At 35.6% G+C, this 144,179-nt stretch overlaps 2 protein-coding genes across 4 annotated transcripts; one reads left to right on the top strand and one right to left on the bottom strand.

Moving 5' to 3' along the window:
- Window positions 1-49,663: 49,663 nt before the first annotated feature.
- On the bottom strand, window positions 49,664-131,481 carry SLC16A7 (solute carrier family 16 member 7). 3 transcript variants are annotated; one of them, XM_039726878.1, is made up of 6 exons: window positions 130,761-131,481; window positions 97,482-97,575; window positions 83,702-83,944; window positions 63,157-63,300; window positions 60,801-61,613; window positions 57,562-58,169 (listed from the first exon to the last, which is right to left on the bottom strand). In XM_039726878.1, the coding sequence occupies exons 3-6, from the start codon at window positions 83,913-83,915 to the stop codon at window positions 57,898-57,900; spliced, it is 1,443 nt and encodes a 480-aa protein (XP_039582812.1). In that variant the 5' UTR covers window positions 83,916-83,944; window positions 97,482-97,575; window positions 130,761-131,481; the 3' UTR covers window positions 57,562-57,897. The 3 variants fall into 3 exon arrangements, with proteins under 3 accessions (XP_039582810.1, XP_039582812.1, XP_039582811.1); XM_039726877.1 differs by lacking the exon at window positions 97,482-97,575 and adding an exon at window positions 91,107-91,256; XM_039726876.1 differs by lacking the exon at window positions 97,482-97,575 and having other exon boundaries at window positions 49,664-58,169.
- LOC120510670 (wiskott-Aldrich syndrome protein homolog 1-like) lies at window positions 123,422-139,419 on the top strand. The gene is made up of 5 exons (XM_039726677.1): window positions 123,422-123,508; window positions 129,853-129,921; window positions 130,003-130,746; window positions 131,447-131,577; window positions 134,517-139,419. The coding sequence occupies exons 1-4, from the start codon at window positions 123,422-123,424 to the stop codon at window positions 131,501-131,503; spliced, it is 957 nt and encodes a 318-aa protein (XP_039582611.1). The 3' UTR covers window positions 131,504-131,577; window positions 134,517-139,419.
- The last annotated feature ends 4,760 nt before the right edge of the window (window positions 139,420-144,179 follow it).

Genomic DNA, 144,179 nt, shown 5'->3' with positions numbered 1-144,179 from the left:
GCACGAGGTAAATAAAACATGATGGCACTTGTCTAGACAGCCACTGGTGCTGAATTAATTGTGAATGCCAATCTTGGAATGTGCTGTTGCATTATCCAAACAGCAACTCACCATGCTTACCTTCCCAAGTGTTGCTTTAGCATCTGTGTGCCACGCAGAGTAGCAGTGGTTTTCAGTTGTGGTATTTTAGCAGCATGAAAGCAGTGTTCTTTCTTCATTCTGACATCATATTCCCCTGGGAAATCCTGAAGTTCATCAGTAGTGTAAGAATGGTCTCTTTATGAAGGGTTTTTTCATGTGTAGTCAGGTAAGGAATTTTTTAAAATCAGAAAATGCATTTACAGGAAACCATTACAACATTCCTAGAAGTACATTTCTAAATGAAAAATATTCCTGGAACCATTTAAAATTGGTTCTCTGACAGTTGGTTTAGGAGGGATGGAATTAGGGTATTAAAGAGGACAAAACCAAAAAATTAGTAAAAACTGTGAAGAAGATCATATGACAAACACCATCGCTCCAGCAATTATTTAAAATTTGGATGACCACAAGTGGAAAAAGGAATCACACTTCTAATATTCTGAATCAGTGATCCAGACTGACTTTCGAGTGAAAGGAAGCATCATACCTTTATCCACCCCTGTTTTTGTTAGGCAAGGCAGGGAGAAATAATCATCTCACAAAGCAATGTTTACACTATAATATACCATCACCTTTCTAAGGCTTGGCTTGATTTCTTCTTTCTTAAAGCACCTTCTTTTGTGTGGACTGGATAGGTAAACGACTACTTTACAGACATATTGCATAAGAAGCCTGAAATTCACAATGCAGCATTTCAATCAGAAATTAGATTTCTAAAACAGGTGTTTGTGTGGTTTGTTTCTTTCTTCTTTCTGTTTTAGTTCTTCACTATTGTCATGGTTTAACCCCATCCAGCATCAAAGTGCCACTCAGCCACTTGCTCACTTAGCCCCAATAGAATGGGTGAAAGAATAAGAAAAGTAAAAAACAAAAATAAATCATGGATTGAGATAAGGACTGGTTAATAGGTAAGGTAAAAACTTTGCACACAAAGAAAGCAAAAGAAAGAATTAATTCACTTTGCATGGGCATAGAGTGTTCAGTCACTCTCAGGAAATCTGGGCTGCATCACACATAATGGTAACTTGGGAAGACAAATGACATCTCCAAACATACACCATTTCCTCTTTCTTCTACACTTTCATATATTGAGCATGACATATAGTCTGCGATATCACTTACATCACTTGGGTCAACTTGTGCACCACCAACATCCTTACTGGTGGAGTGGTGTGAGAGGCAGAAAAGACCTTGACTCAGGACAAGCTCTGCTCAGCAGTGACAAAAACATTTCTGTATTAAGACTGTTTTCATCAAAATGCTAATATATGTCCCCATACAAGCTTGTATGGAGAAAATTAAATCTATCCCAGCCCAAACCAGCCCATTCTTAACCCCTTATTCTATATAATTTACATCATGCTCAGGTTCCATTCTGTCTAATACCTCCTAATCACCATCCCATCTTCACATCCTTTGATATCATATGCCTATATACTTCCCTTGTTCTACACACCACCCTTGCAAAATGTCCAAAAAATTCCCATTGTGTTACCAATTTAGCCCACGACTTTGGGCTCCACTGCTTATGGTGGTCACAGCTATTCTCATGACCAACCATCAGTGCCTAAAATATTGAAAAAGAAATCTATTTGGCCATGTAATTTGGTGGACATATTGGGTGGTTGCTAGGCTTACATGAGATTTAAATGTGACTTCCTGGAAGTCTCATCTTTTTAACATCCCTTTCTGAATTCAATGAGTACTTTACTCATAGACACACTTAAATCTCCTGGGAATCAATAGTCTAAATCATAAAGCAAACTCAACCAGTGAATAACTTTGTATATTGAAGAAGAAAAGTATGGGATAGGATAGGATCTTTTTACAAAAAATAATTATTTCAACAGTGATAGAAAGCAAATATATTCCTAAAACTGTTGCTCAAAGAGAAGTTAAACAAAAACATTTTCTGAATAAATTATTCACTGAAAAATATTCATTCAAATCCCTCTACATAGAGGTTCTAAATTTTTCCAGGATCTATGAAAATTGACATTTAAGTCATGCCTGAATGCAACTGTAAAACCTCCAGCAACATGCAGCTGAAGTGGGAAGAAGTATAAATACTCACAAGCAGCTGCCATATCAAAAACGAATCACGATTCTCATTGAAGCAAGTTGAGGTCTTAAAAAGAATCTTAATCAGCACTCTTCAGAGAGATCATCTCACTGGAGACAATGAACAATGAGTCCTCTACTGTTTAGAATCTCTGAACAGATAATTTTAAACAGAATTATTTGAAGATTAAATTAAACATACATTAAGACTTTTTTCTTTTAAGAAATTCTGTTACTTTGTTTTGTAAGTCAATAATGCTATGTGATGACTAGGTACTGACTCTAAGCTACTGGAAAAAAACACCCCAGCCAGCATTATTAAACAAAATTTTCCCTAGAAATTAATAAGTAACTGACCGTGTAACTGATGCAGATCCTTCTGCGCAAGTTTCCGTAATATGCTCAATATCATCAGCTGCCCAAAGGGAACTACCAAAAAAAAAGCAGCAACCCATGTCCTTGGTCAAGCTATTGAACATAAAAGTATTAATAAGGAGTAATTATGGTTTTTTTTTAACATTGGAAAATACACATTTCCTATTAGATTACAGCTGAATAGCTAATGTTGTGCATCCCTACATTCTCTTCCTTGGAGCCAGAGCTACCAAAGCGTGTAACCTTTCTTGAAAATCTTAATTTCTTCAATTGAAATTGTTTCTTAAATTAAAAAATATTTTAAAAAATCCTTAGCAATAGAAAACCAAAAAAAACCACCCAAAATTAGAACAAAACCAAAAACCTCAAACAATAAAGCAAAAAAAAATCCAAAAAACCCACAAAACAAACCAACAAACCACCCCCCCAAAAATCTGTAAAACTCATTCTATAAACAAATTTAAAACAGCATTGGAAGAGAGAAAACAAGTCAGAAAAAACCAGTGTTTATCTGCTGATGTTTTTTATTCCATCTGGAAAAAGAAGTGTATTTTTTCTGGAACTGAAATAAGATATTAACACAGGCATGTATGCAGTGACCATATGGAAGAATAATAGGCAAGAATAGAATTTAGAGAATTATGTAAATTTCTCTGAGATATTTTAAGGATGGATGACCATTTCAAGATAAAAAAATCTCAACCTAGACAAAAACACATCTGCTCTAAAACATTCTATCTTGAGAATGCATTTCCTGTTAACAATTTTAGAAGGTCTGAGCTAAATTAACTTTGAATTCAAATGACCTATGAAAATCTTGAAAAGGTCCCTCCAGCATACATTTTGAATGTTTTTATTTTGCTTGCATTAGTTTCAGTTCTAACTGGAAGTTATATAGAAGTATGAGGGTGCTTTGGGAAATATTATCTCTATTATTTCCTGACATAATCATAAGCACACATGTTTTAATTTACTCAGAAGGGCACATTATCTATTGGTGACAGACCCACAGTCCTTGACCAGCCCATTTTCTCAAGTATGGCTGTTGGAATTTTTTCATGTTTATCTGCTTTCATACAACAGTGAGTACCATAAAAATAATATTTTTGAGTGACTTGAACATTGCCACGGTAGCGACCTTTACAGTATTTTCTGTAACTAGATCTGCGGCTCAATATTTTGTGATCAAGAGTATGAAACATCACAAAGGATATGTTCAGGCCACAGCATGAAGAGCTGTTGTGTTCCTCTCTATATGCCTGAATAAAACACCTGGTATTTTATTGGTATAAACTGGGTCTGGTATTGGACAAGGACTAATCTTAGCGGTACTAAAGGTCTTTGAGCCAGGAAGGCTCAAAGGTGAGCCAGGAACCTTCAGAATTAAAAGAGAAAAATACCTCAAAATAAAGAGCCATTTCTGCATATTAAAATGCAAACATGTGCTTTCTCCTTTGTGAAATTGTGTAGAAGCAATTCTATTATTATATATAATTATGATGGGTTGACCTGGGTTGCAGAACTGGTGCCCACTAAGACATTCTATCAGTCCCCTCCTCAGCAGGACAAGAAACAGACAAAATAAGATGAAAAAAGTTCATGGCTCAAAACAAAGGTAGTTTAATAAAGCAATGCCAAAGGTTCCATGTGGAAGTGAAGGAAAACAAAGGTTTTATTCTCTACTTAGCAGCAGCAGGTGATGTACAGCCACTTACCAGGAAGCAGGCTTTCAGTACATATAGTGGTTGCTCTGGATGACAAGTGTTATGCCCCAACCCAGCCCCTTGTTTTCCCCCCATTGTCTGCGAAACACATTTTCTCTTTGTTTTTATAGTGGAAAAGGGATCATATAGTGTGGAATATTCCTTTGGTCGTTTTGGGTCAATTATCCTGTGTTGCCTCCCAAGACTTTGCCTGTCTCCAGTCTACTGGAGCGGGGGAGTCACTGGAGAGGCAGTGCTGCTGCTGTGCCAGCACTGCTCAGCCAAAGCACTGGCTGCAATTAGCAGCACCTTGCTAGCCACCAATGCAAAGCACAGCACTGTCAGGGCTGCCATGGGGAAAAGTAACTCCATTCACAGCTAGAATGTGGCTTATTCAACATGCTATTTCAGTATCTAGGCCTTCTTTGTAATGTTGTAATGTTTTATTTCTAACTGGACAAGAGAAGAAATACTAGAAGTAATCTCACCTTACTAACAAAAAAGTTTGAGGAATTTTGCAGCTATTCACATTACATGAAACACTACCTTATTTTTGGTGACCTGTTTTTAAATTTGCTGATTATCAAGCTGATTATTTCTTCTGACTTTAGCCCTGGCTGTTTGGTGAAGTCAGCAATATGTATGTGTTGCTAAATGTTCTAAGCCAAGGAAGACCCAGTATAAAAAAATCTATTTACTTTAGCACATGTACAAAAAATCCCCTTCCAAAAATGAAACCTTAAAGAATTATGTTGAAATATTTTATTTAGATAACATAAATATTTAATTTCCTTCTTGACCTTTCTGTAGCTTTAAAAACTTAATATATGCAAACAAATGCATTTGATAATAAATAGAGACATTTATTAGATGGATGAGTGACAGGACTTCAAAGTGCTCTTAATATCACGGCATTATTCTCTTAAATAAAATTCCAACAAAGAGAAAACCTTTAAAACATTCAGAACATGGTATTTTTTCAGTCAGCTCTTCTAGAAAACCCTATTTCACTGTGATCTTCACCATGATCAAAAAAAGGTGTCACATAGTAAAGAGTTCATTATTTTTATTTTGTTTTTCATAACTATTATTCTACCATAGGAAGCCAAGTATTTATGCTGGAAGAAGATAGATGTGGCATTACTATATAGAAAGATATTATCTCTCCCAATTATTTCTGTTAAGTAGCAACATGTAAAATATGCTTTCTTTTCCTGGAATTAGTCATTTCCAGATGTTTTTATTTGCTAGGAGTCATATTCAGAACTCTTAGTTTTGAAATCTAGGCAGTGTCCCCGCCCTTAGTCCCAGTAGGGTATAAATCTTTAAGTAAAAATATAAATAATACATAATAATATCAGAAACTATTTTCTTTCCCCCAGTCAAATATCAGAATGCTTCTTTGTTCTATTAAGTTGTTCAAGTTATTTTACCGTAACATTAAAAAGGCAATCCCAGAAGTAATTTTTAACTTCTGGATATTAAGTGCACTTTCGGTATATTTTGAACACATATTGTGTAGGAAATACTGGCATGCCCAAGTACGGATTTCTTTGGCAGTTGCAAGTGAGCACTGCAACTAAAAATGGCTTTCCACACACTTAGTGATAAATAGTGCAGCCTCTGCAGCCCTACAAAGGTATTTATTGTATTTTTTAGGGTCTTAACAAGGGTATATCCTTGGGAACTGAGAGGGCTGAATCTTTATATAGAAAAGGGGGAAATGGACTTTCACAGTACTTTATTGACTGGGGAAATGTGAAAAAGGTATGTGGTGGCATTACTAAAATCATGTATACCAAACAGGACATTTAAGACAAGTCCTTTGGCCTTTAAATGCATAAAGATAAAACTAGAGTGGAAAGCAGGCCTAAACCTGCAAAGGGATAATATTCCTCTTCGATGTGGATTGTGTTGTTGGGGTTGGCTATAGCCTGCAAAAGAACATAAGTGAGGGAGAGCAGAATGACTGGTGATTTTGTCTTTTCTACCAGCAAAGATAAATACCCAACGCGAAATGCAGCAGCTTGTGATAAGCTACTGCCTGCTCAGTCTCTGAGTATCTCAGTGGCACCACTGTAGATGTCAGATTTATTTAAATTTCTCCATATCAGCCCTTCTTTTAGCTTCAGTAGCACTATTGTTTACAAAACACTATATATGAGGTAGATGTGGTTTCAGGTTTTTAAATGACAACAAGCTTAATCCCATTATGCACTGAGGACATAAAAAAGGGGTTGCTGAGGGCTATTTTATCCCCTGCCTGTCATGACAGCAGAGGAGCAATTCAGCACCTGCAGAAGCAAAGTCACATATAGCTCAATGACTGTCAGTTTGACCTAGAAAATAGCAGATGATACATTTATTTAACATTCAGTTCTACTAAGCAAGATCTCAGTGTATGGTTACTGATGTTCACCCATTCATCTGCATAAGTACATGCTTGAGCAATGAAACTTATTAGCTTCAGGAGTAATACACAAACTCAGTTCATAACCAGAGCTGATGCTCTAATACTACTCCCCTCCAGCTGAAATAATTGTGGGACTTCACTATAAACTAATTGGCACTTGCCAACAAGAGGAGATCAATTTGCCTGCTACTATGATGTTTAATTAAAACACTGTGTGCTGAAGACTTGTCACACAGGTTGTAAAACAAGTGAAGGAGTTGCTGGCATTAACTCCATTTTACTGGAAAATCTTGCTTCAGTTGAAACACATTAAAATGTTTTTCATGAAAAAAGCCCCTATCAAATCTAAATCTGGAAATCCTATTAACTTCTGTATCATTATGTTCTCTAAATTTAAATACAACTATTAATATAACTCTTTGCTGTCTGCAAAACACATTATAGCTTTCCTAATACAGTTAATTAATTTCATTTCTTAGAACAGATATATCTGATCTGAATGTGATCTTATTCCCCTGACAAGTTTTTAGCACAGGTTTTCAGATTCCTAATAATTTTTGTTTCCTTTATGAAGAGCAAGATAGCACTTGTGATTTCCCATGTGATAGTACCATATCTACTCCAAACATATAGGTTCCTAAATTTGCCCTAGATATGGGAATAGAACACATTCTAATTGTTTGAAGTGATAGTCTGAACTAGATAAACCTTTGGTGATTTCTGTTAACCTAAGGGGAAGGCCAAAGTTCAAAAGAAGCATCAAAGCAGTCTAAAAATGCCATCCACAAACCTCCATAACAAAATCTTTCATCATAAGAAGTAACATATTTTATTTAGATTCTCAATCCCATACTGAAATTACCAGGTCATCACAACAGTTTGGTCTGCCTATTACATTAATATGTATTGAATTCTCCAAAAGACATCACTTTATTTGGCTGATTATTTTTAAAGCTATGTAGAATATAGAAAGAAATGAAAATAAATGTGCTACAGACTTGTTATGCTGACAATTAACAGGTTCCTGTCCCACAGACCCATACCATTTAATATGATACAGCTCAGAATAATAGAAGAAAAAATTTGTCATTGCAAAACCTTGATGATTTTTAAGCAGTCTTGAGAACCCAAAGAGATCCCAGCCTACTGGAAGCTGGAAAATGTGCTGATTTTCAAGAAGGGCAAGGAGGACCAAAGGAATTACAGGCCTGTTAGTCTCACTTCAGACCCTGGTAAAGATGATTGGAGATTGTTCTGGGAAGTATTGAACAACAACTGAGAGACAATGCAGTCATTGGTCACAGCCAGCAGGGCTTTGTGAGAGGAAAGTCCTGGTTATCAATCAATCATTTTATGAAAAGGGAACCCACCTACTTTATCAGGGGAAGCCTTGGATTTCAGTAAAGATTTTGATACTGTCTCTCACAGCAGCCTTCTGGACAGAAGTCCAGCACACATCTGGATAAACACTTCTTGTGATGCGTGAGCAACTGGGTCATGGGTCAGGTACAAAGGGCAGTAGTGAATGGGGTAACATCAGACTGGTGATGTGTCACTAATGGTATTCCACGGGGCTCTTCAACTTCTTCATAGGTGACTTGGATGCAGGACTGGAAGGGATACAAAGCAGGTTCACAGAAAATACAAAACTGGGAGGAGCTGTTGACTGCCTTGAAGGCATGGAGGTCCTGCACAGAGATCCAAAAATATAGCTTGGACTGCTCAGCCTGGAGAAGAGGAGACTAAGAGGGCACCTCATTGTGGTCTTCAACACCCTTGCTAGGGGAAGAGGAGAGGCAGACACATCTCTGCTCTGTGGTGACCAGTGACAGGACAAGAGCCTGAAGTTGTGTCAACAGAGGTCCAAGTGGAATATTAGAAAAAGGTTCTTTACCCAGAGGGTGCCTGGGCACTGGAACAGGCTCCCGGGGAAGTGGTCACAGCACCAAAGCTGATTTCAAGAAATGTTTGGACAATGCTTTCAGGCACATGGTGTCATTCTTGGGTAATCCTGTGCAGGGATCCTTCCTGTGTGGGTCCCTTCCAATTCAGCATATGCTGTGATTCTGTTTTCCTTTTATCTGTAACATGCCTCCTCTGCTTTTACCTGAATTCTGTAAATGCTTGAAGAGAATGCAATATATCCCAAACAGCATCTCAGACACCTAAATGTAGTTCTCAGCGTGGGTAGCAGATAAAATCATAAATATTGTGAAACTGTCTTTCAGTCAATTTTCAAACTGTTACCAATACAACTTCTATGTTATGCTCCTTCATTGTTACTGCAAAATAAAATATTAATAATGAATGCAAACAAAGTCTGCTTGAACAATCTTCAATAAAAGAATAAATGTCCTTTCATAAGTTTTATTGGAAAAAATGATGTACAACTAGACATTGAGCTCCATAGTTATTTTTCAAATGTCTCATCTTCCAAATAATGTAACTCATCCACCTAATTCTATTAGAGAATTCATTTTATTGCTGCTGTATGAACCATGAAACAGCATTTCCAATGATTCTTCATAGGTACTTTGGCATTGACAATTTTTTTCTTCCCTTCTATTCAAGATAACAGATTGAAGTAAATACTTGGTTTGGCAGCAGACAATAGGTATCTCAGCAGTAAATAAATAAAATCCATAAGCAAGTGAGCATCTTGATAGAAAGGATATTGATGGACCTCTTTTATAATTAAATATACAGTTTTTTTTCATTATAAGTTTCCAATTTACTAAGTTAGACCACCTTTTATGACCATCTTATGTAGTGGAAAATCTGAGGGAAAATTTAATTTTTTAAGTAATATCAATGATACTTTATATTGCAATATAATTAATTAGATTAAATACAACTGAAAATATGTTTATTAATTATTAAATATTTGCAGAAATGTTTTAATGGGAAACAATACTAAGTAAAATGTTATCCTGTCTAATTTTGTACTTGATTACTATTGTTGACTTTTTATTGAAAGAAATGTTTCTTGATGGCAAGTGGTAGGGCCCTTGGCAATGCCTAAAACCAGAATAAGACATACTAGGACAAGGGATGCCAGAGAAAGCTAGACCATTTGGACTTAATTCTACAAAACATTTTTAAAATAATATATATTTTTGTGTTTAATTTGCTGACATTATTTTACTCAGTTACATTTGTGATTTCAGTAACCTGTTCTTGGGCCATTTTCCAAATTGGCACAAGTGAAAAATAAATAAAATAGGATAGATATACGTACTCTCTCAGTAAATTGGTTCATGTTAACTAGTCACCTTACTAGAGATAACATTACACAGTTACTGAATAATCAGTATTTCTTTTTTGGTGGTATACGTATTCTTTTACCTCTATTTGCTACCATTTGATGAAATGAATACCTTATGCTAAAATTTAGATTTACTCATAATTATTACTCATAATTACAGGAGCAAGAGCATACAGGCTATAAGCTGCATATGTAAGTGTTATAGTGCTTCAGAAAGGCTTAGAAGTCTAAGTCTTAATTTAAGAGTTTAATAAAGAAGAAATTATTATTATTATTAATTATTTATTATTATAATTTAATTTTTAATTTTAATTTATTAATATTATTTTAAGACCTATGAATCCTGTTCCTGGGGCAGTCGGGTGATTCATATGTGAAGGGATAGCTAATTATAATCTAAATATTTAGACTATGGCAGCATGTCTAAGAGCCCCAGAAGTGGTAGGTATCTCTTTACTACCCCCAAAAATTAGAGGAAAAGCAGCCACATAAACTGAATAATTGTAACTTGAAGGTGGTTTTGAAAGATTTGCCATTTGTGCACCATGGTGACTTCTGCACAGTTGTGGTGTCCCCTGAGGATGTTCCTGGAGCTGCCACCTTTGTCACCTGCCAAGTCTGGTTCTGTTTTATTAGCTTGACACATTGCATGATGATGGTCTCGAGCCTTGGGTGTCTGAATTCCATCTTTCAACATATTGCTTCAGGCCTGCTGTTTCTAACTTCCCATCAGGTGCTGTCATTTTCCCGTAGTCAGCTGTGGAGAAGTACCCTTTGTGCTTAGTTAGCACACTATAGTTCCTGCTTACACTGAATGTGTCTCCACCAGCTGCAAGAACAATCACCTGCCCTCCTGGAAGAGTTTTGTATAAAGGTGGAATGTATGAATAAAAGACCGCTCTGGCATGGTGCCAAGAGATAACATTAGGCACTTCTACCCAACAAATTTTATTAATTAGTTTATATGTGTGAGTTCTTACCAGAATATCTGGTTCACATATTGACTAATTTTCTGTCACTAAACATGGATATTACATTACCATACTGTGCAGTGCAGCTGACTTAATTCCCTTATGAGAAAATGAATGACTTCAAGTTAAAATGTTGAGTGTATAAGCACTGAAAAATCAAAAAAAATATTGCCTCATTATGTGTTCTGAAATAATTTCTTTTTGATGTGCTCATGGAATTTTAGTAATTTGTAATTTACTGGTGTATGCAGACAAGAAGTGTTTGTAAATATTGTAAATTCTGAGCAATGTGATTTTACTCCTATGAGATCTTCCATTTTTATAGAGTAATAACTTTGTTTTACAGTTATGCATTAGTTTTGAAAATCTATTAGCTGCTATCGCCCTTTGTATAAGTTTTCAAAAGTTGTAATTTCAGCTTTGAATGGAGAGATGATATCATGGCTAATATTTTTGCACTTGTCCAATTACTATTTATGTCTTGAACTTTAGTCATACTGAGTGAACAGACGTATATAAAAGTACAAATGGATTAAAGAAGTGAGCAGAGATCTGCCTGTAGTAGCTATAAAATCCAATGTCCAGATGCATCCTCCAGGTGAGATTTACCAAGAGATAAATTTCAGTTCCTGTCCTGCTCTGTAAGGGAAATATTTGGTGAGGTGATCCCTTCTTAGGTCACAACACAGCTTAGATGGATTCTCTTTATTCCTCGTCATGTTCAGTCAAGAAAATATGGATAATTTTTCACATATCTACTACCAGCTACAGTGGGAAGCTGCCCAGCACACTTGCTGGGGGTTTTGTCTGACCTCCTTCTTCATTTTTGCTTATTGGTTCTTCAATGTTCCCTCTAACAGGGTATAAAAGCCCAGGAAAGTTTAAAAATATATTTTTAAACACATGTTTAAATGACTTGCTTAATCTTGGACATTTTAAAGCATTAGTGAGATTGTGCATAAATAGCAACAACTAATCTGAAAGATCCTTCAATAATGGCAGTGACTCCAGGCCAAGAAGGAGAAATACAGTGCTTGCTCTCCTGTGGACTTCTGAAGTATATCAATTGTGCCTACAATCACAGTTCTCTGACCTGTATGTCCTCTGAATTTTCCATGAGAGTTCTGTGGCCATAAAATATAGTTATAAACCGTTTAGAATACTGAAGTTTGAAATTCTTGAAATGATGAGAGGATTGTGTTGCTGTCCATGGGAACACTGTTATAGTCATGGTATCACACCAGTCCTCAGCCGCGACATTATGGGGAGTGAAAGTTCTCAAAGGTCCTTGTGAATAATCCTAGAGCATGAGGAATGACTAAGTGGCTCAACTTTCTCTACTTACACCATGCACAGCCTGATGTCCCAAAGCATGCTGTGCCACAGGTTGCATCTGGGCTTTGTCTCAAAGGGAAGCATGCAATTAATTGCCAAAGGATTTGAATTTGAAGGATGGGTTTCCAGGGACCAATCAAGGTTTGAGAGCAAAACAATAGGCTAAATTATTTGGCAAAATGCACTATCGATTATGTGATTCACATTGAAAAATTCATTGCTAATCATTTCTGAAAAGTCTAACTCTGTATTTTTCATTTGAAGAAGGTTATTTTTAGCTGCTATCCAGAAATTTTGTTGAAATCACAATTGGACTGCTGATCAGCTTTGCGGATTTAGCTTAAGGTGTTTATTGTCCTATTGAATGCAAACCCCATAATTCCTGACTACCAACATTTTGTTTCCAGGTACACATTTTCCTTCTGCACTGAAATGAATAAAGAAACCTTGCTCATCTGACTTTTATTCATGCTTTATATCTATATATGTATGTATTATGAAGAATACCAGTGGAGCAATGAGAATTACTGCACAATGCTTTTTGTCTGTAGGTTGCTGAGTCCTCAATAAACAATGATAGGCAGCAAGACTGATTTAAATCAACATGCTCTCTACTGGGTTTTTTTGGGGTACTGGAAATGAAATACATAGAATCAGTTTGACTGTTTCTTCTATCCCTTGATGTCCTTCTAAGCACAATTCTTTTTATTAAAGAAAACCAAACCAAACCAAACAGAAAACCCCAACAAAAACAAAAGAAACAACAACAAGAAAATAAATAAACAGAAGAAAACTTCCCCCACAAACCAAACAGAACAACAGCAGCACTAGAAATAATATGTCTTCTAGTTCTGAAGGGCATTTCTCAAACAAATGAGGGTAGAATACACTTCACATACATTAGAAAAGAGAATATCTACCCTCTAATTGAAACATTAACTTTTCATTTAGGGATAAGCAAGGTAATTCCTAAATCAGACATCTGCCATTTTTAGCAGGCAGGGTTCAGATACTTTTTCCTTCAAAGTTTGTTTGTTTTGTATCTGAATATCTACAATTTAATGTCAAAGAGTAAATGGAAGAATATGAATTGAGTAAATTCATATTTATAGTATGAATTTCAATTTTCTAACCCTAAAATAGAGGGTACTGAAATAAGTAATATAATTTTATACACATTTATAACATTTGAACAAGTATTTATAATTCTTATAGATTTACTGTAATAACAGAGACCTAGATAAAGCTGATGCAGCTCCAAAACAGTTAACACTTTGCATTAGAAAAATAGTCAAGTATGCCACAAGTACTTAAGATTCTATTAATAATTTCACATTTTAAGGATAAAAATTATTTCAGAGCTATAGTATAGTACAGAATATATAAAGATTGTTATTCTTTAATGATTCATATTTTCCTTAATATATTGAACAAATTTTCGAAAATGCATCTTTTTATTATTCATTGAAGGTGTAAGAAACACTTCCCCTTACAGAACAGAGTTCTTCACTGGCAGGATTGCATAGAATGCCACGGTTTTACATTTCTCACAATTGCTCAGAACTTCAGAATGTCTGGCTCACTTTCTCATACTACAGAACATTCTTAAGCCTAATCAGGAGTGGAGAACAAAACCATCTTTCCAATCCTCAGTCAAAGCCATTCACCAATCGTTTTCATTTTTTGACTTGGAAATTAGTCCCTAGTACTCTTAAATAAACTGCTAGTTGTTGGTTTTGTGTTTGGTTTTGTTTTTTAATTTTTCTTACATAGAACCATCAAAGGTAACAGATTTCAGAGGATCACAGATTATCACCTTATTAACAGAATCACCACCCTGGAGGTATTCTTACATGGGTCAGCTTCATGTACCCACACATTAACTTCCTAAAGCATTTAAGGAAGTACATTGATGGCTGAAAAGACTGGGAATCTGGTTTTCCTCTTTTATACAGCCTTTTGTGCTGGTCCCCTCTTTCTTCATTCCCACACTCAGAGCAGAGAAAAAACTAAATGCAATCATACATAGCAGAGCTTGCATCAGGTAGTTGGGTTCACTTCTTGTGTAAGACAGGAACCATTTGTGAAGCCGGGGTCTTCTTAAAAACCTTCCACTGTCAAGAGTTTTTACTTTTTTAAAGCTGCAATGGCCTGTAATTATGCCGCAAGCAGTTGCATAAGAAAACAAAACAAAACAAAACAAGACCACCATGAAAACAAGGAAACAAGAACCTTTTCATCTTTTGTTCTATTTATGGACAAGGTTGATGCACATGGTGGTAGGGAATTTACACAGATACACTGGTCTTTAAATAAAAAGCTCATATGCTTGTCTGGAAGGTCTAGAACACCTCCTAGAAAAGAAAAAAACCCACCTTGAAATGGTAGACTACATCCTCAAATCCCTTTCCTCACCCCCAAATATTTAGGGTAAAAAGAGAAGCCACTTTATTATCTCAAATATTTGTTTAGAGAGCAGTGGAACCACCAACTCATGTTCCAGGCGATGGAGAGAATGAGTGAGGCTCCATCTTGGTATGTGGACAAAGAGGGAGGTAGATCTTTGGGTTTGATCCTAATGAGAGTTCATTTGCTTTCATTTATCTCCTACTGATTACTGTACCTTTGTTTCCTATTCTGAGTTGTGGCAATAAAAAAACCAAAATGGTAGGGGTTAATTCTTACCTTTTCTTATCTTATGTTTTGTGTGGTTTGCAAGCTAAAATCAAGGCTCTCCATGCTCTTGAAACACCTTCAGTGAGGCAAGTGGGATATCCTGACAGCTTGAACTCTTTCCAGTTTATGACTTCAGAGAATCTCTAGGGTAATATTTTTCTTCTCAGCCATATTCCCCAAAAGCTAGTGAAATAGGAACTTTGGAGGGATCAGAATTTTGCAATCATACTTGCAAAAGTGAAAAAAATCCTAGAAGAGAATAGAGTAGTAAAGTACAAACCTGCATCCTGGGGTTCCCAGGCAAGGTTGTGAGCCTTGTGTTGACTTTTGCCCTTTCTATTGTCACTGAAATGCATGACCACAGGGCTAAAATCACTCTTTATTACTGACTTTTTGCCACTGTCATTAAAACTACTGATAAGACTTGACAGAAAATTTCAACAGACTGCGGGCAAGGCTGACATCTATTAAAAAAGCCTTGGCAAACTTTTTTGGAAAAAGACCAGAACCTCTGCTCTTGTCAACCTTCTTTTCCTTCTCTTCCAGGGGAAAAAAAAACCCAAACAAAAAATACCCTATGCCTGCCTCCACCAAAAACCCAAACCCACAACCAAATCCATAAAATTGTTCACCAACATACATACAAAATATGTAATATTTCTGCAGTTTCTCATATCTGTAATCCCATTCCATAATTATGTGATCTAGTGTTACATGTATGAAAAGATTTCTTATTTGATACGGTCCTGGAAACCTAATATACCTTCTCACAACTCAAGAATTAAATTCATAAGGCAGATCAGGAAAAAGAATTAGATGCATTTAAGAATCGTCATGGTATTAAAGAATTATGGGAAAGCCTCCTTCAGAATTATGTTAATATTACAAAGTGGAGTGCTACCTGTTTGGTTAAGTCTGCCTTGTAAAATTAGTCTTCTCCTAAAATCAGTATAGCTTAAGATCCGTTTTGCCCATAATCATATGAGTAGGATTTTTGCCATGTGTAGGAACAAAAACAAAGTTGAATGTTAGGATGATCTAGATCCCTCAACAATGCCCATCTGCAAGATTTTGATATGCGAATATAGCTTCCTTCAGAGAAAATAGGTCCTTAATTTTTAATATATATTTAAATCCCATAAATCAAATATTACCTTCATGCAGTATTTATGGGTAAAAACATTCAAGTGATGAATACACCATAACCTGAAGGTACAAAGTCAAGACCAGATTTCTGGAAGACCTGTTTTTAGTCAAAGAAAACTTACAGGACCTATTAAAGGAAAAATTTCGTTGCTCTCCAGTTCTGTGATACAAAGTGCCAGGCTAGGGGGTCTAATTGTTGTTTCCAGGGTAAAATCTATAAATGTGTTAGTGTTATTGTGATTTGTGACTAATTTAGACATGTGCTTAAGTGGTTTTCTGTAGCAGGTAGTAAGTTTTAAAATTATTTATCTTGCAAGTAAAAAATTTCAGAGAGAAGGGAACACTATTTTTTGAATCAAAAAAATAAAATCCTTACCAACAACAGCTTTGGTTTTCATTGTAAGTAGTAAATCTTTGTAGGTAGTAAACATCACTTTTAGAATTTATTCTAAAGACTGTTAATTATGGATTCAGTAGTGAGATGCAAATATTTTTACTCAGGTTGCATAAAAACAAGTCTACAAACCTAGAAATTCTGCAGAACAGATAATTATACAACTGGAAATATGTCAGCAACTATACAGTGAATAAAAGAAAGGACCTGAAAGTGAAAATATCTTTCTTTTATTTAAATTTTATGGGTTTAAAAAAAAAGTAATTAATCATTTTCTCTTGAGAAGAGGAGCTGAGCTTCCTCCCCTGTAATTTATACCAAATTGTCCTCTGACATTTCATTTTGCTGTTTTAAATTGTTTCAACTTTGAATAAAACATTTTTTATGCTTTGTGTATTGTAAATTAATTGCTTCTGTCAGATTAATAGCTCATCTTGGGAATACAGGAAATTATGGTACACTTGACAGTGGATTTTCAGTGCTCCCATGAAAACTGAAGGAAACATGCAAAAGAAAAATCCAAAACAATACAAGCCTGCTCCTCCCTGAACAAATGAAATAATAAGCAGAGCTTATTTCATCTCAGAAAGTGCCTGCAAGCATTGTCATATTAGATATTGGAGAGTAGAGTACAGTCACCCTTCAAGGAAAGGCATTTTAAAATTCATTCCAGTCATTGCTTGTAATTGAGTTTAACAGCTGAAAATCCTTCAATTGACCTCCTGTCTATCTTTGTTTCTTATTCTAATACAGTTACTTAGAGAGCAAAATGTCAACACAAACAATGCAGAATGACAACAGTAACTATATATATATATATACATAAAACTGTATTTGTTGTATATGTACAAAATTTGTATATTGTATTGTTTTCCTATACATATATAAGTACAATAAAGTTAATATTGTTAAATATAAATTTAAAATTATATTTATATATATTTAAATATATCAACCATACCCCTACACAAAGAATATTAAAACTGTCAAAGCCATTTGGTTTTGAAATGTTAAAACTGATGCAGGCAAATAATTGTAATTGCTTAAATTGTTTGTGTTTTTTCCATACACAAAGAAAATTTCAGAACCACATGGTACAAAAAGTTCACATATGGAAACTAATTAAAATCCTGCCAAAACAAGCCTGTCATTTGGACTTGAGTGTGCAAGAAAATGGAACAACTTTGCTATAAAATTTGGCACAATAAGTTGCTTTTACTTGAAAATACCTTGAAAAAATTTAGAAGCTGAAATATGGTCTTGAAAACACTATTTTAAAGCTGGTATTCTTCTTACTTCTTACTATTCTTTCAACCCCTTGAAGTTTCTAGCTATAAAATACTACAGCCTTATTAGAATAGTATCCTAACAGCGGAGCTTCATCTGGTTTTGACAAAAACTTGTATTACCTTGTTCTACAGAAGAAAGATGTGCAAGGAAGTAGAATATGGGCAGCATGAACCAGATGAAAATGCCAGCAGCAATTCTGGATTTGCTGCCCTTTAAGGGAGAGCCTCCCAGAGGGTCGGTCCCACTGCCCCATCAAACCTTTGGGAAAAGTACCAGGAATCATCGAATTGCCTAAATGGTTGGCACCTCTACCTTTCTAAGGTTTTCTTAATTTATTTTGGTACATTCCTTAATAGTATTTGTTTTGCACATAGCAAATTTAATTTCAACTTTGTCCCTATCTTGTCAGTATTTTTTCTTGAGATATGACCTGTGTATTTGACTAAGTTAATAGCTAAACTATACACTTCTGAGAGAGGCACTTACAACTAACTGCACCACCTTTCAAATATAAAAGGTGAAGGAAAAGTAGATTTTAATAATTTTTTACAATGTATATTCTCAAACAATTACATTTCTGCTTATCCTTTTGCCTCATTTCTTTTCCAAGTAGAAGAACAGCTTAACTCTTACTCATAAGGAAAGACCAAATAAAGACTGACATCTCTCTACTGATGTTTTCATCATCTCTGATTACCTCACATCTGTCCTACTGGACAAAAAAAAAAAGGATTATCACCTAGATTTTCTCTTGTTCTACTCCAGTATTTCATCCAGCTTCACTTCTCATACAACAACTCCCTCTTTAAATATATCTCCATCATAGAAGACTGAAGCTTTTCTTTCACCAGTATTTTTTCTCAGGGCCCTGACCAGACTCACCTGGAGCCTCCACCCATAGCAGTCATCCCAGGAACTCTATTTAATCTCAGCCTGGGACACACCAGAAATGTTGGAGGCTTCAGCTCAGTTATAACCTGGTTATAGGCCTACTGATCCTGACCTATAGACTGCTTTCCTATCTCTGCTTTGTCACAACTTATCTGTTAGTAAATTTCTGCATCTCATCCTAATCTTGTCCTGACTTGATCTCAGTGGCATTGAATTAGTAGAGTTTTTTTTTCAATTTATTATGACACATATATTTATTTACAGACTGAAAATTAAACCTTCCATTTATAATCATAATTCTTAGTGCCCAAATCTTCCCAATATGCTCTATCTCCAGATTCCAAAACTGTACTAGTATTATAATTGTTTTATATGAGTAGGCCTGGAAGACTCTAATTTCTGCAGTTCAAGACAAACCTACTTCAGGCCTCAGCATGGCTTCCTATTTACATCAACAATGCTCTTTTCACTTCATCTTTTATTGTTTAAATAGTGATGGTCCCCAACACTTCACAGAGAAACAAATTTTGGAGCTGCTTTTCTAAGAAGTGCTTATGAGATATATCTCTGGATAATTCAGAAAATCTGTTATAATGAATATTTTGAATGGTAGCAGCTGCAGTATTATAATTTTGATTTTCATTACATTTCAAAGATACCTTCTAGAACTGAGCCAAAAAGAGGCAGAAAAGATGCAGAGAAAAACATACTCAAAATAAAAAAATGAAACAATAAAATGTGTAAGAAAACAGTGCTCAAATGCCTAGAAACTGATTTTTTGCTTAATGCTATGACTTTTTTTTACTAGCTTCCACTATTTTTTTAAATTAGAACATTAAATGCAATATTCCATTCCTAAATAATTTTCCATTTACAGTCATACTGCATTATCAACTATATGTTTCAATTAAAAAGACAACACTTTTTATGGTGTATTCTTAAGCAATTTGAAAGTGGTTTTGTCACAATTTGATAAAATAATGGACATGTCAGGGTGGAATAAAAAAATCTTTAGGTACGTTTATTTTACTTGCATGATGGAGAAGTAGGAGACAAACCTGTGAGAAGGAAAGTAAAGGAAAGGAAAAGCAGTCTCTCCTGTGATTATGTAGGAGAGAATGGTGTAGCAGTGCTAACTTCAGTTCAGTCAAGGTCCAATTTATTCTTAGGTAGCTTTTGCAGGTTTCTGGTTTTTTCATGTCAATGATGAGCACAGAATGGAAAATTTTGGTTACTAATCTTTTTGAATTGTGGATTCTATGTGGGTAACTTCTGCATCATGATTTGTTTGCTGACTGAATAGCAGAGTTTGGATTTTGGCTTTAGCTCCTGTAGAATAGTTACACATACACTGTTTAAATACTTTGGACACAGTTTAGGATAGAAGAAAATATATTTTTTAAAATGGTGTAGTGACTTATGATTGGTGACTGGAAATCAAATCAGTAAGTGCATGTTTAGATTATTTCATATGTGAAGTCTGAATGGTGGATTCGTGTTTGCAAACTGGTTTCTCTCCTCTCATTTATTTACTATTAAAAAGATGGAAATATTCCATTTTTATTCCTTGGTTGCAGGACTTCTGGACTCCCCATTAGTATTTTAAGCACTCTTTGTGCTTATACTACAGAGTTTACACAACAGTGTGAAGGATACAGTCATTCACCACTGCCAATGAATTTTTAATGTAACATTTCAAAACTTCCTTCTTGTAGTTAATATATAAACCCTGACTATGCCTAGGAACTCTGGTCTAGAACAAATATGATTAGTTAATCTGTACAGCCTACACTGAGTTTGAATATAGGCCACTGAGAAAACTGTGCATCCTGCTACCTTGTAAGATTTCTTGGATCCAGACTTTGTTCAGCAGTCGCACTGAAGCAGGACCAAAATAAATCATTGAAGAGTCTCTTAGCCAACAGATATCATTAGACTTGGAGTTACAAGCTTAGACAGATGTCCTGAGACTGCAGTATGCATCCATCTGTAGTCAGTGAGAATGAGAAAGAAAAATTTCGCTTGTACTTCCACAGTGAATACAGATTGAATCCAAAAAGCCAGGGCACTTCTGTCCACCTCTTTTGAGGAGCTCTGACATTTCTTTTATGCAGGGGATCTAGACTGTGTTTGCATATTTACGAGTGATATACGGATACTAATCCAGGAAGACTGTTTAGAAATCTACATCTCATAGACAGCAGTCATTCTGTACCACCCTCATATTCAGAAAGTGTGAAGAGGAAGGAGAAAAAGAAGATTTTATTCATTCTTTACTTTGTGGCTACAGAATATCAGCTAAAAGGTTTCAACAGCTGTCAGAGTTTTTTCCTCCCTGAAAAATCTTATAAGAAATAAAAGCTCAAGTAACATTGGATTTCCAGTTCTACCAGTAATGGGAGCACTGGAAGACCTACCAAGTCAGTATTTTTATTGCATTTTTATTTGGTTGCAGAACAAAGAAATTCAGAGTATAGATACGTATATGAGATTACATGTAGATTTTGTCCTTCAAATTACAATTTCAATGCCTTTGAATTTCACACAATCAGCATTCCTGATTTTAGAGCCTTTCATTATAACCTTCTTGTGACAGTTTCCTGACACCTCTTGCTGTCATCCACATTCAATCAAGATTCAGAGAGTGTGCTTGTAATTTATATTTTAATTTGATTCTTTTGAAAAGTAACTCTTATTTTCTCTCTCAGAAAGGATCGGCACATTAGGCAAAACACAAACAAACAAACAATAATTGGAACAACTAGTGAACTTTAATTTCTATCACTTTTATTTTGTTCTATTTGATTTTTTGCCCTCATTTACAGAGTCAGACAACATATCCATAAAATTTCACTCTCTACTCCTCATCAAAGTTATTGCTCCATTCATATGTTAAAAAAGCTTCAGAAAGCTTTCATATCTTTATAGCACACTGGATAAATTAACTAACACATTACAGTGAATATATTTATCATGAACTCGTCTTGTTGTTATGAGTGTATCTGTCCAATAATTATGTTCTCCTCGCACTGGATTGATTACAAAATCACAGAATCACAAGGTTGGAAGAGACATTCAAGATCATCAAGTCCAACTCATGCGCTAACACCTCAACTAAGCCACGTCACCGAGTGCCACATCCAGTCTTTGTTTAAATGCATCCAGGAATGGTGACTCCACCACCTACCCAAACAGACCATTCCAGTACTTTATCATTCTTTCCATAAAAAACCTTTTTCCTAATATCCAACCTATATTTTCCTTGATGCAGCTTGAGACTGTGTCCTCTGGTTCTGTCAGTTGCTGCCTGGACAAAGAGACCAACCCCCAGCTGACTACAGCCACCCTTCAGGGAGCTGTAGAGGGATAAGATCACCTCTGAGTCTCCTTTTCTCCAGGCTGGATACCCCCAGCTCCCTCAGTCGTTCCTCACAGGGTTTGTGCTCCAAGCCCCTCTCCAGCCTCGTTGCCTCCTCTGGACGCGCTCCAGCGTCTCAGCGTCCTTCCCAAACTGAGGGGCCAGAGCTGGACACAGCACTCAAGGTGCTGCCTCACCAGTGCCAAGGACAGGGGCAGAATGACCTCCCTGCTCCTGCTGGCCACACTGTTCCTGATACAGGCCAGGAAGCCCTTGGCCATGACCACCAGAGTATGCTTCTGGCTCATGTTCAGCCAGCTGTTGACCAGACCTGTTCCTGATACAGGCCAGGAAGCCCTTGGCCATGACCACCAGAGTATGCTTCTGGCTCATGTTCAGTCAGCTGTTGACCAGAAACCCCAGGTCCCTTTCTGCCTGGCCACTTCCAGCCACACTGTCCCCAGCCTTTTGTGAATGGATGTCACACTGGCCAGCTTCCAGTCATCTGGAACCTCACCAGTGACTGTTGGTAAATGATGGAGAGTTAAAAGTAATTTAACTTTGATTTCCATAGCATTCATGACAGTAAAGAGCATTTCTTTAATGTCTGTGGAAAATAAATATGAAAAATCTTGGAACTTGTCTAAATGACTAATTTACAATACCAAGGAATGTTCCTAAGAGATTTTGGATTGCTCACCATAAAGTTTTACATATTAAGAACTGTGGTTGATCCTGGACATAACTTGATGCTATAGTGGGCAAGGAGACTGAGCTGGAAAACAGTCATTATATTGCATCTTGTGACCAGATTTTTCAGCTTTCATTGCACAGCAACAATTTTTAATAAACTTGAAAATAAGGTAGCTGTTCCTACAAATGTCTCTGGTAAATCATGCTGAATATTTAGAGCAAAGTTGCATAGATTTTTGGACTAATATGGTTGTAAAGGAATGGTATGACACCCATTTAAAATATTGAACACTGAATTTCTTTACAGATGTATTTTTTCAGGGTTGTTTGCCCTTCTAGTAAGCTTTTTTTCAAATAAAATTAAATAAATTTTGTTAGGTTTTTGGAACTACTTTCTGAAATGTCCTAGGCATGTTATGTTCTATTTTGATGGTGTTAAACCAGAATTTTCTTCTATGACCTCATGTTAGAGAACAGTGTGTTGATTTAAACAGAAATAGACCTTATTTCTCATGTTTATTTTATTGCTGCTTAATTGAAGGATGGAACATATGACACAGAAACCATTAAATAAAATTTCTGATACAGCCTTTTAGAATTGACACTCCAAATTTACAAAAGAACTGCCTTTAAGAAGGATGGACCTGCATAAGGAATGAATGGTTTCAGTGGTTTTTAGACTGACTCATCAGTATGAGTCTTACTGTTGCTGTAAATCATTCTGTTCTGGAGAATTTAGGTCAATGGTTCGTCATTGCCCCATAAGGGCAGTAGTAGCATACTTTTATGTCTCATGTAGTTTACCAGAGTGCAATTCATCTCTTACTTCAAATTGCCTTGCTTCCCCTATTTATAACATTAACAATTCCCAAGCAGACCAGACAGGACTGTAGAAATTAAATGTAGCTCTGAAAACACTCAAGTGTTTAGTTTTTAATTTCATTTGTTTTCTCCCTGTATCTGAGAGAGTAGACATTTGAATATATCTTGGCACTGCAATAAAAGAGGAACAATTTCTGAAGAGAAGTTTTAAGCAGAGCTGATGATCAGCTGAGGCAGCTGACAGTTCTTGGAATGGGGAGTAGATAGAGTGCTGAGTAACTGCTGAGATGAATAGCAAACAGAAAAAAGCTTCACACATGTTAGAGTCAAGAAGGAAAGAGAAACATACTTTAAAAATTACAGTAGAAGAAAAAAGACCTACTGATTTACTGATTAATTCATGACAGTCTAATTTCCTAAAAAAATAATTCCTGATTCTTATGTTGCTACTCAGGATTACAGTGGTGTCTGTATACCATCCTGTAGGAAGATATTTCTAAACTCTGCTGTACTGAACTTGAAAGGTCATGACCTTTCAGTGACAATGTTGGCAGACCTGACTCATTGCAATTTTACACACATAGTTATATATTCACATATATTTAGTAATTTATACAAGAATTCCCATAAACTGCTATATCAGATTTCACGTGCCAATCCTCTCAGGAGAAAATTCATATTCTAGCTCACTTTTTAACCTTATACAGGACTTGAAAATAGATTAGGTATGAAGATATACTCAGAAACCTCAGCAAGCAGTCATGTTGTCTGCCTAAACAATGCCTAAACATTGAAAATAAACTGGTTTTTTCCTGGATATTCTTTCTTTAAACTGATTTTCCTTTTATTGTGTTTTAAATGTTTACACACATATCAACATCCCACATGGTCCTCTCAGGAGAAAATTCATATTCTAGCTCACTTTTTAACCTGATACAGAACTTGAAAATAGATTAGGTATGGAGATCTACTCACAAACCTCAGCAAGCAGTCACGTTGTCTGCCTAAACAATGCCATCTAACATTGAAAATAAACTGGTTTATCCTGGATAGCCTTTCTTTAAATTGAATTTCCTTTTATTGTGTGTTAAATGTTTACACACATATCAACACCCCACATGCACCTTTATGCATATCTAATGGGTTTTTTGGTTTTCAAGGACTTTGGTTTGAAGAAACCCTTGGATGACAGTTTGTGGTATTTTCATCACATTCCTTCTGAAATGTCTGTCGGGTTTCATTTTGACAGCATCACCTATTTTGTCCTGTGCACTTCACAGCAAAATTTAAAAGCAACCTGAAAAACTTTGTCATCAAAGTCTAAGAATGAGGTGAGTAGTATGTAGCAGTGTGGGAGTGGGAAATCAGACCTCCCTGCCAACTCCTGTTCGGAATCTTTACAAGTATAACAATATCTTAGTTTTAATCCAGGCTTTAGTCTTGAAGCCTCAATACATTTTTTAACTGTCTGGTGCTACTGAATTAACTTAATGACAGTTTTGTAATTTGCTCACCATTGTGAGTTTTTTCTCAACATGATTAGTAAGCAGTTACATGCAGTATTTTCTAAAATTATCTTATTCTTATTTTAAGAAAGAACTAGAATGTGTGTAACAGAACAATCAGATTTCTTGACTCTTTCATTACTGAGAAAAGTTGTGCCTCAGATATTGTATCACAGGAGCTTTCATTTGTACTTATCACTTTTGTATCAAAGGATCCCACCTGCCATTTTTATGAAAACAGAGAGGAAAAACTAAAACAATTTAAAATAATACTCTCTCCTGTAAAGAAAAATAAGAGCAAAATATTTAAAAAAAACAGAGGAAAAATTGCTAAGCAAAATCCTGTAGTATAAGTTGTGGTGTGGTAGTTTAAGGAGCTGGTGAAAGTTGGCTAGGTTTTCTTCAATTTAACCAAAATATACATAGTATGTTCTGATACAAACAATTTGAGCTATTCTTGCAGCCTGACATATCCCAGCTACCCCTGTACAACTCTTTATCAGTGTAGCTCTTTATTTTGCCTTGTGGTTTGCTGTATTTGGGGGAAAAATTGGGAATTTGCTCTATAATATGAAGATATTGTTCTTCCAGTCCTAAGTAGCCAATGATATGAACTATTTTTTTTCTCTCTTATCTGAGGGCACTAAGCAACTTCAACTCTGGAATGTGTTAAGACATTAAATTGTACTCTGGATCTGCAGAGAATAATAAGCGACTGGTGAAATACCCCCATTTTAGTTCTGACACATAATTAAGTGTTGATTCCATCAAGGAAAGAGAATGTAAATTGATGCATTTGTGCACCTTACATGTATTGTCAAGGAACTCTTTTTACATTACAGACGAAAAGCAAGGCTTTATTAATGCTGTTAAGTCAAAATTTGAAATAAAACCTAAACTTTGTTTTTTCCTCTTCTGATGCATGGAACCCTAGAACTGATAAATTCCAGTTGGGGAATATATTAGCATATGTAGTGCTTGCCAAAATTGTTTCTGGGACTTCATAATAAACCAGTCTTTTAAAATAAGTTTTTCATGTTTCATATTGAATGGACTTATGAAAAGAAGGGAAGATACACAGGAAAGTGGTACAATAATTTAAAAAAGGTTGGGTTTCTTTTAAACCTGAATATTTTTATCAACAGTCTGCCTCATCACATATAAAATTAAGCAGTAAGATTAACAAAGACAAAAGACATAGTACACAAAATTTTCGAGAGGAATTTCTTCCTCTCAATGCTACTAAGTATTCAGTTTTTTAAGTATAGTAATAAAGCTGAAACAAAATATGTAACAATGGAAAAGTAAATGTGTTAATTTGAGACAAATTTCATGCTTGATTTTAAAATGCAGAAGGAATTATGATATAGAGATTTAATTGAAACTAATAACATTGCTCTCTTCCCAGAGATTTCATAACCTCTTCAAAGTTTAATAAACAGAATTTTAATAATAAACAGATGAAAGAGCTTCAGACAAGTTCATCTTCTTTTCAAATTTCTAGATAACAAAAAATCATTGACATGTTGAAATTTTCCCATGTTTGGTGGCTGAAATATTGGTATCTTTTATATAGTGAGATCAGAAGTTCATCTGTAAGTTATGAGGTTGCTGTAACAATATATCTAGCAAACAGTCTATTTTGGAGTTTTCCACATAACTATTCTGAACTATTGCCACAAGTTATAAAATTCTAGTCAATCCATATTTAAGAGTTTGTGTATTTGTAATTTGTTTTGAAATTTTACAAAAATCTCCTATAATAATCTCCCCTAAAAGTTTGTACGTACAGTTTTTTAGAACTATAGACTGCAATTAATACTAGAAAATATTATATTAAAAAAAAATTGTAACTTTGTAGATCATATTCATTTTGCAGTATTCCCAAGTTTATGCTTGTTCAATACCATTTTCAGCACACACAGGCAGAATAAGATGTAACAGCCATGCATTATTTAAAAGTCATACCTTGACAAGTGATGACAATTGAGCATGACAATTTTGGAGATTCTTATTTGTTAAGATTTCACCATAATAACTTCTCAGACTTCTTCCAAAATTCCTGTTGAATAATGGTTTGAAGCAGCTCAGCAACAGTACTTTATTCTTTTAAACTGGAAAATTCCTCCCCAAACCATCTGGGCTGGCAGGTGTTCATCACCAGATCTAGGTTGCTATGAGACAAGATTTGCTTATACTAATTAGTCACGTAGCATGAAACTCCACTTTTGCTCATTTGAAACAACTTATGTCTGCAAGGGCATATTACCAGAACCTGTAAAGCTCAAGGTGTAAGACCCAAGTTAATAATGTCAGAAAAAGAGAAGACAGGGACTACTCATAGATGCAAAACCTTCCAGGTTTGCCCCTAGCTCTCTGACCCATGGAGAGTAGCTTACTATGAATGATGTGTTAGTGCTCCCCTCCATGACACAGATGAAGTCACAAGGCCAGCTCAGTCATTCTGTTTAACTAGCAGAAATTAGGAGTGGATCTCTGAGTTGGAGCCATTGCTGTGCTGAATTTTTCTCCTGAGAACCTTCGTAATGCTATCAGGTCTGAGAGAGGAGAAGACAGGAAATATTATGCAATTCAAGTTATGATTTTTTTTATTTGTATTATAATAAAGCCCAGAAGATTAAGGTAAGGTTAATATAGAATTCAGTAGCCAACATTATAAACAGCCAATAGACTTGCTACAGAATTTTCCATACAAGAGCTGAAATAACCAAAAGATAAAGCTGAGAGAACCCAAAATCAACATAATTTGAGATAAATTCAGGCAATATACTCTCCAACCCTGGCAGAATTCTAAGTAAAAGACAATTCCAATTTTGAATCAAAAACTTCCCCAAACACTTGCTCACAAATACTCCATATAACAATCTAGCCACTTAGTGACTGTAAATCACATCAAATTCAAAGATTGGAGGAGGTATGCAAGCACTGATTATCTTTTCACCTAGCTGAAGACCCTGAAAAGGGATTGAGTTCATTCTAAAGAACATTTGTCGAGGATTTCAGTCGTGCTAGTTCCATTCAAGTCTGTGATCACCAGAGAAGGCAGCATAATGAATAATGTAATGCAATGGTTTCAAAAACACCTTCTTATGCCTGTGTCCAGGGGTGCGTGCACCTATTTTTCTTTAATACACTAAGTGTAAAGGTTTCTAAGAGACTAGAATATAGGCCTATAGAGACTCTCTAACAGACTATATCTTCAGGCCACAGGATATAACACAGCCTTAGCTTATCAGATTTTTTTGCCCCATAAATCTTACAGGGTTTGTAGAAGTGCCTTTGACAGGGAAAAGGCAGATTGTCACAGTCTTACCTATAACTGGACAATACTGTACATGAGGAACTGAGTCCCCATTGAGTCCATTGAGTTCCCATTACGCTTACCTAATACCAGTTTCTCTGGGTATTTTCAAATACTCAAAACAAAGTTATTTTTCTCTTTAATGCTTATATGCCTATACTGACACCCAGCTAAGATGTTTCTAATGAGCAGCCTTTATTCAACCACCAAGGAATCAGAGATCACCTTAGACATGTTCTTTGTGTACCTTTTTTCATTGTCTTGTGGTAGCTGCTCCATGATAAACCTGCAGGGCACTGAATCCCTGTTTGAGGATCCTGCTGGATGCTAGAGGACTGAGCCTCATGTTGCTGAAATTAAGTCAGATTCTATAGCAACATCTGTATCTCCTGAGTTCATATATTCCAGGTATGTAGCGAGTTCAAATAGCATAACAAAATATTTGTTTTGAAGCTAAAGTTTTTGGTTTTTTGTTTTCATTCAAGTCCTGTTGATTTTTGGTGTACTCAACACAACTTCTTTGGACCAGCTCCAAGAGGGTGACTCCAGGGAGTTGTACCTTCCCCAGTGATTAATACTTGATTATATCTGTTCAAGAAAAAGCATCCATCTGGTTTAATTAGTATATAGGGCCTCAGATTATATTTTCCTTTCTCTTGATGGCACACAGCCACGGTGACAATAAAGCAATTTCAAAAAATTACTGCATGTAGTGTGAGCACAAAAATCTATTAGACTTTTAATTCATAAGACTAGCAAGCAACAGACAGCTTTTCACAGGACCAGGGATTTTTAGTTGTAGTTGATGCAGTTTTTATGTTTTTTCCCTGATTTGACTGCAGGCTGGTATTCATTCAAGATCCTACTGGGGACCATCTCCAACTCTGTCTAAATTGGCAAGTTATAAGGATAACAGAAGTGGATTCTCAAGAATGAATCACATGATGCTAAGGACTTGAAATCCATATGTGTTTTGGAGGTTGAGATAGGGCTGTTAGAAATGGTATATTTTATTTCACAAAATTCTAATACTTGACTGAGGGTGTAATTTTGAATGTCAGTACATTCATCAATTTTCATTGTCTCAAAATACTAAAAGACTAAAAACTCCAGTTAACAATGATCAGTGAAACTATTGGAATTCTTGCAGAATTCTCTCTATTTCAGGTTGAAAAGAAATGGTCCCTCTTATCTCCCAACTTTAAAATTTCCATAATAAAAAAAAATGTTGAAAATAATTTAGAAAATAATCCCTATAGCAAAAACTGTTGTGGCAAGAGATGAAACAATGTAAGGTGTCCCACTCCATCGTTGAATATAATAATTTGTCTGGAATCATTAAATTCTTATTCATTCACGTAGCAAGTAAACTGAGAAACATGCTGATTCAAGAGAAATTTTATTATTTCATAGGCATCCTTCTTCAGCCAATTAAGGAGAAGTAAAATCTGGTGCTGTCTTGATATGGGGGACAGAAGAACAGGTATTTAATTTTCTGGTAGCAGAAAATTATAAATTGAGAAGGAAAATATATAAAAAATAAACAAAATTTATCTTGACATTTTTTGCTGACCCAAGTACTGAATGTTTTTCTTTGTAATGTTAGTGAAATGTAAAAAGATGTATGAATATTGTGAGAATTACATAAATTATTAGCTTCTTATTTTAACTTACCTGCAGTTGTGAGATTCATAGTTATTCCACCAGCATTGTAGCATATGCTTTTTGTTCTTTATTTTTGTTCACAGGAAAAAAAATAAATCTGTAATTTGCACACAGCACAGTACAAACACTGGTTTTGTCCCTCTGTACCTGCCTCGGGTGGTCTGAAATGCATGAGTTACAACAGGACAAAGAAGTTCGTTTTCCAAGCCACTGAACAATCAATTAAAATGAGTAAGGAGGAGGAATATGAGTATCCTTTGCACACAAAGGTCTTTTGCTGGAGAGCATTTGTTCATCAAACAAAGAGTTCACCATGTAGTTGGATAATAAGACAATTTGAAAGACTGGACATGGCTCAACATGAACTCTGTACAACTGCACTTGTGCTGACACAAGGTAATGAACTTCCTGACTAATCCAACCAAAGAGCTGATGCAAAGGAGAAAAAGCACAAACAGTTCTTCACTCAGGAATTGTAAAACTAGGAAGAAAAGAAGAAAAGGAGCCATAGAAACAGAATAACACTATTGCTGATTTGTGCAACATTCTTCAAATAATATGAAGGTTGTTGAATACTTTATCACACTGTCCTGTGTCCTGATTAGCACATCTTGCCTTCTGAAGTGCAGGTCACTTAATTCCCAAATAGTAATTTTCAAAGCAATATTTGTAACTTTTAAACCAAGTTTTCATGTTAGAATGACTACCCTTACAATTTATTTTCAGAGATATGATTACTTATCACTGTAGGCACAAAAGGGCAAAGAAATGCTGCTTTTTCTATTGTCCGCTTAGATGTCTTCAGGCAAACATCTTTTCTATCTTAAATCAAAGTTAGATGCAGCCATGAAGCTGAGATGCTCTGTATGTCCAGAAATAACCTGTCCAGACAGCTTTCAGAAAAGGAACTAAAAAGAAAAACTTTGTTTTCATTCTTTAGTAATGAATATAACCTGGGGCTTATCTTTACTATTACTAACATAGACCAATACAGCATGTGTATGAAAATACACATACATAACTACCCAAGGCAGGAAGAATGAGCAGGTGCTGAAACAGTTACACCACAAGAAGGATGAAGAAGATGGTATGGTGCATGTCACAAAGCTTCCACTGGTCACAGAACACTTGTTTTGCATAACTAAAAGACTAATGAGATGAGAAGGAGAGACTGGAAAAAAGTTCTGACCTAAAAGAAAGAAAGAGAGAGAAAGAGAGAAAGAGAGAACGAAAAACCCCATGAAATATCTAGAACATGAACCTGAAAAGTAAGCTAACAAAAAACATAGCTAGGAATTTTGGAAATTTTATCAGAGAAAAAGAATTTAATGGTAAGTTAATAGAGAAGGTCATAAAAATAAATTTCTTTTTATTTATAGCTCTAATAGTACCTGGATACAATATGCTAAGCTCCCTCAGCCACCAATTTATTGTGGTAATATTTTTATTTAACATGATTTATGTTATGTTTATAAAATTTTAAGGATGGGAACTCTTCTAATAACTCTCTTAAACGTTAGTCAGGTCTGAAATTGTAAGAACTCCAAATTTAATAAAAGAGGACAGTTGTTTTCAGATGTTTAAATCTGTGAGATCAACTCAGAGGTGGTTTTTTCCCTCCTTAGTGTTAAATGGAATAATTGCCCTTATTTTTTCTAGATCTTTAATTTTGCTATGAATTTCCAGAAGCTTTTGAGGAGGCAAATAAAAAATTAACATGAAAATATTGATATATTTTAATTACATTATAATAATACATTATAAATTCATTTTAATTTTTGCCATGGTGTTAAAAATGTGATGGAATCCACAAAAAAAACAAAAAAACAAAAAAACCTCCAAAATTACAAACAAGATTATAAATGCAACAGAACTTGTTTTATTCTAACTAACACAATTTGCAGGACAGCTCTCTCAGTAGTTGTACTAGTTCTGTCCCTGGGTAAGATTTTAAAGGAAAAACCAGCTTCAGTACAGTGTATTTCATGAGCAGGACCTGTCATTCATAGCTTCAGAAAACACTCTTTTGTGTAGCAGATGTTCTCTAGATGCAAAGTCTCCAGAGAGATTCATTAACAATTTAATTAATTAATGAATGAATTCTAGCTTTCATCTGTCTTAGTTCGTGGACAGATATCAGTATTGCATGATATGTACATGGAAATGTACAAGGAAATTTGGGACCCTCTCAGATTTTCTATTTCTGTTTCCCCTTTATATTTTCACCTGGAACTGCTTAGAAAAAAATGACCATAACCACAGACACTCAGATATATAATTGGCTAATCTGGATGGAATGTTGATTTTTTATATTCAGATTCAGCAAGACTCTTACAAAGCTTAACACAATCATACATGGGTTTATTACCTTGTAGTACAGAAACTTTTAAAATAAATAGAAAAAAAATAACCACATTTATTCTGCAAACATGTACATCTTTTTTACAAAGAAACATTATCAAAATGTAAAGAAAAATATTCAAATGTAAATCTGAGGTATGCTTTCATAAATTCTTTTCAGGAACAGTGTGAGACATAAATACAAGCAAAGTTTATATATCAATGGACTTATAAAACTTTTGATCTACATGCAAGTGAACTCCATAGCAAAATGTGTTCATTTCACCCCACTCTTAAGTATGGTATATTAAATTTAAAACACTCCACTAAATTTGTGGGAGAAAAGTCTCTTAAAATACAAAATCTTAGTTCTTCTTTTATTTTTTTAATATTTACCTGTTGGTTACACAATTGCATATAAATGCAATTTGATCAAAATCAAAATGTTTTCTGTAGTTGTGAAAGCCAGATTAATGTTTACAGAGGAAATTTTCTAATTTCCCAGAAAAGCTTCACAACAGATAGTAGACTTCCATTGAATGCATGCAAGTATTTCCAATCTCTCCCAGAGAGCCACCTTCTCTCATTTTAAAAGTCATCAGAAGTGTCATCCCAAAGGCAGGTGAAGATTGAACAAGTTTCTTGATAGCAAGTACATAGAGCACATTGCTTCACATGAAAAAAATCACAAATGCTCCCTATTACACCAAATACAATTTTCTTCTTCAATCCTAGGAGCTTTTGAAGATGATTCCATTCCTATAAATTTTAGAGATGTGACAAACTATAATTTTCAATAAAATAACTTTCTTTATTCAAGTTCAATACAGTGACTTTCAGGAACCTTTTTCTTTGACATAATCTGTGTCTCTTAAAATTCTACAACAATTAATTAAGCCACATTTAATCGCATTTAACTACAAAATTGCTGGTTCTTAATGAAATGAGGTTGCTGGAAGAAGAAAGTTGTACTATTTTACTATTATGACTTTTAATGTCAGTGGTTTTAAAATGGAATTAAAACTAAATTTCAACAAGTTTGACAATGCACATGGGCACACAGTGCAAGCATTGCTGCAGAAAACCACAGGAGTCTGTTTTAGGAAATGGCGTGTGATTCATCTTTGGGACACTCAGTAAAAGGCTAACATTCACAAATATATTCTGAGTCTTTTGATATGGCTGTGGGAAATGATTAAGTTAAAAACCCTTATCTCTCTCACTTTCCTTTGTGAACAAAGACAGCATGTAAACAAAGGCTTTCAGAGATTAAATGAGATGTGTTGACTAATAGCGTCATTAGTCCCTCACATTCCACGTGCCTGGACTTGAAGAATATATTTCTGATTATAAACATGCAGTCTCTTGGAGTAGAAATAAGTAAATAGAGTTTACTCAACAGAGTAACTCAATAGTGTTAGAGTACTGTTGAATCACTAAGCAGTTGGCAAATTGACTCAGCAAAGTTTGACTTTCATAACTCCCTGTGACAATGAGAATTTCTATGGGATTTTTCCCATCACATATTTGAGACAATATTATAACACCCAGTTCTGTACTGAGAAGTATTTTCAACTAATTCTAATTCATTCCAGTTGTGAAGTGTCCCATTAAGTAACATGACAAAAGATCGCTCCCCACACAAGAGAAACTTTACAGTTTGTGATGTTCAATTAAAATAATGAAGAATTTTATATAAACATTTAGCAATAAAGACATAACTTTTTAATGTTATTCATAGTAATTGTTAATATACAAGCACTAGTAAGGTAATATTGACCACAATTTTCTACATTATTGAAAAACATACTTACTAAGATAAAAATTCCAGAATTTGCTTTGTATTGCTTTCAGCTTTAAAGAGCAACTTTGAATAAGGTGAACTGGAATTCTGCATCCAATACCAGCTCATTATCTTAAAACAAACAAACAAAAAGAAAAAAGAAAGGATGATCCTGTGGTTATACCATTTTGTCTACTGGACATGTACACAATATTATTCATTACAGAAAAAGAAAAAGAAAAATTAGGTGACTTAAAAGGTCCAAAGTTACCACTGAAATTAAACTGTATACAGAAGCTGCTTACATGACAAGGTTTTTTGCAGATGCTTTTTGATATGAGAACTCCTCTGATTTCTGCACACCTGGTTCCGGTGCATGCACCTGGACATGTGAAATTGACTTTTTCTTAAGCACCAGTCAATTCCAAAGAGTACAGGAATAACCCAAAGGTCACTTGAGTTGTACAGTGACACCTTTTCCTCATGTCTAATGATACTAACAGGAATCAGGTATTCATGAATGGAAGGGACAGGTTCTTGATACTATGCAGTCTACACACCATAGTGATTAGACTCTCACAGTATTATGGATATATTTATTCTCTACTTTGAAGGGAAATGGAAATCTCTAAAATTATATTTCTGTAATTTCTGTATTTCTTACAGAAAAAGGTTTGGTAGGCTGGGTAGCCTCCTTCTCAGGGAATAATATGAAAAAATTGCAGTTTAATTGTTAGACTACTGACTGTCTTCAATGTTACTAAGCACAAGTCCTCAAGCCCTTCCTCAGTTTGCTTTATACTGCTGTTGAATGAACCAACAACAACAACAGCAACAGCAAGAGCAATAGCAAGAACAACAACAACAGCAACAACAACAAAATACTGGCAGACCAAAATCTAGGAGTCCCTTTGGCAGAGAAGGTTTAATATAAAACCACAATTTTTTTCTCATCTACTGCCTGCAGGACAAGGATCCAGCATCTCAGCAATTGCACAGGAGAGAGATAAAACCTTCTTAGTCACTAGATAGTCTTTCTGCTGGAAGTTAAGGAGTTTTCTTAGCATGCAGACCTGCGAATCCTAGTTTCCCCAGGAATGCTGAACAAGAGTATCCCTCTCATTAACAACCACTAAGGTAACATGAAAAGTACAAGCAAACCCCAGACTTCTTGTATCATTTCCACAAAAAAACCAAAAAAACCCCCCAAACAAACAAACAAACCAAAAAACCCCCACCAAAACCAAAAAAACCCAAACAAACCTAAAACCAAAAAAAAAAAAAAAAAAAAAAAAACAAAAAAACAAACAAACCTAAAACCAAAAAAGAAAACACCAATACTAAGGAAACCCCCAAAAACAAATCCCCCCCAAAAAACAAAAAAAAATCAACAATGACAACAAACAAGAACAACCAAACAAAAAACCCAACAGATACATTCTAAGTAGCAGTACTCTGAATTTCAGGCTCTGGTTTCTAAGCAGTAGTTTTGATACTTGACATACAGTAGAGTAGTGCTCAGTGGCCTGATGAGTAGCTCAGAGTCTGATCAAAACTCTAGAAAGGAAGAAGATTCTAAAGGCACAGTAACTGTCTGTTTAACTTGAAAGCGCCTAAACATTTTATTGGATCTTTTCTAAGAAGATACTTGCAGGGCAATCTTCTAACATGCAACCATCTCTGCTTACATGTAAGAGACAAACAAAAAATTGGTACTACCTTAACTGAAATTACTATCCTTTACTATTTTAAGAAAATTATTTTTCTTTTCCAATTCATTCAGCATCAAGTGGAGATTATTTTATGCTTTGAGTCAAAGAAAAAGTGTTATTTAATAACTGCCAGCATTAATTTCTGGATCATGCATATTTTCCTTGATAGTCTCCAGATTGAATGCCTTCACCTTTCCATTTATCCACACATTAGTTATAGGATCTGACAGGATCACAGTACACAGCCATATGGCTGCCGGGCACATAAATTAATATACAACACCAACGAAGGGAATTTATTTTTCATTGTAACAGTAAATTTTACAAATGCAAGTCAGAAGATTCTGCAGACATTCCATAGCACAAAATGCCAATAATCTCTCAATGTGGAAAAACAGTCCTGAGGCCAGGGCAAGAGCTCCTGACTCTGACTGCGGCATTGAGATCTGCCCATCATGGCATTTCTGTGCTATTTCTGGGTCAAAAATTGGGTCTTTCAGCACCCCATGAGGTTAACAAGCAGGGTCTGCAGAAGCACTAGAAGCACTCAGAGAATGGTAGCACAAAACCTCCATTTTTCCTCCACTCCTCCAAACTGAGCGAGGTACAGTTACAGGTGAATCTGTAAAGGTTTAGGACTCAATTTTTTCACAGATTTGAGATTTCATTCTCATTCCACAAATCAATTTGGCCAACAAGTACAGATATATCTATGCCTTACCCTTTACACACAGTCTTCTTAGATCACTTAAAAGAAGAAATACAGTTTGTAAATGTAATATTTTTTTCCTGTCTTCAAAGTAATTTTCTCAATCCTATCAAAAACACCTAGTGAGACTGCATTTCTCAAAGTAAATAAAGATTTTATGTTTTAGAGTGTGTGTGGAACCCTACTGGGAAAGAAGAGAGTGCTTCTAGAAATACTAATTATTGAGTTACTATTTAGTTATTATTTAATTAATATTTTGTTATTATTTGGTTCTTTTTTGCTCTATTTTATATTAGCCCATTCCTTGAAGTGTCAGATAAGAACAGGTATTTACATATTTTTAGCTAGAACATTTTTTTTAATAAACTTTTCAATTCTGGCATATACATTTTTTTGCCTGTATGCCATGATGTATTCTTAAAGTGTTTTATGTTCTTATTAACACTTAAAAACAAAAGCATTCAGATTCCATTAAATATGTACATGTCATTACACTGATCGAAAGTTTCAGGGTCTCATTAGAGTCAACAATAATAATTAAGAGAGAAAAGAGCAGTTAAAACCCCCATAAAAGAAGTAAAAACAATCTTGAAATAAAATTATAGACTTAAGATGAGCAAATAGGTGAGAGAAGATGAAGCATAAAGCAACAGCCATTTTTGTATAACTGTAGTTCATTAAAATTAAAGCAATAACCTGATCTCTTATTTAATAATTAGTTGACAAAAGGCATTTTATACTAAAAATATTTTTGTGTAGGAGATGTTGCTTAGGATTTTTGTGAGAACAACATCCAAGATAATGTTCCATTACTCATACTAATCATAAACAAAGGTCATCTCTAAATAACAAAGGTTATTTAGAAATACTTGTTTCTTTTTAAACGAAGAGTATAGTTCATTCACATGTTATTCTGTAATAATTTCAGATGTATTTTTTTCTGATTAATGCAAAGAGAAAGCAAATTGTACTTTGTAAGCACATATTCCCTTAAGACATACAAGGATTAATTTATTGCTTATATTTTTTGTTTTGAATTGGATAAATTATGAGGGGTGATGCAAAGACCAGTGATGGGAAGCACTTTTCAACTGTTAATGGAGGGATTCAAGTTCAGTACATGGGGGGCAGTAACCTTTGTTCTATTTTCTCTAACCCCTCAACCCTTGCCCACACTGCAATCATTTATATGTGCAGTGACAAGTGAGAAAGAATTATGAGCAAATGAAAAAAAAAAAGGTTTTTATTCCCTTTTAATTTGTGAAAGTGGCTGAAGTGAATGCTGTGATTTGTCTTTTATGATGCCCCATACAAAAAAGAAAAGAAGAAAACACAAACAACAAATAACTACAATATCTCCATACCCTATATAATATCACTTACTGCTGAGAAAATATTTTCAGTGAGACAGAGGACCTAGAAAGAATTTTGTAGCAGAAGATGCACGAATAAACTGAGAAGAAAACTAGTGACTAGAAAAAAACCTTGCAACTAAAAAATTAAAGATCTTGAGTCCGATTTGAAGATGTGTATGTGAGTCAATTCCTGTATTGTTTTAGATTTATTTGATTATTTTCTTATACTTGGTTCATCAGAATCTGATTTTTAACAATGACCAGGAGAAACAATAATTACTGTTACTTCTCTTTCACATCTGAGATACTGTAGTAAAGCCCAGCATATATTTGTAGAGTTTTAAAAATGAAGTTCAAAAATACAGGAAAAAAAAGTGACAGGAAAGCATACCAACATGACTGGGAGAGGAGGAAGAATATTTTCAAACTGGAAAAGATTGAAAAAGTCAGAATTCAAGTCAGATTGAAAAGACAAATTCTGGTCATTTCTTTAGTGACAGAGACTGGAGAGGGTGGCAAGACATTTTGGTTTTCTTTCTGTTCTTCATCAAGGCTGACCCAATCTCACACTTAATAATTACATCTCTTTTATCAGAAAACAAAAGTGCATCTTTGAAGTTAGACTCCAGGAGCCAATTAGGCAGATTAGTTTCAAAACACACAGGATGCAGCAGTTCTCATTTATTGACTCTTGGATAGCTGTACTAATGGCTTTCTCTCTAAATCATCAATGTATTAGTTCACTTGCAGCTACTCTAGTTTTTAAAAATGTTAGGAATTGATTAGCTACCTTAGCCCAGCTGGAATATGTGGGCTGACTGTCGAGCTGTGTCATCTGTTGCCCAGTTTAAAAGAAGAGGAAAAAATCAGTGAAGTGGAGTGTCAGCTCAAAGTCCAGGTCTAAATGTTCCTAACTGTGATTGCTTTAATTGGCTTTATCAACAGAAATTTTCTCTGTAAACAATGTATTGTTTATCTAAGATAGAGCCAGCAACTCTGTTAGAAAAGGTACATATTTTTCTCTTACTACATGAAAGTGATGAATGAATTCTAGCTTGACTTTTTTTTCAAAGTTTTTCATTTCTGTATTTTAAATTTCCATATCATGTTGTTTGGAAAAAGATAAGGAATCTTCTGCCATCCCTTTCCCTGGTAGTTATGGACAATAGTAAGCTTGCTAACAAGCTTAATATTTCAGCTTAATATTTCAACAGGAATAAGTAAGTATATTATCATATGATACCATATCAGATAACATCAGATAACACAGGAATAAGTAAGTATATTATCATATGATACCATATCAGATAACATCACGTATCAAATATCATATTTTCCTCTTGGCCTGTTGAATATTAGTATTGAATCTAGTTAAGGTTAAGAAAAAACCAAGAACTGAAACATGATGATCTTTGATAAATACAGAGGAATGTGAAGGTTACTACATCGTTTCCATTGTTGCTAACATTACAGAGAAAAATACTACCAGACCAAATTTCTGATATCACATTTGTGCTAGTGATCACTGTACTATGAAATCTATTATACAGCTCCTAAAGGGAGAAAAAACAGATCAGGAAGACTGTTCTTTGCAAAACATCATCAGGGTCAGGGTCTGTGAAATATAAATTTATGAACCTCAGCCTGACCTAGCCCTACCCTAGGGTTAAACTGGGTTTGTAATACTGAATTCTACTGCTTCATAAATAAATAGATCTTAACAGATTTTTATTTTGATCACTTTGTTGATTTTTTTTGTTGATGACTCACAAAACCTTTTTTTTTAATGAAAGCTGAACAATCTGAAGAAAACCTAAATTTTGCTGAAATAAAATTAGGGTAAAGGAAAGAGAGAAGGACAGAGACATGGAGAGGGATAGAGACTGGGACAGATATTTCACAGTCACAGTGTGCAGGAGGAGATAGACATATTGAAAAGTAAGTTAGTTAGAGCTCTGAGGACAGCAGAAATCCTCTTGTAGAATTTATGACAACAAAGAAAAAGTCATGATGTGTTAAATGTCTGTATCTGATAGCAGTATACTAGCTACTGAAAGTAAGTTAGTTAGAGCTCTGAGGACAGCAGAAATCCTCTTGTAGAATTTATGACAACACAGAAAAAGTGCCATGATGTGTTAAATGGCTGTATCTGATAGCAGTATACTAGCTACTAGTATACTAGTATACTAGCAGTATACTAGTAGAGAGATATTTCCAAATAGTATAAAACTAGTTCAGTTACAGAATACATCCATAAATATCCATTAGGTTTATTGTTAATAGGTTTACAATGTCAGATCTATCATGTAGCCAATGCATTTCTAGTAAAAATGTTCGGTGTAATTACAGAGCTTATGGGGATTAGGAGCACCATTTATTTCTTGGAATGCTTTCCACTATACTGACTTCTTCAAACATCATAAAACCTGTGCTCTAAACTTTCTTCTTTTTCTTGCTAGCTGGCTGTAATTATTATGGGGAGAAAAAACCGTAAAAATAAATACATTTTGCTTATGCTGTGCAGAATTGTAGTAATAGCGTTGATTTACATCAGACAAAGATCTGAGTTCTCAAATGCCATTACTTAATCAGGCTATGAATACAGTTTTACTTGGATCTATTTTTACCTAAAACATGTGTTGATCTTTTCTGTATATATTCAATCACTTTCACAGTTTAGCATATGACATATCAAATCCTCTCATTTTTTCCCAAATTATTTATGACAAATTGACAGCTCTTAGCACCAGGCTTGTAGTGCTTTATATGATGCATGACTTAAACAGTGAGTTCCTCAAATGGTCAAATATCAGTTGATATAGCTCTTTTATACAGCAGTCAAATTTCATTTAATTCTGGGAAGGTAATCTTAACTATTTCTTGCATTTTGTCAGCAATTTTTTTTACCTCATAATGCTGCATACAAATACCTATGTTCAGTACAAATATCTTCCAGAAGTAAGCCAAGAAACTTCATAGAAACTGCTTTGCCTCTGGAATGGAAAGAATTCTTACTAAATGAGAGTCATGACTATGACATTTTCCATAATGTTGTAAAAAAAAACCCAGAATGATTACTTCCTTTGCACAGGTATTTGCTTCAATACAATGGGCAGCCACCAGAAGACCAGGTTAACAGAGAGGGTCAGAAAGTTGTAGATAGCCATAAAATTGAAAATTCTCAGATCCTTACATAAAGAGTTACTTCAGCACATTGGCCTGGTCTTTGATGAGCCTTTTTTTTCTTTTAATGCATACAATTGGCTGTACTTTAGTTCATCCCCTTGAAACTACATTAAAAGATGTAGAGAGTCCCAACTAGACTTCTTACAAGAAGACTTGCACCACTCTTTAAAGATTTAAAACTAAATTTGTATTCTCCTGAACTCAGTTCTAAGCTGCAGTTTTGAAGTTTGAGAAGGCCAAAGATGCCTTTCATTTCTTTTGTGAAAGTATGGATTTCATGAACAGAGCAGCAAGTCTGCTTTTTGACTTTACACAACTTTGATTGCCTGAACATTTCAGGGCCATTTCTTTAATCTTCTGAGAAGATTCTCTTGATGACTCAGATTATAAAGATAGATCTCATTTACTGATCCGTGCAAGCAGATGAAGTTTCTGACACTTTCATATATAATCTTCCTAACAGAAGAACTTAAGTAGATGAAATATAAAATAGAGAGTTAATTATGAATATAGAAAAACTGCCTGAATTAAATGAGGATTGTTCCCTATGAGCAGAAAAGCTTTAGAAGTTGAAATATGAAACTTTTTAAATGATTAATATTTTAAATTGAAGGGAATCAAATGGAAATTCAGCTGAAAGTTACCTGGAGAGCTCCATAGAAATTGTATATTTAGTATAGCAGATTCTTATGGAACTTAGTGCGTACATGCTAGAAAAAATGAAAGTGAAGAGATAAAAGCTGTATTCAGAATGGAGATTTTAAATTATTTGATTGAGATGAGAATTCTTTGTGTTAGTGATGAGTGAATTTGACTGACTCTTTTTACAGCCCTATTTTCTTTAAATGTAAAGAGATCAGGAAAGTAACTCTGTAAAATATTTGCTTTCTGAAGCAAATTAATTATTTTTATATTTGTGTTTATTATATATATTTATATATACATAATATTCCTGGGGATTAATTTAGAAATTGCAATTCTCTGCAGTCACAGTCAATTTCCAGAACTGCTACCTGCATAATAGCTCATAGATTTCAATGGTAAGATTTACCCGAAGAAATATATGCTGCTAGTTCAAAGCAACTACTGACATCTCCAGCTGAGAGCCATCAACTCATTTAAATCAAGTCGCAATCAAGGAAAAAAACCAAACTGTTGAACAATTCTGAAACTTCCAGAGCTCCATGAAGACTCTCAGTTTTTATATGCATTCAGAAATTCAGTAAATCAAATGCTTTGGATGAACTTTACAATAGACATGTTCATTCTTGCTCTGTATTAAAAGCTTAACTGTAGAGGGCCACAGCCTTCTTAAAAGTCTATTTGTTTCAACTCTTCTATAATGTAATGGAAATCATATTGTAAATAAAAAGTGACATTCATAATTGCAACACAGCAGGCACAATCTCTGCATTTAACCTTTAAGTCTCTGTCACGTATTGCAACTGAAGGCAGGAGAATAATTGTGATGTCCATTAGTTCACAAAATGTTTTAGAAACGCTATTGTTAATTGAATCAGAGACTGCTCACTTCACACTTCATAAATCAGACAGAGATCATCATGTCCTCTCTGGATTGTACTTAATTTTTCCTTCCTCCCTTCTTCCTTTTATTTGTGCCTTTGAAATCAAGGTTTTGGAGAACAACAGACTGCTAATCCTGAGAAGACACCACCATTTTCATTGTAGTGTTCCAACAGGCAACTCATTTACAATTGTCTCACAGGCACATGTGGGTTGGAAAAACTGAAGCAACCACAGCATGTGGCCCTAGAAAACCTCCCCACTCCCTCTGCTCACCTAATAGTCTTACTAACAAAGCTAGTTTGGAGTGCTGCTCATCAGTTCCTACTCCTCACACACACACCCGGTTCAGAGCTGCTTTTAGGAAGATGCAAATAGCAAAAATAATGTGCTTTTGAGAGCTATTTGCTGATGTGGATCAGCCAGGCTTAAGGATAGAAGAACAGAGAGGATGTGGATGATAATTAAGCAGAGATAATCTGTTTCTCTATTTTAGGTAATCTGTTTCTCTATCTTGAAGCAAGTGGCTACTGTGACATAAATATTTCACTGAGTGACTATAACATAATATGTAACAACCTGTCATGCAGAGGCAAAACATATTGCAGTAAGAATACTACTCAGCAGTAATCAGATATATTTTTAGTTAGAGACCATTTTGAGAGACACAACAGTGCATTTAGAAAGTCCCTGTGAAAGAAAAATGTAAGAAAAGAACTAGGCAGGTAAAGACCAGCTCCTAGACTCCACTTACCTGCTTTTAGCTTAGATATTACTCCCATGTATTTCTCACAATGGGAAAGCAGAGATTTTCCTCTTTGTTGCATCTTGCCTCGAGACTAGGAACTATGAAAGAGTAATATAGCAATATACCCCATTAAAAAAAAAGGCAGTTTTTAAATTTGTCTGATTCTTTTCTGAACCATGAAGTTGTTTTCAGACCAGAGGTGTTAGAAAGTGAGTAGCTGTGTTGTTCATCTTCTTCAGGGATGCTAGCAATTTCATGCTGTGAACTTATTGCCTGCAATTCTGTAACAGGGGAAGTGGTTCTTCAGCTGCTAAAAGGTGACATGGAAAACAGTATGTGTTCTGAGAACATAAAAATATTAGTGATCACTGATATTATCCCTTCACTTCATAGGTTTCACCTTTCTTTACTGAGGTCTCTAGTCATGACTTCTTGTATACTTATAAAGGTAGGAAAATAGGTCTAGAAAGTTACTTGGAAATTTCCTGTAACAATTCATAGTACAGACATGAAACAAATTTAAATTATCTTGCATTTTAATTTCTTTTTATTTATACAGTGATTTTATTTAAAAGGACAATTTTCTAAAGCTATAAGCCATCCCATAAAGTATGCATTAAAAAAAAAGTTTTTTCAGGAGTTAAAGAGAAATCTATGGAGGTGTTCTGTGATATTTTTACAGTTGAAACTTGTTTTTTGTTCCTTCCACCCAGCCTAAGGTACTTCCAGCATGTGATTACTAAGAATTTTCCTAGTCACTTGTGTTGGCCAAAAAATTTTGACCAAGAATGTGTTTTTCCATAAAGTGACCAAACATTTCTTAGCAGAGAAACCCTCCTAGGTACAGGCACTCTTATGTGCAAAAATCTATTCACAAAGACCTTTGATTGACTCATGTGAGTTTTTTCATGCTTTTGGTAAAATATATGAGAAAGAGAATCCCCCAAATTAAAACCCTTACTTTTTCCCTGTCTATTATGTTCATCCATACTTAAGTTTACAAATGCAAAAGAAAGAACCACACAAACTATTCAGCCTAAAAGTTTTGTGATCATCCCTTTGCAGGGTTTGGGGCAGAGTGAGGAAGAGTCTGGACTGTGTTTAAAACAGATACGTGATGTAACCCGGCAAGACAAGCCCCTGACCTGAGCACCTTGCAGCACTGAAGCAAGGCATTGCTTAGCGGTGCATTGCGGATGCTTAGCTGTATTCTGGAGAATGTGCAAAAGTGAGGCCAGCAATTTCCACTTCAGGCTCCCCTTGCAGCACTGAAGCAAGGCATTGCTTAGCGGTGCATTGCGGATGCTCAGCTGTATTCTGGAGAATGTGCAAAAGTGTGAGGCCAGCAATTTCCACTTCAGGCTCTACAGTCAGCTCTCTTGTCAGCACTCCGGGGAAGGTGAGAGAAAGGTTGTCCTGGATGCCTAGCAGTGACTGTTGCTTCAATAAACAGAAAACACATTGCTGAGTCGGAGGACACAGGTGTGGGATAAGTTATTAACAGATACTCAAACAGGGGTTGTAAATGGCTTCAGGGTGATTCATGCCTGTTGATGCCCAACACCAACTGAAGTACTTAAAACAGTTCTCTGGTTTTAAACTCCTGTTAGTGTCACTCTTAAGGACAATGAAATATGTCACACTTTGAATACCTGGGACTGCGTACTTCTGCTAACAGCCCACTTGCAACCCTTTGCCAGATGCACTGAATCTCCAGGTTGCTGCTGCTGCTGTTACAAAGATAGAACTTAAAAATTAGATTTTAATATGTTTCCCTTGATTAATTTTAAGAGAAAAATCTAGCTTTAAAACTGAGTGGAACTCAGAATTAAGACTATTTAATGACACTGTTACTTGTGGGAATAACATTGCCAGAAAGATTAACTCTCTTAGAAAATAATTGCTACTTTTAGGCAATTTCTCATTTTCAGTAACCTTTTGTATCCAGATGAAACTTTTATGCCTCTGGGTTTGTGGCTAGGAAGAAAAATACCTAGTTCTGTGAAGCAGCCATTTTCAATTAGCAGTGTGGCCTGGCAGCCAAGAGAACCAGCCATGTCCTGTAGTGCATCAGGCACAGCATCACCAGCTGAGCAAGTCCTGCTTTACACTGGTGTGCCTCCACCTTGAATATTGTTTTGGGTGCTAAGGATATAAAGCTATTGGAGAGTGCCCAAAGAGGGGCAACAAAGATGGTGAAATGTCTGGGCAGAAAGCCTTGAGTAAAGGTCATTTGGTCTTTTCAGCCTGGAGAAGAGAAGACTGAGGGGAGAGTTCATTGCTGTATGCAGCTTCCACATGAGGGAAAGAAGAGGTGCAGACACCGATCCCTTCTCTGTGTTGACCAGTGACAGGACCTAGGGAAATGGCCGAAATGGCCTGAAGTTGTCAGGGGATGTTTAGGTTGGGTATTAAAAAAAGATTCTTTACCCAAAGGGTGGCTGGGCACTGGAACAGGCTCCCCAAGGAAGTGGTCATGGCACCAAGCCCAGGAGAGCTCAAAAATCATTTAGACAACACTCTTGGGCAAAATCATTTGGACAACACTCTTGGGCACATGGTGTGGGATGTCTTTCCCAGGGCTGGAATTCAATGAGTTGAACTTGAAGATCCTTGTGGGTCCCTTCGTGAAATTGTACGTCAAACAAACACAATAAATCCAATGTCAAAGTAAACACACACAAAAAAAATCCTATGGATTTATTAATACCCAATAACAAGGCCTTCTATTATTTACAGTGGACATCAGCTGAATAAAAATAAATAGATTATCAAAGCAAATCTACTTTTTTTCAGTCTTTTAAAAGCTGTGGGTATTGTGACTTTTCAAACCAATGCACTTGCTGTGAGACACTCGGGGAATTCTGAATCCACAGGGGATTTTTGCTGTGCAAAAGCAATTTTTTGTGTACTAGCAATTATTTTTACTGATGTTCCTTCACTTTGCATAAAATATTTGATGTTGGATGACATATAGTCCAGATAGTAGAGTGTCACTATGCAAAATGAAATGAAAGATGCCTCATTTCAGTGGCAGTAAAAAATATGAGTAGGAGAGAAACTCAGTCCTGAATCCCCAGCAGCTTTAGAAGAGGGATCATGGGGTCATTCATGTCAGCCAGAACCGAACCTGTCTCTCAATATGTCTGATGAATAATGCCATCATTGCTAAACTCTGTTGTTTCATAAATTGAATCCAATTTTCCTTTTATGTCCATTTAAAAGGTTCAAAATGGAATTGAAAATCTTTGTTTTGTAATTAAGGCAAATAAGCACTTTTTCTGTGAGGGAAAAAAATCCTCTTCATTTCATCCTCAACCTTTTTCTTCCAATTATTCAGTTCAGTGATTGAACTGAAAAACTGTGGTGCCTTACTGCTATTCATTTATCATTCAGGCCAAACTGGAATTGCTGTTATTAATCAAAGTATATTATGATGGTTGGCAAAATGAATCACTGTTCCTCCAAAATAAACTCTTTGTAAATGAAAACTGATACATGTATGATATATCAAAAATGTTGTCATTTCTGTTGGTACCTTGCTAGAGCTTTAGGGTCCTACAGGACCATTTCTGAAAATATTTATTTTGTGGAAAATGCAAGCACAAACAAGTAAGCAATGTCTGAACTAGATTATCTAAGATAAATGTTTTCTTTTAGTATTCAGTTAAAACTATTTCAAAAGAAAGCTTTGAGAGTTTTATTATGTTTTCATAACACATTCTCCTAAATATTTCACATTAATTTTGTGCTGAGAATTTAATGCCATAAAGAAGTTTAATTAAATGCCTGTGTAATTTGTAGGTCTTCATGAACTTTCATGAGTATGATAAAACATAAACAGATTGTGCTGATGAACTTCTGCTTGTCTTAAATTAAGAAACAAGTAAAGCAGCATTAGCAAATTTTCCATTCCAATTTCATAAACATTAAAATGTTCAAGTAGTGTGCACATTAAAGCGTGCACATTTCCAGCTTATGAAAAATTATATGAAGGGGAAGTAGGAACAGCAGTAAGAATTGACTTCAACTCTATATAGCTGATATACAAGGCATGAAAATTCTGCTATCACAGTTTTAATATATATATAAACATATATTGCTTGATTAACTATGTTTACACAATTTCCAGGGGTAAAAAATTATAATTAAATTCTGAAAAAAAGAAACACATAAAAGAAAGAAAATTCATAGGTGTTTTTTAATGAAACAAAATAAATCCTTGTATTGATATTACTCTTAAAAGCACTCAAATTAAAACTGACAATTTCCAGGCAATAAAATCTAATCTGATCTTAAATTGAAATAATATTTACAAGATTTATTGGGCGATATCTGAAAATGCTGAGCAGTATATCCTCCAGGCATGCATTTTGATTCCTTTTTTTCTTTATGGAGATGTCACAATTTCTAAGAAATTTCTCAGAGGTCCTTTTTATCATATAAGGTCCAAACAGTTGGAAAAAAAGCTTTTTTTGTGTTTTGTTTGTTTGTGGTTTTTTTGTTTGTGTTTTTGTTGTTTTTTTTCCTTACTCTTATTGTTGGGAGATTTTACAGCTGAGGCAGTTGGTGTATGGGTGTTCACTCCTTATATCACACCCCCACAAAGTCTCCTCCTCTCCCTGGGCAGCAGGGTGAGTGTGTACAAACCTGGCCTCAGCAGATCAGCCTGTGGGCTGTGGCCTCTCCCACCACGAACCCAGGCAGAGATGATTTTCAGCACAGCTGCTGAGTTTGGCTTCCCTTGTGAATTCATTCTTCTCCCTCAGCCTTGTTTACTTCTCCTTAGACCTGAGATATTTGCACAAAGTAACACCTTTATCTTATCTCAAGTTCTCATCAGAGTCCACATTCCTGTCTGGAGGCATATTTGGGGAGGGGTGGCCTTCAGTGGTCAGTAGCCACTACACTGGACAAAGGTACTTCAATGATCTTAACAATGTTTAAAACATTAATCATTGATTCAGTCTCTCACATTTGCATGATCAGTATCAGTGATAAAGTTAGGAGGAGAAGAATATATGAAAGAAAGAAAGTAACTTAATTACCTTCCAGGCCCATTTACTCTGAATTCTGACTAAATCCCAGAAAAGAAAATCATCTGAGTATTAGTTTTGAAAAATTACTTTAAATTCTCATATATTAATGTGAAGTATTGATTTGATGTAATTTTCAAATAATACATGAAATCTGTGATTATAAAATTTTAAACTGAATTCAAGACAGTACAGTCCTCAATGTTTAAAGATCCATTTGCACTGAAAAAAAGTGGGTAAAATGTCCTAAAAATAGAAATCTGACTCAGTGTTTCACCTGGATTTTGTCCAGGTGTATCATCTTTATTTTATATCTTCTGAGAAAAAAAGCGAAACTTTGGATTAGGTCAAGAGTTCCCCTGTACAGAAAAACCAGCAAGACTGAGGTGTCATGCTAGTCAAAAAAAGAACATCATCATATTCTCATATGTAAGTTTTGAGGTGAGAACATCATTATGTTATACAACAGGATGCTGTAAGAAGCTTCCATGACAAAAATAAGCCTTCAGCGAATGGATGTATATTAACTAAGATAGGCTTACAATTTGATGTCACAAGGCATGGGTAATTAGAAGTAATCTAATGAAATGGAACTACTTATTCAACCAGTTGAATCACAATCACCAATTATGTGACTATTGTTAATACACTATATATATATATAAAACACTTAATTTCCTTTGACTTATGATTCAGACCTTATATTTAAAAACCAATGCTGGTACCTCTGATCTCTATCTGCAATGTAAGAAGATGAAGCAAGACATAATGTGCTATGGCAAATGCAGATGCTTGCCAGCTTCCAGTCACCTGTGTCCTCTTCAGATTCCCAAGACATTTGAAAACAATTGCTAGAGGTTTTGCAACAATATCAGCCAACACTTCTCAGATTAATCCCATCAGGTCCCATAGACTTTCAGAGAACCAGCTGGCATAGCAGATCCCACACAAGTTGAGGGTTGACTGCTTGTTATAGATTAGGAACTTCAATGAATGATAATGTTTTTAAAGTCCTGATCAGAGGAATAAAACTGTGGAAGCTATTAATGTTGAGTTGCAATGGCATGTGCAATCTATTTACTTGACTTGGAATAATCAGCAGAGTTAAAAGGGGTCATTACTAGAATAAAATAACATTTGTTGGAAAACACTAACAGCTGATATTAGAAACAAACTACAGACTGAGGTCTCCATTTATCTTGCCACTACACAATCAAAATATAAAACCTCATTAATAGAAATGATTTTTCTGAAATCAGTATCTATTTTTCAGCAATGTATTTTAGTCATGCATTTAGACTCAGTGAGGCAAAACATCTTCAGGCCCAAAAGTGAAATCAGCTGTGTCTCTGAGCAGGGTTAAATATCATATCTTGTTCATTGTTTCAAAAGGACAATTTTACTACTAGATATTTTTAACTTTTTTTTTGTTCTTTAGCTTGGTTAATACCTGAAAATGGATTTTTATGATTATTAAAACAGTCAGACATGCAAATATTACAAGGGTCCATAATCTAAACAATATCAAAATATATTTCGACAGCTGAATCAAAACTTCTGTATCATGAAGGTTATATGTATAATTCTTTGAAAATAGATTTTACAGTTATTAGAAATATAACAACCATTTGCTTTGATAAAGTTATTTCTTTCTTATTCAATAGTTCATATTTTATATCTTTGTTTTCTAGTAGCCTCCTGTGCATCTATCTAAAAGATGTGTAGATAGTATGCAAAGGTGCATACTATCATGTCACATACATATGTCACTGTCTCTAACACCTCCCCAATATCTTAATTTTAATTATCCAATCACATTCTGTAAATAACATTTTAACTGGGGCAAAAAATCATAGACTGAAGTCAATTTACAAAAACATAGGAACAGACAATATTCAGAGGATACAAAGTAAGACTTATCTACATACACTATTTCAAGACATGGATAAATTCCTCTTCTGTAGCAAAATGAGTATTGGTGACTAAGGAATAACATTCCATGTACATGGAACATAGGAACACATCCAAATCCAAGTAATGGGGAAAAGAATCCCTGGTGTCCAGATGGTGAAATTAGGAATAGCAAGGGGTTGGTACAATGTTCTGCTACTAGCAGTAGCTTTTCTCCACAGGAAATCTTGAAGTTCTGTTTCTGTATGCAACAAGAAATTATTTTGAGACCTTTGCTACAACTGAATTGTGAACCAATCTATGAATATTTGCATACTCTGAAGGTGTAAATAATATACTATTAAGGAGCCTAAGAAATAGAATTTGCATCGTTTCAGAAAAACTTTACATGGAAATTTTATTTTCTTTTTTTTTTCCTCCCAATTGCTTATTATACACAATTTTCATTGTAATTTCCCATAAATATATATGGACAAACTTGACATATTACACAGTAGTACAAGCCTGGACTAGAAGTTAATGAACAAAAATGCATTTAAATACAATTTAATGCAATGCATAAGCACTTTACAGGGTTAATATACATTATGAACAATGAATTTTGTCAGGTCAAAAAAAGGATTTGGCATCTAGAAAGTTATCATTCACTCATATCTCTTTGGAACATAAATAGCACCTCTAGCTAATAAATGATTGTCAAAAAAAAATCTAGCCAATTTATTCAAGTAAAAACCATACAGTATTGCAAAATACAGAAAGGAAGAAACAACTTTATTAGTCAACAACAATGGTTACTGCATGTTTAATTATTGCATAGCAATACCAGGTTCTGTTGATAAACTGAAGATATGATGAACTTTCCAAGTAGGCTATAAATGGAAAATGCAGCTGTATCACTCTTTGAGGAAGAGAATTTATGTAAATGACTTATGTACCACTCTGAAAAATCTCCCAGTAATTTTAAAGTGTAACTGTTTTAAAGAGTGAGAGCCAAATGTAGACTTTTCATGGGCTTGCCTACATGCAGACCAATTAAAACCACCAAAACCTGCAAAAATTATGATATATTGTCAGTGTTTTTAATGACTAATGTTCTAGAGAATTTCACATATTAATCTAACAGGAATATTGTTTGCAGGGGCTTGAGTGTTCTCACTTTCCATACTTGTTACAAAAAATATAATGTCCACCAATATTTTGTATGAACTGGTCATACATGTCACATTAGCTGAAAACTCAGTATATTGGTTGCAGCCTGTTCAGAGATCATTTTGTTAATATTTCCACAGCAATGACACCCATCAACAAGTTCATCAACAATGTAGGTTTTGCCATATACCTTAATGAACATTCTCAGTGATCTTAGGCTGCTTTGAACTGAGTCATGGTTGGAAACCAGTGTTATGTAATACTGCAGCATTTTAATTAATTTCTACTATAAATAAATCTAGCAGAAACTGAAAAATAGCATATGCCCTTACAAAAAAGCTTAAATTTTTTCTGTCATTTGTGGAAGTTTTTTATTTGCTTACAATTATGTTTCATTTATCAGGCACAATATGTAACTTACTCTAAAACATTATATATATTTTATATATACAGAAATATATATAATATATATAAATTAGAGTTTTATATATAGGGGAATACATATATACACACATACCACATCTGCATATATATTCCCTTATATATGTCCATATATACATTCACAGACGACATAAACAATTTTCTCTGGAAATAAGAAAACTGAAGGTTATAAACTGCTCAAAGAAGGCTTGAAAGGAAATAATTTCCATTGGGGTAAACAGACTTGTTTGTATATTTATTCAAATATATCCTCTGTATTTTATAATCTACATTCAGAATGTATGGTGGGATTTTTAAAAAAAATTATTTACATAGGCTACTAAAATAATACATATTGTGCGTTAATTTAGGGACTGATTCATTAGGAATATTATGCAGGCATAGAAAATTTGCCAGCTGTGTTTGCTGTGTTAAATCTGATGGTCCTGAGATTTGGAATGGAGAAAATAAGGCTGAAATCTCCACTGAAGCCATATCACCTCAAATGTTCGGTAAAGCTCCTTGATTGGTATTTTTATGTTGGCTTTAGTGGACTGTGTAATAGGTCCTAGAAGGTAAGAATTGTTTGAGGAATATCTTTGAAGGAACAATCATCTCTGGTTTTGTAAAGAGCATATGAAGAATAATCATCATTCCTTGACCCCAATCTAATATTTTGTGAGTACTTCCTTCAACTGCCCCATAAAAGGAAAAGCAAGCTGAAATTTGCTATTATTTCTAAACCAGAAACCCAATTTTTTTTTCAGGGATGCAAAATGCTAAATGTTCTATAATAATTTTATAAACTATTTGGATATATTAACTTTGCTAATTTCCCTAACTCAGAAACTGTAAGAAAACAAAAAATAATAGTGGTCAGCATCTCACAGAAAGATCATTAGACTTTGGATAGCTAAATGACACATTGAGTTTTTAAACCAGATCAGTGATGCAAAAACTTAATAGGTATGGGTTAAGATTAAAAATATGTGAACTGATACAAAGATGTGATCACAGATATGCCCTGCCTTGAAAACAGAAGTGCAAGCAGCTTTAAATATTTGGGAGACTTTCCAATAGTCTGTACAGGTTTTACCATTATGCATTTTGTTAACTCTATTCTTCCAGGGTTGTGCAAGTCTCCAAACTTCAACAGAGAGGTAGATGATGAGAAAAATTTGAACTGCAAAACTACAACATGCAAATTATATTGAAATCATGCAGCAATGCTTATGCAAATTTTGATCAAAAATGTGATAGTACATGCAAGCACTTTCATTATATATATATTTGCAAAAATATCAGAGGTGCATCCACCCCCAAAAAATTCCAAACAGCCTTAATAAAACTGGTAAGCCATCTCTGAAAATAATTATTTTAAAATTCTCTTTATATTCCTCTCTGTGAGTATAAAAATAGTCATCTATAGAGAAACTAACAAAAATTGCCTGATTCAATTTTGTTATAGGCAAAATTGTCAGTGTCATTTATAGCATGTTCATATATAAAAGTGGTGACTGGCTTTGCTTAGTGAAATCGTGATAGCAGTCCAAAATCTGGCTGCATGTAGTATCTTTAACTTATGTATACCAGTATCTCTCCACTAATATTCACAACCAGACATGAAAGAAGGAAGTGAAAAATGTTGCATTTGGCAACAGGAAAATGTGTCATTTCATGAAAAAAAACAAGAAAGAATTAAAGATAAGTCACTACATACCCAGTTCAAATTTTTTGTTACATCAAAATGAAGTATGGGGTGGTGCAGGTGGGGAACATTTAAAAGGAATGAGAATTCTCTGGGAGGAAAAATCATGTACACATTGCCAAATGTTTTTTAAGCACAGTGGATGCTGATATGCAACACAACCATTAAAATTCATGTGAATTTGCATCAATGTCAGTGAAATTGCTGCCATTCACTTCAGCAGTAAGTAAAGCTGTACCTCCTCTCAATAAGGACAGCATCACTTAAAAAAAGTCTATTTGAAAATGAAGTAAGATTTTCCCTACCTCTGTTACAGTAGTTCACAAAACACACTCCTGAAATAAAAGACTACAAAGTCTTTCATATAAAAAGATGCTTTTCTGAACTTCATGGAAATACAGAATTAACAACAATTGCAAGCACAGTTCAATGGGGAGAGAGGAGAGAGTGAAATTTTGATACATTCCTAAAATAGTACTGAGAATTATTAGTGAAGAGTCTTTCTCTGGAATTGGAAAGGGCAATACAGGAGAATTCTCCAGCTAATAGAGTATATGACATAAAAAAACCACAAAAGAGAGAGAAGTATTGGGATGTGCACTTTAAAATTACTTGAAATTTAACCCTGATATGAAATTGCGAAAATATTATTGATGCTATCCACCTTGCTACTAGTTTTAAATTTTTCGCATTATTCTTTCTAGAAGAAAAAAAGGGCAATCAGGCTTAGCAGTACTGTAGTAGAGAAATGAAAATAATGAAGTATACACGAGTATAAATGAGAAGAAGATCAATTAAGGATTTGCTTGCACTGACTGAGACTACAGATTCTTAGAGCTCATAAGAGACGCATGTGCTAGAAAGTTGGAGTACATTTCTTCATCACTGATCAGGGGAATGTATTAGTGCTGACCCTTCAGTGGTTCAAACTGAGGGTCAGATAATGTAGAGAAACCAGAGCAATTCAGAGAAATTGTGTATATACCTAGGTCTAATCTCAAAAGCAGAAATGTAGTGATCAAATGATTTACAGTACAAATTACAGGTCAGTGCAAGTAGGAGTGATATTCAGGAGTTTGAAGACAAGTTATACTCATTTTGCTGCTTTGCTGCTTTGATATTCAGAATGAAGTTGATGCAAGGCAATTTATTATTATAATTTCATTTAGAAATAAGAGCTACCTATACTAGGCAATTGCCCCTTTAGAACCTGTTATTTGGAAGACACAGGTTTTTAATTTGAGACAGTTTTTGCATAGATACAGTTCCAATTTTCTTCACTCATCTCTGGGTTCTTTAATATTCAGTAGTATCAAGAGTATGCTGATGGGTTTTATTTTGTTGCTATTATTAAGAGAAAGAGTAATGAACGAGGTGTAAGAAAATGTTTAATGTGGCTCTTCCTACTTTATATTGCTCTAGTTGCCTAATCCCATAAAGCCACATTATTTTGCTTCATGGGATTAAAAACTGCACATTGGTGAGTGGTGGTAAAGCACCTCTTACACTCCTATTACCTTTTAACATAATGGATCAGAGACGAAAGAGTAACATCTCTGTAGAGTGTTTATGGAAATTTTTATTTTTCTGAGATAGTGATTTAATTTTTGCTGCTAGTGGTCAGATGTGTCTGTGGCTCGAGGAACTTTGTTTTTCCCTTATTTCCTATGCCATGTTGTTTTGCATTCTGAGATCCTGCATAGAACAGGCAAGTTGCCTGCATATTTCCTGAGAGACTTTTTTTAATCATCATTTTTATGAATCCTTTATTTACTCAACAGCAACTTTTAACAGCCTTCAGTCAAAAGTTAACACTGCTTGTATTCTACCCTTATTCTTAATCATGCTCCTTTATTGCAAAGAGATAACAATAAGCACCTACAATTTTACCTCAGACATTTTGGTTCAGTTCCTGTATTAATCTCTTTTCAAATAATCTCTGCATTTCTATCAGTGGCTATCAAGAGCAGAGTCATATTCCATATGACCACTCTTCAGCTAAAATTTCAGTTCATCTTTCACAGTCCAGTATTTATAACTGATAATCCTTACTGTATGAAAGCTTAGTATCTATGAAACTCATCCCTTGCTGGCTGTGGGCACACAAGGCCTTCACAGCTCCTGGAATTCACTCAGTATGTTTGTACAGCCAAAAAGAGAGCAATGCCTCATGTCATGGGGTGCTGGAAAGGCTAAGGTTCAGAGGGAGGTGCAATGTATTTATTTCCTCTCTGAAGCTGGGGCTTGGGAGAGGAACTGTAATTTTACTGGGGCTGAATCATTCCTCCTTTCAAAGTACACGGCTCGAGTCTGAACATGCAACCCATATTTTATCCCAAAACTCTGAAATGCGTATATTTTGATTCTGATGCTCCTCAAAATTTACAGCATTTGTTGGAGAAGTTTGGTTTTCCTGAATATAACTAGGTAAAAAGTAGGTATTAAATTCTGTACCATGCTGAGAGTAGATTCATGTTTCTCCCCAAAACAGTGATGAGAAAATTTTTAAAAATCAGCATTACTGTGGAACCTTATAAAATGATAAACCAGTAAAACAGAAGCAAGAGCTATCAACATTTTTAGAAGAAAAATTAAAATAATATTGAAAATAATATTAAGAAATAACTTTCTTAAAAGCCCTCCCATATCTACTAGATTTTACTACTGAGTTTTTAATTTTGTTATTGGCACTTCAAAGTGTGCTTATCACAGTTAGTGTTTATCACTCAGTCCAATATATTTCCAAATTTTTGATATTTAGAAGAGGATTAAAATGAATAATTTTCTTTTCCTGGAATTGAGTGTAGGTGTATCCTGCATAAACAGTGCATAAATGTTTTATGAATCAGACCCTTAATTTTCACAATTTTTGAGGCATTTATAAGCATCCCTCCAAAATGAATAGCACCTTTCCTTACCTAGAAATAGAATAGAAATAATTTCACACATTATCTTCAGAAGCTCGCACTTTTATCTTTTAAATGCAGTAGTTAATCATTTGTGTAAAGTAAAATTGTAGGTTTATGCCTTGTTTTGTCTAAAGGAAGAAGAACAATTGTGTACATTTTAATTTACATGATGGTCTGCATGAAATTGTAGACACAAGACTAAACATCCTGCATAAAACTGATATGTCAATACAAAGCTTCCAGACTGGCACTGTCAAGGTGCCTTGCAGCATTTTTGCTCAAAGCAGCAATACAAAAAGAAGTAGCTTTTCACTAAATTCCTGCAAATGGGAAGTGGGAACTGGGAAGCTACCCATCTGCAAAGATCTGAAGTTAGATCTTCAATCTCCTCTCAAGAAACCTTCAAACAACTAACGACTTGTCAATAAAGCCAAGCATCTACTTTGAAGTCATTGTCATGAAACTCATTAAGGCCACAAAAGCCAAGGGTTAGTATCCTTTTAACATCAGCAGATTATGAATCTAGTCCCTTTAGGAAAATGGCTTCACAGTTTGATCCAGATCCTTCAGCTACACAGGAATACACAGTCAACAAACTGATTGCCACTCTTGTTAGAAATGTAAATCTTGGGTTTAAACCTCTTATGTACAGGCAGATTTTAGCTAGCTTGAATTAGCAAGGTGTGAACATACTTTAAATTCAAATGTATATGTTGAAGTACTACGTAATCAGCTATAACTGGAGGAAACTACTTCTGGAATATATTATGAATCAGCTTTTTATTGCATTTTAGAGATGTGTTCACCAATTATTTGTCTCCTACACTTAACTTTTATATCCATAATTGCTTATGCAGCCATATTTTTTATCTAGTGGGTGTACAAAAGAGAAGAATGTTTCAGTGTGCCACGGGTCAGGTATTATGTCTCTTTTGAAACAAATCTTTGACTTTATCTTCTCTTTAATATTAATGGTAAATAGAATTTGGGCAGATTATTTCAATAGACTTTAACCACATCGTAAAGATGAATGCAAGTATCTTCCCAAATGAGAGTAGGAGATACTTTTGCACTAGATACACTTCTGAAACAAAACTGTTATAGGAAGGCTTTATAGCCTGGTTTATCTGACTTTTGATTGTCCAGAGTCAAAATTTATTTGACTCATTTGCATTGAGCCACTACCTCTGTAATTGTAATTTTGTATCACTGAAACAAATAAACTGTAGATAGTAATTTAGCTTTGAGTCTTGCCATAGGGCAAAAATCTGTTCCCATCCAATATTGTGACTGATCATTATTACCACAAAACCTGGCCTGTGTCTTGAAGACATATTCCTAATGGAAGTCATAAATGTTGCCTTCTGAGCTATATTTCAGACTAAATATTGGTTTCTCTTTCTGATGGGTCTTCAAGAGCTTTATCAGCTCTGCTGGAAGCATCTTCATTCTCATTGTTTGTTAATGGTTCTGCTTCCTTTGGGTCAGCGTTCTTCTGTGCTTTCTGTTTCTCATCTTCTAACTTCTTTTCTTTTGCCAAAAGCCTGTAGTTGATGGCGTTGCCAATGAACAACCAGATACTGGCCACAGTCACAATCACTCCGCAGACTAAATACATGTACTGATATTCACCAGTAACATCTACTAACCAACCTGAAATACAAAGATAAGAGGAGAGGAAAAGAGCATTTAGACTAGGATATCAAATAAAATACACATCTTTTCCCTGGGAAAAATATCTATATATTTTTTTAGTTTTGAAGTTTGAGCAAAAATGCATTTTCAACATGTTAAAGTTGTCTAACATAGACAGTGGAACTCTCAAAAACCCCCTGTAATCAAGATAGCAATTGCCGTTGAAGACACATGTTGAAGAACTAAAATACACATCTTTTCCCTGGGAAAAATATCTATATATTTTTTTAGTTTTGAAGTTTGAGCAAAAATGCATTTTCAACATGTTAAAGTTGTCTAACATAGACAGTGGAACTCTCAAAAACCCCCTGTAATCAAGATAGCAATTGCCGTTGAAGACACTGACAATAATAAAATGTTGAAGAAAAAAGTAAGTAAAGCTTAATGAATAATGACAGTTTTTCAGCTCTTCTATTTTCATTCTTTCATTACCTTATTATTTCATTCACCTCCTAATTGTGTTTTCCTATTGTTTGGAGTGACAGTCTGACACTCACTGAGGCTGCATAAAGACAATAGAATGAAGAGGTATGTGCCTCTTTAGGCTGCTGTCTCTGTGCATCAGCTGCCTGCTTTTCACTTTTACTTTCCTCTGACTGGTGAAACAGATAGAAAGGCTTCTCCCTTCAGCCATCACGCTCAACTGTTGAGTTTTAAACTCTGAGCCCTGTACCACAAACTTACATTCAGACCTCTGAGATTAAATTTTTTTATGACAAGGAGAGAAAAATATAACAGTTCTTCCAATTTATGAGACATTCCTTCTAAATTTTCCCAATTCCCAAATTAACCTTTGTATGTATCCAAGTATTCAGCTCTGAACTTTCCTACACTATAATTGAAACTCATAGGGTGAGCTGCACACTTCAATTTAGTATGCATTTAGATGCTTTTACTGGACTGAAAACATAATGCTAGCCTATTCACCTGATACACGTTTACAAGCCATGAAATTATTCCAAACTTTTTTTTTTTTACAAACCTAGTATTGGGACAAACTCAAAATAGCACTGCAAGTGTAGAATTCACTTATAACTGTAAATAGTGCAATTTGCTGATTTTTATCAATGAGCAGTCTCATAAAAAATATATTTAAAAACAAAATTCTGAATTAGAAATGCTTCAGCATACTATTTTAAAACATATGAACTAGTCAAAACTGGAGCTTAGCTTTTCCATGTGTTCATGCCCTTTGTTGCCTCTGTTAAAAAAGTTAAATCAATTATTCATAGTGTTATAACACAATAAAAAACTGCTTTCCAAAACTCCTGAAAAGTTTATATGCTGAAAATTAAATAACTGTGTAAACTACTGCTCCATAAATATTGGATTTAATATCTTTTGGGTTGATACTGATTTCAGAACATTTCTGAAAAGGCTGGACTCCAGTGGTTACAGGCTCAGACCCCCCACTAGGTGGCATAGAAAGAGTCTGTGTGAGGATATATTTTGCTCTACTTTTGCCAAAGTGGATTTGTATGTTAAATTATGAGAAAAATATGGAATGCCTTTAGACATATTAAAAATTTACTTGTACAGAAATTATTTTACTGAAGTGAGTGGAATTGTTTTGGCATATTCAGAATTGCACACAACAATGCTATTTTCATAGAAATACTGACATTAATCTGAAGTATTTCAGTACATATAAATGCTTTTAGGCACACATAAACTTGCTGACTTCTGAGGCAATGCTAGTGTGGGTACAGTGCTAATGTTCAGTAGGCTGGCAATCTCACTGTCTTTATATTCTCATGTTGTTGGGCTTATACTGCAACACACACATCAAGATACATACCAGTACTTCTCAATGAAATTAGAGTATATATTTTTTTAATCTCTTATATCATCAGAAATCTTAATAATATAAAGCTTGCTATAACCATTACTGAATACTGAGGAAAAAAACCCAGCAAACAGAAAATACTTTCTGAAAATACTTCCTGAAAATGCTGGTAATTTTTGCCGCTAGAAGCCCAAGTGTTATGAACATAGTCTAAGTGATGCACCTAGAGACCCTTTTGATGCACCTAGAGTGCCTTTAAGCTCCCCTTACACTAGAAAAGAGAAGTTGGTGATGCTAACATCTTTCAGTCAGTTCACGCTCTGCATTGCCTTGCCCCCATCTACTGGCTACAGGAACAGGCCAAAGGGGTGGCTGCGAGCAGAGCGGGGGTGTGAAATCATGCCAGGGCACAACGCTCCACAGCACCCTGGTGGAATCCCACCATGTGTGCACCCTGCCTAAAGTGCTGAGCAGGCCTGTGTTTCTTCTGACACTTTTCTATTAGTTTTTCCTCTCTGGAAATGCCCATTCTCTCTATTTAGATAAATTAAAGTTGTTTAAGCAAGTGTAAGTGAGCATTCTTCAAGCTGCCCCTAGGTTGGAGCATTTCTCCCAAATTTGCCCTAAACCAGGACTGTAACTGATGCAGTTACTGCAAAACTGATTTTTTTAGTATCAGGCTGTTATGGTACATTTTTAGTAACAGTGAAAAAATTAAGAACAATGTTTATATTAATTCAATGTTACATTGCAAGATTATGCTGTAATGTCTGAAAAAAAAATGGAAAGAAATAGATTCTTACCTCCTAGAGGAGGGCCTATGAGCACAGGGCAACATTCCACAATGGTGACAAGTCCCACCGCACTGGAAAATCTGGCAGCTCCAACAAGGTCCATCAATGTCTCAAAAAGAACACTGCTAACCATTCCAAATGCAAACCCAAAAAATACAGCATATATCACCAAGCCAGTGTAATTTTTTGCCAGAGGGCACAACATATGACAGACACCATTGTACAAGACAGCAAAACTAAAAAAATACTGAATCTTTGGCCGGATAAACCTGGAGTTTGCTACAAGTCCCATGGAAGGCCTAGCAAACATGTCTACAAAGGCTAAGATAGAGAGCAAAAAAGCAGCAGAATATTCATCAATTCCCTTGTGCTTGGCATAAGGAGCCAAGAATACTATCGGAGCAAAGAAACCAATAAACATAATGACATTTCCTGACAGATATATCAGAAACCCTCTGTGTTTGAAAAGGGACAGATCTAGATACTTATTCATAGTTTGCCAACAAGACTTCTTGTTGTTTTTGTGCAAGGCAGAATCTCCTGTGCCTTTTTCAACATCTTTTTTCACAGGAGTAACTTTTTTTGGTCCAACAGGTCTCATAAGTGACCCAGCCACACAGCAGTTCAAAAGAAGTCCTCCCAGAATAAGAAAGCTTCCTTTCCAGCCAAAAGCATTAAAGAGGAATTGATTGAGAGGTGCCAATGTGCTCAGAAACACTGGACTTCCAGCCATTGCCAATCCATTAGCGATGGGACGCTTCTTATAGAAATACTTGCCAATCATGGTCAAGGCAGGCTGTAAGTTGAATGCTAAACCCAGACCTAAACAACACATAAAAGACAGTTATTATTGCAGGTCATGCAGTGAAAAAACCATCCCAGCTCTTTCAAGTTATTTTTAAAATGACGAGTATCCAATCCATTGATTCTCAATATAGAAACCAACTGGCATCAGAGAAGGAAACACAGCCTCACTAGTGTCTATGAGTGTTTATACCAAGACTGTGTCATTGTGGCATTTGGTCATTTTCTCTTGTAGCGCTGCATTGAAAGCCAAAACTCCTTTTGTCTTTCAGCAATGATAGAGACAGGGGAATCACATACAGAAGAATGATGGTATCCATGCCTTGACTCACCATTTTTATATTTGCTAAACTGTAATACAGTTCTCTCCCGGCTCATTTAACAAAAGTTATTAAATGTCACCTCAGCTACAATGAATGTAGAGTTTATTTAAATGCATAAATCTCCTAATTTCCTATTTCCAACCCTAATTAAGGCCCAACTTGTCTGTAAAACAGGAACATAAAATAGCAAATTATTTTCCAGCACATTCAGCTCTCCTTCCCCAGGTCACTATTAAGGAGTTGTAAAGCACACACATGGGAGCAGACCACCCACCCAGATCAGCTGAGTGTATAAACTGAAAGCAAAGCTGAACCTCTAGGCCTTCTCTCTGTATTAAGACATCTAAGCCATAAACTCTAATATGCCTCTGCTTGATGGTACAGGAGAGAAACTCTCCTCCTTGATTGGTCCATTCCCAAACCCTGACTTTACTCTTTCAGTAGGCACCAAATTTAGGATGTCAAAAATAAGACTTTTAGGGATTAATCACTAAATAAAAACAGTCTCCTTTAGTCCCAACATAAAAGAAGATGAGCCTGAATATACAGATATTATCTCATTCATTTATTACCTGCAATATTTCACCTCTCCTTCCTTATTCTGAGAAGGGAGTTAAAAAAACCCACAACTTTTAATAAGGAGATTCTTTAATTTACTGGCATTACAATGAGTTTAAGTCATTGCTTTAGGTGATATCTAGGCCTGTGATAAATGATTAAGAATAATTTTATTTGGTGATTGACCCTGGGGGATTTTAAACACGAAAATATTGAACTGAAAGTTATACTTTTCTGTGAGATGATGTGTGTATAAAAAACCTACAGAAATCTGTACAAACTTTCACAATTCTACTAGCATTTGGCTAGCATCTGCCACTCTGTTTGTAGTGCAACATGATTGAAAACTAAAATAATGAATGTGAAATTGTACACATATGAAATGACGTAATAGATGCTGTCATGAGCCAATCAATTTTTATACCACAATTATAGAGCAATATGGAAAAGTACATACATACAGCATTTAGTGAATAAATTCATCAGTTATTTCTGAATTGTCCTAAGAAATAATTTAACATCATATCAGTTAATTTAAAGGATTAGATAATTCAGGTATTACCACCTTCTTTGCATCTGTACACAGAGAATTCTCAATCAGTGAGGCTCATTTGTAGAACAGTATTAGAAACAGTTTGATATAACACAACAAAATATAACCTTTTAAACAGGACTCTTACCTCCAACCACACCAATACATATATACAGCTCAAGGACACTATTGCAGAAAGAGGATGCAATCATTCCAAAAGAACAGAGGATACCCCCTGCTATCATCACAGGCCGGCTACCATACTTATTCACCAAAATGCTGCTTATGGGACCTGTTGGTAGAAAGAAAATGCAATTTCAGGTAACAGGTAACTCTATCTTTGTATTCCAACATGTTGGAATGCTTTCCTCTTCTATCCCAGAAAATGCTAACCCGTTTCTATACCAATCTGTCTTGCAAACACGCTGTGAGTTTGCAGACACAAGACTGGATGTGGATATACTGCTTCCATGACAATATAAATATTGATTAGTTATGAAGATGGATAAAAGGATTAAAGACATCAGACAAGCAAGAGGGATTGCTACAGTTCATGAACAATCAATACCAAGATCAGTCAATGAAAGTTTTGAAAGTGCAAGGACTGAAGAATTTCAAGTATGAGATGGGTATCAAAACTCCACAGAGCAGGAGGAACCTCCAGGCAAACAGACTAAAATTACTTAATACTGCAGCATGTCCTGCATCCCTACTTAGAACCACACATAGTGGTTCACAAAATATTATGAAATCAGAACATAAATCTCTGGCCCCTGAGGCTTGCTTACCCTTACCTCATCAAGAGGGGAGTGTTAATGCACAGTAAGATAACTATAGACTGTCTGGGAAAATCTAAAATGTGGTTTAGCATAAAAACCTATATAATTTAAAAATATTGCTCTAGGTCCATTTTTCAGTTTCAACTGTAATTCAGTTTATGGTATAATTACATCCATACTAACCAAACAGCTAGTGTGCAATTTAGCATGACATACATTATATGTTTTTGAACAACCATGGCTAGAATAGATGGTGTGCTACATATCAAGACTAAGAGGTTGTCAAAGCTCTTTAGCTAAACCTGCATAGCATCTGGTAGCACTATATTCAGTCCAAAACTTTAAAAACAGTCTTGCTTTTTCAATAACAGAAGTCATCCAATAAGAAAATTAAAAAAAATAAAAGCAAAGAACCCAAAAAACCAACATCATAAAAAGAAATGCATTTCAAACCTAAGACAGAGCAGGGACCTAGCACAAAGTGGAATGCCTTGATTTGCATCTAAGTTCACTACAAGTTATTCACTATACTGGTAACAGTTTTAAGTCTCTATTTTTATGAATATCTAAAGGAATAAATGCCAGAAACTCCATGAGGTGAAAAGCCAATTCCAATGAAATTTAGAAGTGTGCTTTCATAGGCAAAGTTATATTTCAGACTCCAATCTTTGAATTACCTTAATGTATTAAAGTATTATTATTGATAGGCTGGAAATGTTAATTACTATTTGCATATACACAACAGAAGTCTTAAAAATATGCCAAATTATCAATTTTTACCTTACTTCCTTATGGAAATAAGCTTCTACAATAGAGTTGCACTGTGCCTGCCTGTCTTTTCTAATAGCTCATTAATACAGAGATCAGCTTGAAATTAACTTGACTGGAAAGCAAAGATTTGAGTGATGTTTGGATCTTAGTTTGGGTATTCATTAAATAACTTGAGTCCCAAGGAGTCTTAAGCATAAATGTACATCAAAGCCAACAGACTTAAACATCCACAGCATGGAATGGACACCCAAATAGACAACAGCCCAGGGATTTATTAAAAGACTTTAGAACACTTATGAAGCACTAAAACATTTAACTGACAGATTATATGACAACATAACTAATATTTTTTTATTTCCGTTTGAGGGGAGCCACTAAGCAGAACTGTGACAAGCAAGGCTTTCCCATTTGAGACCATATGAAGAACGTAGTGAAACATGGAAGAACACAATTTTTTATTTATAGAGTTATGTTTGGAAAATTAGTGGTTGGGCTCATGTCTGAGTTAGAAAGTAAGTCCTTTTGAAATATGTAAACAATAGAAATAATTTCTCTGAGTTAAAAAAATGACCCTTTTAACTGGAAATCTCTTTTTAACTCAAAGCAAAATGTTTCATCCCAGTATCAAATAATAGCTATAAGTTTGAAAATAAATAAACCTAAGGCAAGTAAAAAACCTCTAGTTGTTTTTATTGCTAAACCCAGTAACAGTATTCACTTTAGACATGCGAAAACACCTATTTTTAATTTTTAAAAAAATAATTTCCCAGTTCTTCATGTGATGAGATGGAAGTATTTACAAAATTGAAACTGAAAAATTTGTTTAGTATTTGCTGACAGTTCCTTACCAGGAACAGGAAAACTGCATCTCTGCAGATCTTCACTGTAGCAGTTAGGCTGGGACCTTAAGTTACAGCTTTCCAGATCAAAGCATGTAGTGTTAGCTTCACCTACAAGACCTAATTGCTGAGCTAAATATGGATGTATTAATTTAGATAGGTTGTCTGAGCCTGACTCTATGCTTTCAAATGACATAAATTTGGAATGCATCATGAATTCAAAAATCCTTTAAATATAATACTCCCTTTGAGCTGTTTTCTTTAAGTTAATGATGTGTACTTATCACCACAGCTTCACTTAATCTGAGGTTTTCTTTACGTATATTCCAGTATTTTAATTTAAAATTTGTGCATGTGGGAAATATTAATTGTTGTACAAGCCACAGAGTTAGTTTAAGCTCCCTAAATTATCTAGGACACTCTTCCAATGTGATAAGTAGGTTAAACATTTTATTCTGACATCTGTGCATATACTTTGTTATGAAATCTCATAAAATAATGCATTTTCATACCTTAACATAGATATTTCTAAATAAATTCCAGCTGTTTTCCTGCCATCGTGTGTTTTATAGCCTTGTACAAATTTCATGTCACCTCTAACATCTTCTACAATTATTTAAGCAATGCTTACATGCCAGCATAGGTCTATATTCCTTGTGTATTCCTTCTTTTTAGACAAAGGAAGATTAAGCTGTTTAAATACCATTACACTGCCAAAACCTTGCTATACATTAATATATGCTAATGTACTAAAGGACTGCTGGATCTCTGAATCTACTTTCCCAAAGCCTGAAGTAGCTGTATAACAGACGTTAAGTCAGGAGACCCACATGAATATTTACTCTGGTCTCTCCCCTCATACCAACAAATCATCAGCCACAAAAGATTATATACTCCCTAAAGCAAATTTAAGAACATTATCGTAATTTGCTAACACTCTTACAGCTGTATTTTTGTTTTATATCTTTCTGTTTCAGGCAAAGGACCAGGCTGTAAGACAGCAACTGTAACCAGTGCCACTGAAAAACAGTTTCAGGAAGGGTTGTGCTTTATAAGACAAGAAAAAATAGCCACTTTTCACACTGTTGGTCATTATGCCAAGGGAAAAGTGGCAAAAGTCATTTCAGCTATGTGAGCAGATGGGATCATGCATTTTGGAGCTCTTTATGATGTTCCATACGAAGTCCATAATACTGTGACACCTATGTTCTGTTTCACTGGCTCAAAAGAACATGTACTTGTGCACAAAGAAGTTGTGGATGCTAAGAGCACATTTAGATTAGATGTCATGAAGAAAATCTTCCCTGAGAGACACCACGTGTCACAGATGTCCATCAGGACTCTGAGACATTGACCACTACTCTCTGGGTGTGGCTGTCCAACCAATTCCTTATCCAGCTAAGAGTCCACTCATCAAGTCCATCTCTCTCCACTTTACAGACAAGGATGTCAAGTAAAAGGATTTACAGAAATCCAGAGAGATTACATCTATAAACCTTCCCCTGACCACTGATATGGTCACGCCATCACAGAAGGGCAATAGGTTGGTCAGGCAGGGCTTGCCATTGGTGCAGCTGTATGGCTGTCCTGAATCACCTCCCTGCTCTCCACAGGCCTTTGCACAGCTTCTAGGAGGAGCTGTTCCATTAGTCCTAGTTTGATTCCTCACTGCTGTAATACAGTGATATAATTAGAGAGAACTCTGTAATTTCTCTCACATACTGCCAGTGCATTCATGCTTTTTATTTTGCTACTTCCATTAATTTTAGTATGGAGCTAGAGATAAACTTTCCTGATAAAAAGGTAATTTTTTTAAACATATATTAACAATGTCATTACAGCGTTCATAGTGCCATCAACCCAAAGGAACACGAAGTGACTCAGTCTGAACAATATGACATTAATTTAAATGAAGTGAATTTCTGAAAGAAGTTGAAAATAAATGTAGTAATATTTCAAATTGCACTAATGCTACATTGTAGATTGCATCCTGTCAAGTGATTTAAACACATTTTCAGCCATCTGCTCTGCAGAGTCAATGCAGCTGTCTTTCCAGTCAAGGTTTATCTTTTATTTCTATTTCCTACAAGGCTAGAAAAGCCCAAGGAGCTCCAAGAATTAATATTAGTATAAACTATTTGCTGAGTCCAACTTTTCCCTTTTTTATTTTTTTTTGATATGGACTCCACTAAAGAAAACTCATTCAATCACAAAGGCTTTAAGCAAGTTCTTAGTACTGCTAATGGAATCCTATCTCTGGTATTCAGAGGAAAAGCAACTCAAAATGCTTAAGACCTATTAATTAACTTGGAAAATACTTTCAAAAATATGCTGTTTTTCTCAAGTAGGACTAAGACATAATATTATGCGTTCTGTGACAGTTTAATCTCTCATTCAAAAGCCTTTGGCTAAATTCTTCTAGTACTCTTAGACAGGCTTTAGACAGAAAAAAAATTAAAATATTAAAAAGTCATGCAACTTTTTTTGCATTATTTTTTATGTTTGTGTTCTTGATCATTGTTCTGGGAATGGTAACCTGCATTTCTGACATATCCCATGTGTTTGTGTAACAGCGGTGAAGTAAATTAGTTCAAGAACCCTTGGAAAGTTTTCTCTGTAGTTCCTCTGTGCATTTGGCAGCAGGTTTTTTTTTCCATTTCATATAACATTTACAACTGGCTGCACTGATTCCATAAACCTAGATAACACAGTAACCTTGACAGAAAGCAATGAGAAAATATGCTCTTGCAGTAAATACCACCAAACAGAAATGTGTAACATTCTAGGGTTGTTAGACTGTGAGTTAGGAGAGCTCAGCAGCTAAAAGCTCAACCTGCCAGGGAGGACACAGTCAGCAGCTCAACCATCCATCACACTTTGCTCTCCACTTCCCCTGCTCTTAACTACATTTCCTCAGAGTCATTACCCTGAAGGCTCACATTCTCAGTGGTGTCCTGAAGGAGCCTTGTATTCCATCAAGCTTTTATCTTTTGATCCCTAATGAACATTAATTTGACCTTCATCTATTCCTTGGAGGCTTATAAGGAATGCAGTAATTGTGTGTGTGGTATAGGAGCCTGACTGATGGAAGAGTGCTCAACTCCAGCTTCTTCCTCACGGTTCCTCCTCCCAAAAAGGTTACACCTGCAAGCTTTGAAGTGAAGTGCTGAACACAGAAACACATATGTCTGCAAATATAAGCTGCCTTTTCCTGAAATGTTCAGAAGAAACAAAATAAGTGATCAGTGGTGCTAGAACTTGCTTTAAATGTGTTGCTTTTATGGAGGCATCACTTGATCTGCTTTGGTATTTGTGCTTTTCTAGCGAAATATCAGAGACATGAATCAAGGGCTTTGCATATTTTGATTAAAGCTCTTGTTTGCCTCGCAGGTTTTTTTCTTGTTTGTTAGGGCGCAAATGTGTATAGAGTTATGGACCATGTAATTTAGAAAATGTCTTCAAGTTAGCAAATTGCTCTATATCTATGAATTTTAAAAAGCTGGAAGAATGCCCAGTTTTTAATCAAGGAGTAGCCATGTTGATTATTATTTACATGGATACGTATCAATGGTTTATATTAATTATGTTTTGCATGCTCTGCTGCAGAATTTTTTTCATAAAAGGCTGAAACACTTGATCACAACGCAGAAGACTTTAAGATAAATTATGACATTTCTTTTGAAATGAGCAATATGAAACTTCATCATATTTAACAGGGAATTAGTGTAATTCTATGAGCTACTGAACACTCAGCAGATTTCAGAGATTTTTTAGTCAGTGACCATACATGTTTGGTCACTGACTAAAAAATCTCTGACCCAAAATTAACTGCCCAAATTTCACATTGAGAACTTTATAATGAAAAGAAGTACAATGTAGAAAAATATTTCAGCATTTTTTTAAAGTTTCCTTATATTTCCTTATATATTTACAACCAGCTTGTAAATTGAGCATGTAGTGTATCGACATGAACATTAGAAAGTTCAGCAGCAAATAATGAGGTACAGGGAAAAACTAATGAAAGTTTTCTGCAGAAGAAAAGACAATGAATTTTGAAGCTAAGTATTTAACAGCAATTAGGTCCTCAGCATATCATAGGCTTGCATGAATCTAAATTTAAAACAGCTTTTCTGACTCAAAAAATGTGTTGGGGACTTCACTTAAATAATAATAATACTGTTATATGCATAATGAACCTGTGCCATTAAAAGCTACTTGTTCTTCAAATGAAAAACCAAACAAGGACTTATTCACTATTTCCCCCTGGAAATACAGTAAAGATAATAATACTAATATATAAATATTAATAAATGTAATTATCTCTAGCAGTATACCCTATACAAGGTAATAATAAATTAATTTTCCATTTTTTTTCGGGATTCATTTGGAATTTCATGAGGCATTTCTCAAATGTTCTCATGAAAATGTGTAGTGGGTTTTTTTAAAAGAGGTATCATCCTTGGAGTGTTATACTTCTGTCTCTGTAGTTGGCTGAAATGACAGGCTAAGCTCAATTTGGTAATATCTGTGTTTGAGCATGTGAACTGAAAGTATCCCATTTCTGAATATTTAAAATAAATCCTAATAGGTCTACTCTGAGGGCACAAATGCAAATTAGTGCTATTCAGAAACTACAGGTTTATTTATAGCTAACCAGTATTTCTATCTAATAGTTTTTCTGTCTCAAAAGTAATCATATTAAAAAACTGCTATGCCCAGACATGGAGACTACATACTCACACAAACACGAACAAAAAAACCCAATGCTTTCCCTCATCTGATTGATGGACTCAATAAATAAAAATTGGTTGTTGTTTCCAGAGATAATAGAAGGTACTTATCCCACGTATAAGTATTTTTCACCTGAAACCTTTGAACTCACTCTCACTTTCAAAGAACTCAAAAATTTCTAATTGAAGACTCAGTGTTTAGGATTTTGTGCCTTTCCAAAGCAGGTTACAATTTTTAGCTATCAAACTTGCCTTTACTGCTTGCTAACTGTGAACCAGATTGCTAAACAAGTTCTGTATATTATGCTGTTACAAAGGGTGGCAATTTTCTGCAGATATAAAACTTTAAAAAAAAAAAAAAAGACAGAGGTTACAGTATACCAGTGTAAAAATTATAGCAAACTGAAAATAAGAGATATGTAGTTGATCTAAAAGATAACTGTTGAGTACTATAAAAGAGCCAAACTACCCCCCTCCAAGAAAAAAAAAAAAAAGAAAAAAGAAAAAATAACCAAACTGAATAGTTCATGCAAATATTTGTTTTATTTCTTCATAGACATTTTTCATAAATCATGTTATTGGATAGTTACAAAGACTTCCCTCTTTTTCTTTCTATCTTCCTTCCTCTTTGAGGAATGGCTGTCTTTTCTAAAAATCTGTGTGTATGCATACGCGAACACAATAAATGTAGAAGTTCATTATTCACCACCTTCTATTTATTATTCCTTATTATCATTTATTATTTTATAACACTTAAAAAATCCCTGGCTACCTTTCCTGGAAACAGAATAATACTTTGTCAATTCTGCCTAGCAGAATTTTAGAGAGCAAAAAGCCACAACAAATACAATAGTCCAGGCTATTTAGTAGTTCTTAGGTATGTATTCTCTCCAACTCAAATCAATAAATTTTTCAGATAATGCATTTACACTCAAAAATCCAGCTAACTTCAGTTAAGATTGTCATTTGGATTTCTCTGTCTTCTACAAATTGCCCATCATGTTAAAGTTCATGCAATATTCCATTTCCATCCTGCACCCCATCCTACAGTTTATTTGTTTTCTTCCAGAATAATATTATAACTAACTCAACTTAGAAATTATTCCTTATACACTGTTGCAGGCAATAATACGTAATTTCAGGGAAAGCACAAGACACTTGCTTCCTCTCAGTTGCTCCTTTATCATATTCCTTTCTGCTCTCAGTTTTGCACTGTATAATTAAACTTCAAATTGAAAATACTGAAGCTATTACCTATGATGTTTCTGTGGACCTCTTACTGTGAATTATGGATCATGAGTGGATCATTAAATCTCATCTACATACTTAGAATAAATGTGATGAGAAGTATAAATCTGGATGTATGTATTTATAACTTGGAAGGGTCCAGAGAAGTCATCATATTCAGGTCATTGTCAATAACATTGTAAGATTATTTCCAAATGCACGTAACACATTAGTATCATTAGGCTTAAACTCTATTTTATAGGAAAAAAAAGCCAATGTAACACATTATTTTATCATTTTAATTACAATTTTTTTACTAATATCCAGCAAAATGCATGTCTTTCGGTGCCAATATTTAGAAGCCTAAGTTTGTCAATTTCCCAAACTCCTCTACAAATCATAAATTAGAAAATTTCTAAATAATGTGATACTATAATAAAATATCATATTTTGTAATAAAATAAATATTTAATGATAGATAGTTCCCAATGTGCTGAGGGAATGGGAACAGGGAAGGAAAAGGGAAAAGGGAAGAGTGAGGGGAAGAGACAGGACAAAAGAAACAGATGGGGGAAGGGAATTTATCTGTGTTTAAAAGACACAGATATATATATATATATATATAATGGGAAGTAAACATTCTCATTACCTTTTGGCACCTATTTAGAGTGTTAGTGGAGACAATGGTAGTGTATTAATGGGATCATACTGGACACAGAATTTGCATTTTCCCCGCTATTTTTCAAAATACATTCAGTTGCCAATTAAAACTGGGACTCTTTGTGGAGCTTCATTTGCTTTGGTTTTTTCCCTGTTTTCAGACAAGTGAAAAAATAGCACCTGCTTATATTGAGAAAAATCTGTAAAATTATAGAATTATATGTAAAGTAAAAAAACACTGACTATTTGTCTTCCTGGTCAAAAAGACTAAAAGCAATATAAACTGTAAAATGCCTAGAAACATGAGGAAAAACCCCCAAAAACAGAGTAATGAACAGCCAACATTTATCAAAATAATTCTTGATCAAAAACAGTAACAAGATTTATGTGATGTTTTTCATTTTTTCAATGCATCTTCATTTCAACTATCCTCAAATTAGTAGCCTTTATTAAATCCTAAAAGAAGTGGAAATTTTGAGGATAACTCAGTCAACGTGTGCAAAATTCTGAGTTTCCCAACCCAACTATTCTGTGAGCCCATGATTTCCAATTTGCTTAAATTTAAGAAAACCCGTATTTAACTGCTTTCTAAAAATAATATTAAAAAAATATTTACTGAATAATCAAAAATTTAAAAATGTTTTATAATATCTTCTCATTCTATTTTCCTTGCTTCTCTCTAGCCTTTTGTGCACAAATGCATGTCTCAGAATAACTCCATGCAATGAAAGCAACGGAGAAATCAGATACATTTTCTAAATCTTTACATCTGAGTAGATGTCAGTTTATCTTTGCACATTCCCATACCCACCTCACATATGTTTTCTCATCAGAGCTGAATTTGCCATCGAACTGTCACTTTTAGATTTCCATCTGCTTTAGAGAAAGCTTTACTTGATGTGGCTTCAAATTTTTGAATTGTTCTCTGTGTAGAGTCACATGCCATTTATTTTGTGGACTCTATCAAAATTAGCATAAATTATGACCAAGTTAGGAGTGAATGAATCATGAAAAATTAGTAGAAAAAGCCTGGGACTTGGACAGTGGAAAAGAAATATATTATGAGGGAGTTGGACAAAGGCTGCTATGGCATCTGCATTTTGGCTGGACTAGAGAGGAAACAATGTTCATGACATTCTCTACACAGTCTACATAGTTCTTTCCCTTGTAGCAGCAGAGGATGCACCTCCTAGACAAGATTTACTGAAAGTGTGCAAGTGGGAAAGTCTACATTGGCTCTGCTTACATGAACCAAGAGTATTTGAGCACTGCTTCAAAAAGCAACATCAAGGGTCTTGGTGACCTAGTCCCATCCTCTTGCACTTGCAAATAGTATTCGTGTGGCTTTTGAACAGGAGGGGTTTTTTACCTGCTGTGAAGAAATAAACAACCTGCCACTGGTAGAAACCTTGTTCTCCATCTAGTAATGCAAAGCATCTTCCTTCTAATGACTGTGATGCATCATAAATGCAAAATAAATTAGTGCCCATTAAAATACTGGCTTTTCATGATTTGTATTACAGATACTGCCTAAGCATCATGCATTTCTGGAGCCACCTTTCCACTAAAGAATTATGTTGATATTCTTCAGCAAGAACATATTAAAATAATCCAATGAAATATACCTACTTCTGCAAAGATTTACCATGTGTGCCTGTGAGGAGAATATTACTGAGGAAAGTAATATTTCCTTCCTACAAGAGGAACTATGTTTCTTTTAGTAAGTTTTAATACATCATACTGGAAAGCAATTGGTCAGAACTTTGACTCATCTAGGCAATATGTATATCTGAACACTTTGTCAGGTAATTTTTTTACAACATCAGGTGAAATAATCTGGAAGAAATTCCATAATACAAATTTGTTCTTGTCTTAACCCCATTTGCCACTTCAGCTCTGGCTCTCTGAGCATAGGGTCAAGTGCTTTGCACTCAGCTTACTGTTTACATTTGCGTAAGTAAATATGAAGAGCTTCTAAATCACAGTGGCAAATGTAACCTTGCACACTCTTTCCACAGGTATAAACTATGGTGCTGTGTAAAAGACAAGAGAATAACTCTCACATATATTAGCTGGCATGCTAGTTGATTTTTAAGAAACAATACAAAAAATTAAAAAGCATTGCATGAACCAACATTATGCTTTATCATCAAATTTATTCCCAAGCTGAAATAAAAATTTCAAGCCTCAGAATTTTCAGCTAAATTAAAACTCTTCAAAAAACTCACTCTGAAATATCTCCAGTGTGTTCTGCCATATAAATAAACAAATTTAAAATATAACTGTGCAGCATTACCAGGAACTAATTCTTCCTCTTAGCTCAAAATAATTACAAACATTTTTTCCAAGGTTATTAGGTATCATATTGCATATCACTACCAGACTTAGGAAACTTGCAATTCTATAGTTTCTTATTTTAGTATAAACCCAAAGTGGTGTTTATTACTGTATATGCAGTCACCTAACACACACTGAACCTCTCTCTGAGATTAACTGCCACATCTCATTCTGTGAGGTGCAATCCTCTGAGTGATTGTTCATGTAAGGGGGATGAGCCCCTTAGAATCATCTCCAATGCTGACTACATTTTTTTCCCATGTGAGAATCATACAATTTCAGGTCACTACCTGGAAATGTTTTGTTACACAATCTGTTGTTTCAATGAATAATCCTTATAGCCACAGACCCTGATTCTTGATTTCTCAGAGAACTTTGCAGCACTGGAGCTCTATGGAAACCAAAAAATTAAAATCAAAGTTAGGAGATTCATACTTAAGGTCAAATTGTACTGTGTCCTTAGATTGTTGTTTTCCATTTATGAAGCAGATATCAGCTTACTAACAAATAAGTCAGAAGTTGTATCCAGTGATTACTTCAATAAAGTCAATACCACCAGCTTTGCTCAAATCCTGTAAATCTTCAAAGCTAGTATTCTATATTTTATTCACATTTTATTTGGGGAAAAATATATTAATCATTTATGAATCATGTCTTTTTTAGGTGAATATAAATAAAAATGAAATTTTAATGAATGCCTCTGAAATAATGTAAGTCATTGAAGGTACACTGCCAGGAAGTCTTAATGTTGCAAACACACCTAACAATGAACATATTTGCATAAACATATAAACATGTTTATATGTTGATTTTATGAAGGTGAAAAAAATTAATTTAACTTTGAACATTATGAGATCACTAAGGTATTTAAAATGAAGCATTTCTTGCAGGATAAGCATCAATGCCCACACTTGAAATGGAGTCCCACACAGTTATTTTAGATGTCTCTGATAAGAGAGTAACATCATCAGTGAAGGTGTTCCTTCTCTCCAGCTTTAAACCCTTATGTTCTTTAATCAAATGTTTCATGGTACCCCTTCTGGAGTTTTGGTTTCTTATGGATTGTATAATTCCTCTAAAGACAGTCTTTAAGTTAAATATCGAGAAGTAAAACCTCCTGCACTTTGTTTACTTGCTGCTCTGAAAATTACAACTATTCTGACGAGGCAAGTAATAGCAGACTCATTCACCTTATTACGTACACTTAAAGCTTAGCAATATGGAGAGATTAATTTTGCAAGTTGGGTACATGCTAATAATTCAAATCATTTAGACCAGCACTGCTCCAGAAGCTTTTCTGAGTGAAATTTTACTTCCAAGGACATAAGACTACTCCACTTTCTAGGGAAGGCCAAATAGGACATTTACTGCCTTCTCTTGTGCCAGTCCAATCTTGAAAGCTGGTGCAGAGTTCTTGGGAAATTCTGCAAATCTAGAAGCAATATATGTGGGACAGAGAAGCTACAAATTTCAGTCAGGTAAGTTCTGTTCCAGGAAGTGCAAAGGATTCCTCCACAGGAGAGCAGTATAGGTAAGGTTCGCAGCATGACAAAGCTGGGGCTGCCAGATGATACTGATAAGAGAAGTGTTTGGAGATCTTGTTACAAAGAGACTGAACTGCATTTAACTTTTAAATCATTCACAGAACATAAGAAACAGATATAACAGATACACAGATTTCTATCAGCTTATAATCAGCTACAGAAGTATGTAAACTTAGACAATTATTAGACAAGCCAGTTGTGTTTTTTTCTTATCTGTTTATGGAAGAAAGGGAATTACGGGTATGAGGAAAGTCATTGCAAGGTAAGAGAACACTTACATGCTCAAAGGTACTGTTAAAATTACCAGGTATTTTTAATTGGATTAAAACTAATGCAACTGAGTCAGTGTCACTGGAACTTGGGAGAAGTATAACCCATTTAACATAAAAGAAGATTAAAGAAGCAATCAAACCATAAACACAACGAGCTTAAAATCCTTAACAATGGATGTGTATCTCTAAGAATATTCTTAGATTTCAAGGTCTCTAGATAGCAAAATATAATGTATTAGTTGATGCCATGTAGGGTGGCATCAACTCAGATTTGTGCAAAATTTGAACTTCACCTCTAGATTCTTTTAGCACTCAAAAGCCAAATATGTTTTGCATTTGATGTGTTTTGGACATTTAGCTTCTGAAGGAATGAATTAGAAATTCCCATCTTTATTGGGACAGGAAGACTGACAACAGAAGATGTCTAGACACCGATCAGATGTAGGTACCTTTGCTGAGGAAGACGAAACACATGAATCCTGTTCATATTATCTCCAGCTACTATTGCTAAGAAGTTGTAAGGATACCATTACTTTCTTCGAAGTTTTCTAAAAGTTAAACCTCTTAATGGCATGTGTTTCAAAGTATTGTGTATAGAAAACCAAACGGGGACACATTCCCATCATCAGTGAGAAACCGTTAAAAAATGTGTTTGAACTATATGTGGAAATCAACATCTCATTTCAAAACAGAGTTCTTGTTTTAATCACATCTTTCATTTGGATGGCATGACATAGTAGATATTCCCCCAAACAAAAATCATGTAGAACCGCAATGCAAATACTTAATTGTTTCTTGACAATGAAAATATACCTGCCAAAATTTGTGGAAAAGAAAGCTAAGATTTTCTTTGGCTTGCATGCACCAACAAAACACGTATTAACTACTAAAGCTACATTCATTTGTATTCTTGGATGTACAGAATCTCAATAGAATATCACTATTACATTAAAAGGTTCTGACTCCTAAAAAACTCTTCATATGGTTTATACATTTAAACACATGTGCCATGTGGTCTTTGCAAAAATCTTCAAAATTAGTAAATCAATTTAAAGAGTACCTAATATAATCATAAAAAAAAATGTTCTAAACCATCACAATTTTTTATTTTTGCTGTTCCTCTGGCATCACCATAAACCTGTCAAAAGTCTCTGGCACACTCACCCCTGCTAATGACTGCAGAACTACATATCTTTATGAATCACAATATGTCTCAGCTGTTGCCATTTGATACTGGCTTAGAATATCTTCTAAACATATCAGTACAACTCTGTTTTCCTTGAATATACGCTCCAAAATAAACAAGGGAATAGTACTTAGACATTCCAAAACAATGGAACAGTAAAAATCTATAATAAGGTCTTTGTAAACTGCTGGGTTTATTCTTTCATTTGAAGTGCTGGGTGACTACAATGGTATACACAGACTTTTCCTTCCCCACAGTTCTTCTCTGGTATCTGCATAAATGTCTCATGATTCCCAGTTGCACTAGACCATTGTTTCATTACCTTTGAATTACCCCACACACATCACGAACACAGCCATTGTATGATCCACTGAAAAACTATATGGGAACTAATCCAACATTTGCAGTACTCACAAAATAAGCATTCTTTCCTCAAAGTTTTACAAGCTCAATGAACATATCAAAGGCTTCATTTTGTCCCTTGATACCTTTCTTAAACAAACCCAAAGTTTTAGCCCTTTAGAAAATGATGCATGTTATTTATTATTGTTAGACTTTGACCTATTAATTGAAATTAAGTGAAAATCAAAAAAGCATCATTTTTGCAGATAAAAAAAGCTGTCAATATTTATTTACTTATTGAAAATCCTGTCTGTAAAACCAAATTAAGATAAAGACAAAGTCTTACAAAGGGAGAGTTATTAATTAATGTTCATTACGTAATCCACATTGCTTACTTGTATGTAAATGAGACCTGTTTTAGTAAAAGGATCAAGTTAATTAACTTTAAATTACCACAAATATTTCTATGGAAACATGGAATTGTTAAAGTTAGAAAAGATCTCTAAGATCACCAAGTACGACCATTAACCCAGCACTGCCATGTTCCCCTCTAAAGCATGCCCCAGGTGATCGTATGTATCAAACCATGACCAATACTCTATGTCTGCAACATCAAAAGAGGTTAGTAGAAACACAGTGGGAACTCTGTATCATGTAATGCTTTTCTGACAGTTACTCAAAATTAACACAATAAAAGACAAAAAACTCCTTATTTCTCTCAGTGGAAGCATGTCCTTAACTTGGAGACTGGCTTCCTAAGTGCATCCAGATCCCAGCAAAACCCTTTTTTCATGAAAACTTGACAAAATTGGATCCCCAAAAGGCACTGAATATTTAGCAATTAGTTCTTATCTGTTCAGCAAAATGTAAAAAGTTGCAGAGGAAAGAAACATCTTGTTCCTGTACATAAGGTGACAAACCTGTTTGAAAAGAAAATGTATAAAACCATCTAAAACAGATGTTTTTGGGGTTTTTTCACCTTTCTTCCTTTGACCATTTTAGTGTTTTCTAAACATCTAGGAAGACATCTCTGTTTAAAACATGCATTGCTTCTGCAGAAAACTACCCCACAACGTCCAGTTTTACTAAAACTCAAAGCCTTCCAAGAAATACAAGACCTGGCTGTATTACCCGTCACAGGCTTTAGCATTCAGGTCTTGTGTTTTAAGAACTGAACTAATGTACCTTTATAATATTTTGTTACTCTTATCTTCATTTGCTAGTAAGAGTCAAAATGCTCTGTTCTTGTGAAACCTCATTACGACTCCTTTTCCTTTATCTGCGAGTCTCAAATTAACTTGACATAGATGTTTTTCATATATCTCAGGCTAAATGTGAAGTATTCCCTTATGCCCATGAAGAACTCAGAAAGTTAGTAAGTTCTGCTTTCAAGGGCACTCTAAATGAGGTTATTAAAATGCAACACTTTGCATATTCTAATGGGGAAAAACACTTGCCCCTGACAACAAAGGAGATATGACAACTCAAGAAAGCTTCTCAATCTCCATATTGATGGCCACTGGATTCCTTGTGCCAGTATCTATAAAACCGAAATTAGAAAATGTTATCAGGAAGAAAGAAAAGTGTAGGAACCCAGGTTCTGCCCAAAAGTGAAAATCCATAACCATCTGTTGTTTGTGTTACATGGATTTCACAACTGTCATCTCCACTGTGCATGCCATTTCATCTTCACAGCAATATCACCAAAACACCCACTGAGATAAAATCACAAATATTTTGAACATACCATATGATACGTTATTTTCCACATTAATATTAGACAAAGTCAAAATGAGGATTTGTCTATAGGTTACTTTTGTGCTGTCACATGAAAAATCGTTCAAGGGTTTGCTATTGTTTGGAAACACTTCCGACTTGAATAACTTATCAATATTGAAGAGAAAGGAAGATATTAAGTGCTACATTTTTTAAGAATAAGTATGTTTTGAAAAATTATAATGGCCACACCATACACTTATACAGCATCTTTCTTCAAAAGCAGTCTAAAGATGTGTTTTTAATTATTTACTCAGAAACATTATCCAGAATTTAAATGAAACTTTTATGTTTTCTGAACTTCAGGCCAGTAAAACTGTCCCACAGTTCACAGCTGGGAATGGCTTGAAGGATTTATCAGCTCTCAAGCTAATCTTCATAACTCGATGTTACACCCAAAAAGTTCTTTTTGAGAAAAAAACCACACAAACAAACAAAACAAAAACCGCAAACTGAAACCGTCCCTGGAAAATGACAGAAAAAGAGTTAAGGACCAGTGAGTGAACAAACTGCTTTTTCCCTGAGGAAATCTAAAGCTCAAGGTCAGCTCTGTCTGAAATCACCAGACCTGTCACATGGCTTTCATAGCTGCCACTGTGGCTCCTATCAAACCCACACTGAAAGCAATGAAAACATTTTTACTGGAAACAGATCGAACTCTGATAAGAAGCTCCTTAATCACCTTTGGCTGATAACGCTGCACAAAGTGAGAGGTAAAGTTTTGAAAAAGAGAAGAATGAACCAAGAGACCTTGAGGTTAAATGTATTTGAACTTTTTCTTTAATTCCTTAATTTCTCTGTGTGTTGGAGCAGAAATATGACTCTGTAAGTATATGGATACACATATATTTTATATACCTAAGACATACATGTACATGCATTTTATACACATATCTGTTCATACACATACAAGAATGCAGATTGTGCTTCCAGGATAACTCAACTAATTCCATTTTATTCCAGCTTCTGTCCTCCAGTGACAAAAGTCTGGTGGTCCCAATCTCAGTCCCTTGGGTGTAGGAATCCATCACAAACCCATCACCCTTAATTTAATGCAATTGACAGTCTCTGCTCAAGAGAGGCAGAAGAAGGAGTTACCATGGAGACTGAACTACTACTCTTCTCCAGAGGATGCTTTTATCAAGCAGGGCCTGAACAGTAGAGGCTGTGCAATACTTGTAACCTTAATCACATAGTGATGTGGATCTTGCTTTTTGGGATGCCTTTTTAGTAAACTCTAACAAATATCAAAAGGTTGGGGAGTGGGGGAAGAAGGAAGAGAGAGCTTAAGAAAACAAACAAACCAACCTCCTAAAACACAACAGAAAACAATATGAAACTGCATATTGTGCCAGATTGAGAGAGAAAATTAGTTTCATATTGATTTGATTTATCAGATTTGTCACCTCTGCCTGGTGCTTTCCTAAAAGGGTGAATGCTGTGCTTGACCTATTTGCTGGAATTAACCAGGACTGCAGGAGACCATATGGATTGCCAGATGGTCTGCTGTAATTTAATGCCATTTATTCTAAGTATGAAGTAAGTGATAAATATAATTAACATTCTTTTAGCTCCTTACTGGAGCTTTTTTCTGAGGCATTGAAAGGTAAGTTAATACCTTGTTGCAGAAACACAGATGCCAGCTAATTACTGCAAGAGGCTGCAGCCTCCAAAGCAAAAAGTGTCTGTACAGAGTCTAACTTATTCACTGACCCCACTGTGGTGATTAATAGGTTGAACGCTAAGCTATAATGAAGATGACAGATCTTAGATATTTTCAGGTTACTTTCATTAGTAGCATGATGACTAGTGTTCATCGCAGGTGCACGTATCACACTCCATAGTAAACAATGCACCTTGTACTTGTGGCCTGAACGTGTATTTCACATTACAGCACATCAAATGTGAAGAATCAAACCACCTTCAGACAGTAAAAACAATGAAGTGATTTCCTTCAGAAATGTTTTTCCGGATTGCTATTTCATATTCTGCCAGTGATTGTCTAAATGGCCTAGTTTTTAGGAAGTGGTCCCAGAGAAGCTTTGGCTTCAAAGAGTGTTTATATCAGGCAGGATCGTCATTCTCAGCATTTTAAAACCAAGCGTCTGTAACAAGATATCCAAACAACTCTGTTTACTGTTCCTGTGCTGATAATCTTTGTAGTAAACGGGGTAGGTGTTAGCAGAATGAATAGCAAACAATTTTGTAGTTTTTAATGTTGAAATACAAGTGGAAGTAGCAACTGGAAATCAGAACAGTCAAAGAAGTACTAGAGAAAAGGCAGAAATACTGAATCTTTTGTATTTAATAGGCAAAGCTGTGCACATTGAACCTTACAGATAAAAATGACCACAGGGAAATGTCCTGAGATTTGTATGTGCACTGTCAATGAAACATGAGTGAACTTTGACCTGACAGAAATGGCATAAATGAAATGTTATGAAGAGAACACAACATAGCAGCACCTGCACTATAGAGCAAGCCTGCTTTACATTGTTAAAGGGGCTCAGGGTGACCAAGTCACAGCATACAGAAAGCAGAAAAAATATCCATCTTTCAACACCTGTGTTCTTCTCATGCAGATGGGTTCAGAACTTTGTTCAGAGGCTTCCACAGTTACTCAGGTACACTCCACAGTGCCAGTGCTGATGCATGCACCCTTCAGAAAGTGCTGCATTAGGGGGGGACTTGAATATGATGAGATATACCGTCTTTCACTCCACTCTTGATTGCTTCAAGTTATTTCTTCATCTGGTGAATTTTGGTGAATTCACTTGACTATTGTCACTGGTCCTATAAAATCCTTTATATCAGTAACTTACAATTTTCTATTAGTATATGAATAAAAAAGTATTAAAATATCTGAATAGATATTAGATAGATATAGATAGATATATTTTTTGATATTGATACCACCTGTTAAGATATCTTCATAAGGTCTCTGTGATTGACAGAATTTGAAAAAAAGATCAATTTTTCCATCCCATCAACTGAGGTGCAAAAGCTAATGCTATGATGACCCCAGCTTAATTATTGTAGTCAGACAGGGAAAAAGGTTTGGAGAGAGCAATCCAGATAGCCAGATCCTCTTTGTAGGCATGCTCCTTACTTCCTTGACTGCTAAGTCAGGTAGGGCCATTCATGTGTCAGAGCTTAGGGAGAATGAAAGAAGAGATAAAAAAAAACTACCATGCTGGAAATGACACTTCACTCACCCTTCAACAGATCATTTGCTGGACCTGACAACACTTTACTTGACTGTTACACAGATATCACTTCTGAAAAATACTGGAGCGACACTCTTCAGTAATTAAAGTTTCAGTATCAGTATGCTATCAGCACACTGTTTTCAGGCTCTATGTCTATACATTCACACATATACATCTACATAAACACAGGTTTGTAAATGTATGCATTTAATTGCTCCATCAGTGCAAATAGTCAGATGCTCCAGGTGGTTATCTCTTAACATGAAAAGAAAGAGAAATGCCAGATCTGTTGCCTGAATTAACATAATTCACACCTTTGAACTGTCTAAGTGTTTTGTCTAAGCAGCAGCTAGCTCTCACCAATACTTAAAGGAGAATAAAATCCTGATAAAATGAAGAAACCATGCAGAATTTAACAAGTTAGTCTTTGGGGTTGATAGACACAAAGCCTGTCAAAGCAGATTTGACACTTAGTTATTAAACATAGCTTTATGCTTTAAAATCCTTTAACATCTGCCTTGTTCTTTACTTGCTTGCTTACAAGAAAAAAGGTATCAGAGAATTTATGTTCACTGTTCAGTCCCCAGAATAAGAGTGTCTGCATCTTAGCTGTCATACAGAGGGCATGTTTGAAACATCACTCTTAGGACAAATAAGGACCAGATGTAAACCCCCTGTCTACAGAGGAATACCTGTGTCTCATGAATGAACCCTCATTGCTGTAATAATTTTCTGTAATTAAGCTTCATCCTTGGATGTACTGAGAAATCTCATCAAGGCAGTGGAAATTGACCAAATTTACCCCTAGACCCAGAAGAAATTATTTGAGCATTGATTTGTTGCCAAATTATACTCCTGAAAATTGTGAATTTAGGGAAAAATTGCAAAATCTTTTTTTATCCAAATTACCTAAATCTTAGGTACAGGAACAAAGAAAAGGCCCAATGGGGAAATAATGCTTTAAGACCATATGAAAAAACCAACCAAGCAAAATAATTAACTAATTTCATGAATGTCTTACCTCCTGCATACATGACAGCCAACATTATCGATGATATCCAAGCTATCTCACTATATGATGTGTGGAAGATCTCTTGTATTTCTTTGAAGAACACTGTGATGGCTTTGGGGAAGGCATAGGAAAATCCAATGGAGATAAAAGCCCCAAAGACCACAACCCATCCCCAGCCTCCATCAGGAGGTGGGTAATCTGGTGCTCCTGTTGCAGGTGGCATTTTTGGTCTCTGACTCTTCTCCAACTAGACTGAAAAACAAGGAAAGAAACAGATTGTCAATTTTTTTTTCCTTTTTCCCCATATCAAACAACATTATTTAATAGTCATCTATCATCTAGTCATCAGGGAACATAAAAAACCCTTGGAGTAAAGATCAATTTCCAGCTTTCATGAGACCACAGCACAAGAGTACCTGATTTTAGAAGAAAAAGCTGTTCTGCAAAAATACTTGTGGCAACAATATTTCCAATAGCCTAGTCAATATGTGGCAACTGTTAAAATTTACTCATCTCAGTCAGTGAAGTTGTATTTCGAATTGGTCACTTATTGCAAAGTGACTAGTTTGCATGGGTTAATTTATGTAGCTCTACAATCTACAGTGTAGGAGAAGAAACAATGGAAAGAAGTTACACCTAAATTACAATTAAATGCTATAAATAAGTGTTAGTGAGATTTATTGGTACCACAGCAAAATCATCATCAACAACACAGAGGAACAAATTGCCAACATCTGAAAAGCAGAGATCTAAGGAGATATTTAAAATTCCCTGTGTATCCATAAAATAAATAGGTATTATTAAAATTCCATATTTTACTCTTAAGATCTTGATATTTTGATGTTGATATTACTTGCAGGAACAAGCTGGAGCTTGATGGTACCAATTTTGCTGTTTCCACATATTAGAAGACATCAGGAAGCTTTCCACAGCTCTTCTATAATTTAGAATGGATCTTAAGAGCTGCCACCACAATGATACTTTACAGAGATTGTAAGAGGTGTAGCCAACACATTTAGGCAGCTCAAATCCACACAACACTTCTAAAGCCTGAAATAAATTTCATATTGCTAATGTCATCCTGATAAAACCTTACTTTTTTTACATTCTGCATTAACTTTTTTAGAAAATATGTAGTGGTGAAAATCCATTTTTTATTTCTGAGATGCTTTCCACTAACAAATCCCATTATTATTAAACACTGGAGTCCACTGTGTTTTTTTCTGTGTAATCCAGCCTACACATACAGTATGAACTGCAAATTCTTTCCTCCCCACTTCTTTCCTGGGCATTTAGGCAACTTATTACTCTTGTTTGGTCTCCTGCCATACTAGTATTCAAAACTGCAGATCATTACAGTGAGTAGGTTGCTGTTATGCTTATGATTACCATCAAGCCTCTACATTATTTCTTCTGTGCCACTTACAGCATATTCCAATTTCTCACAGTAAACTGCATTAGCACAGGGGGTGAGATGATTACCTTCACAGATAAACAACAACAACAAAAAAAAAACAAAAACAAAAACAAAAACAAAAACAAACAACAACAAAAAAACCAACTGTGTCAGCGTATACTTATCTCTTGGGACAGTGCCTGGAGTACTTTTAGAGTAAATGCCATGTAGCACTGCGTGCAATATATGCCACAAAACAAGCAAAATATTGTTTTTGAGATTACTTATTAGTAGGCTAACCCTGTGATAGAAACCCAGTGTACTTTTGATTCTCCAGCTCACTGAAGCTGACTGTAGACATCAGCTACAATCTCATGCAGCTGGCACACCTCTGGGGAAAGCTGAATCAGTGACTAAAACATCAGGCTTTTAGGCAAAATTTTAAAAGTCCAGGTAGTTTGACTTCTGCACCATATAACTGAGATTTCCTGCTGGCAGCAATAGGTATCTATTGCTCTGTACACAGAGCATATAAATCTTTTTATATGCATATCCAGAAAGAACGTCAGGTATGTACTTTTGTTTCTGCTTATCCCAGTATCAGTTTAATGTTAGTCCACTGAGAAAACTCAGAGAGAAAAACCTGGACCTGTTACTAGAACAAGTTGGACAAACAGAAACAATTCTGATTGCCGAGACTTAACTTTGTGAACACTGTTAAACACTACTTTATTTCTGCTAATAAAGATCCATTAGAACGAAGAGTATCTCAGAAAGCCCGCTGTAACTTATAGCACAAATAAAAATGATCAACTGCATGCTCAAGAGCACAAACCCTCAAATTTGCCATAAAAAGCAGGATGCTATTTCTGTGAGTTAAGTGGAAGTAAAGAATGAGAGTTTGCCATCTATCCCAGAAAAGCTGTTCTGCTCATCTGAAAAAACCTTTGGTTGTTTAATGAAAAAAGGTTAACTATTGTTTTCTTACACTTCAAAGGCTTGAGCATATTTGTTTTCATATTTAATATTCACATGACAACACTTCTATCGCTATTATAAATTTTTGTGACGGCAAACAACATCAACACATTGCTCTTCATAAAAATGGAAGGGGCTTATCAATTTACTGAGGAAGCACTCTTTTTCCTAAAAATAATACAAAAGCACTTTGAAAAATCACAGCCACCACATTAGTTAAAAGAATGCTGAAGGTTTCTGAATGTCACTAATATTTTGGAGAGATCCCACTACATCCACCCCTTTAGGGTAGAAGAACAGGCTCTGACAGTTCAGTGCTTTCCTCCCTTTAAAAGCTTCACAGTAAATTACAGGAGCGTTAAGGAGACAAGCAAAGGGGCAATGCCTTAGCCTAGAGGCACATTGATGCAAAGGCCACTGCACCATACAACTGTAGTCCTGTCTGCCAACCTACAGTGGGCATAAGGCTGTCACAAAGAAGAGCCTGGATCATAGTATCTCACACCTCCTGTTTATTCCACAAAGTAGATCTAAGAATAGCTTCCCTGATACTCTTTTATGACCATCATGGCCAATATTAGCTCCAGTCAATAAAAGGTGAAGAGGAAAAAAAAATACATGTTTGTACCAAGGTGAAAATAAATGTTCATTTTCTCACAAACATTAAATCAAACATATCATACATGCTCAGGACATAAAGTGGTATTCTCCTGTAAAATCTGCACTTAATGTCCTGCTGCAATCCCTGAAACTGAATCCCTCCTAAAGAAGTCTAATTCATTAATATACCCAGCTCTAACCTATGCCTAACTAGTAATATTTGAGTAATATAGGTAGCATTATGACAGCTGCAAAATCCATCAGCAACTAAAAAACCCCAGGATTCTACATTAGTAGACAAAATTATTGATAAAGGAAGAAGCAAAAGATGGAGGAATGAAGCAGTGATAATCAAAATGCCTTTTCAGAAACTCTTATAGGTTATTATGGGCTGAAGAATAAAAAGAAATATGTCAGAAATCATAAAAAGAAGCATGCGAGATGATGTTCACGTGGAGGACATAGGACCAGACCAAAATAAGAAAAAAAGAAACAGCACTTGAGCAAATAAAGATCACCACCAGTGTTCTTAGTCAGTCATATGAATTCTGTCATGTGCTTAAAGCTAGGCAGGGAGCATTGCTCGTACCTATGCCTTTATAGGCAAGCAGTGGGCGAGGAACACTGCCTGCCCTTCCCAGGGAAGCAGCAGGGGAATAGCGACTGGAGTGGGTCCTGAGTGATGCCATCAATCTCACTTCTCGCTGTCAAATACACAGAGATTCCTCAGCCTTTACATACTCTGAGTCAGATGTGCACAAGGATTTTCTCCTAAGCTCTTTCTAGTTCCCCTGTATAAATCCCATTTATGTAAGCAGTGAACAAGAATGCAGTTTACTGTGATAGGAGCTGCATGCTTCTGCTAACAAATAACAGGAGAGAAACAAGAGGACACTTTTATAACACCTGATAAGCAACATTTTTATTGCCATTTTCATCACCTTTGAACTTAATTAAGCATATGAGAACTAGTGAATAAAAGAGATAAAGAAAAAAATGGGAGGAGGAAGGGAAAAAGGATAGATGTGAAAGGAAGGAGAAAAGGGAGAAAGAAAAAAGGAAAAAAGTAGCAAGCAAGCAAGAAGGTCAAACTAAGAGCAAGTGCTACAAACAAATAATGTATCTTGATATACCATGCATTGTAGACTTCAGTCAGTTATTATCAACCTGTTCAAAATGCTCATGCGCCTACCAATGCTTCATTAATATTCTGCAAATGCCAGCTGCCAGAATCAGCTATCAATACAACAGCTTGTCAAAGACCCTTCTGAGAAGGGTTTATATTGCTCTCCTGTTTACTAAGACTCTGATTTTACTTGGAGTTTTAGTTTTTTTTCTCTGAAAAGTTAGAGTAATTGTTTGTTTGCTTGCTAGCATTTTGTCTGCCTTGTCCTCAGTATGCCCCATCATCACTTGACTCAGCAGCCACATGTCCCAGAATATAAGAACTGGCATGTAAAAAATCTATCCCCAGCTGCTGCTAGGATAGTAGAAATACTTCACATTTGTGTACTGCCCTCCAGTTCCAGACAGTAAGCCAAGAACTGCAAAAAGCTTTGCAAACTTGAGCAAAATCAGTCTTATAACATCCCTGTGAGGTGCCTGAGAAATATAATCCACTTTTAGACATGGGAAACAAATGTGTTAACAGACTGAGTGACCTAAGTATCATGTCTTAAGATCAGTGTCAGAGCTGGCATGTAGACTAATGTCCAAATAAAACATGAGTTATGACTGAGATTTTTAAATACATGTTTATTTTAGAATTTCATTAAGTAGCCAATGCAGATTATTTGTACTGCTTAATACTAGAGCTAGGAGCTCAGGTGGGGTACAATGTTTGTTTTATAGGTTTGAATAGCCTGCTGCTCCAACTTACCCTTAACACATTAATTACACTGCTGTATTTGAAATAAATTACTTTGTAGAAGCATTAGAATATAATGACTAAAATAAGAATTATACTCTTATCAAAGATCCTTGGTTAAATTCTCTAAGTTTTTCCATTTCAGTTAACCTCTCTTTAATGAGTTCTAAGCAGGATGGCAGAATAGCAGGTACCATCTCATCAAATGGTATTGCCTCACCAACTTCTATAAGTTATTGTCATAATCTTAGGAACAATTTTGAGCCTTTGAAGGAAAAAGTATCTTGTTAGTTTTGTGAGAAGGCTTTGCCCCTACTTGTGAAGTCTGTTCTCCAATTTTAGTTCTAACTACTCAGATCTGGAGGCAAAGCAGCTCCTAAGGAGCTCTGGTGCCTAGCCTTAAAGAACAGGCTAATTATCCTGAATGTGAAAATAGTCTCCTTTTTTGTCTGTGTTCAGAGACTAAGAGGTATGTGATAAATAAAACCCAGATAGATGAAGATTTTTCCAACACTCCGAGTTGGAATTCACTAACTTTTTTCCACGAGGGTTTAATCTTCAGGACAAATACACCCTGTGTGAGACCAAGACTACTGAAAATGTGCCCAGGTTAGACAGCATTTTAGAAAGATCTTGGGTTTTGTAAAGTTTCTCCTACAGGCTTGAATCTAAGGGTCATGTCTGTAAATGCTTTCCAGACTTCTATGTGACAACAAAATCGCTTACATATAATATGTTATATTAAATTGTACTTGTAGGGCTAATGTTAGAGTTTGCTACTCTTGCTAAAACTCAAAGCAAAAATAATCACAAAATCACAATTGTTACTTAAAGCCTATTTCACTTCATTCTTAAAAATACATCTACAGGTATTTTAAGTCTAAATCACTAGCTTATTGAGAAACAAAACATTGTGTTTTTTCTTGAAGAGCAGATGAAGGAACTAGTTCTAAATATTTGTATCTATGGAAAAAACATGTAATTATTTGCAGTTCAGAATCAGTATTGTGGAGTACTTGTCATCCCACTGCAGCAGTAACAAAACAAGTGCTTGAAGCAGTGTAGGAACGTGACAGCCCCTCACACATCCAAGGCAGACATATGCAAGTCATTTTTCCAACTGTCTAGGAGGTTGGCAGAGGCAGGCTCCATGAGGGAAGCAGAAAAGAGGGAAAAGTCTCAAGCTGTAAGATAAAATGAGAAATCCCTGTAACTTTCTTTCTTCTTAGGGTCTAGCATTTCAATGGACTGATTATTAGGAACAGCATCAACTGGGCAGATAATTGGATGCTACAGTAAAAACTGTTTGCTGAGCTACACTAGGATAATCACAGATCTGAGCTGTGGGAATATTCACAGAACCACAGAACAGGCTGAGTTGGAAAGGACCCACAAGAATCAAGTCCAACTCTTACCTCTGCACAGGACACCCCAAGACTCACACCACCCACCTGAGATTTTTGTGCAAATACTACTTGAACTCTGTCAGGCTGGTGCTGTGACCACTGCCCTGGAGAGCCTCTTCCAATGCCCAGCCACAATCTAGGTGAAGAACCATTTTCTAATATTCAACCTAAACTTCCCCTGACACAACTTCAGGCCCTTCCCTCTGTCTGTCACTGGTCACCACAGTGGAGAGATCAGTGTCTGCCCCTCCTCTTCCTCATGAGGGAGTTGTAGAGCACAAAGGTGTCCCCTCAGTCTCCTTTCCTCCAGGCTGAACAGACCAGGTGAACTTGACCACTCCTCATACATCATCCCCTCAAAGCCCTTCATCATCTTTGTTACCCTCCTCTGGACACTCTCTAATAGTTTAATGTCTTTTTTATACTGTGGTGACCAAAACTGCACACAATAATCAAGCAGAAGCTGCATCAGTGCAGAGTGTATTTGATGGTCTAATTCAGTTTGACCAAGAATTAAAGGCACATAATGGAATTCCTTTCTTCCTCTTAGAAGACTCAAAATGGGATTACTGACACAGAAGTGAGTCCTGAAAGATACTGCCCTATAAAAAGCAAAAACATAAATTATGCTGTTAGTGTAATTAAAATTCCATTTGCAATACAGCCAAAAGTTATTACTAGGTCAGTAACTAAAGCGAGGTTTTTACAGTACTGGAATCTCCATCTGAGAAAATTATATTGTAAATATACTGGAGTTGTTACATCATTGAAACCAGATTTGGAGCATTGCTCAGTCAGTAATGAGATTACTAACATAATCTGTCAAAACTAATATTAATTCTGTATTTATAATTAATTTGATTTTTGTTGCTGCATTTGGTTTTTTAGTTGTTTTTTTATTTTAAACTTCATATGTTGTACACATTCTCCCACATTCTCCTGGGAATCCATTATCTGCATTCACAGTCACAGTCATGAGTTGGACTTCCATTCATCATCTCTTCTGTTACTACATTTTTCCACTGTTTTTAAGGGAAACCTATATGACTGGCTTACTCTGGATGATTTAACACCTACATGATGAGAGTTAAGCGAAATTAATTCTAGCCAAAGTGATTGCAATTCTGTTTTAATTACTTCAAAAAGACAGTCAATAGAATATCTAACCTAAAGAGGTTGTCACTCCGCCCAAATTGAAGTGCACTGAAATAAACTGTTGATGGCAAAATTGAAAATGCCAGTGATCCAGTCTGAAGAATTAATCAAATTTAACAATAAGCTGATTGAAGTTGATTGAAGTTGAAAAATTCTGCAGACCTGAAAAAAAACAAACCACCAAACTAATCAACTTTTCAAAAAAACCCAAATCAAAACTTTCTTCTGACATTAAAGAACTAGTTTTAATAAGCTGAGCTAAACCCTTTATATGTCAAAGCCCTAGCTCCCTACGCTCTACACTGCAAGAGTATTGATAAACTCATTAATTAATTTCTAACCACTCTTAAATTCTAGCACTACTCCCTCATATTTAAGTATGGTGGTTACCAGCTTGACAATTTATAGATGCTTGATATTTTAACTCTCTTTAGATCAATATTGAACAATCTTTGGTAACATTAGCCTTTCAACTACATCAGCACACTCATGTTCTCTAAAACTCACATTGAATAAATGTTTTAAGAAGAAGACTTCCCAAAATAACAGAAGTCAGGTAAATTTGGAGTTGTGTGTTTGATATGTACTTGAAGAATTCTGATGTTTGGAAGTGGTGAGTTATAGATTCATGAAAATGTAATATTTTATAAATGGAAGAACTACTATTTAAAGTCAGTGTTAATGGAGTTATCTGCATAGCTGTTGAAAATTGTTTGAAAAATTAATAGCATAATCTTTTTAAAGCAGCAGATTTTCCATTATCAATAATAACAGATATTCATTTTAATACCATTCTTTCAATACTAATCTGCAGGAAAAAATATCAATTATGGGAAAAGCTAGTCTATTCTTAGGCTACCCACTACTTAATATTTTTTAAATCTGAATTTGTATATTTTTACATGAACATGCTATTTGGAAGTGGCAATATTTAATTCATTTATTGCTGGAGATGATATTTACATTCACGTATGAGCTTAGTATTTGACATTAGGAAGATGCAATAGCTTCCAATTGAAATTCTGCTGATATTATTTCTGTAAACTTTATGAAAGTTACCCTGCGCTCGTGCAATCAGAACCCAACCCTTGGCTGTCTTTTCTGCTCCAGTATTATGGTCCAATGTACTTTTTGTATATGTCCTACCACTTGTTTAAATCCCAGCCCAAAAGAATAATCTCTCACATAGTGAGAAAATATTTTTCTTCTATCCTCGCACAACACATGACTCCCATCGATGGAAATAGTTACTAAGGTTTAAGTCTTAGTGACAACTACTTAGATTATATAATAGGAAGTAAACTGATCTGGATTCTGTTCCTAAGAGCATATGACAGGGAATATATAGAAGGCCAAGGCTGGAAAACAACTCCAGACTGCAGAAGTTTATACAGGGTTCACATTTCATTTATTCCTGCCAATGTGGAAACTGTTACCAGTTTAAGAGATTTTTCTCTATTACTAATAAAATGGACAAACTTAGGAATGCTTCTGATGACAAAGTCTTTTGGAAGTGTGAACTGGAAAAGCTAATGAATTATAAATCACTTTTTAGCAAAGCTACAGTTATCTTACATACTTTATAGAAATATAAGTAAATAAGATAAGAAGTAAAAGGGCAGAAATATCAAAACTTACAATGTGGAAAAGACCTTTTAAAACAAATTACTTGGGGACCACTGCATGTTGGAAAAACCAGCAAAACTTCTGCAATTTGGGGTGTCCACTATGAAAACCTCCCCAGATTTTAAGAAATAAGTAAGAAATTCCAAACATTGTGTGAAAGTAGAAGAAGTAAGACACCTATTTGTCTGAAATAAAATTAGAAACAGAGATAATTGAAACTGCAAAATCCAATTCATTCAACTGTGCCTTTAAAAGCTTGATGAGCATGAGCTCTTTCTGCCAGCAAGAGTTAAAATGTGAGCCACTGAATCCAAACACACTATGGCCAAAAGTAAATTAATCCAAAAGTCATTCTGGAATTACTAAAACATATTAGGTTACATATTAGGTTTGAAAAAAGAAAGAGAAAAAGAGGGAAAGAAGAAACAAGAGGAGGAGAGAAAAGAAGAATGGAAGGGACAGAGAGAGAGAAAAAGAAGAGAAGAAAGAAAGAAAGAAAGAAAGAAAGAAAGAAAGAAAGAAAGAAAGAAAGAAAGAAAGAAAGAAAGAAAGAAAGATTTTTCCCACTTATATAATTTAGAAGAGATGAAATTTTTTATTCATTTATTAAAAAAAAAACCAACCATTTTAGAACTAAATCAATGTGACTTTGCAAAACATAGTGGAAGAATTACAGAATGTCAATATTATTCTCACAGACACAGCTAACCAAAAGTTTTTTTAAATCAGAGGCACTAATTTTCATCAATTTTCATCGCATGACCAGTGATAGAGAAAGAAAGAAAGAAAGAAAGAAAGAAAGAAAGAAAGAAAGAAAGAAAGAAAGAAAGAAAGAAAGAAAGAAAGAAAGAAAGAAAGAAAGAAAGAAAGAAAGAAAGAAAGAAAGAAAGAAAGAAAGAAAGAAAGAAAGAAAGAAAGAAAGAAAGAAAGAAAGAAAGAAAGAAAGAAAGAAAGATTTTTCCCACTTATATAATTTAGAAAAGATGAAATTTTTTTATTCATTTATTAAAAAAAAAAAACAAAAAAACCGTTTTAGAACTAAATCAATGTGACTTTGCAAAACAAAGTGGAAGAATTACAGAATGTCAACATTATTCTCACAGACACAGCTAACCAAAAGTTTTTTTAAATCAGAGGCACTAATTTTCATCAATTTTCATCGCATGACCAGTGATAGCCATGGCTCTGAAAAAGGAAAACGTGACAGCAAGTTATGCTCCCTTCTCCAACAGCTTCCAGTTCCTGGCACATAATCACACAGTATCATGTTAGGTACTAACATGATGCTTATGCTTGGGACAAACCAGGGGCCATCCCTGAAGATTCACTGGACATTTCTTAAGTGCAGAAATCAGATGCTAATAGCACCTTGAGGACTGTGTAGGGGAATTTAACTTCTCTAACCACCTATCATTAAAGTCAAGAGCTATGTCCAGCCCACTCAACTTTCTATCTTTCTTATGCTGATATTTATGCTGGTAAGAGATCATAAAAGAAGGTCTATTTAATAACCCACAAATTTGAGGAAACAGCTAAACAAATGGGGATGCATACATTTACATGGGACAGTGTAGTACTACACAGACACACTTGCTATTTCTTGATGACTAAACATGGCTAGTAGGAACAGAAGAGCTCTGTTAGCTCAGTATCCCATTGAGGGAACTTAGCTCTGTTTGAGTTTCATGGCATGGTGCTACATAAAATAAGTACACATATGATGTTTATTTGTCCAGTCTGGAACATAATGATAAAAAAACTCATTTGAAGTATGCACCAAAACTAACATAATTTAGGTAGTGGCAATGCTCTAACATAAACAAATACAGGGAAGGAAGAATTTGTGTTTGTATTTGATTTCCATGGGAAGGAAGAGGATGTTTAATCACAAACTTACTATGTACTTTGTCCAAGTGTTAATGAGATGACCTGCTGATATATATACAAAACAACTTTAAAGACCAAGAAGGTTTAATCAAATTCTGACACGTATTCCTCCACCCATTGTAAGAAATTGAGCATGGGGAGATCAAAAAACCTCTCTTGATTATTACAGAGGACACTTTTTCCTAACACAGAAAGTACACAACATCCAAAGAGTACAACATATTGCTGTTGCTGTACCTCTTAGAGAACAGTTCTACAATGCAACATCAAAAACAATCTTCAACCAATTTCCAGCAAGCTTTAGAACTTACCAAGAGTTTTATGTAAATCATATTGTTTATACATGTATCATTTGTAACTTTTTTACTCTGCCACTTACTAACTCCTCATAGAATACCCAGAATATATGCATGAAGCCCGCAGTTCTGCTCTGGCACAGTGGCACTGAAAAGTTGTTTGGTGTTTGTCAATACACTCAAGGAGATGACCAGCCACTGAAGGATTTGTGAAAAGTTCTAGATCTTTCTGAAAAACCTCCCTTCTCATGCTGACATCAAGAATTTCTGAAGAATCTAGAAATCAATTTTTTCCTCAATTTTTCGGGTCATGTTTTCCATCTTTGAATCTCCTATTATAGATTTTCCTTTTAATCCCAGCACTATGGATTTAAGTTAATACCATCTATTTTTCATTTCATTTACGATGAGAAACAAAAGACTTCTGGAACATAAGCCTTTTTACCAGAACTTACCAGCTATCTCAGCTGGCTATGAAAATGCTCCTTTCAAAAGTTAAGGCAAGAGGAACTCTTTTTCTTACTATGGACAATCCATATACCACTGTCTGGGTTACAGACCCAAAAGGTAGACCAGAAAGCTGAAGCCCTGAAGTGCAACAGCCCGTTAGTTATGGGATATGAACTTGCTCATGCATTAGCTGTGTTTTAGCTGGCAAACATCTCATTTTGCTTGACAGAGAATATGGGGTAGCATTGCTTCATTGCTCAAAAGCAACTTGATAAATTCACTACATGATTAATTTTTGTTGAGTTATGCTGGACTCTTAAATGCTGAAACTTTTCCCACATACCAAAGTGCTTTGCTCTACATAATCCCTCTTTGCCAAGGCTATACCTATGTAAACAGACTCACAAGCATCAGCTCTTAAATTTCTGTATCAACACAAGAAAAGCTTTACACTTCAGATTATTTTTCTACAAACTGAGATAACATAACACTCCTTATTCTCATTATTGAGAATATAGAACAATAGAATTCAGATACTCAAAATTTGACTATAATAGCTACATAGAAACAGTAGTAGAGTTTACAAAAATATATAGCAAATGAGACAAGAAATATGAAGATCTCTGTGGTACTTACATCTTTGCAATTAGCAAAAGGGCACAAGAAAAATATTCACAGAAGGGACTAGTTAAGTCACATTTACCACAAAGCTTAATAAATCAAGAATAAACCATATCCAGTGTAAGGCAAAGAGCATATCAATCTAAGAAATGAGTCTGTTTTCCCTTTCAGGACAGAAGTTTAATCAGTTCAGAGGCAAAACATTGAGCTGTGTTTTTCCTTGTAAAAAGCACATATACATACACATTTGTTTGAACTCAGCTGAAGGCCCATGTACTCCTAACAGTTTAGACAAACTTCCTCAATGCGAAATTGTTTGTAACACATAGAAATGTGTGCAGCACACTCCACACACCTATTCATATTTTCTTGATAACAAAACAAAGAAGTTGGAGTGGAGTTGTGTAAATCTCAAGGTTTTTCCTTAAAAAGCAATACAATGCTGGAATTCAGAGCCTGAGCATTATAGTCCTCTGAAGACCATTTCCAGTCTTCAAGACAGTAATATTTTTCATAGTGTACAAAACAACTCTGGAATGTGTGCATTTTTCTAAAGCCTTTAAAGACACCTCTTTTAATTATTTTCATTGAAGTCTTAAACTATTATCTCCCCATGCATAGGTATGCATAGACTATGCAAACACTTGTTATACATAACCTTTCACATACAGCCCAACTGACTTCAAAGAGGAGTAAATGGATTTGAACTCCATTCAAGTTTTATTTAGCTAGGTCCTTTCCCAGTCAATAGCTGCAGATGAAACAGCCACTACATCCTGGGATGACTAGGTTTAATTATGATTTTTTTTCTCTGCAGATTCTTCTCCAAACACACTTTCCAATACTTCTCTTACTTCTCAAAATATTACCAGATAATAGTGAGGTGTTTCTGAGGGGAAGTTGTTATTGTAATCTGATTCAGGCATAAAATTTATTTTCTATACAATCCCAGCATTATTACTTCATTTTCATTATATTTTGCAATTTGAATATTAAACATGGAATTTGGGTTTGTCCTTTTTCTTTTCTTCCCTTGAAGCTAAACATTGTGAAATTCATCAGTCAATAAAACGTGTATATGAAAAAAAGAAACACTGTTTCAACAGAGTTGAAACCAACTCTGCCCTAATGAGCTTCAAATAAATCTGTATGGCTTTTATGTATAGAAAAAGTATGGGTTGTTTCTTTCCTTTTTCCCTAGTATAACTTATTGATTCTAAAACCATGTCTGTAAAATGTCACATGCATTTATTGCACCCTTACATGATGAAAGAAGCATATGATTGAAAAACGTATTAAGTTTGTGCCTGTGTATATCAGGAAATGGTAGAAAGTATGCAGATGATAGTGCCTGTGGAATGACATTTCAATGCACAAAGTTTTTTTATTTGGCCTTTGTAGGGAAAAGTGTGACTGGCCCCTGCATAATAAAGATGACTGTTAAAAGATGCAGCACTGATAAATCTTGAAGTTTTAGGAAGATAAAAAACACAGTAATAGAATGTACCTGTTCAGATTTCCAGAGCAAGTATCAGAGAGCAAAAAGATGAAGTAAAGAGTGCTGCTTTCATCTTCAAAATGTGAGTAAAGCTATAGCTCCTCTGCAAAACAAAACAGGATTTTGAGGTGGGAGCACATGAGGTGTTATCTAGCTCTGGTTATTTGAGTCTTTCAGTTGGCTCTAGCTTCTATCTGTTCTGCATCAGACCCAAACCTGCAGTGTAGGGTTAGTCTTGAATACATTTCCAGTGCATATACATAACAAAAGAGCTATTATTACTATCCATGACAGCTGCGAATATTTTAAATGGTACATTAACACAAAGTACTATTTAATTTCCACTGATCAAAAAAAAGCATAACATTTTTCTAGCACCATCCCTAAATAAGACTACCTTTTTCATATGCCAGTTCACAGATTTTTTTACAACCATTAAAAGGAAAAAAAAGTAGAAATGCAAAGCTGATATACAAATTCTGAATGAAAGTTAATAAAATGTTTTCTAATACAGGCTTCTTTATTCATATTTCTAGAAAAGACAGGGTGGGCATTCCACACCTTACACATAAGTACAATAACAGAGTAGAAATGCAATAACAATTAATGCAAAAATCTGATTTTGAATGATGGCAAAGTTTTAAGTACTTTGATATTTTTCACACCCCACATTTGAACATGTAGGTAAGTGGTGGTTTCTAACAAGTGGATGATGTTTAGGTATCTACCTCCTGCAAAATAAAGCATGAGTGCTCACTGAAGTTTAAAAACAAAAGGCTCCCTTGAATTTCATTTGGATTTGATAATAACTCTCATGTAGAAGGCTGTCCCACAAAAACAAAGATAAAACCTTTTTAAAACAGAACAGGTACTCTAACAATTGAATTGTTCTCAGATATAAAATTAATAGATTGAAACTTTGCACTTAGAATATTTATACTGTCATACTGAATTTGTACTATTAGAAAAGCCAAACACAGAGCTACAATATAGCTCTTAATAAGAATACTTGACCAAAACTGTGACCAGAACACCGTAAGAAAACATAAATACAAAACCAAACAAACGAGAACTCTTGTCATATAAAGTTGCATGCCTTCTGTGATCCAGGAAAAAATACATAAAACAAAGCACCTCCTTTGAGGCACATAGGACAAAAAACACATGTAAAGCTAAAGTAAAACTTCAGCAGATTTAAGGTTAAGACTGAGTGATTACTCATTACTTAGTGCTAAGCAGATGTATTTCAGACCAGTGGCAGAATCACCTAATGTAAATTTTTCTTTTATGAATGCTCTGGTTCATCCTGATTTCTTAAAATATCAAGAAAAACAATTTTCAGGAACAATGGAATATACTACATCTCTCTGCATTTTTCATTGTTATAGGTTGCTTCTAAGCAAGTTTTGGAAAAGTGCATTTTCTGAGCCTTGAGTCACTCATGTTCACCCTCTGCAACACTTCTATATCATTCACTGAAATTCACTGTATTTTGGCTTCTGCATGAGGAATGTGTCTGAAGCTCATTGGAACATATGTTAATGCAGATACTGTGGAATTATTTAGTGCCTTGTTTATTTGGTGATTATAATAAAAACATATTTACAAGTTAACACAGTTTGAAAGAAAATCTTTACAAACAGTATCTTCCTCTAAAAACCTAAGAGAGCAAAACAGGACAATATCCTATGTCAATAATGATTATGTAATATCAAAAATCACTCAAAATTGTGAAAATTACTTAGCCATTGTACTTATGTTGACATAAATGGAAAAAAAGGTTGTACTTAGGCCTCCCTCATAATCACATAAGGAAAAATAACTTACCATTACATAGTTCACATTCCTAATATATGTAAAAGTCTTTACGATAACCTATGCACACCTACACCTCACTTCAATAATTTTTTTTGTCGGTTAACAGAGCAAAGTGATGGTTTATTAACTTCAATATATCCTACATACCTGCTCTGATGTGAAATAATGTCCTATCACCCTGCCATGTGCTGCCACATAACTACAAAATCATTGGTAATTGCCAATAAAGCACTTGAAATAAAGTACTTATTTAAGCACAACAAAGATGGCTATAGGGCATATTTGCATCTTGGGACTGACATAAAATGGCTCCCTAACAATTCGAGATAGAGTCTTTATCCCTATCAATCACAAAGAAAAGATGCATTTTATTAACAAAGTATTATCCAAAATAGAATTGTTCCAGGATATTACACTTCACAGAAGAATTTGCATACAGATAAATATAATAGAATTTAATATAATAATTAGTCGTAGATTTTTGTTTTATCTGAATATCAATGCTGAGGAGCTGAAAGTGAAAAATATGCAGCCTTTCTGAATTACAATGTTCATTTTATAAATCGCCTAATGTATCCAGCACAGGAAACACAGAGCAGAGAGATGTACTAAGTCTTTGAAAGTCTACATCAGCTCTTCATTTTTGTAACATATTTCTACTCCAGTATGAGTTGATTGGTTTGTATCAAGTTGATTGACACATTTAATTCCTCATTTTTTGAGAATTCTTGCTTTTTCACAGATTCCACTGTATTTATTCTTTTATCTTAATGATGACTTTTTCATTATGTGTATTTGTGATGTACCAATACTATTAAGTACACACCTGAAAACTTTTAATTATAATTATTATATGTCTGACATCTCTTCCAATCAAGGCAATGACTTGGGTTTCTGGTGACCTGGACCCATTCTCTCATTCTGCATCAAACTTGTCTTGTATTTTTAGACAAGACTTTCATCTCTCAATTCCACATAGAGCTTAATTGCGTGCATATATCTATTTGTATTTCAAACAAAACATTTAGGCTCAAGACCTTCACAAGCTGGTTGTTGATTACAGTTGTCTAATGTCTGTAGAGGAAAGACAGTCACTTCAGGAAAACCTAAAGTCTACATATCCGCCTCCAAAGTGACAATTTCTCCTGCTTACAGTACATTTTGTTAGTACTTGTATTTTTAGCAGCCAAGGAACATGAGAGCATTTTCTTCAAAATAGAACAATTTTATCAAGATCAACTGACGTCTTCCTGAATGGTCTCAGAATTAAAACTCTCTCCTGAAAGAGAACAAGTGTTGGCTAGAATCTTCTTGCACAGAAAGCAAACTTAAACATTAAGAAATGTCCCAATTATTGTCCACACACCTAAAAAAGGAACTATACATGTCACTTAACAAAACCAACAGTGTGGCACACTATTTAACATGTAAACTCTAAAATGTAGAACAGTCCAGACTTTAAAAATTTCCTCATGTTGTTTACATAATATACCCAATGGGAGCAAAACATCCAGCATAATAAAAGCTGGGGCATTTCTGACCACGCTAAAAGCAGAACTTTAGCTCTATAAGCCAATTAGGAAAAGAAATTTAAGAGCCCTCACTATTGTACGGTAGTTCTTTGAGGTTCTGATTACTAGAGTTTATATGTATGCTTATTTTTATTATCATATACCAAGCTTACATATGAAACTTGTACTCCTTTCTCTATCAAACTTTATTGTAGTGAATTAAAGGATGATGAGATCTGGTCAAACACATCTCCAATGCAAATAGCAAAGACCATTTTCTCCAACTATAAAAACTTCACAGTTTAAGTGCCTCTCTCTCTGCATATATTTAAATATATATATATATATAAAATTGGTGTTGTCATCTTTGTTCTGGCCATTAATATATTGTCCATCAGCTTCTTCTTTCTTTCCTCATTCGTTTTTCAGTGGGAGCCTATGTATTCTACTCAATGAAAGGTCTCTAACACTGTATTATTTTTGCCCTTTGAAGCTGCCTTTTGCACAGATCACAGTCACAACTTACTTAACCTATCTGCATTTTTAAAGCGTTTATCACAGTGGCACTGCCACCAGAGTGGCACAGAGAGTGGTGTCAACGATTAAAAAAACAGCAGGCGGGCTGTCTGCAGGTAGGCAGGGGAATCTATGTCCTCAGAATACTGTACGACCATGAAGTTTCTCTTGAACAAACAAGGGCAACATAAAAAAAAATAAGGTTCTGCATAAAACTTTCCAAAATGACAGTGGTAGTGGGGAATCCCAAATTTCACATTTTTTGTAATGCATTTATTTTCCCTTATTCATAAAAAAATCGGTGCTTTGTTTATACAAATAACCTTACCCCAGTGGGGGAAAGGTTATTTCAAAAACATCTCTCTCACAAAATTAAATGAGATAAAATCAAAATTAAAGTAAAATAAATTAAAATCTACAAAAAACATGCAAACTTCCTCACAACCCCCCCCCCTCCAAAAATCATAAAACTCCCATTTTTTTAATGCAACTTGTTTTAGTGATATGTGAAACCATTGCAGATTAAAGTTAATACTCCCTTTTTGAAAAAATATTCCCCTTTGTCTTCAGTACTATCTTGGCAATATCAATGCCAATCATATTTTTAAATGCAAGTCAATGAAGCCTAGTAGCACTGTTAATTTGTTGACTGCATGCTAGCAACAGTCCCTCTGTAGTTCATCCCACATTATTTTTCCTAGGCAAAGAAATATATACTCCTGATTATTCTGAATACAACAGATTCCGTCTTCAGTGGGCCAAGTGGAAATCCAATATTCAAGTCATTCTACTGGAAAAGTATGACATTTTGATTTTGAAAATCTGGAATAAAAATGCAGCAAGAATCCATTCTTTTTATATATTGCAAATGAAAGAAGCAATCTGTAAAAAAAGTCCCGTATTCATCCTGAAATGTACTGATTTACTGGAAAAATTGAGATCAATGCTGGCTTTGGTGTTACACATCATTTAGCTGAAACTATACATGCAAAGTCCACAGATTCAGAACTAATCAATGCCTGTTTGCATCTTGTAGCATGATCAAGTCCTTCTTTAAAAGACACACACAGAGAAAGAGGAGCAGACTAGAACCTTTCTGTGCCAAAGTAGAATTCACTCATAAAGAAGAAAAAAAAAATTGCCCTGAACAAAACAGGAAAGCATTCTGAGAGATTAGCATTGCATACAAAACATTTCTTGAAGACTTGATTTCTTCACCACATTGATCTTATTTAAACAGTCTCGTATTTCTCAAATATTTTAGTATTTGCACTCACAATGCCAGGATCTCTCAGGAGGCCTCAGCTGAGATTTGGCACCACATCATAACAAGGTCACCTTTTAGTCTCATGACCAGAGCTTTTGGTTTACCCTCATTGACCCTGCCTGCACTATATTCTGAGTTAAGTCATGCAAGGAGGTGGAAAGGATTATGCAAGAAAATGTGGGCAGGCTCAGTAACATGTATAACCTTATGCACTTCTTAGAAAAGAAGCACTCGACTCTCCCCTCTCTGCATGGTTTGCATATCTCTGTGGTGTTCAGTTGTCATTTTCTTTCTGCCCTTTTCTAGTCAGGCCAGACACAAATCCTGTGCTTTCACACAAAATTAAAGGCATCTTTCTTTTCTACTGTATGGCACAGTCACAGGCATTTTAGAGAACTATTTGTGGCTTGCTGACACCCTGAAGCACTTTTTCCAATAGCCATTCTCACCTCAGCTGACCAGCACAGAGCAACATGCCATTTCTGGAGAAGAACTACCATGCCAGAAAGCTTTCAACTGTGAAATCATTGAACAGATATAGGAAACAATATAGCCAACTGGGAAAAACTGCTGGGTTTTATTTGAAAAAAAATTATACACACAGAACTTCAGGGATATTTAATAGTTGATACTTTCTTCATTAAGCAGTGTGAATAAACACTAGATGTAATTTTTATTCTCTGTAACAGTTTTCTTACTCTTTAATTTGTTTCCTGGCACCCAGCATATACCGAGTTCCTTCTTTACAGTTATCAAATTCGATGTTTCCCACTAGAAATACAGATGCATGAGCCTCTCCAAAACACTGCTGGCCAACAGAGTAGTATGAGCGCAGCCACAGCTATAATGAAGAAAGCACAGCAGCAAAGTTGTTTTTTACCTTAAACAATCAGATCCGGAATCAAATTAGGGAGGAATATCAAAAGGAGCTAATAATAAGGGCCAGAGGAGAGAAATATCTACCATAAACCTTTTTTCTTTCCCTCAATTTCAGAAGTCTTAAATATAGGGCAGGGGGATAAAGAGGGTAGAAAACCAACCAAACTAAAATATGTAAAACTTTTCACAGATTCTTTTAATAGCAGTTTCCAACAATTAAACAGTATGAAACTTGGGCTGTGGATTTATTTTTTTGCCAATGTCTGAGACAAAAGTTATATGAAACATTAATGTTGGTACAAAAGTAGTCGAAAATAAAAATTGAATTAAATAGGTAAACAAACAAAATCAATATGATTTTAAAACCTGGTGAATAAATTCTCCAGTTTCATTCTCTATTTGATGCATGTCTGTCTCATCTGTGCATGCAAATGTTAAAAGAAGCTGCTCTAGAAAAAAAAAATCTTACAATTGTTTAGGTTTGAATGAGGACTCAGAAATTGTTTTTTAAATCAACCAGTTATTTAATGAATCCCAATTTTAAATAGGTAAACAAACAAAATCAATATGATTTTAAAACCTGGTGAATAAATTCTCCAGTTTCATTCTCTATTTGATGCATGTCTGTCTCATATGTGCATGCAAATGTTAAAAGAAGCTTCTCTAGAAAAAAAAATCTTAAAATTGTTTAGGTTTCAATGAGGACTCAGAAATTGTTTTTTAAATCAACCTGTTATTTAATGAATCCCAATGTCTCAGTGTTCAACTCATGCCATCCTAAAGAAAATACTTATTTTCAGAAACTGTAGAAAACACATTCTGCAAAGTAACATGGTATAATTAGAATGTAAGGCAATAGAAATATGATTCCATGTAAGCAAGACACTAAGTATTTCAAAATTACCTCTTAAATCAGAAATCATTAAGTAGCAATGATGCCCATTTCACTTTCCAATTTCACAACTGAAATTTTTATTTTAAGAATATATATGAAACTTTATCTTGACAATGCAAATGAAGAATAGGATCAGAGTATTTCCTATCCAATACATTGTTTTATATGTACCAAAACAAATTTAAGCATGTTATGTAGTAATTTAAGCATGGTATGTAGTATTTTTTGAAATATGAGCAACAAGGAAAATAAAGCACAGAAACATTGAAAATTATGTTAAAAGGTATAAAAGCAAATCAAAACCAGATTTATTTCAGTTATGTTCTACATAAGCCGAGCAATAACTCTACATCCTACAAAACCTGCTGCAGGACTTCAAGTACAAAAGTGTTTGCTGCTACCTGACCAGAACAATTAATGATCCATCAAAAATGGCATGGAAGTAAATTTTATACTAACAGGAAACACACTGAACCACCCACAGTTGCCTGAATCTAGACAAATGCTGTACCAAGGCATGCTGTACCATAGCATGGCTTAAGTACAATTTTCCTACTTGCATGGTATGCCTGGGACAAATACAGCCTGAGGTTTCCAACAACAGACATGTTGTTATTATGGCAACTGCACAGGGTAATAAAAGAAACCTTGTGAAAACCACATGTGACAAAAGTTGAAAGGAAAGTCACAGTAAATAATTATTCCCCTGAATCTGGGCCTATCGCTATTCTTTTAATTACTTTCATGACTGCTTGTTATTCTGTAGGTTGCAATAATTCTACAATGAAATTATTCTTACTAACAGGCATGCACATCATGTTAAATGCTGAAATGAGAAATTTGTAAAGCAAGCATGAGGCTTGAAGGATGTAGTGACATTTCATTATTATATAATTATAGCATCAGTCCATTATCCTTAATGGACTTCATCCTCACTTACAGGGCATGGGTGGGAAAATGGTTGCTATTCATAAATATGGTGAGATGATCAAAAACTGAAAAAAGTTATATATGCCTTTGAGACTTCCAAGACGAATTTTATCCTAATACCTGTTTAAACAGGTAAGGCATTTCTGATTTTTGATAGAGAGATATGGAAATTTGATACAAGAGAAATCAAGGAGAAAATAAATCAATAAAGAGCAGGAGACAAAAAGATTAAAATAAGTACAAATAATTTATCAGGAAATGTGCTGATGTAACAACAGGTAGCTTTGTGGCAATGTTAATGCATTGCAAATAACTTTTATAACTTGTAATGCTTTCAACACTTCTTTCTGACATCTCCTCCCAAAAAGACTGTCTATAGAAATCTAGCACTTCTAATGCTGGACATACCTTTTCAGTTCTGAACAGGCAGAATCACGTCTGTACTGCTCATACTGTACAACAAAAGAAAAGATTAACAAGTGGCAAAATGCCAGTACTTAGTCACTTCTAAATCAGGTTACAGGTTAAGAAAAATCCTCTTTCCAGTTCACTATAGAGTCAAACATATTTCAGAAATAATAGTGCTCGGCATGAAAAAATAAGCAAGCAGTGCTTTCAAAGCATGTTCAGACACTGTCCTCATAAGAAATGAGGAAATATTGGGAATAAGCCTTCGTGTGATAGAACACCTCTCCCTTGCCTGCCTTTTTGAGATTCCATAATAAGGTATCTCACAAACCAAGATCTAGCTCACTGGTTTAAAATTACCCTCAGATTCATCAGCAGTGTTTTTTGCGTGATGCCCTATTACATGTGGCTACCAGGACACAGACATATGGACAGTTTTTCATACAGAAAAATATTTTCAACTTCTTAGATGTTGTGGGTAGCAGGGAACGAAGGACGAGGACTTTATATGTAGCTAAAAACCTACATTTCCCATGTAACATAACGAAATTAATGCATACCTACTTTTCTGTGAACTTAAGTCTGAATTGCCCTTCAGCAACCTGCTAGAAATTAAATGTTCCCTAAGAATAGATATCAACTGTTACCCCAGGTTTTAGAAGTAATTTGGTGTTTCATCAGATATAGATGCAAGAACTAATGAAGCTGCATTTCTGTTACTGTTCTGTTTCACTGTGGTATGTATAATGCTTCTATTTGGGAAGGACTTGTAATTTCTCGTCAAATTTTCTCTTTCAATCCTACAATACCTGCCAAATATGAGCCTTACAGCATGATTTGATTACACAAGGGCTAGAAGCACTATTTACCTCCGTTTGCACAAACTGCTTAAATTACAGTAACTTTTATTTTGGAACTTATGGTATGCTCCCATATATAAAGTTTCTGCTTTGTAAGGCTGTTTAATCAGCATTACACAATAATACTGGGCACTTGAGCCTAAAATTATGTATATCTGCATGCCATTTTCCTCTCTTACTGCTATCACACAACTAATTCAGTTGCATTATGTGGCCAGATGTTAGTACATACTGTTGATCTATATCATTCTTGCCAACTTAAAAATTAATATTATGGGATAGTTTTGAACAAATAAAATAGTTACCAAGGGACTGAAAACAATGTGTTTTATGGGAAGTTTGCAATGTATCCCCAACACTTTTTAGTGTTAGACTGTAATTAACTTTAATATTGTCATACATTATGGAAAGTTTTCCTTATAAGTCAGAGATAAAATATTAAACAAAGATTTCAAACCACTTAACTTACAGAAGTAGACACCCAAAAGCCCAGACAGCCCAAAATGGTTGTTTTACTATATCCCTATTTTAGTACAGCTATGGTCTACTTAGTGATTTAAAGTGTCTGTAATGCCATGTTTGGTTAAAATACTCTTTAAAGATTCCCAGTTTCATCAGATGGGAATTTCTCTTTTCCATTTTTTATTTCTCTACTCAATATCCTAAAGTGCCTTTTTGGTGGGCATGAAGGTGAATGAAATTTGCACAAGGTGTAATTTTGTCTTGAAAAAATAAAATTTTTCAAGTTGACTTTTAGCCTTAAGAGGAGTGATTTTAGTAACAGGGAGAAGGGTGATGGCTTTCGCTCTTGCAGCTTAAGGATTTCTGCATTTAAATAGCTAAACTTGGCTCACCATGCCCCAAAAAAGCTGGTTTTTTATCTTGTAGTCGCATCCCTTTGTCCTAATCTAGAAAACACCAATAAGAAGGGATTTTTGGCTGCTTCTCATGGAGCCTTCTTCATGATATATATCAGATAATCCATACCAGTTACCTCCTCATTTCTTTTGCCATTCAACTACATGTTTCAAGATTCCGCCTGACTTCATGTCTGCCATCACTCCCTTTAAGCAAAAGAGCCAGTCCTAAGGGGCTCAAAAAGTCTTTCCCAGGTCAGCTGTCCTAGTTTTGCTTTTCTACCTCCTTCTCTTGACCAACTGAACTCTCAGCACATACTGCTTGAGTCGCACACCACCATCAGGCACTCAGCTGAAGTTACAATGACCTCAGGCTGAAGTTATATGAACCTGCCATTTTCAGTTTAGATTAAATTTCTTTTTTTCTGATGCCCAGATTCAGATGCTTTCATTCAAGGCCTAGCCAGCAGCAGAGACGTGAGTTATGTCCTAAGTTCTAGAAGTGCTGGCTGAAGTGCACAGCCTTCCAGGGTTTTTTTTTTTCCCTTTTACTACAAACCTGGGCATCCAGGCTGCACCAGCAGGTCTCCACCTCTCCTTCCCAAGGAAGTGCAGGCTGCAAAGCAGACACACAAGCCAAACCCACCATGTTATCTAATGAGTATCAGGTTGTTTTGCAATATCACATATTGCAATCACATTTCTATCATACTCTTCTTTCACAAATACCTGGTGTTTACTGTCAGCCAGGGAAAGTGCGTCACCTTTAACGAATCTGACAGAGCGAGGGAGGGTGGAAAAATGAATTAACATTGGATACAGCCACCACAAATAGATACCCAGAATAAAGTGAAATACATGAAAAAGCTCCTCACACTCAGTCTAAAGATGATGTAATGACATTAATCACATACTCTTGCTTCTCCATGTCTGTGACATAGTAAAAACACAGTGATGCAGAGAAGGATAGTAGGTGACAACTATGTGCTATTTTTCACATAACAAGGATGATGAGCTACTCAAATAAATGATAAGGCAAATTCTTTAATGATGCAATTTTTTAGGCAAAACTATCAAGATTGAATGATATTTCATTATACTTCCCTACATAAACTTTGTGGGGGGTGGGGGGGGAGGAACCAACCAATAAACTACTACCCTTTCCTTAGGAATCCAACTCCTCAAATAATCCTAACAGCCATGTCAACATTCCTTTCTCTCAACACACACACTGTTTGTTTTCATGGTGTTTTCATGGTATTTTACCCTGCTCCCACAGGTCTGAATTTCAGAAGTTACTGTGAATTGCCCTTTTGCAGTCACTGTCAGAGCATTTCCTGATTGTATTGCAAAATCAACCATTTTGAAAAAGGGAGAGTAATTATTATTTGCAAATTTGGGAGTAAGTCCTTAGAGACAGTGACGTCTCTTGACAGAAGGCAATAGTATATTTGATGAAATATAGAACAGTTGGTTAACTACCAAGCATTGTAAATGAGTGGTTACCAAGAAAGCACTGATTTCTTCCAACAATATTCCCCATAACAAATCTCAAAAAACCAATCTCATTATCAAGTCCTAACAAGGCCTCTATTCTTCTCTCTAGGAAAAGACTCAATGATTCAGTGACACAAACACACACTAAATATTTTTCTGGGTCAAAGCTAAAAAGACCAACACGCCCAAGGACTGAATTTTAGACAGGAAAGTGACTGTGAAGTGCACCTACCCCTTGTGATTCATGTTTGCAGCTCAGCTGCATGATGGCTCAAGAGCATAACTACTGCTGTCAGGCTGATCTCATGAAAAGGAGGGGTATGTACAGGACAGCTGGCCAGCAACAGATGGGAATATGTTGTTCCATCTCACAGGTTGGTAGACTTCCTGTTGCAGCACATGCTGTCCAGAAGGAATTCTAATTCTAATGCAGCACCGGTCTTCCAAAGGACGCCTGGCTTTAAGCCACAGTCAAGTCCTAGAATTCAAAGAACTTCTTAAATTGTCTATCAACTCCTTAAACAGTTCAGTCATTTATAGTTCAGAACTGTTGACTGTGTTGAGGATTAATTAGTCGGTTCTTTTAATTACTTTTGTTTGTTTGTTTAAGGTGAAAGGTTTTATGAGCAGAACTTGATATAACTGTTGCCAGCTTAAACTTTTTTGCTCTTGAAGAAGAAAATTATTTAATTTTCTAATAACATGATAGATGCAAAAAGGTCATCATCAGTTGCAGTCTCTACAAGGATTATTGCTTTTGCTCATTCTGCTTTATGGTAGCATAGTTTTGACCACAAATTGTCTTCTAAAATACTTAAACTGCATTAAAATCAGACTGTTGTTATTGCATTTACAAGGTAATTCATTTATCTTTCATTCATTCTCTTAACTTTGTACAGATACCAAGAATTTAATTTTATTTTTTGATATTTCAAATTAAATATTACTTGAAAACAAAAAAAGTTAAACTCATTTGAAAACTTAGAGAAGCAGAAATTAACAAAACAGTTCATTCTGACCTTCTGAGTGGAAAGAAATGAATAAATGGAACATTAATGCCACTTCTCATTATCAAGGTGTCTGGAAACAACTGTAGGGAGCTCATTCCATTATGCAAACTCACCCTGTCCCAACCAGTCATTGTGTTAATGTAAAGAATTATCATATCACCTCCTAAAAATAGAGCTATTGTTGTGGATAAGGTTATCTATACCATAAAAGACAGTATTCATTTGTAGTGCTAGATTCAAACCAGGGGTTAACTTACGAGACACTAATATAAATTAATGGAAAAACAGGTTAAAGGGGATTACAAAATAGGATTTGGTTGAGAAATATTGCTGTTTTGCATTATCAACTGTGGCACTGTGTGCAAAGTGATACAACTTCACAGGGTACAAAAAGACACCTTGAGTTCCCACTTCACAGATGATGAGAATTTCTATGCAAACAATGCCTGTACAATTCTATACATATACATAAGTATTCAATAGCATAGATTTTCCTTTTCTCTTTTCAAAAGGCTTTCAAATAAAAATTATAACATATTAACAGTGATGTATAGATTCAACTCTGTAGTAAATCCTTTTTAAGCACACAAATTACAAATCAGAAAAATGGGTATGGTCTGATATTCATTAAATACCATTTCTGTATTATGTATTTCCCTTCTTTTAAACTAAAAGATCAGTTCAAAGAAATACATATACAGTCTGACATTTTGAAATGCCTCCTGACTTCAAAGAATATCTGCCTAAGAACACTCAATATTTTAGTTTCTTCCTCATTATCAACAAGTATTTCAGTATTCAAACTAAGGAAGCAATTCTTGTGAATACTTATACACAGCATTTTAGTACTTGAGCATGTTCTTACTAGACCCCACAGCAATATATTTCACTCGGCTGAGCTTTAAAGAGGGTTTTGATGAAAAAGAGGCATAACTTTGCATAATATGCTCTACAAAAAAGGCACCTGGATACACTGAGTACTCACACATGTAAAATTAATATTCAGTCTAAATGTTTACAAATATGAACCTTAAACAAAGGCAGCAAGCTAGAACTGAGTTTAAGTCACTCTCTAAGCCACTGATTTGCCCTCAGCACAAACCAGAACATTAATATTATATAGCTCTACTCAGAAAAATAAGTTGAACTTGCTGAATTAAATACTGCTAGTTTAATGTTTTCTCTTTTTCTGCAACCTCAGAGCCAACCCTTTTCCTTTTTTATGGTCCCTCTGCTCTTAAATTTGAGATCTAAGAGCATCAACAGTTTATCAACTGTCAAATATTTTAAAATTATTATTAAAAGAGTTAGAATTATTCTAACCTATTATTTTCTCTAATTTCTTCACACATGAGATATTATTGTAATTGTTTTACACCAGTGAGCTAAAATATTAATGCAAATGACAAATCATGTATCAGAGTTCAGAATCTAATGTAAAGGAACAAATATACATATATACATGCATAATTTCCATAATTCAGGTAATTGATGCATATAGTATATATAGCTTTAGCAGACATCATATACACTGACATTTTTGTGATTACTCCAATGCATTAATTATGATCTACTGTTGCTAAACATATATTAATTTGCTGCCATATAATGAAAGAATAAAAATTTAAATGGATATCTGAAGATAGAGATAGTGGAGTGTTCTGTCAGTTTTAAGAATCTTTAGAACCAAACATCACAGATGGCAATTTTATCTGCAGTTGATGACCACTTCCATTTGTCATCTCCTAGAAATTGATTCCATCAGTTTTGTATTGTTGTGAATCACCAGATGGCACTTCTCCCTACTCTTGAGACTTACCCTCTGAGCATGTAGGAGTTAGATCTGGGACAAACATTTCCAGCTGAACTGAGATGCTGTACAGATTTTGAGATCCTTACCAGTAAAGAAGCACTTGTCTTGTTTCAATCCCTCTCCTTAACTGAAAATATTCTTAAATTAGTTGCTGTAGACAAGCTATGTCTACAGAAGTGGAAAAAAAAAAGTATTAAACCCCTACACACACTTTTGTCAACACATATCCACTGCCCTGATCAGGGACATTTTTTAAAGAATTCTTTCACATTCTCCATAAGACTATATTTAAAGCTGCACTTCTAGCTTGAATAAAATAATATTGACAAAGCAAAATAAAAATGTGTTGAAAAGTCTGTCCATTTCTAAGCAGCATTGTAATTTCGCAGCTTCTATTCTGGTTATGTTCTTCAAATAATTTCTCTGCCTTGTTTCCATATGCATTCCACAGGAAGAAAAAAAAATCAGAAAAGTATGCAGTCATGGCAAGAGCTCTCAGTGAAGTACAACCATGATTCATTATCATCACATACTAATGGGATATCTCAGTGGAAACAGCATAAAGCAATGTTTAAACATCAAGCAGTGATTGTTTTATAATGTCTGTAACTATACTGCACACACATCTTTCACTCTCCTGCTTTCCTCTGTTACCTGGGTCAAGAACAGTGCTTCCTTTTCTCTGGGTACTCTGGGGAGAAGAGACAGGCTGCCTTGGATTTCCACACCCCCCACTCAATTTCTTTCCTTCTGGCAGATGTTTAATGGGATAGGGAGTTGTAAATAAATTTTGTGTGAAAATCTAAAAAAAAAACCCAGGTTTTTAGGAGGAAAGTTACAGCAAAAGGAATTTTCTTCCCATTGAAACTTCAGTAAGGTTGCATGCAGCATCATGAAAAGTCATTTGTTCAAGCATGACTCCTTTACACAGGGACTTGAGGACCTCTCTACTATTACCCTGTAGCAATACCTTTCTGTTATCTCCTGGTTTTGCCGACAGTCAATGCAATATTTGAGTGTTGGAGACCTACAGTACATCAGTTCTACATGAGAGTGGGACTTTGAGAATATACACTGAAGTCTCAACCACTGGAAAAAATAAAATAATACTTCTTTTTCGATCTCCCAACTAATTTTTAAAAACATTTTATGAATAATATTTCATGTACATTTATTGAGAATTGTATCATAAGCAAACACAAATGAAAAATTATAAAGAAAGGTATAAAATATCCATTGGAAAGGTTTGAGGACTCCATTGAAGAGTTTTGACTTTTTTCTTTTATAGAATTTGACCCACTTAAATCCACAGCCTTAGTGTGTGATAAGCCCTTACAATGCTTCTGACGTCAGAAGAGATGTGAAGACGACAGCCAAAACTCTGGCCTCTAAGCCACCAGCCTTCTCTGGTAAAATCAAAGACAGCTTTAAACTCAGCTTTGAGCTCAGTAAACAAAGGTTTCGACCTTTAAGCTTTGATAACAGGGATGACAAAAAAACAGTCCCCAAAATCACCAGGTTATCTCCATGAAACAAACTCAGCAAATTTTTCTTCAAAATTATGTATAATCAGCATCCTAATGCCCATGGACTATTTGCAGAACTGTTTAGGTTGGCTCTAGATTTTAAAGGCGTTGTTTTAATGAAAAAAAAACCTAATTGGAAATTACTTCTGCACTTGATTCTGAGGAATCTAATAATTTTTAAGCACATACATCTGAAATGAGGCATACAATACAGTTCTGACATTGCAAAAGATTGAAACGGAGTTACTTGTGTCAGTAAAATACACCCTCATATTGTTTGCTTTAAAGCAACTCCTTAACCTTTTTTATAAAAATCTCTGGTGTTGCAGAAGAACTGCCTGTATCAAGTGCTTAGCGAGGATGAATAACCTTCATTGCAACACTTGGTTTCATGCTGGGGGATTATGTTATTGCTTCCCTCCCAAATCCTTATGAAAATAAGATGTTTCTCATGAAGACTTGTCTTGTAAGTAAAATTGATGTTGCATTGATAAATTAGGTGTTACTTCAAAAAACACATGGTATTAATTCTTCGTATCTGACCCAAGCTACACTGATGCTTCCCCTTCTTTTAAGTTTCTCTTTAGAAACTCATCTTTGAAGTCGTTATTTTCTCAGAAATTTTGGCAACCTATATGAACAAATATTTCCTTCAAATCCATAGAGTTTGGTTATACCGGGAATTGTCACCATTCAGTTGTTAATCCTTGTTATAACCTTTCAGGACTAGACAGAATATAAGAATATTTCTTCTTTGAAGTGCTTCACACTGTTTTGTCAATACATGTTAGATAATGATTAAAAAGCCAACAGCAAATACTGTGCAACATGTGCTGGTGCACTGACTTGTCTTGCATTTAATTAGTCAATTAGTTTTGCATGGATTACCACAGTAATCTGAAACTACCTATTGCTACTAAATAAAGCTAAAAGGATATAGAAAAACAGCACATTACCTGGCAGAGAGCGGCTGTCCAAGACAATAATAGGAACTTGAGAGATACAGAGCCTTTGTTCAGTTTGAACATTTAAAGACTCTTTGGAGACCTGATTGGCTGATTATCACACATGTTGTTTGGACAGTTTATTTTGTGTGACCAATTGCCAAACCAACAAGCATCTCAAATTACTGAGGCGCAAGAGGTTATGGTGAAACTCAACAATCAGAACACAATCCCTCAGAAGGATATCCTTGGTTTATTAACATTCCATCACCTGTTTAGGGTTTCTTTCACAGCTCCTTTGTCTGACATGAAAGATTTTTCCTTAACAACCTCTGTTCAGTTTCAACATTCTATTTAGGTGTTATATATAGCCATTTAAATGAGTGCTAATGTCTGGAGACACCTTAGCATAGTTTGTGTATAATGCTCTAGGAGTTCAGCAATATATGATGAGGATGGTTGGGAAACTGCCTTTTGTAACACACACTAAGATCAACATTAATATTATTTTGTTTCATGAATAAAAGGTGTAATAAAAATGCTCTAAAGATCATCAGTAAAAGCTTAAAAGGAAAATTAGAGGCACTTAATGTAACCATCATGTTGCAAAAATCCAATTTTTTCTCATTTGGACAAAATTGTCCAGCCATTAACAGTAAGTGTGCAATTAACTTAGATGTTTTTAGACTGCTCAATTAACAGTGAAAGTATAAAATAAGGCTTTATACAGTAATTAGAAACTTTGTATTAATAAGGAGTGTTGCCACGAAAATATTTAAAAAGCTGTGTTTTGCTGGAGATAATGCAGAATTTTCTGTAGAGCTGCAAAAATTATTTTCTATTATTCCTTAAATTTTTTTTAAAAACACACTATTTTTGTATAGGAAAAAAAATTGAATAATCTGTAGAACTGATGATAGAATAAATATATTACAACTCTGAGCAAAATGCTTTTCTAAGTTCACATCAAATGCCCTTTCTTTGTAAATGCAAAAATGTTCTTAACTATATTGCTGGAAAACCAGGCAACAAGGTGTGTATGTCCTCACAACTGTCATTTTTTATCAGTCTCACACACTGTAGTTGCCTTGACCCAAAAAATGCTGGAAAGGATGAAATTGCCTGGCCAAAAGAAACAGAAAAACAATGGGATGACTCAGGCTGGAAAAAAAATTAAAACTTTCTCTTGTCCTAGATATTCACTAAGCAACGGATATTAAAGCCTCAAAGCTCTTAGAAGTGCTTTGGGAATTTGGCCACCTCTGGGACAGATTTCATGGGCAAACTGTTGTTACTTTCACTGTCCACCACTTCAAATATTCATAAGCAAGAACACAATTCTCAGAATAAATTTCATAATTTATCTGAAAATAATGACGCTAATGACGATCTGCATTTCTAGGACATGTGGCAATCTCACATGAAAAGTGAAACAAGGTGTAGAATTACTGAAAGCTACCCCAAATAGGAGACTCGATTTAAGAAAAAGACCAGCCTAATCATGAGAAAGTATTATCATTTAATTGATCTCTCTATTGTCTAAAACTTCAATTTGAATCTGAAACAGTTCTTTTGGGAAGAATGAAACATACTGGAGATAATACATGGCAGTGATAGGTGAGCCTCTAATGCCAGACTGTGAGGAGGATACTTGCCAGGGTTGTTCGTCTCATCACTGAGGACAACAGCAGGAAGGGAACGTGTTTGCTGACACAAGCACACAAGAAGAGGACAACAAAGGAAGTAAACATGGGTTGCTGAACTCTGACGAAGACCCTGCAGTGACAACAATACCACATTTCCTATAATTGGAGTGATGTAGGAAGGGAGGCATTGTTACTGCTGGACACCCTGTGTTACATTTTGACAGCTTGTGTTTAGTCCCGGGTACAGCTTCTCACTTGTGTCAGCAAAGCTGCTCTCCCCCACTGCGCCCTTCGGTGGCAGGCCCTTCCTTCCACGGGATCCTCATCCCTCCCCAGGCAGGGCAAGAGAAAATCGCTGCTGACCCCAAAATTTCTGCAGCTGTGAGAAACAGCCACAGAAAGATGGATTAACAGCAGGGACCACTGCAATGTCTCTAGGGATGCTGACCACAAAGGCCACATGAGCAAGCACAGCACAGCACCAACCTGGCATCACGGAGGGGGACCACAGCTGCCTTTTGTCTATTGACTTCAGAGAGAAATGAGGACTAAAATCTGTGCCAGTCCTGTGGTTGAGCTTTTGAAATTCAGGGAACTGAGCATGAGGTAGAAGGTCAGAACTACCACTAAATTGTACTTCTAAGTGACAGAGCTAATTGGCATGGGCATGCCAATGGCAGACAGCTGACCTGCAGTTCACCGTCAGCTTGAACTTGACAAAACCAAAATTGAATACAGTCTTGGACCATTGTCTATATAAAAGCATATCAATACCAAGAGGGCTATTACCAAATTTAACATATGAGACTGTATCCAGCAGTGGATTTTGTGAATAGTAATGCCAGTGGAGTTTTAAATATAATACAAATCCAGCTACTCAAGAGCTCCTCTGAGAAGGTTGCCTAGAGCTGGCTCAGTAATTGCACCTTGCTGCTCCTTCACACATAGGCACATATTAAATGTAACTATTCCTCTCTGGAAGAGAGACAGACACCAAAAGGAGAATTTCTTTTGGGATCTACAGATTAAACTGTTAAAATTGAAGTAAGCTCATCATAACCATTTAGTCTGGTTGCTGATGTGAACTTCAGCTCAGGAATTCTATACACTAACATCTGCTTCACTACATTTTAGTAACAGACACTTGAAAAGAAATAATCTTTGTTGCATATGGTCGAGTGCTACCATTTATACTGCAGCACAATTTTTGCTTCTGTCCCAATCCAAGCCTTCTCGAAAGAATGCTTTGCATTATTAGTGGCAATAAAATCTAAAGCTATATAGCAGCTTGTTCTAATAATGGATGTTTGGTCACAAATTGTTTTCTTTTGGTGTGAATTTTAACTTTTTTTTTTGTATAATTCCCCGCAAGACCTAAGGTACTGGGTGATAATCTTATTTTCTCCTACTAGTATATACTCTAGATTTACAAATTTTAGAGAAAATTTAAGCTTGTGATACAGATCTGCAAGATTTTCTTTGACTTACACATAATTTGATGTTTTCTCATTTAAGGGAGTAATCCATCACAAAAATATTTTGACATTAAGAGTGCTGACATCTGCATGTGATCTGGATATGTAGGTTTCACTTAAAATCAGTGGGCAGAAAAAAAGTTCTGGGATATCTCTCCCTGACCTGTCTTAGACATATAAGCTATAACAAAATTATATGTGGCCTACAAGTGTCTATATATCTCCATTATTTAAAGTACATCTGGAAAAGTTGTTCAATTATAGATGTATATCCTACTGAAACTTGGATGAATCCAGCCCTATATATAAAATTGTAGTACAATTCCTTGGTATTGCAGTAGACCGAAAAAAATGACCCAGTCCCTTCTTCCAGTTCAGTATTTTTAAATATTAAGTATGTTGGGAGAGGTAGGACAAGGGTTATCCTGTTGGCTAATTTAGCTCTTACAAAATAAGAAAGTGAAAAATGTATGCTCTAGATTCTAAAAATGTTCTTTCCATCTTCTTTGAAACTGATCCACAGCTTAACAACATGATGTTGAAATCTGAAATTCTGCAATCTTCTCTGTACTGTTGAGAAAATATTTCCAGTTTAGCTGAGTATTGTGTCTCTGAAAAGCATGTGCTGCAAGACCCATATTTTGTCTCTGTGTTTGTAAAATGTGCAACTCAGGACTGTTGCATCACAAATATTTTTGTGGTTGTCATGGCTTCATAGAAGACAATTTATGGAAGGTGCAGACAAACTATCTTGTGCTTTGCATACCAAAGACAACTATGTTTTTGAAAGTAAAAGTTCAAGTCAAGTCTTATGCAAAAAAGCTTAAGAAAGAAAATCACTGCCATATTAAGCAAAATAGCGACAAATTTCATATGTGCAATTTTAATTGACAATTTACTCAATTAAGTCATGGGATAAATCACTAAATTAAAACTTGAAACAATGTTCAATGCCTTACAGAACACAGAGGACAGCTTACCTTATGTAAAGGCTGGACACCTGCCCAGATCCACAGAATTAGAGGCATCATTTTTAGAGCCAATTTGTGACTACACTGATTAAATTGCTAACAAGACATCAATTTTTATAATGCATACATACTTTGTCTCATATTTTTTTTGACATTTTGTGAGACTGTATTTCATAATATCTGAATATGTGGCATTCTGCAGTTCTATAAAAGTAGCTGGTATTAAATGGGAAATAGAGGCAGCAGAATGCAGTTCTATAAAAGTAGCTGGTATTAAATACAATTTCTTCCAAATGGGAAATAGAGGCAGAAGAACAGATTTGATTCAGGCAACAAAAGTTAGTTAGGGCTGTCTCTGATGATACAGAAACCAAATATGCATCAGGGATTGCTCAAAACTTAACAAAAAAACCAACTGTTTGCCCAAGATACTGCCAAATCTTTTTGAATAAGTCCAAGAATTACACAGAAGATCCCTCTGCAGAACAAAAGAAAGGGCAATGTTAATTTAAAAACTACTCTCTGTGAATTACTGCATTATAACGCAGTCTGATTTTTTGTTGGCTTTGATAACTGCAGATACAGAAGAGCTTGAGCAATTAGACATGCCATAGGGTGTGCCAGTGCACAAGTTTGAGTGTGTTAGGTATGAAGGAAATACAAATCTGAAAGGTATGTTGCACATCACATTGCCCAACATCCCAGTTTTTGGGTTGCTTCACAGCACCCTTTCAAATTAGCCAGACACACTGATGGGTTAAAAATCACCTGTGCACAAGTCACAAGCACAGAGGTTAAAGAGAAATATCAGTGGTTTCCTTCTCGCCCACCAGTACATTAATGCTCACTGCAATGGTACTGTAATGAAAACACACTCCCCCACCAGCCCCTTAAACTGCAAGCCCTTTCCAGTCTGCCACCCCTCTCCACCTGCAGCCACTGCTTCAGGCTGCTCCACAGATTGCCCACTGTCCTCCCTTCACTCTTCTTCCCTAATCCCCAGCTTCACCCAGCTGTCTCACCCTCCTTGCTCTAGCAACTCTAGTAGCTCAAAAACATACCAGCATACAAAGTCCAAGGTAAGGAAAAACTACTCCACAAATGACTTAGAGCTTCTTCATCACAAAACTGGTACTTTAGGTTTCCCCTGGTCCCTTGATTTCCCTTCAGTTGTCCTCACTATCTTGTATTTAAATGTAATGTATGAATGCATAGATAACCATAAATAAAATAAAATAATGCAATACCTTAGAAGTAACTTTTAAAGCTACTCTGTCCGGGCAGAGTTTTGCTGTGATTATTTGAATAACACTTTCTGCCTTAAGTAAAGAATTATAAACTTAGCCACAACATTCTTACTTTTTTTAAATGTTGCAGTAGCTCATGAAGACTAAGTATGTCCAACTCATTAATATATGACTTTCCTCTTTTGCTCAGATCACTTTAGATGCTTATACGTAGTCCAATTATTTGTCTTTTACAAATTATTTGTGGGAGAGTGGATTTTTTAGAGTATAAAATCTTTTTTCTAGTCAGATCAGATAATGTACTAATTCAGTGGAACTGAGTGTGTACGTGAGACAGTATTAGAAACTAAAGAGTGTTTTTCACAGGGGAGAGGATGCTGTGAGGACATTGCAAAACACAAGTGACAAGAATAATGAGCTTGAATGCAATAGTACTATTGCCTTTACTAGCATCTTAATTTTTAGAGGATGCTGTGAGGACATTGCAAAACACAAGTGAAAAGAATAATGAGCTTGAATGCAATACTATTGAATACTATTGCCTTTATTAGCATCTTAATTTTGAATGGTATGCATCTTTTGAAAGCCTGTACCACTTACTTTTAACTTAGCAATCTTTGTCATTGCCCAATTATAATGTTAAGCAAAAAATACTTGTTTCTCACCTGTAAGAAAATGCAAGATGTTCTCCAGCTTGAAAGTTTATGATTTATGTACCAACATATAAGTTGCTAAACACGTACTATATTTGTTGTAGGTTCTCTCAGATTTTCATCTAGATTTGGACCATGATTAAGAGAGGCATTTAAAACAAGTAAGCAGTAAGTGTAGGTATATGCTATAGTGGGAAAGTGACATACTTAGGTATGTATTACTAAAACAGACAAGCACAGTGATAAAAAACATTCAGCAGTTGACAAAGTAGTTTTGTTTAAAGACAAGAAGGAGATACAACCCAAACTGATTAAAGGGTTTAATATAACATATTTCTACTTTGCCTTAAAGGCCAGCTATGCTGGCAGAAGTTTTCACTCCTGTAGGATCAGCTCTTGACTGTAGCATCTACAGACCTAAAGCAGGTTTTTCAATAGGTAAAAATCCACACAAATCCTGACAACTGAGGGTACTCAGAAGACAGAAACATTTTATGCAACTCCCAGCAGGCCTGAACACTGCAACAGTTGCTTCCAAAACACCTTGAGTAGGTCTATTTGAGACAAATATAACATTTTAACTGCCACAGGTGAAAGATGCAGATCACTGTGCAGTTTCACTATAGCTCTACAAAAACAGGTTATTTTAGAGATGGTGCCCTGGTAACCTTAGCAGTAACACAAACCACCTCCCAAAGGCCAGCCCAATGTCTGCAGCTCCATCTATGCTACTTATGCTGGAACATTTAGGATTGAAATTAAAGGCTTTGACAGCCTCCCATTTGAGGCTTTTTAGGTAGCTCATGCTGCCATGGCTTTCCTCAAAAGCAGAATATTGCATTGCTGGACTGCCCAAGAATTAAAGCCCAGTAACCTGATAGTTTATATCATGTACCCTTCCTTCCTTCTTCCTCCACCTTCAAGACCTTGTGTCTTTTCACTGCTGTGAAAAGCCTTCCTACTCCTGCTTAAGGAATCACTGCAACACTCCCCGGATATTATCAGTTCTCTGAGAGAAAAAACAATTAATTAGAAACCATCTTGAATATTCTTTTCTCTCTTTAGGACAAGAGTCTCTCTTGGTTCCTGTTTGCAGCAGAAAGTAGGCAGCTCATTTCTATCCTCAGCAGGGCCCAGATAAGCAGCTCTACCAAATAAAAAAAACAAAAAAGGGATTCCCCTCTGTCAAAATCAGAAGCAGAATAAAATGTGCCTGGGAGCATGAGTTCAAACAAATATAAAAGGTTCTGAGCTCAGTGGGGTTTGGTTAAATAAATCAGGTCCAAACTTTTAGGAACACAAACACAAACCATTCCCTTCTCAATGGGGTAACAGAAACAAACACACCAAGTTAATGAACGCAGCAGGGATTGACCAAAAAGTTCAAACTCCTCTTTGGAACAGTGCAAACAGCTAAGAAGCAAGCAGCCTTAGCCTCTTGGCACAGGAAAACAAAACCTGCTCTGCTTTGGTTGGATGACTAAAAACTTCCTTGATTACAGAAGTCCTCCATTCTAAAATGAGGAGCTGAATTTACTATTAAATGCCAACTAAAGATTCATCCATTCAGTTCTGACAGCTCACATGCCCAGTCGAAGTATTGGCACTGAAATGTCTCCTCCAAGCATTTGATTCTGTTGTTTTCATAGCTGGTCCAAATTCTGCATCTCCTCACACTCCTGTACTGCCAACATTACCCATCACTACTACTCCTACTATGCACCTGGTCATAGAACTGCTCACTCCTACCCACTACTCCTTCTATGCACCTGGTCATAGAACTGGTCCAAAGAGGTCAAAAGGATCATGTGGAAAATACATGCACTTGTATATATGGTATTTATGGCTGCTTCCTACAGGCTGTAAATACCACACTGCAACGCCAGAACTTCCCAAATCATCAAAGCAATGTAACTACAGCCTTCCAGGGCTTTCTTCATTTCCCCACTTTACCTCCTAGTATGCAACATGTTACATAGTTCTTCCTATGTTCACATCACCTTGTGTATTTGTACATATACATACAATTATTACTATTGGAAAACTATCTACTCACTCATGTATGTTCAGCTGCCATATTGAGAAGTAAATGCTTCCTTCAAACTACACCAGAATGTAAGATTCTCTGCATATAAAACAGCTATAACTGCTGTTCAAAGTACTTATAGAACAGGGTGTTCAACCTACAGTTATAACTTCTGTTTTCATCCAGTACATGTTCATTAGTAGAGGGAATTGATTTAAAAGTAGGATTTAAGCTTCAGTTATTAAGAGATAACAACCTACTTACCCAGGATCCACTTGAACACAAAAATTAGAGAGCCTAATTTAGGTGGCTAATTTAGCCACAAGAGTACAGTCCTGCATTAAAAAAATGTTGTATTTATACATCTGGGATAAAATTGGTAAATGGGGGACAAGAAAAAAAATAAGGAAGAAATTTGCAACTTCCTCATTAAAAACATATCCTGGATACTTAATAAAACATATAATTCAGTGCAATTAAACTATCAATTTAAGTATAATAAATCCAAAGTAAGCTTGGATATGACAACTACCAGAGATTTGCTAATTTTTCAGGAAATGCATACAAGAAAAAAAATCATGGCCTCATAGCTAAAATACATTTTCATTGAGAACAATACAATTTAAGTCACCATTTTACATATACAATATTTCAGCATTGCTGAAGTGTATCCAGAACTGCACGCTCATTACCCAATTAAACAACAACATTTCATTAACACGTGTCTATGCTACACTCAAAAGAATCTATTTTAATTGTGGAAAGGACAGGCTTCTGTACCCTGTTATGATATTATTCATCAACAACAAAAATCTTCCTATGCCCTACAATTAGAATAAAGAAATCATAAAAGCAGAGGGAAATAAACTCTCTATTCCTTTCTCAAAAAAAAAAAAATTAAAAAAACAGAATACAACTAAAACCTGCTCTGACTGAAAACATGACATATCATTCCACTTCTGCTAGGCTGAAGATATCTGCCTCTGTGAAACTCCTCAAAACACTATCTCCTCAGGTTAATGCGTTCTCCCATCCACTCTGTTTTCATCTTCTAATGTGCCATTCTTCCAAGGCTATGTTTTTTCTGTACCCTAATTATGATACTGTAAAGGCAGAATTAAAATCCATAAGGATAAAGAATGCAAACATATGTAACTCTAAATATAAAAATAGCATGGCAAAACTTCAGTAGTGGTAACTATGGAGGAACTTCATCTGTATCCTATGAAAGATGTCCTACAAGTGAAAACGGCCACCAGCAGTTTAAGTTTTAGTGTGGAAAACCCGGTATGCAGGAGGATGAGAAGAGTACAACACCAACTTGCTATTGTATCTTGGTTTGGATTCTAATAAATGGGGAGAAGGACAAACTTCTGACCAAAATAAAAATGGGAATGGCAGAGAAGATGGAAACATTAAAGAACTTATTTGGAAATAGAGACATCATTTTGGTAATCATTATGAGAAATAATTTCTATTTAACCTAATCAGGCAAGTCAAAGCAAGTGATCAAAAAGGTTACATAACGGAGTCTTAAGAAGCAGTAAGTCTCTTCAGATATTTCAGGGTGTAAACCATGAGTAATTCCTTATAGCCCAGTAGAACTACCCCACAGGAAGGGAGCTCAAGCATGGACCTGGAGAAAAATAGGAAATGCCAATCAAGCAACACTGACATATTAATTGACTGAGTGGAATCACCACAGTGCTTTTAGGTGTCATTTAAAAATGCCCTTCCTGGATTTCTCTACCTCATGGGATCTTGCCCCTTATATTCATTAGCTTAAAAATCACTTTCATTATTTGCATGAAGCTGAAACTGAAATAGATCACAGGCCATGAAAGGCACTCAATGTTCTAGTGTTATTTTGTATGAATGAGGAAATGAACTAAATTGAAATAATGTACCACTATGTCCAGCATAACTACAACAAAACATCTCTTTTTGAATAACTACATGACAAACACATGAGAAAAAACCCTACCTTATGCCTCTAGCCAACATAATTGTATCTGCACAAGAAAAAGAAAACAGGTTCTCTTTTTTCCTATTCTTCACAAATATAAAGCATACTTCATGCTCTGTAAATACAGGCTATTATGGCATATTCTTTTCTACCTACATTCTTTATATATAAAACCTAGAGGTCAAAAAATGCAAAAGCTTTTTTCATTCCTTGCTAAAATATGTTGTTGTGGTTTCTAATCATGTGCTATTGAGTCCCCTGATTCACCTTTTGTAGCATTGGTGAGAAGAAGGGAAAGAGGCTGCCTAATGGAAGATAAGCAGTTAGGATCCCTGTGTGATAAAATGAGTAGAGCTCTTACAAATTCCTCAGGGCAGAAAGCAATCCTTTAGTTTAGTACTACGTACAAATTATTCTAAAGATGTACATTCTAAAAAGGGGCTGGTAATAGGATGATAAGCCCATTGCTGCCTTCAGCTTCCAGCAGCAATTTCCTTCCATACTCTATTCAGCTCTCTCCACCTGTTCTCAGATGCACCCCCCTTGCTCAGCTTCCTTCAATTTTTGTCTTAGGCACACTTTCTTCTGTCTTTGAAACCAGTCTTCAGTTCCAGTTTGCAGTATACATCTCAAAAACATTCATTTCTACCACCAGCAGGAGGCACTGCTGAGAACACAGGGTCCACAATCCAGATTCAGACACAAATCCATCCCCAGCAGAGCATGCAAAAGCAATTAAATTCTAGAAAAGATCTATTCAGTGGAAAGTATACTCAGCAAAGGCTGAATTATCAAGGAATTTAGCACATAAAATTCCAGTTGTTAAGAAATCAGACATTCACATTACCAAGGGGAGTTGATTTGCATCATTAAGTTGTTCTTTTCTTGGCTTCTTTTGTGAACCTGCCCTAAGGGCCATATCAAAAATGCAAACCATAGGAGCTCAATCTAGTAATGACAACTCCTGTGGCATTTTTAATTCAATAGCAAAGGTAACTGTTAAAATACCCCATATTTTTATCCAATTTCTATCTCAATAAGATCATCAAAGAAAATCAGCTATGTCTCTCAGAAGCCAGATTGTTAAAGCTGGTAGTTTGAACACAGTCCTGTATCACTTCAAAACTTCTCAGCTTCACCACCAAATATTTATATTGTTATTCCAGAGTTTTGAAAGGAATACCACACAGAACCTAATTTCTAATGTTTAAAAAAACACTCTAATACATATGCTGGAAGTAAGCATATGCTCATTTCTCTGTCTGAAATACTAATCAAATACGTTACAGTAGGAACCAGCTATATTAAAAAAATATCAAACACACATTTTGCATGTATGTTTTTGCCATTTTTGTCAGCACAAAAAATGGGGATTTCTTTTTGGATTTTTTCTTCACATGTTTTTAGTATTTTAAAATAAATACTTGTTCTCAGTATTTCTTGATTTCAGAACACACAAACTGAAAAGTAAAACTCCGAAGGTGACACTATCAAGTTAAAACTCACACAATGGATAAACTGAGATGTCTTTTTTTTTTTTTTTTGTCACTTTTTTGCTTGTACTGTACACTCCAAGAGTGTTGAAATGCAGAGTGGCAAGCATGAATGTTAAAACCCTAATTTAACCTATTTCTATGGCGGGGGGGGAAATCTATGTTTTGGGATGATGTACTACTGTTTTGTGACCGATTTTACTAATTTTGATTAAAACTGTAGACCATATGGAAGAGGCAACATACCTCATTGCACTGTCATTACCACCACTGCAGTGACAGAAACACTGAAGTTCTTTGATGCCAAGCACATCTTGAACACCATTTCAACTCTTTGTTGTAGGTGCTATCCCTGGGTGCCAAACTTGGGAATGTTGCCAACGGTTTGCTAATCCCGAGGCCACATGATGGAAGGACCCTACACAATGGTCACACCTGAAGCTGCAGCAGGAATCTGCTTCCAGGTATGGGAAGATGAGCTACTTGAAGGACCAAGACTTTAAAAATATATAAATAAAAAAAACCTATGAAATACAGTCATTGTGAGTCGTCTTCTGTGCAACATGCTTTCTCAACCTTGGTCATCACCTACATGAGTCTTACACTGGAAAACCTTAAAGAAAGATACAAGTGAAATATAATACCAAGCTTGCAGTCAAAACAACTGGAAAGTGTTCTTTTGGGGGATACAAGTATTCATGCTGAAAGAAAACAAACACTTTTTAAACAATCTTGCATGTTTGGGCAACTCCAGTCTGCACAATTTTATGCTTTGACTGTTTTCTGTTTTTTTGTGGAGTCTGATACTGTCTTTATGTTTCATAGTAACCATATGAAAATAATGTCAAATCCACCTATTCTCAAATATTCCAACTTCTACAATATTTGGACATCCTGTGGTTTCTTGACAGGTGACTTAAAAGTACAAGTTTCCTACAGTATATAAAATTCATAGCAAAATTTATATGGTTTACACTATTATTCAAAGCACTGGTTTTGTGTTGGGTGGAACTGTAATACATTCATTAGCTAACATTCAATAATTATGACACCAAATTGAAAGAAAATGTATCAGAAATAAAAAAAATTGAAAATTAAAAAATTAACCTGGCTTAACTTTGCTCTCTAGTGTTCCTTGCCTTTATGAATTAAAAATTCCATTTGTTAAGATCTTAAGTCTTACAACCACAAAGAAAAAGAGTATTTTGTGATAAAGCTCAATTCTTTTCCATTATTTTCCTCCTTCGCTTTTGGGAACCTTCTAAAGAGGCCTAGTCATGTTCATATCCTTTTGGAAATGCTTATTCATTTTTATCAGCTCTTCGTGGAAACCTCTTCATTTATATCAAGCTCTTCATATAAATTATAAGACAGAAGAGCACTGTGTCCAAAAAAAAAATAAAAAATATATTAGCATGGAACAGGAAGCTTGACCTTGAAAACGTACAAATAAAGGAACTTCTTAAAGACAACACATAAACCAAAACTAAGATCTACACAAGGAGCTAATGATGATGAATCTGTCTCCTCACCACCACCACCCCCCCTAAAATACTACTTAAAAATCTTAAGATTGCAAAGATAAAAACCAAGCTATAAAGACTGTGACTCTTTCTAATTTATCAGCCACTGTGACCTAGTTAGATAACCCTTTGCTTTTCAATAAGAGTTTAACAAGATTTTGATTGCATGACCATAAGACCAAGAAATATGAAAAATTATTGGATAGATTGTAAAGGCAAATAGAGGAGCACAGTCAGGTTGTCCAACCTTTTCTTCTCTTTAAGTCATGGAATATTGTCTCCTTACTCCTGCAGGCAAATTACTTCTGTTTGAATACTGCAAACTTTTCTACAAATGTTCCAAGATTCACCATAAAATTAGAGAAGCTGACCCAACAGTTCCCAAATACATGCAAGTCAAGGAATGCAGGTCTGGACTGAGACGCATATGTGGGACTCAGCCAGTTCCTCGTGTTCATTTGACACATAAAACAGTTGGTCAATGACATAATATTTTCCTATCTGACCTCCTCCTTGGTGCTATGCAAACACTATGCCCTATACATATATTACACAAACAGACACAGAATTTGGTAACATTCTCTATCAATGTTTTATAGCTATGACCTAACCATTTTAATAAAACTCAAAAGATAATTACATTTTTTACAATTATACCAACCTTGAAACATAAAATTCATTTAACAACACAGATTATTAGCATGGCCCAAGAACCTTCTTCTTGATTCTCATATAAGAAAATTGACAGCTTCAATTCTGGCAAATGGTGTTAAGGGATACAATTTAATTGAGAATCATATTCAGACACTATCCTTGCTAAAGCAAACTTGTCCTCAAGAAAAATGCAACTCTTCAAAAACATCATGTGATTGTGCAATAGAAAATAAAATCAGGTAAGTCACAGCCTCTTTTCTTGAAATAAAATGGGTCCAACAATAACCATATTTATTGGAAATAAAGACACCTCCTCATTGCAAAAAGAGAACAAGATAATTTACTTAAGAAACAAAGGATACAAGAGAGAATGTTTCTCTAAAATTAAGGAAAAAAAAAAAAGGACTCAGATGCCAGGAAAAAAAATCAAGAAATAGAAGTATGATGTAGTGAACCACATCCAAGAATGAAGAGTAATGAAAGAAAATTTTTTTTCAAAAATACTAGCTTGTGATTCAATAAATGTTTTTTTCTCTCTCTTAACTTGCCTGTCCATAAATTTAGGCTGCCCAAAGATCTCCTGCCCTGATAAAACTTGGATTCTAGAAGAATTCTGCCATAGCAAGAGTTGAGTAAGCTTAAACAGAATATAGACTACAGAAAATGACAGATTAAATAAAGTTAAAGAGCTGGAAGGAAGCTTTTTAAATATACTATAACAATGCATTTATTTACAATGAAAATTGCTGAAAAAGAACTCCTTCACTCCTCACTGCAGCTGCAGAGCCACAATATTTAACTACATTCTGGTTTCTTTTTAATATTTCCTTTTGTAATATTTCGAAGTGTCCCCCTTTGCACATGAAATATACGTTCAGATCAGTGTATCATGACAAAATCCAAAGAGTTTTCCTATCTATAAAATGTGTGAATTTGGTTTCCCACCATGCATAAAGACCTTCCATGAAAACCACACTTCGTATTTTGGCTATTCTACATCTCCATAATACAAATAAAATCAGGTTTTCTTCACTGACAAAATTATTTAAAGCTGCAATAAAATAAAAAACATAACCTCCAGCCATCTCTCTGCCTATTCAAAATGATCAGCTGTTTTGCTTTGAAGCCACTTACATTGTAAACACTATGCTGCAAACTAAGCTAGCTGGGGCCTTGCAGTCACATGGAATTACAGTTCTGTAATGGATTGCACAAATAATAGAAACATCTCGAGTATCATCTCTTCTCTAAATGTATTCCATCATGTAGAAGGAGTTCAGCACTCAGGCTCAAGTACCCTATTCAAAGTAAGCAGACAATAATGCAAGGAGAGAGGAGAGATCCAATTTAAAAATAAAAAGGGAATCACTTATGCATTATTCCCATATTTACTACTTGTACATAAAAGTATATCTCACTTGAATTATGTGCCAGTTTCTTCCTCCTTTCAAATATAAGTGTACATCCCTCTGTCTCAATGACTAACTTTTCTGTCGTGATTCATTTAGACAGAGCTAAGGCTCTCAAGTTGTTGGCTCAGTTGGTGTGTGATTAAGTTTATGGCCCCATTCCTGCACTGGAAGCCGCAAACACCTTTTCATTATTATTTGATCAGTAACTTGAGAGCCACAGATGGGAACCACTATGGAAACATGAGCAATTATTATGGAGACCAACAAAACTAGCATGGACATCTTCCTGAGGTACCAGCTTTCTTTAGCATTTCTCTTTTTACCAAAGCAGCTTTCAGCAACAATTTCAGTAAGGCTCCTTTATTGAAAGCTCAGGCTGGCACTGGAAAATCCAGGTATCTGCAAATGTTTTTCTGCTTTGTTTTGTTTTCCTATCGACCTCACTGGAAAGGCAGTGGAGAATTTGTGACAGCTCTGTGAGCCTGCAGGACTGAAAGGTAACGTGCTTTCCCAGAGGTACCAGGGTCTCTGAAACGTGAACAGGGCAACTTCTTAGATTCTTCTAAGACTTACTGCCTTTTAGGCAATTGCTCCCTGCCAGGGAGACTCTTCAGACCGTTCCCTTCAAGGACTGTGTGCTAGTGGAGGTCAAGTAAAGAGAATTATGGAGGACTATTTTCGTGGCTCTGGTACTACTTACACCAGAACCTCTGTACACAACTAAAGCCAACAGCGTTTCGAGATAACAACGCACGAGTCGCGGAACTCGGAGCGGCCCAGAGCACGGAACTGCAGCTGGCACGGAGCAATAGCGGCTCCATCCAGATCCACCTTCTCCAAGGTCACCCCGCTCACAGCTTCTTGCAGGCCCGTTTCTGATGACGGCAAGCGCGGCGGCACGGCTCGTGCTCCGCTGCTCTCCGCCCACACTTCCCGGCGGAGCTGGCCGGGGCGGGGGCCGCGGCTCGGCTCGGGATGGGCGCGCTGGCAGGCTCGCCGCCCCGCGGGGATGCGCGCCGAGCGCGGGGGCGGGATCGCGCCTCGCTCCCCCCAGAGCCGCGGCCTCAGCCCGGCCCTGCCGCCCGCCTCCCTCCCTGCCCCGCTGTCAGAGCCGCCCGCCCGCGTGGCAGCGGGGCACGGCGGGGCGTGCGGCGTCTCCCTGCGGTGGCTGCTTTGGTATTGGGGACGACAGCTGCGTCCCACGCGGTGTCCGTCCATCCATCCAACCATCCATCCATCCATCCATCCATCCATCCATCCATCCATCCCTCCCTCCCTGAGTGGGCGGCGGCTGGTGTGTGTGTGTGTGACTGACAGTGAGGCGCGCACAGCGCGGGGGCAGCCGCTCGCACGCAGCCCACCGGGGCCACGCCGGCGCGCCCCGGCTGCGGCAGCCGCTTCTCCGTCCCCCGGAGCCCTCCCCGGTGGGGACAACCTCAGCGGCCTCGCTGCTCGTCCTCCTCCTCCCTCCTGGCGGGTAGGTTACATTACCTGGTCTCTAGCTCGGACTGGATCTAATCCCGCGGCCGCCGCCGGCTCCTCTCCCGGCCGCGGGGGTGAGTGGGGGAATTAATTTATTTATTTTCCATGAGGTGTCCTCTGCAGCAGAGTAGCGGCGGGAGAGCCCGGGCCGGGCGGCAGGGAGGGAGGCCCGGGTGCTGCTGTCCCGGGGGTGCTGGCGGGGAGCGGCCGAGGCGCTTCAGCACCGGCGCGGGGGGGCGGGGGCTGCAGAGGAGACGCCTCCCGGGCTGCCCAACCCGGCTCCGCGGGGCTGGCGGGGGCGCGGCGCCGGCCCGGGGAGAAGGGGATGGAGCCAGCGCCAGCGCGAGAGGTGGGACAGGACGGGATGTTCTGGGCTGGGGCGGGCAGCGCCGGGCCCTGTGCCCCCGGGGCCAGCCGTGAGCGCTCCCCGCCCTCCTGCCCGCCCCGCCGCACCCGCAGCCCCCGCGCCCGGAGCTGCGGCCGGGCACAGCGGGACATCTCGCTTCTGGCAGCCCGGCGTGATCGTCCCACCTCGATCTCCTCCTCTTCAGCACTGAGGGTACCAAGTATTTCACATTAAAGGCAGTTTGCCCTCTCTGGTACACAGAACGTCTGAAAAAACAGTGTACCAGTTTCCTCGTGTTAGGGGGAAAATGAAAAGTAAATTAACCTAATTCGTTTTGTGCTCAACGCAGGATCTTCGCCTTCTGAAACGGGAACTGAAATTTGGCTCGTCAGCATCGAGTTGCTGATGAAAATCTTGGTCACCTCAGCATTTGCCGTCTTTTTGTCTCCTTAAGAAAAAAAAAGTTATGGAAAGTGTTTTGTACGTATGATAAACATATTTATGAAAGTGACTGCTAAATTGTCCAGAAATCCTATCCTTAAGGCTAAAATCCTGTAAGGAAATAGATAAACATAATCATATAATTGCATAATTAAAGCCTTTACCACAATACTCGTCTAAATGTTGCACATTAAGTGCAGTACTTAAGTACTGTGAGGAGACTAGAGTAATTATAGTTGTTGACATTGTGTTGCGAAAGGTACAAAAGGAAAAATATACAAAAGGAAATGTTAATATAATATTTTTTTAAAAAGACCCAAACAACAACGAAAGGTACAAAAGGAAAAATATACAAAAAGAAATGTTAATATAATATTAAAAAAAAAAAAAGACCCAAACAACAACAACAACAAAATCTTGATTTCAAGCACTTTGTTAGAGCTTTATGATCAGGATCATTACAGGCATGTTAGGAACTGAGACTGTCAGTGCATAGACAGGAGGAGAACTTGGGCTGTAGTTGGGAGTATTGTAGTTTCCTGAGCTGCTAGTAAAGGAAGGAAAGACTTGAACTTGTGCAGTTTATTTTTGTCTGTTTATTTTCCATTAATAACATTTGAATCCCTTAGCTAGAATCAGCCACAATTAACAAAATGTTTTCGAAAAATAATTTGGAAAGGAGTATATGACCTCCTCAAAAAACCAGCGTCATGAATGGCAATTACATCAAAGAATCCATCCACAGACCACTGCTGTCTGAAGCACAAATTAATAGAAATCAGGTTTCTTTGTCTCCTTTTCTTAATAGTTTATTTTCTTTTATGTGAGAAGTGTTAGGAACTTTTCTATGTTTTAAACTGTAACCTTTAAATCTGAAGACACAGACCTGGAAATACCAGTAATGTAACACTTAAGCATTCCTTCATTTAGGATGTTATTGTTATTATTTATGTATCATCCATGTCCAGGCCACCTCTTTCAGATTCAGGAGGGAATACTTTGTCACATGTCTGTAAAGCAGCCAGCTCCCTACAGTCTCTGGGCAGATTCTGGCGCTGTACCCACAAGGAACAGTAAGTAGTTCACTGGTAGAGAGGGCAAACACTGTTCTTCCCAAAACAAACTGAGCAACGTGGAGTCAATTTGTGACACTGCATATGCTAAGTAGTACTTGAGTTATATATCTGAGTCCAGGGGCATTTTTAGGAGCACACATGGTGACTGCAGGGCAGCAAGTGGAAGTCAGAGTTGCATTAATTTAGGTAGCAATACCAGTCATCTCTTGTGCAAGTATGTCAAAGGAGCCCATGCCCAGCACGCTCCCAGTCATGGTGTCTGTCCTGGCAGCAGTTGCACTACAGGCTTTGGAACACCAAGGACCCACGAGGAGCCCACTAAGCCTGTTTGTTGGAGGGGAGAACAGACACTGAGCCATGACTTGGGCATGCAAGCAAAGAAAGCTTGGGTACTGGTGCCCATGGTCAAACTCTTCCAGGCAGGCCCACATCTACGGGGTAAAAAATGTTGAAATTAGGATGAAATTTGGTGTAAAATCTTTTGTTAAAAAAGCTTCCAGGGCTGAAATCAAAGTTGTATACGTGGCATTACAGCAGTCTAAATCTGTCTTCCATATTCAAACACTTTTTATGCCCTGAAGAAAATTGTAGGCCATATAGGACCTCAGACAGTTCCGGTTAAATGCAAAGCATGTCTACAATGCCCTTTACAGTGAAATAGTAAAGTTTGCGTGCTGTTTTATATAGTTTTAGGAAAGTAATTTTCAAAGAGAGCTGAAAAATAAATACATGAAGATAGAAATGATTCCTCATTTTCACTGCATACTTCTATTTCCTCCATGGATATGCCCTAACTAAAATAAATAAATATATATAGAGATATATATTTTTAATTTATAAATGTATACTATATATTATACACAATAAATTTACACAGTGTAAAATTTATAATTTTACACTTATATATGAGAAGGTATATCACACAGACAGTATTTACTGTACTGCATAGCACATACTGCATGCTGTATGTAACACAGTGCTGCATACAGTGCAAATTGGTATATTCTGTGCTTGTAAATAAATTTTTATTTATATTATACTACATATATTAACATATATATAGAAATAGAAGATTGTATTATGTTAACCATTACAGGTATAAACATCTTCTGTATATACCTGTGTTCCTCATGCACCTTCTTTCAATACCTCTTTTCAGACCACTCTCTGTAGGAAAAGTGATTTTCATTGACTCACTGTTGCTGCGTGTTTCATTCCATTTGGTGTTTTCTAGTCCAAGGCAGAGTCTGAACATAAGCTAGCTGCAGGTATAACAGTGTGGGATTCCGGCCTACAGTTGGCACAAGTTCAGGTACAGCATGCTAAGAGCCTCCAGCCTGCTTAAAGTCACAAAAATTACCATGAGCCCTCAGAGTAGAAGCTGATGTATGAATTCATTTTTTACTTTGACTTTGATTACAGTGATATCATGTTTTTAAGTGAATACGCTCCTCTGTGAGTGTTTGCAGAGTGAAGGCACTGAAGTGATTTGGTTCTCTGTTGCAGATTGAAAAACCCTGTTGGCATTTTGCATCTTTCCAGTCTTGGTACACCTTTGCTGTAGGAAGTCCCTTATTCAGATTAAAATTGCTTAATGAGTGATAGCAATAAATAATTTCTGAGTGAATTTTAAGAAGCTGCTAAAGGTTCAGAGTTCCATGTGCATGTCTATCTGCATATGGGAGTGTGTCATTCTGTATTTTTCAGTGAACTAATTGTTAAGAAGAAATTAAGTCATCTAATATAAGTACAACAAGAGACACCTTTCTTGTTAATTTTGTGTCCATTTGATAGATTTTTGTGAGGTTGCTTGTTAAACACTATACTGTTTTGGTTGTAACAGCTTGAGGTTTTTTTAGTGATATTAACAAAAAAGACTTTTAAATATTATTTTTTCACTAGAGAAAAAGAAAATGCTACAAATGTTGAATACCTGATGGTACTTTTTGTAAGTCTCTCCACTAACTCTTTGGGTAAGTCCCCTACTGGAATAGTCCCTTTTCCCCACATGCCACTTGTTAAACAGTTTTAGCTGAATCCAGAATTTTGCAGGTCCTCTTCTAAGCTTAGAACTTCTCTGCTACATTACAGGTTGTCTCTTCTTGTCCCAGAGTCTGAGTCTAAAGGGTGCATGTTTACGATCATGTGTTCTTCTGGTCTATGTTGAATTACATTCTGATTGTGTGCTATTTTTTCTGCACTGATTTTGGTTCCATAAATACACATCTCAAACTCCTCTCATGTCTATAAGCAGGCTGGTGTGATGTGTATTCTTGTCATCTCCCAGTGATACACAGGGTAATAACATAAGTATTATATTGGCAAATCATCTAGATCACCTTCTGCAAGCTTTATATCAACAACTAGTAATTGTCAGCCTGTGTCTCACTCCACCTTCATTCGTACACACAGATAGCTCTGTCACTAGCATGACATTTAATCCTAGGCCTGTTAGTGAAAGAGATACATGTACTTCAGGTTTTGTGATAAAATTCATATAAATATAACTAGAACGTGGATTTCTACATATATCCAGAGCATGTTTTTCCATTGACGTTAGTTTTCTCTGTAGCCATCAAACATGGTCCAATCAAATTGTTTTCTTTTACAGCTCATGGTGACACAGAACACAGCACATTGTAACTACAGGAACAGACTCGACTTTGAAAGATCTCTATCAGGCATGACAGAGAATTTGGGGCAGCTGGCAGTTATCAGCTGAAGCAGTTACTCAGTAGAACTGTACAAGATAAATAGATAATTGAAAAGCCATCTGGAAACCTGGGAGAGATAACAAGCCTCTCTTCTAGAAGTGGGGTAACAACTCAGGTAGGTCACAGATGAACTCAACTCCCAGATCACTGCTTTGCCTAATAACACTGGAAATACAGCAGCAGTTCATGCCTGTCAGCTCTGAAGCAGTATTGAAGTTGTTGTTGGAAAGGCAGTTTGGCATATTCAGTTATACAAATCATTATTGCAGTAGAGTGAAAAAGGATTTTACCTAAAGACATGTGATCAAAATCCAGGGAGCAACATGGCCCTTTGTTACAGTTGCCAAAATAGAAAACTAGTTGCGCACACTTTTCACCCTCCATGCTACTTTGTTTATACTGCCTGCAACTACCACGCTGACCACGGTTGCCTGTGCGGCGACTTCTTTCTCTTTTTTTGTGTAATTTATATTTATATTAAGATAATGGAACTATTTTTGTTTTATTTACCATGAGCAAAGAGAATGGAAGGGAAAGGCCAATATCAATGAATAAAAGAATGTGTTGATCTTAGTAGATCCATTTTCAAAGAGTCCTAAAGAGTGTTTCTGTTCAACTCTCTCTTATGATTCTCAAATTTCTGACTACAGAAAGTGTGAAATCTTGCATGAACATGCAAGGAAATTGATACTATTTGGTAACTCCTCTTGCTAGGTTCTAATCTCTTATAGAACTATATTGATTGTCAGGAAAGAACATGAGATATTTTTGTGAGAGTGGGCACAGAAAATAAGTTTTTGGCCTTTTTCAAAAGAGAAAGTGGCATCTTTCCACCAGAGAAGTACTTGAATTGATCTTCTGACATCTGTCTATTTTGTTAAACCACACAGGTGAATCACAGGAAATAACTGATGCCACTGTAGTATTAATTCTTGTGGAGCTGAACAAAGCAAACAAATAAAAAACCCCCAAACAACCAATAAAACAAAACAAAAAACAAAACACAAACAAAAATAGCAAAAAAAAAATAGTGAAGACTTTTGCTGCTCACTTTACTTTGAAATATGCTTTTAAAAATCTGTCTCCAAAAATTCTGTCTAAAAAATTCTGTGCATTTACACTGAAAAAGCATAAAGCAAAACACATGCATCAATTTTTTTTACAGTGGCAGTTACAATATTAGTTGCTACAGTACAGTAGCTAGGAAAGAAACATATTAAATTCTCAAAATCCATTAACAAAAATTTGCATGTGTCCATGTTGCTGGCTGCAGAAATAATGTGGTTCATTTGAACAGTCTCTGTAAATCTTAAAAAGTAACTGCTGTTTTTATTCTTTAGGTATTTTTCAAATATCTGTTTTACTTTGGTACTGGACATTAATTAGTCGTGCACATATGTAAATTCTGTTTCTATGTATTGACTGTTGGAGATGTTTTCCTTTCATATCTCATTTTATGACTGCTAAAACAAAAAAAAAAAGGCAAAGTTTTAAAGCTTACAAATGCATGAAAAATTTTTAATTGCCATTTGCTGTTTTGAGGCATGATTCATCTTTTCATTACAATCCTAGTGAAAGACTTTGGTCAGTCTAGAGCCATTTTTTATATCAGTTTCTCCATTTAGACCCATGTATACAATTGTAAGTTACCATTGTGTTATAAGATATCCCCAACTTTGTTAGATTACAGAACTTCTTAGGTAATAGGAGAATTTTCTTTCTGACTTACTAATTTTTATTTTCTTTTAAAATAAGATGAAATGAAGTAGCCAAAAAAATTGCTTTTTATATGAAATTCCAGAATCTGCCTAAGTATTTTTTATATAAGGATTAAATATAGCAATAATTGTAATCTAAAAAGATGTTGGCAACATGCTGTTGTAAATAATGCAAATAATACTTAGAATAATATGCAGAGTCAGAAGTAAGAAGGCATCACTCAGAGGGAAGCATCCTTATAATTAGGATAGATACAGATCTCTTACTTTTTCTCATGAATCCTTTGAGTATTTCAGTCTTTTTCTGTGCTGTGATTCAGATTCAACAGGAAAAGTGAAGAATAAATAGTTCAGCTCAGGCTCACACTATATAACTGAGATTTAGGTTCTGCTGTAGGAGGTCTGAACAGAGGAAGGTCTTAGAAACTCTTTGTGGTCACACTCGCTAATTGTGCATGAAGGGAGGGATCCTTCATTATCTGGTTGTACCCAAATATTAAGTCCGTGCTCTAATTCTCAGGGGATAAAGGTGCCTGTTAATGCACATAACTTAGATTAACTGTTCAGACAAACATCATGCCTGAGTTTTTCCAAAGCTCTTTGCTCTACCATCAGGAAAAAGGAAAAGGCTTCCCCCTAAAGCGTTCTGAATTTCATCCTGGAGGCACTTAAACCCCTGCTTGTTTGAAAGCTGGCTGCCTAAGGAACTACAAGTGAACCCTCCTGCAGCTATAGTACTCTGAATACGACCCTTGAGCATAGATAGGTTTTCAGAATGGTTAAGCATCAATGAGCATACTCTGATGGGATCATATTCTGCACGCAAGGTAACATGACAGTCCAACTCCTGAGCGGGTTTACAGAACGTAATGAATTTCTTGAATACCATGAGTACATTGAACTAATCTTCAGTACTTCACTTGTTATTCATTGTGATGAAAACACTGGAGTATATGATCAAAATCATACATGAAGAGCTTTCACTTCATGTAATTATTTCTTCTTATTATAATCTTGGTTTACTTTGCAACTCACTTCTAGGATAATCACATTTTTACAGAGTGGGTAAAACTTTAGAAATAGAAGTATGGTTGGAATACAAGTGTTTGGCATGCTTCAAAACTGTAAAAATCATCAGTATATAATGTATTTACTTTCTTTACTGATTAGGTCAAAAATGTGTATCTACATTTTAGGGGACACATACCAAACAAGTTCTTCTCCTAACACACAAATCAACACCACGAGACTTTTGAAGAAGAAAACACACAATATTTACATGTGTGGTTCTAAAGTGCACAATAAGGAAGCAGAAGTCAACTTTCTATTTGGAGAAGGTCTCAGATTGTTAATCCAAACCCTGTTTTCCGAGCAAATGGCAATGGCAATGTGTTTGAAGGTATTCATATATGTCCTCTTACTTTTTGGTGACTTTCTTGTTCTTTAACAATAAGGCCTGATGTAACTCCTGCTGGTGCCCCAGGATCACACTGTTTTGTTTTGTTTATTCCACAAAATCTGTAAGAATAGTTTCTTTTTTCCCATTTATATTTTTTTTTGTCAGTCAGTGTCTCATTGTCAGTAATGTCTGTGGATGCACAAGTCTGATCCTGAATTGGTATTCAAATATCTACTTCTTATCAAATAGCTTGAATTCTGCAACAATTTATTTTGGTCTAGGGTGAGACTTAGGTGCAAATTGAGACATCTTAGGCATCTATATGGAAGGGCTCAGGTGTAAACTATATGTGTAAACTCTTGTTCTAGACAAGAGTCAATGCAACCTGTGGACCCTTCTTGGTGCCTTGTCTGCTGATGAAATGCTTTGCAGATATTTCAGAGGGAACTGAGTCGTTCTCTAAGCTCCATCTGAACACAGACAAAAATTATGGCATCATGTGAAATGTACTGTCAGTTTCTGTCTTGCAGTTCTCTACAGGATGAAATTCCCAGAAACTTGAAAAATACATTTAAAAATATATTTTAATCACTAAGTTCCTGACAAAAATAGTGAAAAGAACTTTCCTGAGTTTCTCCTAAAGACAAATAAAGATTCTGTAAAATTTTTGGATCTTCTTTTGTCGTTTGCTGTGACTCATGCATGTCATACAACAGTACCAGAAGCTATTGGCCAGGTAAAGCAATCTTGGATATCTTAGTGTGCTTTTGTTCTGAAAATGTGTATCAATGTACATCTTGGATCTCTCAGGCTTATTCAATGCTTTTCAGATATTAACAGTATTATTTGAGTTGGTAACCTGAAATAATCTGACACTGCATTTATTGATGCACAAGATTATTCTGAATTTTGTGTCCAAATATCTGATTTACCTTACACATTCCAAGTGAATAAAATACTTTGCTTTAAACATAGTTTTTTGTTTCCTTTGTAGTGATTCTGTCTACTGTGGAGTCATTCATCCCTTGTCCTAGAGACTTTTGCTTCTCATAGCACTGACACCCCGGGTTTTTTAGAGCATTGGGTTAATCTGAAGATCTCCGGCTAATATACTATGAAGTAGGTTGGAATCTAACCATACAATAAGATCAGAAAGGAATAGCAAAAGACACAGTCCAAATTATGGTCAAACTAAGGTTACAGAGTGTGGCTACTGCCCTATCTACGGAGACAGAGCCTAGACAGCTGCAGAGCAGTGGCAGCCAGCCAGCATGCCTGAATAGATGAAGATGAGGCCAAGAGGAGGAGGACTTAAATCTCAGATATTAGTTGCTCTAATATAGAATGAACAAGCTATATAAGAACCTTACATACGCAGAAAAGAACTAGAACAGCTAGTTGGAAACAAAGTCCTTGAAGTTCCTTGTGCAACTTTTCAAATAGAAATTATCATAGCCAAATTACTTAAAAATATTAGCTTTTAAGATGTACTTACTTTAAAAATTCCTGTATACTAGGTACATCATAAACAATCTTTGCCCTCAAATACATCATATATTCAGTAATTTATTTTTTTTAATGTGAGGCTATTAAATTGAGGCTGTGACTCCGCAGGCACATTACAGTTCATGCAAAGGTAGTCCTGGCTTTCCTTCTTTGGCTGGGAATTAGAATCTGTTATCCCAGCTATACTGTTTTTAGTATCCTAAATAACCCACTCTTCATGTGGGCTAGTTAGGATACTCTGCTGTGTCTTACGTACTTTAATTGTTCTTTCAACAAAAAAACCTATTTATGAAAACCCTGTTTCTCTCTGAAAAGTATATTTTTCAGATGTAATGTGTAAACTGCATTATCTCTGCTGTCTGAAGAAAATTTTCCCATTCTGTTTATGAAGGACATTATTGCTTTACAGGATAGTTGCAGACCCTGACACAAAGATATGGAAATTGAAAACTAGGCAATTAAATAGCTCAAAAAGGAAGAAAAGAAATGCAATTCAAAAATATCTATGCAGAGAACCCATAGCTGTCTGCAACCCTCCCTGTTACTCTGTGTAGGTAGTAGTCAGGATTATCTATGGAAACAAATGATGTCAGAACCACTCCTCTAAACCTTTTCAATTTTCCAATATGAAAATATCCTGTAGAATTGTGGTGTGATATTGGATATGATGCAAATTGTTTGGGATTTTTTTAATATCAATAGATTTTTTTCATTAAATTTTAGTTCATCTGTGCTCTATACTGTGTATATTTTTTTCCTTTTAAATAAAAAAGTCTTTCCTGATATAGACATCTTTTCTGAAAGCACTTCTTAAAATAGACTAGCTTGATGCTGTGGATAGTGCTTTGACATTGAAGAAAACCAGTGAGATGCAAACAAATTCTTGCAAGGCTGGAATTGATGCCTGTATACTTTAGAAATGGTTTGAGTCATTAGTAGATTAATAGACTGCACAGAGAGCTGGATCTTTGAAAGAAGTCAGTGAATTAAGGGCAGACTACTGCCCTGTAGCTCCCATTAGCCTGCACATTAACCATCTACATCTAGAGATGTTTCTGTAGATCTAAATCTACAGATATTTCCATACAAATCACTGGAATAATGGGTATAGGTTTTATATAAAATCATCATGGCCATAAAATGGAATGTAGGAATATTTTACCATTACTGCAGTTAGAATGGCCAAAAATAACTCAAATCACTGGAATAATGGGTATAGGTTTTATATTAAAATCATCATGGCCATAAAATAGAATGTAGGAACATTTTACCACTACTGCAGTTAGAATGGCCAAAAATAACCGTACATTTCAACACAGCTTTGTCAGGATTTTTATTCTCAAGAGCCCACCTATTCACAAATCTGGGGTAGCTGAATATCAGAGGGTTAGGTTTCCTGGTATGGTTTGGTTTTATTTTTTCAGTAATAATTCATAAAATCATTTAACTACTTTCATAGAAAAGTACAATTTCACAAATCTGATAGAAAATACACCTGCTCTTGGCTGAGGACAAAGGAATGGCTAAGAGAACCTGTCATCTCTGATTGCAAGCTACTTTTCCTATGCTTAATCTTTCAAACAGTGATGAGTTGTGGTGACAGACACAGTGAAATATAGCAGCCCCTTCCAAAGGGCTTATAGTGTTCTGTGTGTGCAGCAAGATCAGAGGAAAGTTCAACAAGGTCACAAACATTCCACATTGAAGTTTCAACATGGGGAGGGGCCTTTGCCAGTGGCATTTTGAATTTCTGTTACTCTATGTGAGATTCATAAAGCCTAATGAAATTTGCAAAGTAGTAGCTACATTGGAGCTAAGCATCTTGGCCTTATTCTCAGTGATAAGAAATAGGTATCTGAAGGACAGAGTTAATTTCATCAAAAAGATCTAAAATGGGTTGATGGAATTGTCTTCTGGAACTACCCATTTCTCGCTATTGACGATAAAGACAAGCCAGTGTGTTGGTACAAGTATAAACAGCAGCAGTTTAAAAATCTAAATTTAAAGGTAAATGAAATGTCCTTATTTCTGACTTTTCCCTCATTTGCATATTGTCATCCTTTTTTGTGTAAAAATGAATCAGTGAACTCAAAACAGATTTACCATAACACCTTTAGCTGATTTTTGACTGCTCAATAGTTCATTATACCCACCCTATGTCCTGTAGTACAATAACTTGTCACAGACTTCAAATTTTGGGTGATACTTCTGCATTTGATAAGCACAGTGTTCATTAAACTGAAGAAAGTAAAACCAAAAAGCCATGTGATGCATGCTAACTTATGAACTTCCAGGGTAACAGACTTTCTTCTATAGCCTTCAACACTGAACAGTGACAAAAATGGAAAAGATGAGGTTTGCAATATCTTCCCTGATTTTATTTTAGATGTAATGAGAGAAATTTCAGCCTGGTCCTGCCTGCCCACCAATGTATGCACCTAAACATAAAGACAAAACTTTGTTGATCACTTCACTTAACTGCAGGTTGCTAAAGTACTCCAAAGTTGCTAACATGCTCCATTTGAAAAGTGTGCTTTGAAGGGATCCTGTAATGTGGATATAATATCCAGTAGAGGATAAAAAATAGCACAATTTTGCTGTACTTGTATTTTGTGTAAGTTATAAAGAATCTTCTTGTAGATGGTGTGAACCCCCATAAAGCTTTGCAGGAAGAGGAGTGTTTTATTCACTGACAAGCCCAAAGCTACAGCTAATGAACCCAGGCAGCTACTGCAGACCTGCCCTCAGCTGGCAGCTGAGCTGGGATATTCATGGAGAAGATTTTTTTTATGTGTCCAACATCTCTTTGCTGAATGTGTTCAGACTTGGCACAGGTAGAAATACTTAATGTTCAGCTGTTTTCTGCTTTGATAGGAAATACTGGTATTCACTGAGTTTTTTCTCCCATATATGACAGCTACATTCTCAGTTTCTTATAGACTTCATAAAAAATTATCTAACCAGAGTTACAAAAATACAGTAAAAGAAGTAATATTCATTTAGAATCCCTGCCTACCAGTCTTCTTGTAGTGAAATGGATCATTTAGAATTGTCAGTTAAAATAAGTCAATGACACCCAAAGGATGTATAAGGCAAATTGGATGTATATATAATGAATTCAATTTCCATTCTTTTCTGGGTGAGAATTTTTATGGAGAGAAATTTGGAAAATTATAGCCATGTTTTGAGTAAACACAATGAGACTGATTTCTTGTTTATCAACCAACACTCATGTTTTGTTATGCATGTATAACATACAGTTAATTTTTTGTCTTAGAGAAGTGTGTTATTTAGTACTTTTGTCATACATTTCTGTCATTATCCTGAACAAAAGGGGTGAAGATATTGGGGTTTAAAAACCTTTTTAAAGGCCATCCAAATAAGCAGCTCACCCTCCAAAAAAAAAAAAAATCAAAAAATTCTGATGGAGGAAATCTCTTTCCAAATTGGAGTAATATCTAGAGTAATTTATTGGTGTTTTTTTCTGAGTGTTTAATTTTTGCTATGGGTATGGTAATTATTTTTATTGTGAATGAACTCAGAATTGTTCAGATTAGCAAATGAGTGCTTTTCTAAATCTTAATAATGAAAGATCAATAAGTGATTCTAAAATTACTTGTGACAGATCTCAGCAATAACAGAGGAATATAGTTTTCAATTAATTTGTGTAATTCAGGGCATTTATGTCAATGAGACTGATTATGTGTTATGGCTGTGCAAAGAATTGATTTTTTAATTTAGCTTCCAAATGAAGCAATAGAAATAATTTTTATTCTGAAAAACAAGTGTTTTGCAGTTGGGGTTTTATTTTTCCACTTTGTTCTGAGTGTAATGAAAAAAAAATTACTTAGTTTGAGGCTAAATGTCTTGTGGCCTTGTATAAACAATTTTATTGGAGCACAGGTAAGAGAAAACAAAGATGGACCAGATCCAGACAAAGCTGCTGAAGAAAGCCAAATCTTTCTTTCTGTTTGAGTGTTATGACATCCATTTGCACTGTGCACCTTAGATTTCATTTTCAATTCAGTTTACAGGAATTAAATCTCTGATCCTAAATGCCAAGTTGTGAAAGGTTTTGAAAAGAGGACAATTCTACCAGAATTAAGAGAAGCTTCATCTCCTTTCTTCTCTGCATTATTGTCAGAATGCCTACAGCCCCAGGAGAAATCAATAACTTAAACAATGAAATAAACTGTTTCACATTCCTATCCTCAGTCAGAAAGAGGAC

This window comes from Passer montanus, unplaced genomic scaffold (genome assembly GCF_014805655.1).
Source record: "Passer montanus isolate IOZ18808 unplaced genomic scaffold, ASM1480565v1 scaffold6, whole genome shotgun sequence".
In the NCBI taxonomy this organism is placed as follows: domain Eukaryota; kingdom Metazoa; phylum Chordata; class Aves; order Passeriformes; family Passeridae; genus Passer; species Passer montanus.
The sequence above is the reverse complement of the archived record's forward strand: the minus strand, read 5'-3'. Positions and strand labels throughout refer to the sequence as shown.

Excerpts from the sequence above, each read along its gene's own strand:
- SLC16A7 (XM_039726876.1), bottom strand. The coding sequence starts at position 83,915 with ATGCCACCTGCAACAGGAGCACCAGATTACCCACCTCCTGATGGAGGC. Across the intron at positions 63,301-83,701 it reads GGCTGTCATGTATGCAGGAG|GTCCCATAAGCAGCATTTTG; the intron begins GTAAGACATTCA and ends TTCTACCAACAG. Across the intron at positions 61,614-63,156 it reads ATGTATTGGTGTGGTTGGAG|GTCTGGGTTTAGCATTCAAC; the intron begins GTAAGAGTCCTG and ends TGTGTTGTTTAG.
- LOC120510670 (XM_039726677.1), top strand. The coding sequence starts at position 123,422 with ATGGAGGAACTTCATCTGTATCCTATGAAAGATGTCCTACAAGTGAAA. Across the intron at positions 123,509-129,852 it reads GTTTTAGTGTGGAAAACCCG|GCAATTGCTCCCTGCCAGGG; the intron begins GTATGCAGGAGG and ends ACTGCCTTTTAG. Across the intron at positions 129,922-130,002 it reads TGTGTGCTAGTGGAGGTCAA|CGTTTCGAGATAACAACGCA; the intron begins GTAAAGAGAATT and ends TAAAGCCAACAG.